Below are 143,332 nucleotides of genomic sequence, written 5' to 3'. Positions count from 1 at the left end.
CACAGCTCAAGTGTCACACTCGGATCGGAGGCAGCGCGCCAGGGCACCTGCGGCTCTGTTGCCGGGCCGGCCGCGCGGGGCGGGCCCTGGCGGTGCGGGCAGTGCCATGGGGAGCGGGGCGGTGCCATGGGGAGCGGGGCGGTGCGGGGCCGGGGCGGTGCGGGCAGTGCCATGGGGAGCGGGGCGGTGCGGGGCCCTGGCGGTGCGGGCAGTGCCATGGGGAGCGGGGCGGTGCGGGGCCGGGGCGGTGTGGGCAGTGCCATGTGGAGCGGGGTGGTGCGGGGCCGTGGCAGTGTAGGCCGTGGATGCGGGGCGGTGCGGACAGTGGCGTTGCGGGAAGTGGATGTGGAGCGGCGCGGTGCGGGCAGTGGATGTGAAACAGAGCGGTGCGGTGCAGTTCGATGCGGTGTGTTTCGGTTCGCTTCGGTGCGGTATGGTGTGGTGCGGTATGGCTCGGTTCGGTTCGGTGTGGCTCGGTTCGGTTCGGTGTGGTGCGGTACGGCGCACTGAGGGCCGGCGCGCGGGTGCCGCAGTGCGCCACCAGCCCGCGTGGCCGCGGCGTGCGGCCGGGGCGCGGCCCGGCGGGGCCCCTGGGCGACAGCGCCCCCTGGTGCCCGAGCGGCCCCGCGGCGCCGCCGCCCTCACGGCCCGGCCGGGCTCAGGGGCGGCTCGGGCCGTGGGGCTCCGCCCGCACCGTCGGTGCTGGGTCGTGCCGGTGGATGGGTGCCGAGCACTTGGCCCGCAGGACTGGGCCAGGCTGGCAGAAGAAAGCCTCTGGAGTCACAGTCACCTGGAAAACAGTCACTGAAAGACAAAGGCATAGGAGCCTTGTCACGGAAACACAGCATCCTTTCTCCTCAGGGCAGGAGTAGGGCCTGCCTGAGTTCACATGCTGGACTTTGTCAGCTAATGATGCTAGACCCAGAATGGGGCTTCAACAAACCAAAGGGTGGGAGGAAAGCATCCTGTGAAAGGGCAGTCATTTGTTGACCAGTCAGGCGCATGAGAAGAGTGAGATTAAAGACTACTGGAGGTTAGCTGTAATCAGATGTTTCACATGTTATTTGTTCAGCTGAACCGTAAAGACTCCCTGATTTGCCGCTGCTGTTGGGTTGGGGTTTTTTTCCCCTAAATTGAAGTTCCTTTCCTCCAGTTAAAATTTCCTTTGTTTCCAACACAGGCTCTCCATTCACAAAGAGTAAAGTGTAGTTTCTCAAGGGACACCAAAGGTACTTGTTTTTCCCAGTGTCAGAATTTTTATGTCAGGCTGAAAGCAACTGCTAACTTTTTGAGGCCAGCCCAACATTGCTGCTGCATGGGTTATCCTTGTCATTCAGCCAGAGTCACCCTCCTAGAGGATGGACTTCTGCAGCAGTTCCCTCTGAAAGGCCTGATGAGCTGTAGAAAAATTGCCAATATCCAAGGACATCCATGTGCTAGAAGCCATATGCTGTGCTAGAAGCCATATGCTGTGGTTGTCTCTGTGCAACAGTTCACTGTCCCTTTATAGCCCTTTGTGCTTTAAGAAATCTGTTGCCATGGGCTTCTTCTCTCAACTGCCCTGAGCTTTCTGCCAAAGTTGTCCCTGGTCTTAACTCTAGGCCATGGCTTCTTGCCCATCTAGAAAACTTCTTAAACAGCTCCTGATTTTCAGTCATGTTTTTCTGCCTTTTATCCACCCTCTAGTCAAATTCTCTTTAATGTTCATTAAGGATGAGAAGTTTGTTTCTGTGAAGCTCCAAATATAAATATTACTAGTTAGAACTGTCTTTGGTCCATAATGAATGTAACATAAGCCTTGATCAACAACTTGTAGTCCTAGTATTAATGTAAGAATGAGCCTCCAAAAGGAGATTGCTGTCACATGCAATCTCCTTTCGTGGAAAGAAAAAAAAATTCAATCTCTAAAACTTGTAATGTTTTACTACCATTTGTATGAGATCCTCCAAACTTTAGTTCTCTATAATAATGCAATTTTTATCCTTCAGTGCAGACAGATGCTTTAGGAATAATTCATCCTACTTTCTAGTTTGATTTAGTATTTTGTAGCATATCTCATCACTTCATTACTCCTCATTCCCTCAACTCCTTTCTGGAGTTTATCATTTGCATGTTTTCACACTCCTCCAGTTACTGATCATTGAAAAGGGGGTAGAGCAGGGTGCCATCCCTCCCCCTCAGTCCTTCCCACAAAAACTACGCACTGATTTCAAAGACTCCACTCACATGAATCACCCTGTTAATGCTCTGCAATGACAGCTACATCAGACTTCCTCTCATCAGTGAGAATTTCAGTGTCCTTTAGCACAATAACTACCCAGCTATTATTTACACATGAGCTATTCACTTGCTCTTCTTCCCAGCCAGCTCCAGCACTGCTCAATATAAATGTGACTTCCTAAGGCTGAACTACATTTTGCTTCCTAGTGTCCTTCATCTTTCAGTCCCTCATAGTTGCTCTCCTGTTTAGACTATCCCTTTCCCCTCTCTTGTTATGTTTTCTTGTCTGGAGGGGAAAGCACTGCAGCCCTGAGGCATGATGGCTGCTGTGGGAGAGCAGCTCCACAACTGGCAGGGAAGAGTTGCTTGTGTCCCCACCTGAAAGTTTTGGGAGGTTTCCTAACAGCAAAGCTGGTGCATACTCTGTTTGTCAGTGCAGGGCAATGCCTGTAGATGTGCTTTCCTGCTGAGGCTGAATGTTGTGCATGGCACACTTGGCTATACTGGGCTGCTCCACTGAGAGTAAAGCTCTGAGAGTGCAGTGTGGCTCTCTGTATCCTCGGGAGAGGCTCCAGTCCCAGAGGTCAGACTCTGCCTTTCATTAGGCAGTGAATGGGAAGAAAGTGAATGTCTCAGCTGGTTACATTGAACATCACATCCCAGCACCCAGAGTCCTCCCTGCTACTCTGGGCTGCCAGCAGCTACCTCTGAGGCTGCCAGCACCAGCACTCTGCTCTACTTCCAGCCTTTGTAATTTCTGCTCAAGAGCCCATGGGGGAATGAAGCCCTAATACAGAGCTGCCCAGGGCTAAGCAGCATGATGCAAAATTATCCATTTGCAAATACACATTCAGCTATAAACCACTTGGGGTTAGAAGCATCCCCTGGGAAACTGTGGAGAGTGTGTAAAGCTTACATCCTGCATAAGCAAGCGATGGTGGAGCTTGCAGGGAGCCTTAAGGCAGCTGAGTAGAGAGGGATCAGGGACTAATCATTAGAGGGAAAAGACAGTAGGACAGACCTGTGCAGAAGACCATGGAATTCAGTCAACCAACCCAATTTGGAGAGAAAAAGGCTTTCCTTTCCTCACATCCTTCCACTTCTGCTGCTGTCTGCACAAAAGAGATCAGAAAGGCTGCCTCCTCAGCAGAGGCACATTGAACTGACAGTGTTTAAATTTTGCAGTTTGTGAATCCCAGAGGATTTGTGACATGTGTGCCTGCGATTTAGCCTGAGCAGCACAAGCAGAGAAAGAATAAACACGGCAGGTGAGTGAGAACTTGTTGGCTCTACACACATCTTCTGTGCTGCTGGGGTAAACAGGATCTATATGACTTCCTAGGAACCTGAGTCACAATGAGATCCACAGAAAATGGTGTTTTGGAGGTTCCTGGGTAGGCTATTGAGCTGTCAAAAAGGCAACCCTTCAAAGTGATACCCATATCTGCTTCCTTGGCCACCTACATGTTGGCTTTTGGTAGCTGGTACTATACAGGTAGGGTATGATCAAGACTCAGCTAGTGCCTGAGGGACATTACTTCACTTTGAGCTGCAGGGGTGGCAGCACAGACTCTTGGATTGAATTTGACACTTTGGATCCTAGCTGTGGTCTATTATATTCACAGAAACTTCCTTGAACTACTCAGTGGTATATTAAAGTTTCATTTAAAGGTTTATTTTAGACTCACATTGAAAATATTTAAGCATTCAGGAGAGAAAAATTCAGAATTCATTCATTTCTCCTGTCCTGGCTGTAACTCAGCTTTTCTGCAGTGGGATTTCCAGAGCCTTATTATGTTTCTCTCCCTTCTTCTCTGTGCTCATTTGACTGAAGCAGATCCCCAACTTCACATTTACATTATTCACTTCTTTAGAGACCCATTTGCCTTTAATTAGCTTCACAGATTTGCTGGAGTCTTCTGTAAATGTACGCAAACATCAATAATTGGTAAGTCCTCAGAAATCTCCAGGAGACTTTTGAATAATCCAGACTGGATTCAAGGCCATGATGAATGAGTGGATGATAATTGGTGGTGGGATAAGTCTTATGGCCTACTATCAAATTGTTTTGTATCCTATAATGGTTTTAGTGGATTGGCTGACCAGAAGTTTGCTCTTAGGGAAAAGACACATCTTCACTAGACACATGTGCCAATATTTCTTGAAGACTTCCTAGTGAAAAAAATTAGGACCCTAGACTTCTCCAGAAGTCAATTTGTTTAGATGTTTTCTGTGGTCTCTGACTTGGAAGATCCAGGAGAACTGTGGTTATCATCTTCTAAGATTTCTGAAGGGATGAAAGCATGGCTTTGTATTGATGGAGACTGAGAGGGGGGACCTCAGGGCTCCACTGCTTCCTGATGGCAGTGAAGCATAAGGCTCAAACAGGGAATCAACATTCCCCTAATTTTTTACAGCTGAAAATAGTCTGGATCTTTTGATCTAAGTGACTTTGTAGTCACTGGTCACTGTGCTCTTTTGGGCATCACTCAATGGAAATAATAAAGACACTTCAGAGAGCATGTTAATTAGCACCCACTCATCTTCCAGCAAAGTAATCTTTTATGACTTCTGCTTTGGATGCCATATTCTTCATCTGCCCCACACCTTCATAAGATGTAGCAGCTCTCAGGATGGTCTACATCTCCACTTGGATTTCAGATCACTTCCAGAAGTTGGCTGTTAATAGGCTGCTCTCAGACTTGGGTATGGAGCTATTTGTGACTATCCTGCTGCAGGACTGAAGTTTTAAATAATGAATGTACAACCAAACACACACAAATTCTTGGATATATGCAAAATAAATGCAGAAAATATTTTATATTTTCACTGTAATAGGACATATGTGAATACCACTCCATGATAAGATAACTGGGTCTGGTTAAAACATGCATTTTTCCCCATAATATTATCCTAGTGTTTGATAATTCATTTTAAGAGAAAAATATATCACATGAATTTTAGATATGCTGAAAATTTGCATCTGAGCACCTTTCTACATAGAAGTCCTTCCACAGCCCTTGAATATGAATTAATCTAAGTTATTTCCATAACACATTGAACGATTATGCCAGTGAATGAAAAGCACCTCCTAAAGCTGTCAATTTATGTTTCAGGTTGTATAACAGGAGAACAATCATACTGCAAAAGTTTCCAAAGCAGGAATACTTACATACAGTGTGCTGTGTGTTAGCCTAGTTTAAAATGGATTTTACTTACTCTTGTGTTGGTAAAACTGCACCTCACTGTAAATACTTCTGCAGTGGTGGAGAATTTCTTTCAATCTCTTTATTATCAGTCATATAAAATTCAGAAGAGAGACTATTTCTGAATTTTCCCATCCAAAACAATAATCCTGTCAGGCTCATCAGTAAATATTCTGAACATTGCTCTAAGAAATTACCTGTGACACCTGCAGTATGTTCTCACATATAAGGAGCAATAACATTGTCACTAGAAGCAACTTATTAATAGTGCTTCTTGTAATGCAGAGTTATATTTATTACAGTTTTGTGCTACACTCCTATCTATTAGTCTAAAACCAAAAGCAGGAAAGTTGCTTAAAATATATCTCTAGCTGAAATCATCTGCATTCTTAATTATTAAATGCAGTTTTCTGAACAACAATGCAAACTTTGTTTGTTTTATGGCCTCCGGGGCTATCCTGTCAGAAGTTCAGCCCTGGTCAATCAGCTTAACCTACTTGTAGGTCCTAGGGATGAAGAAAATGCAGGGAACTTTGTTTCAGTCTGCCAGCACCAGACCAGATATACTATTTTGTCCTGCAACCTCAGCTCTGCTACACAGCTTAAGAAGCTGAGATTAGGACTTTGTGAGTGTTAGGAGACTTGGGGAAATGGCAACTTTCTAAACGTTTATTGATTAGTTGACTTTAACCTTCCTTCCTGCAGATTCTGTTTAAATTCCTGATAAATTTCTTTCCTCCATTAAATTTGGTACTCTGCTGAGACATCTTTTCTCTTTGAAGATTTATGTCACTTATTTGACTGCCATTTACTTTGTTGTTCATTCACTTTATTACATTCTTTGGAGCTTTTTCTACTACCATTAAGTCTGCAAAGCCTCATATTCCAGACCCATCTTCAAAGATTAATTCCTAAGGCAAGTGAAAAATCCTACTGTCTGAAAAGTCATTCAACCAGGACACCAAAAACTATTCCAAACTTACCACTTAAAGAAGACATGATAAACTCTTCCATCAAGTGTCTAAGGAAACAGCTACCTCCTCTTTGAGGGATGTAGTAGCATGGCCCAGGTTAAATATCTAACATTTACCCTTTTTTCATAGTTACCACAAAAGATGAGCTTGCTAACTTTATAAATAATCCCTGCTGGGAGCCCAAGAGGACCTGTTGGGAAAAGCTGAGAGGGTGGGAGGCTGAGGAGTAATGAATCCAGCAGACCTGCAACAGAGATTTGCCAAAGCAGTTTTGGAGGCAGCTGTACAAGAGCCAAAAGTCCAGTTCTTGTCTCTCACTTCAGGATGTAGGGTCAGCAGTCTCAGCAATGCTGCCCTCAAGGTTTGGCTGTCCCTTCTTTGACTCTTTGAGTCACCTGGGACGCTCTGTACACTCTTTCCCATCATCCCACTCCAGGTCCTGCCTGACCAGGAAGTTGCACATCCCCAAATGTCTCCTCTCCAGCCATGGAACCAGGACTGCAATCAGCTTGTCTTCCCAAAGGGGATATGAGGAAACACAGTTCTTCTGTCACATTAAAGCCCCCAGTAGTCGGTATTTTCCCAAGAGTCTTCTCCTTCAGTCTCAACAGTCTTCTTACTTATCTTTGTATTCATAAAGCTTTTGGCATAAACCCATTTGTATGAAAACTGTCTCTTCCTTGGGCCAGATGGCCTTTAAGTGTATTTTAGTATAACTGCTGACCATCTGGGTAACAGGACAGAAATTACGCTCCTTTTCACATCTCTTATCAGTGCATCTTAATGAGGTAAGGCTTCATAAAAACACCTATGATCAGATGGAACAAACTTGGTTAGAGTTTTCTGAGGAAAAAAAGAGCATATTCATGAAGAAGAGGAAGGTACATGACACCAAAACTGTGCGTCATCTATCATTGCTTCTGGTAACCTTTCAAAAAAGAAATTGAAATTTGGCTTACTTTTGCACAAGGATTTTTATCCAGCATCATGTGCTAGTTCCCAGGCTTCATAATTGCAAAAAAAATCTGGCTATCAAGTGTTACAAATATCTTAAATCAGGATAAAAATATTTTGAAAAGTATTTTATTCCTAAACACTAATCTGTCTGAAAGGGGCAGCTAGCAATTCTGATGGGTTCAGAAAAAAATGGTGAAATCAGAGAAAAAAAGTGACTTAAATCCCTGACTACCTGGGGAAGAAAAAAAAACAGGCAAACCAAAACCAACCCTACAGTACGATAGGGTCTGATTTGTTGAAAACATTTCAGTTTAATGCTAAATAATCTATATTTTAAAACAGCAATACATGTAAGATATGATCAAGAATAATAGGAAGAATATATTTGTTTAGGATATTAATGCAGTCATTTCCTGCAATTCAGCAATTTCTGAACAACAAAATGGGTCCATTTGCAGTGAGCTTCTGACCTGCAATATAGCTGTAAAGATACCTTTGAGATTTGTCTGTTCTCCTAGAGCTAATCTGCTGGCTTGATTCCTGAGGTTTGTTGAGGAACATGATTGGTATTGCATGATAAACACCACATAGAGGGTTTTCTGAGAAAGAAGGATTTTGAGACAGAATTTTTCTGTCTCAAAAACACAATAGGGACATTTTAAATGCCAAGATTTATCAACAGGTAGGAAATAATAAGTAATCACTCAGTTCAGATTTCTTTAATGCCTTTAATCCAGCAATGGAAATTCAGGACAGATGTGTATGGCTGGGAAAAAAGGAGAAGCCTGATTCTTCAGCAAAGAATCTAGGTGAATCCTTCTCACATGCCATTCTTCTTGAAGAATATTTATTATCCGTTTATTTGATGTGCACAAAATCTCTAAGATACCTGGGGAAAAAAAATGGTTCTTATTTCAAACCTGATCAGAATTGAAATTACTAGAAAAAAAGTATAAAAGAGCTTGTGCTCAGGAGACCTGTTACCTGATAACTAAACTGAAGAGATCCACAGAGGAGAAATAGAATTAGCCATAGACCTTCTGAACATCTGCCCAAATCGACCTCCAAAGCTTTGGAGATTTCTCTCTTCCTACTTAAATATGACAAGAAGAGACATTTCACACCAAATGTTCTTAACTCTGTCCAGCTTGGAGAAGCCCCCAGGGCCCTGCACTTCACCCATTCTAATTCTAAAGAACTGAAGGACTTCAGACTGCAGGATGACAGCCTGGTTCCAGCAAAAGTGTGGGTAGAGCTCTCACCGAGTTCTGTGGAGGCAGAATTTCAGACTGAGGGTATCTGTTCCCATTCCTGCCCCACATGCTGCTGCTTACTTACATTTACACACGTGCACACATGCACACACTCACACACAGGGCTCTACTGACATTGTACAAAGCCATACTACAGGCTGGAACATTACTGGCCAGGGAGAAAATTTGACCTTGCTTCCTCACATTTCTAAGGAAGCAAACTTCCTGAAATCCAGCGGAACCAGAATATCAGCATTCTGACACTGTTACTTTTGATTTGCATTTCAGCCAAGCCTTCTTTCCAGGTTAGCTTTTAAAATGAGAAGTTGGGATAGCAACAGTATTGCTGCATAAGGACAGTATATCTGCAAAAGGGCAGGGCTTGTCACAATGAGCATGGGAGTCCTTCTGCCCTGCGACAATTTCCTGCATCGGTCAGTGCTCTGACTTTACAGTTCAGACCCACTGGCATGCATAAAACCTTTACAAGTTTTATTTGGACAAGTAATGTAGAAGCAGAAAATGCATAGGTTGTGTGCTTGGGGAAAGAAGAGGGTGTGCTGTTCATTGCATTCAAATTAGGCTGCCTTTATGGACAGAAGTCCTACTTGTGTGATAAAAGGCAGGGCATTTATCAATGTTCCTCTTCCCTATTGCTATTCAGTCCTTTATGAAACTCAGCCTAGGAACATCTGCTGAAACTCTCCTCCTCTTACAATGTACCTGCTTTAAATAAAAAGGACTTTGGATAGAGCGAAACCATTTTCTTCTTCCATTGTTAATACTGACTTTGCTTTCCAGTTTCTGAAATCTGTCTGCAGCTCACTGCTTCCTTTTCTGAATATGTAGTTCCAAGACCTCCTTTTTTAAGCAAAGAAGATTCACTCGGGGGCTGTCTCCTAGGATATTTAGATGAAGATTTAGGAAGAACATCTCATTTTAATCAGAACTGTGCACTTCGCATACAAATAAATTGTCATGTAGCAGTGAAGGTCTTCCTATTAATAAGAAAATGTATTAATGATAAAATGGAAGCTACTAGCACAAGAGGTTGGCAGACATTTAGATCTTATTAATAATTAAAGCGATCAACAAGTTGACAGTTACTCCAGAATGATAATCAGATTTAAATAGAGTTTTGATCTAATGCAACACCACTAATATCATAACCTGCAAAATAAGCCAATGAATAGTATTTATGTTGTAAGGCAGTCCTGTATGCAACACTTTTGTCAGGTAAATGCAGAAAAAACTCATTGAACTAATCCTAAAATTCATGGTTATTCAGTAGTTTTCTTGCATTTTCTGTGTTTTATTTCATTGACTACTTGACAAAAAATTCTGTTCATTAAGTGCAAACATCCCCACTCACGGAAAAAATATTAAACCGGTGTATATCTGTGAAAAGGGCTTTAAAAGACGATAGAGGTTCTGTTAGTCTGAGGGTAATGAAGTTGCCATTACAGCTTTTTCACCTGTTTTTTATGATCTCTTCATAGATGCAGGTGGATTAAAAAAGGTATGTAGCTTTGAATTGCCAGTTTTCCCTCTGCAAAATTGGCTCCATGTGCCTGCTGTGGCTTGAAACAAAACCCCTTCTGAGCAGGAATTCCAAATCTTCCAAATCACATTAGGAAGGAAGAACTTGGTATCAAAAGGCCAAGCTGTCACTATTTCTTCCTGATGACTCTCATTTAACAGCCATTAAAATGCAAATAGAACTATGATTTTCAGATCACAAAATTAACATTAACAGCTGGAATGATTGATTAAAGGTCATGGCAACTGTATAACTTAATTTCTTATGTAATTGTGTTCAGTTTTCTACAGATTGTTTGGATTTGTGAATTAATTTTAGCTGTTGCTGAACACTGACAGGTGCATTTATTGGTCTCTCATTTTTGTTAATATCTTCCTGTGTGAATGATTCCCTTCTTTCAAAGAACAAGAAGCATACCCAGAGGGGACACTAAAATTACTATCTTCAACTAACAGGTTTTGCAGCATATTAGCAGATCTCTCAGAAGTTTTTTATTGACCCAGACAAGACCAAAATGACGTTTCATGGGTATCTAACAAGTTACTCCTCCAGGAGTTTTCTCATGCATGTGTTTACAGAACAGAATACAAATGGCACTTAAGTTCCCAAGAGGCTTTGAGCTAACAGCTCAGATCCTATCTGAGCAGACCATCTTAGATATAACTTGCTTTATTGGATGAAATAAGCCACAAATAGACCAACTTTCATATTACTTTTGAGTCAAGGCATTGGCAGGATGAGAAAGGAAAGGTTTCAGACAGTATCTGTCTGTACTGTTCCTTTTATGTGCAAAAATGAATCTCAGTTGTAATTCTTATTCTACTGCAAGAGTCAGTCATTTTTCAAAGGCTTTTAGAGCAGGATCTGCAAATACTCATCATCTGCAAATGCAGCCAGAATTTCAGAAGAATTCAGTCCAAGAGTTTGAGCTTTTTTTGAACTCCACCTTCTTATTTCAGTGCTCAGCTGAAAGCACTCTTGAAAAATAGAGCCCAGGGACAGGTGCTAAAAATTTCCAAAAATTATCCAAATGAGTAGGATTGGAGGCCTGGAAGCTAGTATAAGATCTCTTTCCCACACCCCAGCAAGAACATGACTGCACCTTCAATGCCTGCACCTCTTCCCAATGAGAGCTCTGTCCTACATCATTGGTCACTCAGTCCAGAGTGTGCCTGCTAAGACATGCAGTTACTGTGTCTATTGGGAGCCAGAAGAGATTGCCAAAATATTTTAGTGTTTGAAAAACCAGGGGAGTGTGTCAGTCTGAAGTCAGGAAGAGACAAATTGGCACAGGGATAAAACATGACATATTTTATTTTTTATCTGCCTTGGTACCTCTGGGGACAGATCTCTTTCAGAGCCATTGAGACTTTCTTGACTGATGAACTCCATGGACTCTATTGAAAGCACGAGGCAGTGCTGATGATGGGAGCAGGCAATGCTCCTATCCTCAGGCAAAGAGTAACTTCTGAGCCTCCTGCTCCTTGTCCTGAACTTTGTTATGGAGTGTTGGAGAGAGTTTGTGGAGAACAGGGGAGGCAAAGCATCTGGGTTGCATGTGCCTGCAGGCAACTTCCAAGCTTGTACTGGGGTTTGAATCCTACAACTTCCCCTAAGAACTCCCTCTCACACCCTGCCCTTTCAGAAGGAGAAAAAGCAGATGCAGAACATGTGCACCAGGACAGGGAATGTTGTAATAGTAGTGAGCTTAAGCAATTCCCCACATGGGGGAAGATACTGGATAGTTTTTATTTTGGTAGGCTTCCTCACTCTTTGAAGTATGAAGGTTTATCTGTAAAAATCCAAACTGCTTCAGCAATGCCCAAAAGTCTAATTGTTGTTAAAAATCAGGAAACACAGATTCTAAAATTACCCTGTTCAGCCAAATGAGAGCAATCGGGATATAGAATGGTTAGTTTTACACAGGCAGACAAAAGGACTGAAACAAAATTAGCCTTTAAAGTTTTGTCACAGAAAGCAGGATAATGAGTCCTTTTCTGCTTAAATGAACTGTGTGTTCTCACAGCAAAAGTCTCATCTCAAAGCTACATCAATGCTTTCGTTGTCATTATTCTCTGCTACCCACCTTCTGAGATGGCTCATACCTGAGGGAGAACAGAGGATCTTGACACTTATGAGAAGAAGATTTTACCTTGTGGGTTTACAACTAGCACTTGTAAAAACCTGAACTTCTGCCCTTGAAAGTCTTTGTTTGTCAGTCAAATACAGATTGCATGAGGAGCATGACAAAAGCAGTCCCACAGCCATTGTCCACGTAGTATTATCCCAGTACAGAAGGACTATCTCTAGTGAGGAGAGGATAATTATTTTCAGGCACACTAATTCTTGATTTCTATGACAAAATTGTCAAAGCGGGGCATCAATATTGGTTGTAATGGACTTGACTGCTCCCACATCCCATCTTTTACATATGCTATTCAACAGCTGTGGATGGAATCCTGTTGGGTTATACAACGCTATGGATAAACCAGCCTCTCTTCATGTGAAATTGAAATACATCAGTCACATTTCTCAGGATTTCATTAACATAGAGAGAATTTAACCCTGTTTAAAAATTAAATTTTATTGTCGTACAGGCTTGTTATTATATAGCTGTCAGAGAATGTTAGGAAACTACCACAGGGACTTTAGCTCACATCAGTGTAGATTATACACTTATGTTATACAACACCTAATTACATGTATTAGAACTATGTTTTTAAGTTAATTTTTGGAATTAATTTTTAAAATATCTATTATTAATATATAGGGAGTATTGATCTGTACAAAAATAGCTTTGAATTTTTACAATACTGCAGTTTGTGGATAAAAGGACTTGTACTTTTGCCTGCATGGAAATACTTGGCAAAACTACACTTATGAAAAAACTTATTGGCCCAAGAATATTTTGTATTTAGTACCTAAAACCTTTGTGAGGGCACCTAAAAACATGCCTGAAAAGATATGGTTCACAAACACAGCAAAATTTATAGAAAACTGACATTTCAGGATATAAGGTCAGTTCTGACTAACACAGAATTTTCTCTAAGTGCAGAGAATCTTTTCCCAAGATCAGTACTAGTGAAAACTACAGTTGTAAAATATGACTCTAAGAATCATGCCAATTCAATTAAAATGTCCTTGTGGCTTAAACTGTCTGAGTAAATGGTTCCTAATTTGCAAAAATGTTAAGGCTAAGATTATGCAAAAAGGTGCAGTTATGTATATATACATATTTGAACTACCAGAAGGATTAATTAGGTCTTAGTAAAACACTCTCATGGAACTTGAAATATGGGTGATCCAGACTCAGAAAAGGAAGTTTTTAATATCCCAATATGAAATCAAATAACATTTTGATATGCATGTTGACAATACCCCTTTTTCTTCGCCCACAATTTTGCTAAATTGCACTAGCACTGAGCCCTTGGCAAAAATGTTTCCTTCATTATGTAAGTGATAAGTAGTCAGATTATTATTCATTGAGATTCCCTGAATGGTTTTATTTTTGGAAGTGCCGGCTTGCTTTGTTTGCAAAGTTTGTTAGTTGTTTACATTTGCAAGTGCCAGCTTGCTTGCTTTCTTTGTTTTGCCAATATATTCAGTACCTGTGGGTTTTCAGGGGGGAGGAGGGAGGAAGGTTTTGTATGACAGACATTTGGGTGGTTTTGGATGCTTTATTGCTTTTCTTCAGTACTCATATATTTCATATATACTCCTGCAATATCTCTCTAATTGAATTTGTAAGTCAGAAGTTTAAGTGCACTTTATAGGTATTCTCCTCTTCCTGCTACTTGTTTTCAATTAAGGTAAAAAACCCATATTTTTGTTTTGTTAATAACGGTTCATATTTCTGTAATTGTTCATATTTTCATTTAAGGTTTTGGCACTCTTCTGAAACACTAACTGAAGCCTTGCAACTATTTCAGAAAGAAATTAAGGCTATAAAATAGAAATATCTTGTCCAAATTTACAGGCAAAGTGAGGATCAGACTTGAGATTAGATGTTTCAGTTTCATTCCCATTCCCCTGAAGTCTGCAGATGATCTGCCATTGATTTCCTTTGACTTTTGACCAAGCTCTGTCTCTTCTCACTCTGATTTCATATGGTGCATTGCTGCAATCTTACTAGGGGTTATGAACTTCACTCTTTTCTAACACTGCAGTTAGTGCGTGCCCCTGTTATGAGGGTCTTCAACTACCTGGTGAAATAAATAAATAAATAAATAAATAAATAAATAAATAAATGAAATTTGAACTGATCCTTGAATGGATGGAAGCACCCCTGGCTTAAATGCAGGGTACTGCAACCACATCAGGTAATGTAGGACTGTGCATTTTGCTAACCACATCTAACGAAGGCTGCTGAAGCTTTCTTTCACTTTGCTGGTAATTCCGTGGCTGATTCTGCCTCTATGTGACAAACTGTTCTTGCAAGTGGAAAAGATATATGATTTTTTTTTTACCCTGTTATTATTTGACTATGGATTTTTTGAATGTATGCATTATTTCAAACATTATGTTGACAGCTTACTCAAAAATAAATTCCTGTCTGCATTTAATGCTTACTCCACAGAAGAGATTCAATGTTTGAAATGTCATGTTCTAACCCTTTGGATTGAGTATATAATTTTCTGTGCATGATTTTATGCCTTGATTACATATTATAACTTTTAGACTAGTATTTCTACTTTAAAAGCTTGCTTTTTTATTTAAATCCAGTGATCTGTGTTTTTTTTTTTTACTTATGGATTTACTCATCAGTTTATAAAATTTTACTTAGGATATGAGCTTTCAATAAGCAATCTTGCCAGAAATTCTTTTGACAGAAATTAAATTTTGAATAAATAATCTGGCTGGAAGTTTTTGAACAGCATCTAAAGAGTTAAATACTAAGTTTGCCAATGCACATAGAAAACTTTTAGGGATATTTATCCAACCCTCCTACTTCTATGAAGAACACAAGCCACTGATAGGCTTCCGTTCTGGCTCTAAGAGAGAGTGTTTTGTAGCAGATCCCTCTGCAGATGGAATTGTAAAAGCTCATCAGAAATAGAACTGAATCTTTTGACATCACAGACGTGATCAGTGTGATTTGATTCCTCTCTTCTTTCTAAGACAAAGCACTTGTAGGAGTTAGAGAAATTAAAAGCTTTATTCAGCCCTGTCTTGGGGAATATGAAGTGGTAACTTTATATCAGTTTTTCATAGCAGCTCATAATTGGGAAAAGAATGTATTTTTCTAACAGAGAGAGACAAAAGGGACAGGGAAAAAAGAGGGAAAATTTTGCAAACATTTGTTCCAAAGCTAGTAAACCCCCTGTGTTTTATGCTTCAAGTGTAACTTTGAAGTTCACACTCTCTTAGTTGTATGCTTTTGCTATATTTTGAACACTGAAAGAATACTAAGTAATACTGTCCCACAACCAATTATTAACAATAGTAACAAGCAACCCCAAATTTGATTCATATGATTTGCCAATCTGACATCTTAGCTGTCAGTAAATATTCATGCAGTCAAGCTTCACTTCCACTGATGTTCAAAAGATTGATTTTCACCTTTGAATGGTGAGTTATTCAGAAAGCAAACAAAAAAAAAAAAACCAACACATTTAAGGTTGATTGTTATAATTTTTATTGAAATGGGTGGTTGCCTAAGTCACTCAACCAGAAAGCAGAAACAATGCATGCAACTTACATAATTAACACCCGGCTGGAAAGTAGTAAATGTTTGTGAAACCTTTTTCTGTGCTATTCCAGTCATGAAAACATATTTGGGAAGAAATTCTTAACCATTTAAAACATATAAAAAGTAGACCCACTTTATTCCTTTTTTTCACTGATCTTTCTCTGGATTAGCAAAATTGCTGGTAGAAATAGCCATAAAGTAGTCAATCACTCTTCTCATTCGCTTCAAATTTTTAAAAAAACAGGGTTTCTCCATGTTGCTTAATAAAGACTGAGCTCCCAAAAGACTTTGTGCCTCAACCTTGCAATTGGCATGGGACTAGGAGACACTAAAGCTGTTTGAAAAGAGGCAGCTGCCAGCATCACATAACCTGCCATGACCATCTGATCCCATTATGCAAACAAGAGGGTCCCCTGGCAAAGAAATCCGACAAGCTCCAGAGTGTATAGCTGGACTTCAGTCAGTAGCTTTGAAAGAAAACAATAAGTTGCAGAAAGGAAGAGGTGCTGTGTGGAGGTACTTTTCATCTGTCCCCTCTCCAGAGTTGGTGGGTGAATATCACTCCAACCTTTCCTGGAAAAGGGAGTTATTAATTACAGGCATCAAAGGATTGTCCTGCAAAGCCAGCATGGACCACATGCTGATCTGAGGAGTGAGCTGTCTTTGGAGTGCCTTAGCTGTGAGCATAGTCACAGTGATCTGTTAACTTGATTGTGAGAAATACCTTAAAACCACATCTGTTTCCTGTGAGGCTTTCACAGAACTGCTGACAGGGAGTGATGATCAAACTTCCCTATGCCCACTGAACTCCAGACAAGCTGATATAAACATTTCAGTGGGGAAACCAGCTACCCACTGATCCCTTCTTAGATTCCAGCAAACAAATTAAGCAAATATAAAAGTAATAGGGGCATTAAACAATCTAATTTGAATGGAAAAGTCAGAATCATAGGAAAAGGAAAAGCAAAGTGTACTAGAGGTCTGGACTCACTGAACAAGATTGTCTTTTTCCTGCAAAGAACAATCTTATCTTTGAATTGTATTTCTTAATTCTATTTCTCTCACAATCCTGAAATTACACAAGTATGATTACCAGAGTTGCCCTGGAGTTATCCAGGCAATTGTCAGTGTCTTAAACAGACCTCTTGACAAATCCATCATTAGCATAATTTTGTACAAAAAGTTTGAATTGCTATTAAGAACCAAGATGCAAATTCCTAACATAGAGTAGGACTTTTCCAGAGGAGATTTTGCTTTGCTTCCAACCACTGCTCAGACAGGCTAACACTAGCACTGCTGAAAAAAATTCATTCTAGCATTTCATCAACATGCATTTTTACTTCTCACTGTCCTGATCAGTGAAGATGTTTTGTTTCTTTATGCAGCATGACAGGCATCTGGCACCTCACAAAAAAGAAAGATATAAGCAAAAGATCAAGACTCCTGCTGATGGAGCTTTTGAAACCCACTGGAGCACTAACCTCTGGCTCTCTCAGGTCATTAACTCAAATTCTGTTGCCACTTAAGCATCCAAAACCAGGCTGTGAATCTGTACTCTAAGTATGTCTAAGACTAGGCTCTGCAAAGAACCAATCCTCTTTTGCTTAAGGATAAAAAAATCCCAACTATTCAATTATGGAAATAACTAGGCAGGTTATGACAAATTTCTTGGACATGATATAGTAATGTTTCTTTCTTTCATATGAGAAATTTGTTCCTCTGATCCAAAATAAAGCCTTCCTAAATATAGAAATGTCTTTGGTTTTTCTTTCTTCTCTTATTCGTAAGTCATAATGTAACAGATGCTGTTCTCTGTAGCTTCAAACTGAAAGATGTTTTGCACTTTCACTATTTTTTAGATTCTGAAAATGCTGCAGCTGGTGATTTTAAACTTTCTATTTCCTATCAAAGTTGCTGAGGCTGTAGAATCAATCTCTGCAATGGTTACCATCTTCAAGTCTGTCCCAGATATCAGTAAACAGGTATACAGTTTTCTAGTTTTTCTGTTTATTCTCTTGTGTCCAGAATTAAGGTGAAAATTAGGCTTTCTTTATAGATTCACAGCTAAAGGTTTTTTCAAGATATTGTCAAACAAAGCTAAGAAACAGTACAATTCCACAGGCTGTTGACTAGAAGCCATTTATTGGATTAAAATTGAACGGATTGTTTTTAAAACTATGAACTGCTAAGTGGCATCACAGCTACAGATTACCAGTGCAAAGTGCAACCAGAAATCTTGTCTGCTCTGAAAACTGAATGTGAGTACAAAATCACAGCTCTAGGCAGGAGAGCAGCAGTGAGAGAAGGGCCACAACCATTTAGCATATGACTCTCTGACACTTTAGATACTGTTTCCAACTTTTCTTTATAAGACTGACAGAGCTTCTCTGAAAAAAAAAAAACAAGTCTGTCGGTCCACTTTGCAAACTCTGGTGTAGACCAAAAAAAATGAGAAGAGGAAATGGCAAAATAAAGAGTTTAATGGAGACTGTGGCAAGAATGGGGAAAGAAATTGATGAAAATATTCTACTAGGAAATGAAGGTGCATAAAATAGCTGTTGAAGCCTTTTGTTGCCTAGTAAAACACATAGTTGCTGCTGACAAAATAAAATAAAAAAATATTCCCTTTTCAGCCTTCAAGACATTTGGTCTTTGGCTTACAAAACCCCAAAACATCGTCTCCATTTTACAAGTTTTCAAACAAATTCTTCTCTATTTCATTTCCCATAGGGAAAAACAAGCTTCTGCCAAGGCATGAAGTATTTGATATTTCCCACATCTAATTTACAGTGCAACTAAGAAAACAAAAAGCCAGCTTCTTTTTGAAAATTTTCAAGCTTCCATCTCTCTCTGCCTTCCAATCTTGTTGCAGAAGGACTGGTCTCACGGATTTCCTGAGAAACTTGCCTCTGACCTCAGTGGTTGCAAGGTTTCATATTCCACCTCTTTTGCTCTTCTATTTACAGGGATTTTTGTCTTCTCTATCTGCTTTTGAGATGTTCTTATTCTTCCCACAGCCGTCAATAGGCAGGGAAAGGACATATTTCTGAAATGCCCTCATTGCCCACAGCCTCCCCATTGGCCAAAGAGAGGAAAAGCCACAGGAACACTGTTCTGCCTGCATCCATCTGACACTGAGTGGGAGGTGGCACAAAGTGCCTTGTGGTGGGTGCCATCACACGTGGGATGAAGGTGCAAGGCAGGCCAGGGAGCTGGTAGCCAGGAGCCTGCTGGACAATTTTGAAGGACCACAGGTCTGGTGTCCTAATGACACTTCCCAACCCTTGCTCAGCCTCAAAGCAAGGGTGCTGGGCTGGCATTCATTGGTGACTCTTCCTTTCACATATCTCTGCTTTGTAGAAGATAGAGTCAACTTCCTCTCTGGGGTGTCATACTTTGGGGAAAGAAGCACCATTTTCCTAAAGCAGCCTGGAGGGAAAACACTATTCCTGCATTAAAGAGGATAACTGTCTCCTAATCACATTCTTCCTGCAGAGCTGATGAGCCAAGAGCTGATGAAGCAAAGGAAGACATTTGTCTAAAAGTTCAATCGTTCTCCGATTATCACATTTCTTGAAGCTTCCCTCAAAGCCTCAGGTATGGAGTAGCTGTCAGCTCCTGGAACAGCTGAATCTCCATCCTGGCGGTCCTTCTGTCCACTCAGTTCTACAAGCACACATCACTAACAGTATCCCAGGTCTTATGTGTCCTCCCATGCAGCCTGGTTCTTTGGTTTTTTCCCATTATTTAATGAGTCTTGGATTTGACAACTATTATCCCTAAACAGAAGTCAGTACAGACACAAATCTGATGTGGACAAAGTATCAGGATATTGTCATATTCAATAAGAAATAAATGAAATCTCTCAAGTCACTTTGATGCCATTAATATTGGAAAAAATGCTAATAGTAATAATTTATATGATGATTTTGCTGCATTTTCAAGTCAATCTATCTCTCTAACATTAAGCTGACGTGGCACCGTAAAAGTTACCACACTGAAAAATTCCAATCTCATTTTACATACTGTTTCACAATGTCTCTGGTTCATTTCTGTGTTTGGTGGTGATGTGCTACAGAGGGTTTCCCTCTAAGAAAATCTTCCTACTGCCTCCTAGAATAATATTACTGGGCATTAATATCTCAAAGACACTTTAATTTTTGCAATTCCACAGGAAATACACTTCTCATATCCAAAAACCTCTCAAAAAATAAGTTTTAAAGGCCCTCCTTCTTTCTGTCCTGAAGTCACCCCCAAGTTTTACTTGTGGAAGTATTGTTCTTCAGTGTTTTCTGATCTTCCTTAATTTCATTTTTCTTCCTGAAAGCTGACTGTGTGCTTCTGTGGGGAGAGCATTTTAGAACTGTCTTCTTTGATGACAAGGAGAAAATTACTAGTTTGTTTGACTTACCACAAATAGTGGGGAAAATGTTACACTTTTAATTCAGGACAAGTCCTGTTGACTTCCATAAGAGGTTTGCAAAAATGTTAAATTAAAGGTACCATTTCTAGAATTCTGCTTAATGTGAGCCACCACAACATACTTGACCTAAAAGCTTGATGCTGAAGACTTAAACCTGCATGATTAGCATCAAACAAATGCACAGTTAATTCTGGAACCCTTTAATACCTGAAGGAGTACTCTGGGACTCTAATTGTGAATTGTGTCAATATGTAATCTATCCTGAGTCAAGGCCTCAAAATAAAATATTCCATTTTTATCCAGAGTTGCAAACATTGTTGTTTTTGAAAGAGAAAAAAAAAGTAATTTGAATCTTTTGTTATTTCAGTATCACAGAGTATTCCTGTGTCCCTGACAAAGGGTTCCTATATGATTTTGGGCAGGGCATTTAGACTAAAATGTTTCTCAGTGATCACTATTTACCTGTTCCACATGCACAAAATGTGTAATGTGAATTCCCTGGGCCAGATTTGGATGCATGGCTACAGCTGTACATTAGACCTGAACTCACTCATTTCAGTAAAATCATTTACTTAAAAATGTCAGGCTCTGGGTATTTTGAGCAGGGTATGTAAGTGGCTGTTGAGTGCTATTGAGACTTACCCTTTCTGTATGACTGACCTACTGCATCAGCCAAGAACCTGAGCTGTGAGGCTGTCAGTAGATACTTGTTAACAAAAATCTCCTTATGATATACCCTTTAAAACATATTTTGGTAAAATGTTAAGGGTTTTAATGATCTGCTTTCATTGCTTTTTTGTAATTTGAAAGTATTTCCCTTTTTAAATAATTGACTTAAATATATCCAAACTGATGAAAGTCCTGTCAAAACAAATATTCACACTCATATTACTAACATCTGAAGCAATAGTTCCTTGGAGAAATGGTGACCTTATTAATGAATTTCATTGATGCAAATGGTATCACTATGCTACTTCTAGGACTAGGTTACATTATTTTCTCAGAATGGTCTAGGTAATATAAGTCTAATTTTTTTTTTATTTTCTGTCCAGCCACAGCTCAGATTTGTGTCATAACATACTATTCTGGCATGTCACTGTTTATGATCAAAAAATGTGGAAGCACCAAGTTTGAAAAGGTTTGATCAAGTACAGATTCACCTTCTCAATTTAGCTGTACACAGCAGCAAAGAAAAAGAAATGGTGTACTTCCCAGACAGAAGCTTGTGTACAGTGTGAGAGTGCCTGTCAGTATCAGAGAAGTAAAATGTAAGAGCACTTTAACTGTCTAAGAGAGACATTACAGAGTTAGGGTACACATTGTAAGACTAAACTGAGAATGCTTGAAAGTGGAAATGATCTTCAGGTGTAGTTCTAATCTTAGCTCTCTTCCACAGCAATACCAGGCTTTCAGTCCTCCCCTTTGTGTACCTTTTTATCTGCTACACAAAAGCGCTAGGAGCATTCTCTATGATCTGTAGAAGTAAAGCAAAGGATTCAAAGGTTGTGCCAATATAGGAATGAGATTGGATTTTTCCCATATAGAGCCATTCTGAATTCTCTGAGGGCAGGTATAAAAAGCTTGTTGCTCAAAACCAGTGGCAGAGTAGAAAGTGTATCTGTTCCTGGATGATTGCAGCATCAAGAAATATCTCAAGAGACAACTGTCTTCCAAAGGAGCTGATTTCCTCAGATGCAGTAAACACCATACTAAATTGACCCAGGCAGGGAGGAATGAGCTATAAACATGATTCCCACAATTACTACTCAAACCTGCATCAAAACAAGAAACAAAGATTTGTGGATAATTTCTTTTGCACAGTGATTTTCTGTTTACTGGCCTGGCATATGGCATACCTGTCAGATATGTGCTGGTCAGCAATAGATAACAAGAGCAGGTGTATGAAGAGAAAGGAGGCTTTTGCAACATGATGAGTGAAACAAAGTAAATAATATCATCAGGGATTTTAGTGTTTTGATTTTTCACAGTGAATACTTGTAAGGATCAGGATTCTTCAACTTTCTTATCTCATATTGTCTTCCAATGTTCCTTTTTTTAAGGAGTGAAAAACCCCAGTGTATGGATATGCCACCTTAATTCTCTAAGCATTCAGCATTTTCTTTTTGATGCGTGTTGGTCAGCTCTAATTTGCCAGCCAAGTCACCCGATTTGTGCTGTGTTTGTTTCCTAGCTGAATCCAGGTGTGAGTGCTCTCAGCATGAATACTGACAGATGAGTGTAAAAAATTGCTTCCTCAGAACACCTGCACCTGTCACTGTGTTACTTGTCACTAGATTTTCATTTTCTGAAAATGTTCAGAAATGTTAGGTGAATTTCACTGCAAGCAAATATAAGGAAGGGTGAATTCAGCTGTAGGAACTTCACTTCCCATTTTACTCAATTAGCCTTACAGATCCAGCCTGTGTTTTTTCTGGGGGGGTCTTGAATTTCACAGAAAGTTTCAGAGAAGAGACACTGCAAAAAGTTTTATGCATTTTAACACCAGAGTGTCCACAGACCTGAACCAAATAAACACCCTGCTTAACTTATCTGAAATGGGAACAAAACATCTCTCTTTGCTGCTTATTGTGGTCCCAATATGTGAAAGAGGAATAGTCTTTACTGAGAATTTCAGAGTTGAGGCCAAGATTGAGTTTATAATGAAAAACAAGTTTCGACCTTAGCAATGCAGAGCCAGTAGCCTCTCCATAATACAACTGTCAGTTCAATTTCTGTCAGAGACACAAACACGGAATTGAAATAAGTGTTAGACTAGGATTTGGATGAAAGTTTTAATCAGATGAGCACCTGCACTCCAAGTCTTATTAAACCATTGAGACTGAAATTGTGTGTGAAACATTGCCATCCAGTGGCTGCTTGTACAATTGCCAACCTGCCACGAAAACATTTCTGGAAGAGAAAAATATTGCGGATTATGTCATTCCTCTTCTCTTTCACAAAATGACAGTGGTCTCTGCATTAGCATCACAGTTCTAGGCAGAAAATTCAAACAATTATGGGCTAAAGTTCCCTGAAGCTTTCATTTTAAGTAAACATTTGTTTCTTACAACAATGCATGGTATCAACATTTATGTTTAAGAAAAATTTTTCACTACTGCATCTGCAGTGTATCCATCAAAAGAGGAGTTTGCAACTAAGGGGAGAAAGCCCAAAGGAATGAAACATCAAAGGCCATACAGCCCAGATCCTGAAATCACAAGAAGATGTTGTTTTTCTAGATGAATGGCATTGCCCACTCCCCTTTATGCCATACTGTCTGTGCCTTGGGTTTGTCCTTTCCTTATAGGGGTTTGAAACTTTTGAAAGCTGCACATGCTGCTGTAGGGAACTAACTTCTGCTTTACCAAAAAAGAGCTGGAGCATGACTGATAGTGACTTTTCTTTTGCCACCTTGTCACCCACACTCAGCACTGATCTGACGAGAGCAAATTTGGTCTTTATTAAGTCCTCTGTCCCTCTGCTACCCTGGGATTTTCTGATGGCCAGAATGAGGCACAGCTGCAAAAATTCAACCAAGGGCTTATTTCTGTGGAGAACACCACTGGTTATCAATAAAATCATCTGCAGCAGTAGCCACATTTTGCAATGGGAGTGCTAGTCCAAAGGAAATGAGATTGAGTGTAGCTGTATTAGTTACTGCTATGACTCAGTTTGTTTGAGTCATGGCCCACACAAGGTGGAAATTAAGAAGCTCTGCTCCTATTCCACATCCATAAACCCACTTTCTTATCACCACATTCATCTGTTGTCCACCGGTTGTGTTCTCATCCTATGCCTGTTGCTATGCCTGGAATCCCATGACCTGATCCCCATTAAGGAAAACTGATGCTCACAAGTACAACCATCATGTCACCCAGCTGAAAAGCAGTCTGTAGCAGAAGATTAGAGCTTGTTCCTCACCTCTATAGAGTTGCAGCATTCAGGCTGGATGCTGCAAAAGGACACAAGACCTTTGAGAATAAACATTTTGCTCTCTGTGTCATACCAGGCTGGATTGTATATGGCAACTCGGTTAAAGGTCACACTTATTACTAAAGATAAGAGGGTTAGTACAAAAATGTAATTGACTTTGTTAAAAATAAAAGTGACTACAGAAATTAGAATCTTTTAATAGGCCTGAACTCCCAAAATGTCTCAAGTTTTTCCTTTTGGAAGTCTGGCCTTGGCTAACCAAGCTCAGGAGCAATCTGGCAATCCTATTAAATGTTATCCTAACAGAATAAATCAAAAGGACACTAAATAACATGTAGCTCTGGGACAGATTCATGAAGCATTACCCTGTCTTATAAACATGCCTTATAGATTATTCAGCTATGCATCTAAAGAGTCAAATTCACCAAGCAGTAACCCATCCCCTCCCATAAAGAAGAGGAACCCATGAGTCTTGCTGTAAATCTGCAGAACATCAGAGGATTATAGTATTTAAACAAAACATCAGAGCCTTTCAGGTTCTCTGCTTTCTTTGCTTTGCTAATTAACTTCTGTGTAACTCATTGTGTTACCTAGCTGCAACAGGGATCTGGCACACTAATCCATCTGCAAGGTGACCCCTGTTGTGTGCTATGCAGATTGGGATATTGATATGCTGTTGTGGACTGCAAGACATATCTGTTTCTGTCCCTTGCCTGTCATTTGTAGATACAAAGGGAGGAATGGCTGAGTGTTTAACAAGAGAGTTTGATCCCACTGTGTGTCTAGGCTAATGCAGGGAAGAATAAGGCTGGGATAACCATCCTCACTTAGACATCATGGTGATTGGCTTCGATGCCATGCCTACGATTGATCTGTGCTCTGAGAGACTTAGTTAAATCAAAGCTCTAAATAGATATAGCTTTTGTCATTGTTAATTTTAAGGCTGGATTCAGTGGTTTTTAGCTCCTAGGCTTATCTTTGCTCTCTCTGCATTTGACTCTATATAATCAAAGTCCCTTTGGGAGCTGTGACTTACTGCAGTCAGAGGCACTGCAGTTATGGAGGCCCATAGAAAAGATCAACACTTATTTATAAGTCCTCTGGACTTACTGTAAAAGCATCTGAAATGATGATCACTATAAATATTTTTCAGAGGGATTTACTCTGCAGTGAAAAAAAAAAAATGCAGGTGTTAAAGTTATTAGAAGTACGTCAAAAGTGTGCCACTTAATACCAGCCCAGAGGTATGTTTACCAATGATAACACCAAAAATAAGGGAAAAAAAGTTCTGCAGGAATTAGGATTTGTCAGGTTATTTCAGAAAGTTTGGGATCATTTGGCAAAAACCAATTTTTAGCAGAGAAGGCTGTATGAAAGCAGCATTTCAGCAGTCAAGATTCTCTAAATCCAAAATGTAGGAAACCTTTCTTGCATGAAATAGTTTGTTTCAGTTTCTAGTGATATCTTTTAAATAGTCAGTCAAAGATTAGAGAGTTTACTTGCCCTGGGATCCCAAGGTGACAGCAGAAGTGTGGACGATGACTTGTAAAACAAGTCATCTTCCACCTGCACAGATCCTGGGCAGAACAAAGACTTTCCTGCCATTTCCAACACACCATTTAAAATATACATCTGAACATATTCCTTGTTTGTACAGTGCCCCATCTTTATGCCTGCCAAAGAAACAGGAGTAATAACAGATTTGAGAGCCTGTATGACTACATAGAGATTGTTCTCATATATATTCTACCCCATCAAAACATTACTGCATATTCTTAGTCCCCAGCTCAAAAAAAACCTGTCACCTAGTTTATTATTTCAAAAAGAGCTATGCACAGATTTCTAGTAATGACTTTTTCTCCTGCAACTGCTACAGTGGTCTTTTGAGCAGCCCAAATTTTGTAACCTATTGGAGTGGGGGGAAAGGAAATTAAAGGCCAGAGAGATGCAAATTAATTCTCTGGAATGTTTTGAAGTGGGTTTTGAGTGTAGATTACCAAGAATGTGCTCTTTTAGAGAAAGAAGTGATTTTTGCTGAGAGCAGTGAGTGTTACTGATTTACTGAAGTTGATATTGACTAAGCTGCCTGGTTACAGTCCCAGGCACAGAATTATTTGCCTTCCAGGCTGCCAACATTAAGTCTTTCAACTCATCTCTATTTACTTCAGACACAGTCCAGGAGGTAGGAAAAGAGACGCAGACTTTCAGAAAGAAGTCAAGACACAAACAAACTGGGAAAACAATGGTTACATTCACTAGCAGTTCCAGTTTTCACAGGTTTGATCCAGATGCTGCAAGTCCATGTCTGGATCCTACAGAAAAGGATACAGGGGATTACTGCTGTGTCTCAGAGAGAAGTGGGATGTCATGCAGGCAGTTTTTGTAGGTTGTGTTTATCATGGGAAGACTGATCTGGTAGACTGAAAAACCTGGTGGCTTGACTTTTTCCTAATACTTAACCAAAGTACCATTTGCTGAAACTTCAGCTGCCATTTCCCTTGGTTTGGGGTGATGAGCAATGAAAACAATTGATCACTGTTCTCTTTCCTTATAATAATCTTTTAAACTTTACAGAGTTGAAAGGTTATCAGCATTACTTCTCCCAATCATAGTTATTTCTCTTCCAAAAGTTAACAAATCCTTTCCTCTTTCATTTCTCACAAATAGCACTTTTAAAATGCCTCTGACTATTCTCTTTGCTCTTTTTGGGCATGTCTTCCTTTTAATGTCTGGTGCTTTGACCTCTCCAAATAATGTCACACCAGCATTGCAAAGAGCAAATTCTGCTCAGTTCAGTGACACTCTTGCTAATACATCCCAGAGGGAGATTGATTTTCTATATCACAGTATCTCACTGACTGGCTTTTCTTCAGTTTGTGACCCAGTATAAGCACCAGAGCCTGCTCTGCAGCTCTGCTACCTTGCCAGGCATTGGATATTTTGTTCTTGATTTCATCTTATTATAATCTTCTACAACTTACTTCTACAAAACTCCACTTTGTTGACTTTAGATCATCAGTTTCTCCATCCAGGCTGGCTCTGCATTTGGTACAAAGCCAACAATTACAGTTGCAGGCACTGTTTTCACCTGTAGAGATTCTGCTGCTCAGCAAGTGTCCCAGAAAAGCAGAACTAAAGCTGGAGCTGGCCTCTCCAGGACTGGGGTCCCTCATTAAGGAAGGCCCCTCAGGAGCATGTAGAGGAGAAATAGCAGTAATGTTTGAGATGTACCACTCTTTATGATTATATTTTTTCTTTCGTTATAACACTAAGAGCGAAAAAAAATAGGAAAACCATCCAAAGCCCACCTTTGTTCTTCTGCTGGTAATGTCCCTCAAGGTCTTTCAGATATTAATATCTGCCCACAAACAAAGGACTGGGTCCCATCCATGCTCAGTAGGTCACAGCAGAACTGACCCCTTTTAACTGGCAGCCTTCTGAAAGCAGTTCACACACTAAAGGAAGAGAATGTCACAGCCCAGGAAAGTCTCTGTAGCTCCATGGACCTACCAGCTACAGACAGCACACTTTATTGAACTGAGTAGAACAGGTTGCTTTTAAAACACAACTGTTGTTAAGACCTGTACATACTGAATTAGACCTAATGTATGACTTTTAAAAGTGATTAAACCAGCAGATTGAAAAATTAAAAATAATGCCAATGTCTGTATTCACCAGATCCTTGGATTTTAGGAGAATGTAGTTTCCGTCAAGGACCACTAATAGAGAAAATATATTCTTGAACTTCTTGAAAGACACAGCTGGCATAATGTTACTGTAATAGGCAGGAATCAGTCTAAATTGCTGTCCCAGTGGCCAAGTGGTGCTGCTAGTAAAATGCCTGCATAGATACCCTTGTCACAGCAGATGACATGAACATTTCACAGTGCTGAAAGGAACGTTCTGTCTCTCCACCCCCAGCAAAAAACAAAGACACTGTTTACTGCAGTACTTAATACATTTAAGTACAATACTCAAGACTAAAGAGGAGCCTTTTCCTCTTGACTCATCCTAGCTTCCTTATATTTTCTTCAATAATAGCTACCTGCAAGCATATCCTGTATATAAGAACTTGAGCCAAGTGTCTTTGACCAAGTGGGTCTTCATTTTATCAAGACAACTTATAAATAAAAAGTTACATATATACTTCTTTTCATTTATAAACTGAACCACAACCGAGTTTTTTCAAACTGTGTTACACTGGCCTAAGATCCTACAAGTGAAAAACTATCCAGAGCTGCATTTCACTTTATTACAGAGAGCACCCCAGGCATGGGCAGGGAATTTCCCCCACTGTCTCTGTTTCTCTTGGCTGCTTGTAATTCACTCTCTAGAACAGAAGTAAAGTATTCACATATAATACCATTCTACTTTTAATTTCCAATAGCTTGCTTTGGAGTCTGGCTCTTGTTTGGATCACAGATTGAATTCTCTGTAGCTGATAACAACTGAAGTTCCAGTCCAGCCAAAGGAGAATACCTACTTTTGCTGCAGCCAGGGCCTTAATATGCCCCATGAAACAAGGACTCAGACACTTCTCGATATGCCTGCTTTGCACACACACCATCACTGCTTCTAGTTAGAATGAATATTAAGAATGGTGTGAATTCTATTTTATGGATCAATCGTTACTAAAAAAAAATTACACGGCGTTAGGCAGCAGCCACTTTCAAAAATGTCATTATCACAACTGCTGGATTAATCTAAAAAGGAATACCAAAGTGATTCATTTGTATTAAGAGGGGATAGACTGCAGGCTTTGACTTCAAAAATCAATTTTTTCAGACACAGAAATAAAACAAATGTATTAAAATGCAGCAGCTTGTTACAAAACAGTCTCACACAGTTCTGGTGACATGCTGTCAACACCACCAATGGACAAGAAGAGCTTCGTCAGTGCTCCTTTCCAGCCATCTTTACCCAGTCCAGTACTCTGGGACCAGCAGCCATGGCAAACATCTCCTGAAAAATTACCCTGCAGGTTCAAATATAACAAAAGGCATATTTGCAATGCATGGGGAGTTTCATTCTCATAGATCTGTGTTATAACTTTCTGGGAGATTCTTGCCCACAGGTGAGGCAACAGCAGCAGCTGTTGTGTGTGGTGGCTCTCAGCCATTGCACTTCAGACTCCAGTACAGCAGCTTAAGCCACTATCATTGAACTCAAACGGTGCAAACTAATGTATCAGGTGTTAAACCAGCTGGGAAGCCACAACATACCAAATCCTGAGCCACACTGTGCCAACCAGTGCACTGGCTAAGGCACCTCCTACATCCCATGGGCAAGGCGCACAGCCCCAGGCAACGCTTCTGAACTACCGCAACAGCTTTGTCTGCTGTGGCACTGATAGCACTTCCTGCTTCAGACTCCTGCTATTTTGGTGGTAAGAGATAGCAAAGGCTAAGGGTGGATGGAATGGAGGTCAGGTTGAAGGCAAGCTAAAACAGTGTAGTTAGTTCTCTACCAGCAGTTCAGTGCGAGACATTGTTTTTTCTGAGAAAACACAGACTCAAACTGCATAACAACTGTGCCCTGCAGATATTTGAATTCTGTCTAGCTTTGATTTATAGGCTAAATATATTACATAACACACAGAATCTGTTACACAAAACCTGAGACAGAACTGTCTAATTTCATGCATTCCTTTCAATATAAATGTGCGAGACACAAAGAAAGACATTCCCAAACTTACTGGGATATGAGATAAACCTAAAGATACATTTAGGCCATGACTGTGCAAAATAAGTCTATTTTCTGTTGCAAATGTGATTAGACATGCGTTAAATATGTGGATATTGTTAGATATGGTCTGTATGTTAATAAATCAAGCAATAACAGACTAGCAGAGGACCTACCATGCTCTGCAGCTGGAGGAACTTTTGTTTCATTGCAGTTTGGCCTGATTTCACCATTTTTTTCATGTTTTTCTAGCTCCTACAGTTGCCCTCTTTGTCTTGGCAAAAAATCACCTACTGATTACTCTTATTTTATCTCATCGTGAAACGTACAATATCTCTCTCTGAGGAGAGAAGTGTACACAACCTGCAGTACAAGCAAATTGTGCAGATTGAAAGAAAGTGGTTTAAAACACAGTCACTGGAAGAAGAAAGTAAAAGAAGTCCTGGAATTCAAACTGATCATGAAGAAAAGCACACATGGTTTTGGAGAGCCTACTCAATAATAAATGTAGAGGACAATAAACAAGAACTTGTTAGTGGGATAGTCTTTCCACCTGGAAAGTAAACTGAAAAATTCTAATTTTAAAAGTGCAACTCAAAAATTAATGTTTAAAGATCAAAGACAAACCAATAAAATGTTACATTTCAATGTCATATGAAGAGTTCTAACAGTAGCAAAAGGGTAAAAACATATATGTTTATATATATATATATATAAAGCCTATGACAGGAAGTAGAAGAAAATCCTCATAAAACATCATAAAACAAAGTAATCCATGTTCCTATATCCATACCAGTATCGGAGGCAAATGTTTTTCATTTTCCTTAAGCAATATACTGAAACTAAATCCTAGGTGGAAGTAGACTGAGCAGGATTTTTTTTTTCATTAGTATCCCTGTATATATTTTTCCAGACAGGTTAATAACAGCAGCCTAGCTGAAATCTGTACAGAATTCTGATGAAAAGTTCAAGTTATTTTAAGCTGCAAGGATCAAGGTTTCAAGGTGGTCTTTTAGGCATAGCAATCTCCATCAGAAAACTGTCTTAAAATTTCCATCCACAACTCTCAGCTGTACAATGCCACAGGAGCTGGACATGCTGCTAAGGGTACATCACGTCAGCAAAATTCATGGCCACTAATTGCATTACTGGTGTTCCTGTAATTACTTCTGCCCTACTGTGGTAGAGCCTGTAGCCTCAGGATCTCATTACATTCAATATTGCATAAGAATATGAAAATTAGATGGTCAGGTGTTTACATCATGTTAATAGAGACGGTGGCACAGAGTGCAAGGAAAGAGTTAGGTGGTAGTGCTCACTGATATAAAAGGTGTGCACAGAACAGTGGGTGTCACCCCAGTCTTGGGATTTGCAGTGAAGAGCTTAAAACAAGATTGTGTAGAAGTTTGGTCAGCAAATGAAATAATGTAGCAAAGTATTTATTTCTATTATAGTGAGCTGATATATCAAAACAAATCTTTAATTTCAGTGATTGAAACAGTAAGGTGCACATCTGTTTACCCCATCTACAGAGTTAAATTGAGATAAAACACAAGGGTCTACACTTTCCATGTTAGTCTTTGTCAGATCCATAAAAAGCAGACTTTACCAAGTTCAGTCAGCATGCCCTTCATGTGACTAATCTCAGCTTTCTACAGTAGAGTGTCAAAATGTGACCATACTTATCTATTTTTAGAAGTAGACATAAAACTGAGAAAAATCTGAGAAAAAGTAGATATAAAACTGAGCCTTATTGTGGTAGGCTTTGAAGAAACACAATGTAGATATTCCTTAACACAAAAGGGCATATGAAGAATGTGGAGAAAGCACACAGAAAGCTAACTGCAGGCTTAGTAAATATCTTTTAAAGTGCAGAGCAGAGCTGTCTACTACCAACTTCCAGAAAAGCCCAGTATGTTTTGCATTGCTGTTCCTCCATTTTGCTCTTTTCCTCCATCCTTCTGTATCCCTGGTTAAGATCACAGTAATTTTTGACAGTGTGTTTTCCCAGATTCTCCTCTTCCCCTTGGACACATTTACCTTTGAGGAGTTGCTGTGTTTGGGATTCCATGTGTCTGGTAGACAGAACGGTACAAGCTGTGAGCAGGAATCTTGGTGATTGCCACAGCATGCACGTACCGTGCCTGTCCCTGTGCGACATCTGTGCAGCGTGGGTTCAGTGTGTCAGACACAAGGAGAAACAGAACTTGCATGGCTCTCTCTGCCAAGGACATCCTCAGCAGGCACGTGACAGTCCATCCTGATAAATTATTGCTTTGTTGTTCCTGTTCCTGATGCTGCAAAGAGCCCGATGCATGTCAGTGTGAGGACAGCAGGACAAACGTAGGTAGCTGGTGACACCATCAGCTCTGAGCAACCTCTGTGGGCAGGCAGCCCCAGGGACCTGCTGTTTATCCCTCCTTAGCCAGGCCACCACACTGCCACCCAGCTGCCTCCTGCCCCTGGGTACTCCTGCAGCACTTGAAGGGGCCCATTCAGCCTGGTCCCCTTTCATCCTAACCCCATTTGGCCCAAAGGCCTGTAAGGCCAGCCTGGGTAAGGCCTGTGTGACCATGCTGCAGGCTCCATTATTGGTTCACAGGTCATATTCATAGAATCACAGAATTAGTAATGTTGGAAAAGACCCTTAAGGTCATTGAGTCCAACCCTTAACCCAGCACTGCCATGTTCACCACTAAACCATGCCCCCAAGTGCCACATGTATATGTTTATTGAACACTTCCAGGATGGTAATTCCACCATTTGCCTGGGCAACTTTTTTCAATGTCTGACTATTCAGTGAAGAAATTTTTCCTAATATCCAATCTAAACCTGCCCTGGTGGAACTTGAGGCCATTTCCATTTGTCCTACCACTTGTAATTTAGGAGAAGAGACTGATCTTCACCTTGATACAACCTCCTTTCAGGTGGTTGTAGAGGTCAATAAGATCCCACCTGTGCCTCCTTTTCTCCTGGCTAAACCACCACAGCTCCCTCAGCTGTTCCTCATCAGACTTGTGCTCCAGCTAATTCACCTGCTCCATTGTCTTACTCTGCACATGCTCTAGAACTTCAAACTCTTGTCCTGTAGAGAGGGGCTCAAAACTGAACATGGTATTTGAGGTGCAGCATTCAAATCACTGCATGCCAGCAGCATCCAGCTTGAGAGGCTTTGTTGTGCTTCCTGCCTTGGGTTACATTTCCAGTGCAAGTTTTCATCCCTGATGCAAGTTACACTCTGTCCACTTCCCTGCTGACACAAAACACACTCCACATGGAACAACTTTCATAGAATCGTAAAATAAGCTGAATTGGAAGAGACTCATCAGGAACATTGAGTCCAACTCCTGACCCTGCGCAGGACACCCCAAGAGTCATATCCTGTGCTTCAGCGCATTGTCCAAATACTTCTTGAGCTCTGCCAGGCTGGTGCTATGACCACTCCCCTGGGGAGCCTGTTCCAATGCCCAACCACCCTCTGGGTGAAGAACCTTTTGCTGATACCCTATATAGGGTATATACATCCCCTAACTCAGTTTCGTGCCTGAACTTTACTGAGGCTGATGGCTGTGGCTCCCGGATGTTATGTCAAAGAGAGACTAAGTCTCTGTCAATGCACACCCATTGCAGAAATGCGATTTTTCATAAGCCCAGCTGAGCTCCCGCAGCCGCCCAGCCCAGCTGGGAACAGGGATGTCTCTCCTCTCGGTCCAGCGGGGGTGCCCGGCCGCGGGAGGCAGGCGCGGGCTGCCGGCGGCCGGGGCGGGCGAGCTTCCCCCGCTGCCCCGAGGTGTCCCCCTGCGCCATCGAGGTGTCCCCCGTGTCCGCCAGGTGTCGTCCCCGCGCTGCCCACGAGGTGTCCCCCCCCGCCCACGAGGTGTCCCCCCGCTGCCCGCAAGGTGTCCCCCCGCTGCCCACGAGGTGTCCCCCGTTATCCCGAGGTGTCCCCGCGCTGCCCACGAGGTGTCCCCCGCTATCCCGAGGTGTCCCCCCGCGCCCGCACGGCCCCGCAGCGCCGCCCGGCAGCGGCTGTCGGGCCCGGCACGGAGCTGCATTAACTCCTCGGGCTCATGTTGGTGATGATCTCTGTTCCTCCCTGCGGTCCAGCTCGGGTGTCCGTGTGCTGAAACACGGGCAGGCTCCGGCTGGCGGGTTGGGACCCGGAGCGGGGTCTGTGCAGTCCCCGGATCACCACAGGGGTCTCTTCTCTGGAGTGGTGCTGCTGGGCTTTGGACATCCGATGAGATAAATGAAAGGCTTTATACTAGAAACAGTAAAAGGGCAGAGAGCAAGTAGTGTATTTAGCTAAATATTACTATTATTTATTAATATTATTATTTATCGTATTACTTATTAATTGATTCTGATTTCCATTCATGCCCAGATTTTGCCGATGAGGCTGGCAGGCACCCTCCCAATTCCTCTATGCTGCCCTCAGCCAGAGAGGCAATAATTTCTGTATAAAACCAGAGGCAACATGTGACAGGCAGAGGGTACAGAACAGAACAAACCAAAGTGCAACTGGTCTGTACATGGGGTCATATCCCAGCCAGCACACAAGGGTGACGAGAAAAGCCATGAGAGGGTGCTGCAGGTCAGTGTCAGCATAGGGCACCATCTGTTTTAAATTCCAGTTTGAAACTAACATTGCTTAGCCTCTGTACTCAGCAACCAGAGTTTTCTGTCCCCACAGGCAGACACAAGTGGGTAGAGGAAAGTACATCAGTAGGTTTTGGATATGGTCCAGTGAGCCCAAGCCCACAATGGATGACCTCCACTGCAAACTGATCAATTTTATGTATTCAAAAAAAAAAAAAGGTAATCCTGCCTAACCTTTCTAGATTATTCTCCCACAGCTGTGGAAATGTCATCACATTCTATTTATCTCCAGTGCAAAGTTCACATGACATTACATGGTATTCACAGCATTGGCTTTCTTTAAAAAACTTATTTGCATTCAAGGATAGACAAGGGAATATATGTGGCACTAAAATAGTAAAATATGTCCAACTGTTTTATAATTTGGGAGGCAAATATCCTTCACTATTGAGAAAAATGCAGAAATGTGGTTTAATTATCCCAAAATTAAACTGAAATTTGAATACAGCTCTCAATATTTCAGCCATAAAAGACCAGTAGTAGCAACACTTACACATATGCATGAATATTGTAGGCAATATGAAAATGAACTATTTAAATACTAAAAAGATAGAAGGGAAAGTTATAAAATTTTGAACATTAAAGGCATTCATTCTAGTTCCTGGTATGCCAGTATTAAATTCCACATATGATTAACCATTAAGAATCATAAGAAATTTTCTGAATAAGTACTTTCCAAACTCCTGGTTGAGAGAAAAGCTTCATGGCCTGACACAGACTTTGGAAATGTTGCGTCCAATGAAAGAAGGAAAATCCAGATCAAAAGTGAGGAACCCCTATATACTCTTCTACTTCTCCAAACAGGCTCCTACATTTGTAAAAAGATAAGAATACTTCTCATTTTAAAAACTAATATCACACCAACTCTGTCTTTGGACATTTATGAACTTCAGATTACCAGAAGAAAGGAACATGTATTAGGAACTGCAATTCTACACGTGCACTTTTCTCACATTCCTTTCCAGTTTCCAGCTGTACAAACAGGCATATTTTGGCCAATCAAGAATTAAAATTCTTATGTTATTGCCCAGCATAGTTCAAGGAATATCTGATAATCACAGCAGGATTTTCAGTGTGATTACTGGGAAAGCAGCACAAGGTTAGAATAAACTGGTGGACAGCAGCTTCAAGAAAGTGAGCAGCTCCCTTTTGATAATTATTGCTCCTCTTCTGAGCTTACTCCTCACACTCTTCCTCCTGGCACTTTATGAGATGTTTTAGATAAGCTGGGGCAGGTCCTGAAGCATCTTGAACAGAGACACCAAAACAGTGAACTGCACTGAACGCTATAGAAAGTGCTTATAAGAGACAGGAGGCCAAGTCTGAAAGGCAGCACTGATCCATCCTGTATCAAGCAAATTTTCATTCTTTACTGATCAGAGTGCCTAAATACTGAAAATTTCAAATTCTAGTAAACACAGTACAGTAGCCAAGAATTACATCATTGTATCACTTTAAAAGAGAGTTAGAGCTTCAGGGGAAAAAATAAAGCTCATCCTGGCTAAGTCATACAAATTTATTATGTATGATATTATCTTATCATTGTAATTATAGGAGTTTAATTGCGTAGAGAATTATTTAAGTTACCTTTGTGAGCATCTCTCTTGTTTTATATAACTCTTCAGTGTAAAACAATATTTAAAACAATGCTTTTCCGTTTCAAAATACCTCGAATAGTAGGAGGTTGTGGTTCGGCTGCCAAGTAAATTACAGAGATGAGGATGAGTACTCTCCTTGGGTAAGAACACAGGAGACAGCTCAATAGCAAGCTTGTTCAGGGAACTGAGAGTAGTTATTTCACAACTTCTGACTCTAGATCTTTAGAGTCACTGTTCAGAGGAACAGAGAAGATGCTCTGCTTGTGCTTTGTCCAAAGGCAAATACAACAAGGTGAAACTGCAAGTCTTAAATGCAGCAACCCAGAGATGGAGAGAGTGGGACAAGGGTGTGTATGTACCCCAAAACTCCTGTGAATAGCATCTACTAATGCATGCATTCTTAAATTCCTTTCAAAAATGGTATCACTGCAATGTGGGATTTCTGTTTGGCTAGTCCATACCATACTGCTTGTCAGCATTTCCCCTTGGTAACTGCGGCTGTGTTTCTCATAACTTCTCTTTTCATATCTGAAATAGGTAGGGTTTAAAAAACCCTGCGCAGACAGTTGAGAAAAAGGGAAGCTAATGCTGTATACATATTGTCCATTGTATAGTCACAGGAATTTTTCTGCTGAATATAAAAGGCCTCTTGTCTTTCAGACTAAAAACCTCAAATTGTCACAGCAAAGAAATTTCAAAATCATGGTCTTCAAAAGTACAGATCTCTTTGTGTTTTTTACCTTCCCACAAAGCTTCCTCATGTTCCCCAAGCCTTGCTACACCAATGTTTGGGGTAGATGGGCAGTTCAGGGCTGAACACTAAGGATTTCCCCACTGCTGGCAGTCCTGAGGTGAGGTTTGTAAAAGCTGAGAACAGAAAAGCCAAGTTTGCAAGGAGCTGCATGCCAGGCTCCAGAGCTGTGAGTTCTCAACTTGCCATTGCTCCTTGCTCCATCAAGCTGGCAGATTCTCCTCATGCCTCCTCAGCAGACAGTTGTATTCAATTTTTGCTAAACAACTTCCCACAACGCACTCCAATTTTGATAAGTCAGCACTTTTAGATGAAAAGTAGTTCTACCTAAAAATAAACAACTAGCTTCAGCTTTGAGAGCTGTAGATTAGTTAATTGCATCAGCAAGTGCTGACTTTGAAACTTAGATATAAACACCTTTTTCATACCCAACCAAACCCTGCTAAGAAAGGAGGATTTATAGAGCAATGCAGAAGCTGGCACAGCCTGAGGCTTGAGATTAAACCCTACCTTAATACTGGCTGATAATACTGCATTCTATGACACCCAGAAGGGATGATACAATGCAGCAGAGAGAACCAGGGGCTTTTGATCATTCATGCTGTTTTCTGTTCCTGTTAATTATCTCCTAGGTTGGCGTGCATGTACTCTGCATATGCACCTGCTAATGGCAGAATCTGTTACAGTCACAGTAAAAACATTTTGCAATCTGACCTGAGTAATACGATAGGGCAATGCTATGTTTTGTTTCATAAAGAATGTTCTTCTATTTGGGTTCACTTCACCAATTACATTCAAAATGCTTTTATCACACTCTACTGACCCCTAAAAGTAAACTCTAAAATTCATAGCTAACTTCCTCTCCCATTTCAGCAAAACTGGGGAGAGGCTTATGTCTTTTTATGGGAAGCAGTGATGAGATATTTTTCTTAGAAACAGTTAACAGTAACACCTGGAAGATTTAAAGTTCATGCCACCTGGCCACTATGTGGATTATATTCTCAACATCATGAATTTAAAGTAGGGGAAATGCATCAAAAGCAGCTGAATGTGTGAACCTGATTGTCCTCGGTTTTATGCAGCCCTGCACAGCAGAGGGAGCACAAAGGTGCTGCAGCCCTTGGTTCCAACAGGCACTGAAGTCTGGAAGCATGTGAAAATGCAGTGGCTTGATATTGACTCAGACACATAGGTTAGACATAGATGGTACTATGAATGTGAACATAGACTTCTAGGGCAGTGGTGGGAACACAGATTTAAAAACTCTAAAATATTTCTGTGAACTGCTCTGATCCCATAACTGTGGTTGTACAACTCTCTGGCTCCATGTCTAATTGCTGGATTTTCTCTTTGGATAATATGCAAAAGTCTAATCTACAAAGTGTATCCTAATCATTTGACATTTTAAATTGGTTTTAACTTCAAAACAAATGAAATTAAAATTGAATTTGGCAATATCATATTAATGATATGCAATATCTATTACATATATTATTCAATGTGCATAATATTTCAGAGTCTTCAAGCAGCATACCAAAGTCTCCATATCACAAAAAGCAAGACCCCTGGCATGTGAGGAGAAGGGACATCAGCACAGGCCCACAGGCAGGTGGTTACACTATACCCACAAGGTCCCACTGCCTCCTTCTATCAGCTGAGGCCAGTTTAGATGGGCAGCTGAATCCTTCTGTAGACCTTCTGTCCCACGACATAGCTCTGGTGGCTGACGGTGAGAGCACAGTGCCACTGCTAATCCATAACACACTGTGTGACACTGTGCCACTGCTAATCCATAACACACTGTAAAACAGAGCCACTGCTAATCCATAACACTCTGTGTGACACAGAGCCACTGCTAATCCATAACACACTGTGTGACACAGAGCCACTGCTAATCCATAGCACCCTGTGTGACACTGTGCCACTGCTAATCCATAACACACTGTAAAACAGAGCCACTGCTAATCCATAACACTCTGTGTGACACAGAGCCACTGCTAATCCATAACACACTGTAAGACAGAGCCACTGCTAATCCATAACACTCTGTGTGACACAGTGCCACTGCTAATCCATAGCACCGTGTGACACACTTCCACTGCTAATCCATAGCACCCTGTGTGACACTGTGCCACTGCTAATCCATAACACACTGTGTGACACTGTGCCACTGCTAATCCATAGCACCCTGTGTGACACTGTGCCACTGATAATCCATTACACACTGTGTGACACACTTCGACTGCTAATCCATAGCACCCTGTGTGACACACTTCTACTGCTAATCCATAGCACCCTGTGTGACACTGTGCCACTGCTAATCCATAACACACTGTGTGACACTGTGCCACTGCTAATCCATAGCACACCGTGTGACACTGCACCAGCAGAGCAACTTCAATGGCTCATGAATTGCCGAAGGCTCTCAATCCCCATGGGACAGAGGATATGAATTATGAGAAGGTTGTGAGTTTGAGCCATTGTTAGTACTCACTAATGAGCAATTTCCCATCTGAACACCAGGCAAAGGACAGGAGACATTCACTGTCCCAAAGTTTCCTGTAGTTCAGCCTACCCACAGAGGCTGTGCTGGTCTAAAGGCTGCTGTAGTCACTTTGGTGGCATTACTTATTTAGTAAAAGCTCAAAGGAATTTGATAAGCCTCTCTGGCCCCTATCATCCCTAAGTTTGTCACAAGACTATTTTCTTCAATTCCTACAAGCTGTGGCAAGGCAGTGTGTATAGCTTAAGTGACACTCCTATGCCAAGGCACCTCGGGAGGGTGCACAGTAGCCTACCTTACCCTCATTGCACAGCAAAGCTACCTCGCCTGCTGCAGCTGCTGCAGCCATAAAGAACTGCTTGCCCCAAAGCATACTTTAAACTCTAGTATTACTTTTTTCTTTCTTTATTCAGGAATTTGGTTTTTTATCTCCCAGATCTCTCCTAACTTCTATCTGCAAGAGTTAACTACAGAACAATTTAACTATCCCTCTGCAACACTTTTGAAGCTATTAAAGCATGCAGAGATTAAAAAAAGGGTAGAAAATCTGGTCCAGAGAATGGGAGAACTGTTGAAATTATGGTGCTGTGTTTTGAAATTCTCCTTGGAAGAAATACATTGCTGAGGATACCAAATATATGTGCTGGTTATTTAAGAACTCCCTGCTTACATATCTTTGCCCCGACAGTTAATACTTATATTTTTATTAAATATTGCTACGTTCTTGTTCAAATCTTGTTAAAACTTAATTGGCAATGCTTCTTATTTACATATTTTTGTTTACCCTATTTTTCTCTTCCTCCAGGCCAGCTGGGTTTAGCCATAGAGCACCATTCCACTAACCTCAAAAACAACCCATTCCTTTTTATATCTTCATTTTTTCCTGTTATTGTGCTGTTTTATCCTGTTGAGTTTTTATTCCTCTCCAGCCACCGTATAATTTTTCCTGAGCACCAGCATTATATAGGCTTGAATCTTGAGGTAAATGTAATAAGTCCAAAGAGTTTGTACAGGTATATCTGTGTTCTGAGGCCTTAAACTAGAAATGAGCACCAAATTTAGATCAGATCTGTTACACAAATCAGCATTTTATGTAATTTTTTTTGCTGGTATCCTAAGTATCATAGTATCCTGTGGTGATATATGCAACCAATAGAAGCCAGTTATGTCTGTAACACTCACTGTAGGTTAATAAAAAACAGAAGGAACACACTGAGATCTCATCATCCTCATCTGTGTCAGTGGTGAAGACCTGGTTGTAATTAGAACCCTTAGATCTTCTGAATGTAAGTGTTGAAGGGCTCTTTAGTGCTTTGGAAGGACTTGCCTGGAAGGATTTGAGATAGATCTGGAAAAGAGTCCTTCCTCCCTACAGCTTGTTAACTAGTACCATTATGGAGGGAATGTATTCTGTGTTGATAAAAGTCTACATCTTCTGTTCTACCCAGACCTTTGAGTGAATATTAAAATCCTGGCTCAGCCACAAAGGGAAATGGTGAAATTCTTAAAAACATATCAGAATCCACTGGTACATGATGAGCTAAAGGCTTTTTCCTGAGCAGAACAAAAAGTAATTACTTTAATAAAATGTTACATCAAAAATCTAACATGGGTAAAATAGTTGCATGCAAAACCTTAAGACATAAGATAGAAGGCAAGGACCTACATGTAAAATTAGTACATTTCCTTATTAAAAAGCTGCATTTAGTTCAGCCCAAGTTATTTATGTTTTTTGTTTTGTAAATCTTGATTACAAATGGCTTTTCCCTAAAGAATGCTTGACAATGCTTGATCATTTATTTGCCTTCCAATATTCTTCAAGGCCAAATGAATTAGCTATCTGTTTCCCTGAGTTAAAAATCAAAATGGATCCGTCTTGGCTCCAAGTAGCCAAGTTGCAAGAAAGATGCTGCCTGACCTAAATGCCCTCCACACTTGGATCAGAAGAAAGAATTTTGGATGCTGACCACAGACTGACCAATATGTATTTGTAGGCTGAACATTTAGTTGGATTTGTAATGGCTGAACACGGATTGGCCTCTTTATAATTTGTCTTTCTATAATTTCCATTAACATTTTCTGTTTGTCAGGTAAAGCATTAGCATATGGTGACCTATAATACATTTGCCACATAGTGAGGCTAATGAACACAGAAGTACTTTATCAACTTCATCTATTGTGCTTTTACCAGTTGATAATTGCCATAATGGGGCATTTGCTATTTTGATCTTGTAGAGCATGAAGCCCCATTACACTCATACACTAATCTGGGCTCTCTATCAGTCCCTGCTCACATCAATAACTGTTTGCAAACTCTGTTCCAAAATACTTTGCCTCATGCTCTTTTTTTCCTGTGCTTTCTGCTGCTTCCAGCACAGCCAGTTGTGTGACTCCCCCACCTTTCCCAAACCCCTCCTCCTCCTGTGAGCCCATCATACACGGCTGTGTATAGGAGAAAATGATGCTGTTTGCTGAACAACAAAAAATCCTCTCCCACCACAGACTGTAGAAGAGCAAATAGTGGGTATAAAAAAGGTCAGCTATTTAAAGCACTTAAAAAGATGATGAAAAATATCTCCCCTTCAGATAAATCTAGAAACCATAGCTAGATGCTTGATAGAAGAATCCTTCATAATAAAAATATTTCCAAAACCTTTTTGAGTCTTTCTTCTCATGCTACCTTCTGCTACAAACTTTTTCTCTATTCCAATCATTCTGCATTTGGATTAGAGCCATACAATAAAATTAAGTCATATAATATCTTTACTTGTTTAACAGCAGTCTCATCTATGAAACTCAGCCTCATCTATGAAAATGTATCTTTGCAATTTGCAAAGTTGGTAAGATGCTTACATATTCCAGAGAAAAATGGAGTTCAGTGACTTCAGCAGATACTATTAGGCATCTGCTGTACAAATGACACGGTCATTGCATAAAACAATCAGTCCAGCTGGCCAGAGTTCCTATGTCCTTTGGATATGGTCTTTGATGAATAGACCCTCTTATTTTTCATCTCCAATCTATTATTAATAACATTCTCTGTGATCATCCAGACACAAAGAATTAAGACAATAACTCTCTAAGTGAATAACTTAGAGTTAAGAGCCTTAGCTTGCCCAATGGAATAGCAGCCATTAAGCTTCTGCCAAAAGACCATTGCTTCAGACAGAAGGATGAGCAATTGCCATACAGGCTGGAAAGTGTTCATACATAGTATATTAAGCTAAAACATTCCCTTTTCTTGAGAGTTCCTTGTGGTAGCACCAAATGCATCAATTAAATTACCTAATGAAAAGAATTTCAATATAAAACAATATTCACTCAATGTAACTGTCTCTGTTGTAGTAATATAACAAGAATATAAATTAAAGTTTTTGTGAATGACAATCTTCTTACAGACAAGTTTAATGAAAAAAAAGTCAAGGTAGATATTTCTGTGTCACTGAAACAACAAAAATTCTAGAAACTATCTTCTTGAGATGAGGAGGGAGACACAAAACAAAAAACAACAATTTCCTTGTCAACAAGCTTTCCTTTATCCCACCTGACTTTGGACACTGCAGGCAGCCCAGAATAACACTCTGCTAGCCTCACACTGAAATGCTGCCTCTGTCACTCTGAAGTGTTGTGGCTTAGCCACAGCCAGCAGCTAAGGACCACGCTGCTGTTCACTCAGTCCCTCCAGTGGTAGGGGGAAGAGAATGGGAAAAGTGAGAAAACTCAGGGGCTGAGATAAAGAGAGATTCTAACAGATAAAGCAGAAGTCACACACACAGGCAAAGCCAAATGAGAAATTAATTCACTGCTTCCCATGGGCAGGCAGGTGCTCAGCCATCTCCAGGAGAGCAGGGCTCCATCACATGCAAGGCTTCCTTGAGATGACAAACACCATCACCCCAAACATCCTCCACTGCCTCCTTCTTCCCCCCTCCAGCATGTGGTCTGGAATACCCCTTTGGTCAGTGGGGTCAGCTGTCCAGCTGTGTCCCCTCTCAGCTCCTTGTGCACCCCTGGCCTCCTCTCTGGTGGAGTGAGAGTCAGAAAAGGCCTTGGCTCTCTGTAAACTCTGCTCAGCAATAACAAACACATCCCTGTGTTATCAACACTGTTTCCAGCACAAATCCAAACCACAGCCCCATAGGAGCTACTGTGAAGAAAATTCACTCTCCCCCAGGCAAAACCAGTGCAAGTGCCTACACAGAGAGGGAGTGCTCACAGTGTTCTCATTAAGGACTGCAGTCAGGAGCTAAGACAGGAGCAGTCACAGTGTGGGCATAACATTGTCATGCAGAGAGGGATGAGGAATGCAGGCACAGGCACCTGCTGAGATCTCTGACTTCCTGACAGTGTGCATAGCACACCTGCTGCTGTTGGACAGCCCCGACACCATCACGCACCCCCATCCTTTTTTTGTACCATATCCATCTGTTTAGGACCAGCCATTAAACTGCCATTATTCATGCATAACATCATGCTGTTTTCCCTTTCAGAAAGTGACGTGTCAAAGGCAGACAGCACACTGCACAACAATCATTTCTTGCCTGCGTTATTTGAACACACGAAGGAAATACAGGCTGGAGAAACCGGAGTATCGGCCTTCCAAATTTCATATCCTCTTCACATGTGTTCTGTGTATATTTTCCTCTTTATAACTTTCACTACCTTGTCTTTTCAAAACTCATGAATCCTTTTTATTTCACTCACCAAAATCTCAAAGTAATTGTTTTACCACAGAGGAAGTTTAAATATGGAACTAGCACAAGGCAACACCCAAATTCAGAATGCATCCTGAAACACAAAGGCATTAGAATCTGAGATACGTATCTATCCACAACATCCTTCTCCCAAGTATCTCAGCCCAAGTTCTGCATCCGGTCTGCAGAACTGCAATGCTCTCCTGACCCTCCCTAAATTATAAGGAAACTCAGGTCTAGATTTAAACTTTACACACAAGCATGTGTCTTGTTAAGAGAACAGAAATATTACGGGCCTGGTAGTGCCCATTTTTGAGTTGTTCTTTCATTTGCAAACATAGGGAAAACAGATTGTTAGACTGCACTTACAGGAGGTGGCATATGATAAGAATGAAAGCTGTAGAGAATGTTCATAATTAATTCGCCTAAAAACATTCCCCAAACCTGTACATTTTGTATTTTAACCTCTCATCCAAAGAAAATACAATGTTATTCAATGGAATAGTCAAACTGCAGGAGCTCTCTCCTGTGCATGGAAAGGGTTTTGTTTTCTGAATAAGAGTGATGACCAGAAGATTGCTGAATAAATCCATTGCTCTATCTTCTGATACAACTTCTGCCCTGAATGTATGTCTTTTGGTCAGATTCCCAGACTGATCTAAATAATCTCACAAAACTGCATCCCTTAAACTTTTAAATATTCTACGGGGTTGTACCCATTGATGGACGATGTAGAAGTGATTTCAGGTTTAGGGATTGACACACCCCTAAGAGTTAAATACCTTTGTTCTTGCCTTCACATTTTTCACTTATCCTGAAATTATCCTTTATATAACCCAGATCATTACAGAACAAAAATGCAGAAGCTTGCATTCAGCATTTTACTGGAATTGAGCCCCTATACAAAGTGTTTGTTTTCCCTCCTTTGTTTGAAAAAATGCCTTCAGGAAAAGATACATTCTGAATATATTAATCTCTATTTATTTGATGGGGAGGGAGTTTTTTTATTAGTAGTAATTAACTACTATTAAAAACACTAATATACTTATTCCTTATAAGTAAATTTTAAAGTATTATGAGTTTACATTTTAAAGTCTCTATAGGAGGCAGAGTTGCTTTACAAATAGTTGCTGATAATTTTACCTATTTTAGCTCTTTTTGCCTGCAATTTTTACAATTTTGTGTATCTAAGTCTTTTAGATACATGCTTTCTGGTTTCTAAATATTGTTTTCATTCTTCTTTTCTTTTCTTGCACTGTACAGGTGTCTTTGGCATACACCAAACCTAGGAGTGCACTATCTATCAGGTTCTCTGATTAACCCATACAGCTCTTGACAGAGCCTAGCTGAAAATAGTCAAACTCAGCTTTTAATCATATATTATGAATGTTATGAATTACTTTCAATTCTTAATGCACAGTTGCAATAACTTTTGCCTTTCAAACACAGCTGAAATTTCTTATATACTCTTTTGGCGCAGAAGCTAGAGTTATTTAAAAATTGGTAACTTCTGACTGGTTCCATTGATTTTAAAAATAAAAAAGCATTGTCCAAAACTAGTGAGGTTTGTAGATGTAAACAAACATTCACTGTGGAAATGTCAGGTAAGGAGTTTGGTGAACAATATAGGACTTGTGCATAAGAAGAAACAAGATTTAACAATACTAAAGTCCATATCAAATGTTTGACTAACATGTTGGCACATGCAATATATTACTTATCTGATGTTGTGTTTCTTACAGGTTAAAGAAATGTTCCAAGAACTTTGAGGTGTGCAGAATTATATACACTAGTCACAGCTCTTATAGTTCTTACTCATAATACTGTTGGTTGTGGAGTTCTTGTGAAAATCTGAATTAACCTGTCCGAAATAATTCTGAAAAGCTGAACTTTCAGACTCACTGGAACAATATGTTCATTTTTAAAAAGTTATCTAATTAGTTTGTTTAAATTCTTTTCTTTAAACAGAGAAATATGTAGGGTCAGGATTTTTCCCATGTCAGACTGAGGAGAAATTTGATATCTTCAGCAGAATTTTGTCAAAAGTGTAAAATATTATTGATATTTAGCACTGAAACCCTTTCAAATAGCTCAGTCTTAATGCCATTTAGAGAACAATGGTTCTAAAAATATCTTCAGCATTTCTCTTTTACCTTTCTTAAACTATGTCAGAAAAGACTGTCGTCCTTTCATCCATGTGAACAGAGGAGCCTACATAATTTCTTCCAATATGAACAGACTCTACAGAAAATAATAGACTTTTCCATGTCTTCTTTTTTTTCAAAGTTTCTAAAGTGCCATAATTAAAAGTATATCAGGGCGTCAACCTGAGAATGTTTATACAGCAGAATCAAATTGACAAAAAGCACTCCCTTTCTCTGGCTCCAGGCAAGAGCTCTTGAATCCTTGTAGCTATTAAAGAAGGGGCAGGAGCATACATTCATTTGGGAAACCTACCATGTCCAGCAATGAGGACTTACACTGCACAGACAGGGGACTGGGATGGAGTGATGATGCAAGTTTAAACATTTTTTTCCTCTCAGTCAGACTTGCTACACTGAGAAAGGGCAACCACACAGTTGCCCCACTCTAGGTGAAAGGCTTAGCTTCATTTATTTGCAAAGTCCTCAAAAACGTAAGTCCTTGCCACATGCATAAACAGGGGAAATAACAGTTTCCCCATTTCCTGCTCCTCTTTATCCTTTCTTTTCTCTTTTCTGTATTCATGATTAATAACAAATGGACAAATGGACCATGGACTGGTTCAGCTCTGGTGAGAGCCCTCAGGATGCAAGTGGCAACCGCTGCCAAGTGAATAATTTCGAAACGGAAATTCTCCTGTGAGCACTCTCTGTAAGAGACTGACTGAGTTTTGCTGCCAAGTGAAACAGGCCAGTCCCATATTTATGACATTTTTGTAACTCCTTTCCTTTCCAAACACATACTAGCAAAATAGTGGCCATGATTTCAGATAAGAGAATGTGAGGGCGGGGAAATGAAAGATGTTTTCTCCTGCCATTTTGACACAGATTGCGAACATTTCATTGTATGAGCTCAATTTGAGTAAGCTGAATTGCATTCATGAGATATGATTCTCTTTTTTCCCCCCCTATTTTTAATGTAACGTTTATATAAAACAGTAACCTCGCGTATCATCTATCAAACTGTGTGAATCAGTAATTTTACTGACTGTAGAGTAGAGCGCTTCAGAATTCCACCAGAGGGAGCCAGTGCGATTGAAAACTTGAAAAGCTAAAGTCCAAAAAAAAAAAAAAAAGAAAAAAAAATCAAACCCAAAAAAAACATAGGGAAAGATCATTATGCTGCAAAATTGCAGACTGAAAAGAGATAAAGACTGATCTTCAGAAGCACCGTGTTTGTGCCTTTTGAAGCAAAATTCTTCACATGCAAAATAACACATAATGGAGATAACAACATAAATTAAAATGATATTTTAACAACCACGCTTATATTTTTTCCCCCAGGAAGTGCATTATTTTGCATTACACTACACTTTAACAAAACCTTATTTTGATCATTTATTATCACCTTGACAATGTCTCCCTCCATATTTTGCCCCACACCAACTCCTCATCCTTTTTCTCCTCTCTTAAAACGGGCATCACCAAACCAGTGGTTGCAGATCACCATCTCCCCCACAGCAGCTGGGACAGAGCTGTAAAATGTCCTGTGACTCTACCTAGCAATGTATCTGATTTCTTTTCTTTGATTTTATTAGAATTAAGAGTATTCTTGTGATCATAAACACTTTTTCTTTGATTTTACTAGAATTAAGAGTATTCCGGTGATCGTCAGGCAACGTATTGCAAATACACAGTAGAGTTAAGATCTGATTTCAGGTAGCTGTGCTCTAAGCACATAGTTTGTCTGGGGAAAGATTGAACACAAAGTAGAAAGCATGACAAATGACAGTTTGGAATCTTCTGCATGGTATATAACTTAATGGAGCTTATATAAAGAGTGTCATTTCTGTTAGCAATCTTGCTTGAGTTCAGCTAGAGAAGAGCTTCAGAATGTGATGAATGTTTTGGGAAAAATAAAAAAAGAAAAATATTAAAACCCCCAAAGGTGCTAATAACAGTCAGCAAAAAGCAAAGTTGACAACTTATTTTAACAACCAAACTAGGTCAAAGCTGCCAGCACTCTAGCAATTTGTTGTAGTGCAGGCTTCACTGTGCATTCCTGCATGAAAGTGTGATTTCCAAGTTAAATTCATTGCACATAGACTCATTTATAGTTTTGTAAAACCAACACATATAAAAGTCTCCCCATGCTCTTCACAGTATAACTAATGTCTTTGCACGTGCCTTTATCTCATGACATCTTTGTTGTGCCACCTAACCTCAATCTATGATGCTTCTTCCTGTATTACTTTCTGTGGGTTTGCCTATTCCATATTTTTCCTGTCTCTACACTTAATTTAGCTTTATTATTATCCATGATGACATTCATGATTCCTTTTTTTTTATTTGAATGACAGTTGTTTACTTCTAGAATGGATATGATGTGAGAGTCAGTCCTGATTGTTATATTGTAACTGTATATCAGAGTATTTTATCTTTTCCACATTTGCCCCTAGAATTTTCCTTCATAGGCATTATGTGACAGGTCTATTTGGAGGCTAATCACTGACAATTTCAAGGTTCTAAGAAATACCATATTTCAAAGCTAGTCAGACCAAAAGTGAAATTTTTGAGTCTACTGCAGTCTTTCATCACAGCTAGAAAGTTATGATTGTACTTGTAGTCATTTGGTAGACATACTGTGATGTCCAGACCTACATGACAATGGAATACTTAGATTAGTACACAATCTCTTTCGATTTTGGAGTGTCCTGGTATGTGTCTAAAGATTTTGCTGCATAAACCCACTTTTGAGATTACTCTGAAACAATATATCTCATAAACAAAGAGAGGTTTATTCTGCACACAAACTTAAATCTTCTTTGTTTTAATTACCAAGTCTTATCCTTCTATTTCTAAGCAGGACCTCTCTCAGCTTTTGCAATTGTAAAGTTGAAATTATTCATTAAAACCAGCCAGCATCTACTTTTCCCAGCTTTCATATGCCAATGTTTATGGTATTTCTTTAATACATTTGTCTGGCAATCCCTTCTGAGCACAAGTGATGATAATGCAGATCCCCTCCGAGAAGGAATTTATTCTTATTGGAAGCATCCACTGGATGTAAACCATGCTATAGAAATAAAAATGGCCAGATCCAACTGTTGAGCTTTTTACCTAAACAGAAAATGCAAGTCAGCATGGGCATTTCTTGTCTATTTAATTTCAAAATTCTTAGGACATAAATATTCAAGTCCTGAGATTTCTCCAACAAGTTTTTAAAAGGCTCCATTTATTAGGCAGGTCACATGACTCAACACGGAGGGGAAGCTGCCCAGCTGTGTGACTGCTTTTAGTACTGAAAAACCTATGCTAGGGGAAATAGTGCCTTAATTAAATAATAAATAATTAAGTAATAGGGGAAAGCCCCTTACATCCCTCCTCCCACTAATCTCCCAGGCACTGATGTACAGTGTCACAGTCCTCTTTACCCAGAATTTTTTCAGCTCTTCAGCTGTTAATTTCACAAGGGATGCCTGATCACACCTTCCCTTAAGAGATGTAAATGGATTTTTCTGATAACTTCTTAAACTTCATTTTAGCTAAATCAAAATACATTAGCACAGAAGGAGATCATTGAGCCATACAGACCTCACTACAAACCCATTCCACTGGACAGAAATTGTATAAGGCCAAAACTATACAGAAAGAAGTCCTTTGAGTTAAGATGCCATTTGATAACTCATATGTTCTTACTGAAAAGCTCATTAAATCCGTGTGCTGTGAACATCACAGAGTGAGGGTACAGACAAAAATTAAAAGGAAAATAAAACACAAAGAGCAGATGGAGTGTTGGATATGTGTGAATGGGCAGAAAGAAGAGCATACAAAATAGCTGTGAAGATTAATCAGAATCAAACATCATCAAGTTGCAGCAGCTGTTCGGGATCGTGGCATCCTAAAGACCACACCCAGTAAAGGTCTTCCTTCCTCCTCTAGGATTTGTGGGTTTTCATTGATTTGGAAGAATTAATTTCTGCAGCTACAGGAGGCTCCATCACTGATCAGTGCTGCACCTCAACATGCCAATAACAAGGTATGTTACTTGCCAAGGCAAATGGGTATCAGCACGTGACTCAGGTGGATGACATCGAATTGAGGGAAGCAGGTGATTCCCTCAAGGCTGGGGATGTCCTTAGCAGGACTCTGAAAGGCTGGGGACATGGGCCAGTGTGAATTTCTTCCAATTCAATTAAGGCAAACGTAAAGTCCTGCACCTTGGATGTAATAACCCAAGCAGCCAGGAGCTGACTGACTGGGTAAACTGCAGCTTTACAGAAAAGTCCCAGTGCACAACAAGGGCAGCCTTGAGTGAGTGATTGCTCTTACAGCAACGAAAATTAGTGATAGGCTGGGAAATATCAGTAACAGCCTAGCTGGATCAAGGGAAGTGATCACTGCCCCCATCCCCTCCTGGCACTTGTGGCTGCCTATGGACAGCTGTGCACAGCTCAGGGCAGGGTGAAACAAGAAAGATCCCAACAAACTACAATGAGTCCAGTGAAGGGTCACCAAATGAACAGAGAGCTGGAGCATGTGACAAACAGGGAGACACTGAGAAAGGTTGTTTGTTCAGCCTGAAGGAGGTTACAGGATTATCTGACTTATGTCTTCAGCTACCTGTTGGGAGGGAATAAAGAAGATGGAGCCAGACACTTCTTGGAGGTGCAGGGCAAAATGATCAAGTTGCAACATGGCAAATTCCAAGGAGGGGGGTGTGGCATTCACATTTTCTGGAAAAATCCCTTCACCCACGATTTTTCTCCTGGGAAGCTGAGAAGCCTCAGAGAAAAAAGAAAACAATGGTTATCTGATTTGCTTCTCCTGTCTTTTGCTCCTTTGGAATGTGTTTGGAGATTGTTTACCAACAGGTGATTGTTTTATTGGTTTCTGCTGTGGGTTGTTTTCACCCATTGGCCAGTTGGGGCCAGGCTGTGTCAGAACTCTGGAGAGAGTCACAAGTTTTCATGATTATCTTTTTAGCCTTCTCTAAGTATCCTTTCTGTATTCTTTAGTATAGTATAGTTTAGTATAGCATTCTTTAATGTATTATAGTATCATAAATAATAAATTAGCCTTGACTCCATGAGAACATGGACTCAGAGTCATCATTCCTTCCTGCCATGGGGCACCCTGCAAATACAATAGGGGGGTATGTGGAAATTCTTACCAGTGAGGGTGGACAACCTGTTGTGGCCAAGAGGTCATGGAATTTCCCATCCACAATGAGATTCAAAACTCATCTGGACATTTTGCAAGATGAGCTTCAGCTAAGCAAGCTGATGGGGAGGTAACAAGCATCCAGCCACAATGATGTGCTAGATGGCAGCCCTGCCCCTGCCTGTGGCTGTAATGGGCCTCTCACAGGTGACTTTCACCAGCCATGTTTTAGCAGCCTCCAGGGACAAGCTAAACACAGAGCTGATGCAATGATGAGGAAACCGTGCAACAAGATTGTTAGAACTGGACACATGAAATAACTGCATGTAGATCCTGAGGAGAAGATGGAGCCTCCACAGATCCTGGAGCATTGATCATAGCTTCCAGTACCTGTTCTGCTTTGCATTTGCATGCCTCTGTGACAAATCAACAAGGAATGTATTTGCTCTGTAACTGCAAATCATTGTAGCCTCATAATAGTCCATCCACCTCAAAACAGCCCTTTAGCTGCACTGACTCACACCCCCATGTCTCTTCTTGCTTCCCTCCTGAAATATATTTTATGAGTTATCTTCTTCTTTGGGGTACATAAAGATGTCTGAAGCTCAGCTCCCTGACCACAAGGGTTAATGAACAGAAGGAAGTGAGAAATTGCAGGCAAAAAGATCTAAACCATATGTGTGTGATCCTATAAAATGCAAACAGGCAACGTTTGATCCACCAGAAAGTCTCTCAGCTTCAAGCAAACAATTAACATCTTTTGAATAAAATTTGAACATGCACAGCAAGTGCAGACCAGCCTGGAAACACTGGTTTTGATCCTGCTCTGGGAGGTTTAAAGCCTATCACCAGATCATAGCCCTACAATATGTCTCATTACAATATATCTGAAGTCTTGAAATTGTTATGAGACTGTGGTTGTTATTTTTCACTTTCCAGGACAAAATTTAAATCTGTTGCATCCACTGAGAAACACATTGAAACATTTAAATTAGTTTAAATTCCCAGAAATGCATTATTTACAGGTCACTTATATTTAGAAGTCTTCATAAAGGAAGCTGTTTGCTCTTTAGCTATGATTATCTGAAAAAGCTAAGCTGGGGTTCATTTATGCTAATACTAGCAGTAGTGGGCCATCAAAAGAGAACACTACTTGTTCCAATCGCTTGTTTATTATGTGGTGTTAATTCTTCATCTCAGAAGTCAGCAAAGTAAATATAGTTCCTTGTCTAATGTCACTGTCATACAAAATTACAACCATGTTTCTGCTGACCGGGTCAGCATCAAGCCAGATGGTCAGCCCATGTCCTTCTGCCTTTTACTCTCAAATCTCAAAGTAGCTGGTTTCCATTTCCCTCGTTCCTTTTTTAGGTAGGTAAGGAGCAGGTGCTCCGGTTCCTTCACCTCAAGGACTGCTGACTCCAGCACTTCTCAGGTTCCCGTAAAAAGAAACTCTGCGTGAACGAGATGCAGAACTACAAACGCAAAGACACCCGAGCTGCCGGCGCTGCTCCGCTCCCCCCGCCTCCAGCCGGGCACTTCCCGCCCGCGGCAATTTCCAGCGATCCGTGCCCGCAGCTCCGCGTGCGGCTGCGCGGCGGGGCCGCAGCGGGGCGGGTGTGTGCGGAGCTGTCCCTGTCCCCGTGAGCTGTACCTGTCCCGCTCCCCCCCAGCCCCACCCGCGCCCCGGGCCGAGCGGGAGCCGCCCCGGTGGGGGGGAGGCGTAAACCCCAACTCCTCGTTAGTATAGCGGTGAGTATCCCCGCCTGTCACGCGGGAGACCGGGGTTCGATTCCCCGACGGGGAGAGCTGCGCTCGCGCGATTCTTTTTACTGCCCCGCCCCGCGCGAGACATTTTTATGACGCGGGCAGCAAAAGGCGCCGCCCGCCGGCAGAAAAAATACACTGTGCGGCCTCCCCGTCGGGGAATCGAACCCCGGTCTCCCGCGTGACAGGCGGGGATACTCACCACTATACTAACGAGGAACTGCCTTACATGGAGCGGCTGCAGAACTGGTTTTAGCAGTAAGTCCGCACAACCACGTCCCTGCTGGTGGATTATCAATGCTGTGCTGTGGGCGGAGGGACAGCAGGGGCGACCTCCGGCAGCGGGAGCATGGACCCACGAGCCTGCGTAGGGGGGGCAACGGCGCGGGAGGCGAGCTCGGCACCACCAGAGAGCGGGGGCGGAAGGCCCTTGCTGCTGCGGACCACTAGTGGGGGTGTGGGTGGGGAGAGGTGGCGTGCTTGCGCGGGAAGGCGGTAACGGAGCAGTGCCGAAGCAGAGGGGCCGGCGCAGGGGTGCGGCGGCGGACGGGCAGGGTCTGGGGCCGCGTCGGCCCAACCCGCCCCTGCCCTGCCCCTCCGGCAAAGGGGCTGCACTGCCGGCGGCCCTGGCGGCCGAGTTGTAAGGCTCTGATTGCCATCGCTCAGCAAGACCTCGTGGCGCAACGGTAGCGCGTCTGACTCCAGATCAGAAGGCTGCGTGTTCGAATCACGTCGGGGTCATTCGGTTTTTTCCGTTTTTTGTCGGCTTTTACCGCCTTCCTCGTGCCTGAAACCGAGGAACGTTATTGTTGGTTGGTGTTTTTTAATGTTTTCCCCTACAGCTTAAGGTCTCCTCTTTTGCTTGAGGCTGAGAGGGCAGCGCGACACAGAGGATAAAACGAGGGTCAAGGCAAGATCCCATTGGATAAAATTGTAATTGTTTTGTTTATGGCCTTTGTGTGTATTGGACTGTTGGATTACACGCTTAAACACAAAAGAACGTGTCAAAGGTTTACTTTATTAAGGCAGCCGACTCTGTGGAAATGATGAGAAAACTTCAGAAAGTTGCATTAAAAGAGTAACTTTCAATTTTAAAGGGGACAGAGGCCCCAAAAATGGAGACACCATGTTTTCAGCACAGAAATTCACATAACAAGAAGTAAAAGTAAAGGCAGAAGCAGCAAATGGTCTGATGGAGCCAAGAGTTCAGAGAGATCTTGAGAACCCCACAGAAGAGTGAAACCCTGACAGGGAGAGAGAGGGGACCAGGGTGCCGGTGGGGGGAACTCTCGAGGGTGATGGGGGTAGGCTGCAGAACAGAAGAGCTTTCTCAGAGTAGCTATTTCCACATGCTGAGATTGACAGGTACCCATGGCAGAAAGGCACAGAGGGGACTTAGCTTTGACTTAGACATGAGATAGCAAGTCTTACTTTAGTGATTTAGATGGATTGGAAAGTTTGACACTTGATGAAATTTAAATGGGAGGAAAACAATTGTTTGTCAAGGGCCTCAATTGAGAGAGAATGCCAAAGATACAATTCTCATTTTGTAAGACTGATTACTAGTGTTGTAAACCACAGAAGAAAATGAATACAGAAGTCTTGGAAATCATACTCAGCAGACTCAACAAATTATGTGGGGTTATTAAACCAAATACATTGGCTTTTACAGGCTATTGTTTGTTCTATATACCCTTAAAACCTTTTAAATACAGAAATTCTGGATCTTCCTTAAGTGATCTGTTGCAGTACTTTGCTCTTCTTACAATTACAAAATTAGCATATGTAGTTTAACCCTGATGTCTCTTTTACCTTGACTTAAATCCAGCCCTCATGTCATTGCACTGGAGAACAGTTTCTCACTTCCTTTTTATAGGTACTTCTTACATATTTGAAATTTGTTATGCCACTCTATAGACGTTCCAGCATAACAGACTATGTTTCTGGACCTCTGATTATTTTATCGCTTGCCTCTGGAGCCTTTCCAAACCAGCTGCATTTTTAAGCGCTCAGAACTGGTCACAATATTTCAGCTGACTCAGATTTTACCAGGTCTGAATGGACAAGGAAGATTGCCTCACATGTTGTGCTGACAGGAATTCCACTTAATGTGGTTAGTCCTTTTCTTCTTTAATGCACAATCTGTTAGATGGATGCATTTTGTATGAGATGCATCATCTGTTAGATGTTTCCCTGGTCCAACACAGTACCTTATCTCTCAGCCTCACCACCCACCAGAGAGCTGGATGTAAGAAGTGGCAGCAATCTGTTTGCATTCCTGTACTTCTGCCAAAGCAGGTGCCCTGCTCTAAACATTCCAGATTGTTGCCAGACAATATCTCTGGCTTGCAGTAAGGGTAATATCTGCTTATAGGAGTCAAAGTTTTCAGAGTGTGGTTTGCACTAGTATACCTGACATGTGCAGGTTGTCACAAAACAGTCCATCTCGCTCTGCCCTGCCCATCCCTGCCTGTGCATTTCCCTCCTTACACTTGGATCACATCTTGCAATGCCATTGCAGCAGCTGCCAGCTCAGCATGAGAATCTGGTGGCACAACTCCTAGATCCAACACAGGAAAAGCACCAGGAGCACATGGCCTGGGACAGGATAGAGCAGGATCATCCCCTTTGGCAGCAACCACAAACACTAGTGGTTCAGTTCAAGATTTTGTCAGCTGTGTTTTGGGAGGAGAGGTCACTATCCCTACATCAAAATCATTTAGTGATGTTTCAAAACTAAATGAAAGAACTAAATGTGCCTTAGCTACCTACAAACTCTCCCACTCAATTTCCTATTGGTGAAGTGGAAATAATAGTTCCCTTTGACCTTACAGATGTTTTGTCAGGTTGACTCCATTAATTCTGAGGCATCCAAGGATGCCAGGGGGTATTTGTCTCTCACCAGCATTTCAATAGCCCATGTGCTTCTGTGCTTTTTGTCTCTTCCTGACTTTAAAATACTGCATTTTGTAACCTGACTGTTCTCTTAACACGGTTATTTTTTCATATGGAAATGTTACTAGCTAAATATAGACAAAAACTAAAATCCACTTAAGCCTCAAAAAACAGTGGAGCTGAAGTAATAGCCTATATATGGTAAATATAACTATTGTATGTGTTTGACGGAAATAAATATCCTAATAATTCTGGTTTGGAAATTATTCAGTGTAGAAAATCATCCTGAAAACTGTCCATTTCATTAAGTATGCCAGCATACTTAAACAGGAGCTGACACTTCTGTTTTTAATCCTTGTTGGTATAGGCCTTTGATTATCATAGGATCAGCAGTAAGAGGTTTTAATGCAGTTGTACAAATTTCTTTCCTTGCCTGGGCACAGCCATACAGTGCTGGGCATCCCTTTATTCACGTGTGTGTTCACTGTTTCAGGTGACACTGGCAGAGCAGCGTTCCCAGTGGCTGCCAGCTCTGGAACTGCTCTAGAAGCAAGATGCTCCATTATACTAAGGCATGCTTTCTTTCTTATCACTTTTCCCTTTCTACTTCAAAACCAGACAATTCTAATGAGAAAACTAGAGTTATTAAAAAGCCACCTAATTTTTCTAAATTAATCAAGATTGTGAAAAAGAAATAATTGATTCTAGAAAGTATAGTTATTCTATGCTATAATGATTAGACAACTGCTTATTTTATTTCTAGTAAAGCTTTCCAGTTTCTATTGCATTTCTCAAAGGGAATATCATTTTTATAGTGAAACCTGCCAAGACTGAATTAATACTTCATACAGCTTTTTTACATTTCCTTGTCAGCTCAGTCTAAGACAAGAGCATGTCTGTAACTCTTGCTTTAATGCCTTTGCTATGAATTTATAGTCGTTATGTTATCTGTTGTGAGACAAATGTTACAAATGAATGCAAATTATTCATCTATACTTCATTATAGGCCATTTTCCAGACCCTCCACTTAATCTAGGTTACTTTTTTGAAAGCACATTTATAGAAAAATCATTTTTTCAGCATACTGCAACATAAACCATTTGTCTTATTTTTATGGTTGGCATTAGAGGTTAGAAATCACAAACTTAGGGAAACTCAAGCCAGAAATCTGAGACAGTTTAAAAGGCATTCAGTGTTTTCATGTCAAAGATGAATGTATGCTTGAAAAATCTCTTTCTCATGCTCAGGAAAACTAAGAAATTCCAGACATTTGGGAGGGTCCTACAAAGGAAGGATTTTTGGCTTCTCCTTTCAGCATATTTCAAATTTTTAGGCAAGCTTAAAGCACTTTTTTTTAACCACCGGAAATGGCCGTATTCTCACAACATTTTCACATTTTTTCCTAAACTTTGCTTTTGTCAGCATTTATACTGACAAGTAGGAAACTGTAACTACCTGTTTCTCAGGTAGAGGCAGGTATTCTGGTCTTCAAAAACCAGAACTTGCAGTTAGGGGTAAACATTCAAGTACTGGAAAGCTTCACAGAAGGCATGGTAAAACAACAGTTCCATGCTCCAACCTTTACACAGCAAATTATTGAATAGGCATAGGGACCAGAGACTTCATATTTGTGGGTTTTCCCCCCACACTGTAACAACATTAGAAAGATTTTTTGAGCTCATTCATAATGAACTGGTTCCCTTCATCCCTTTGACTGCTGCCTTGTGCTACAAAACGTGACTTCCTTTTTCCTTCAAACAGAACAAACAATAAAGGTGCAGGTGTACTAAGGTCTAATTGTGGTGACACCTGCAGGTTCCAGTGTCAATTATCATGTGTTTGCACATTTAGGTGCTTTCTTATGCTACTTTCCCTGTCTTTGCCTTGCCTGGAAGATGCCTGTTGGTCCCAAAATGCGACAGTAACAAGTGTAGAACCAATAAAGGACAGTTTTATGCCAAGGACTGTTAGGGACTTGGCTTCCTAGAGAAGTCTATTGCTGCAAAGAAGAGTGACACTGAAGTATTGTATCATGCTTCTTTAGGTTTGGCTGCTTTGGAAGCAACTAGAGGTAACCAATAAAAGAGTTCCATGTCAGTGCAAGGCAGTTACATCAGGGTAACAACATAATAAAAAAAGTAATTCACAATAAATACACTTTTTCTTTATAGTTGGGGAAAATAACTTTCAAAACTTTAATGGACTGTAAAGACAAACTTTAAGCAATATTAATCAGAGCCACAACTTCAGTGGCTCTACAACAACAGTACTGGAGTTTGAACAAATAGCCAAAACATATGATGTGTTTCTGCTATCTTTATGCTTCTGTGCCAGTTTCATCTGACAGCTAAAGCAGAAAAACACAGAGCCAAGATAAGACAAGTCAGCCCATCCATTTGTTTTGACCAAAGCTGAACTGTGAGTGTAACTATAGGGATTTACTACTTCATACCATATTCCTGTAGGGGTTTTTTATGCTACATTTAATGCATTAAAACCAGGCCTACCATCAGTGTAGACTTCAAGCTCAGCAGCTGTGCTTCTTTCCACTCCTGAACTGTTACTCACAAGAAAAGCCAGCACCAGCTGTATTGCAGAATCTGAACAGTACAGTGAGTGGAGAATTGTGCCTGCACTAAGAAGTACTGCCAAAAAACAAACTTCAGGGCTATCCTACCATTATTTTCTGTGGGGATGTTAGGTGGTGACTGCACCAAATTTTTAGATTGTATTTTCACTATTAAGTTTGGTTAAAATTTACCAGACCCAGTTCCCCCTTATGCTGCTTTAAAACATTTTAGCCTTGATATAAATTAAAGTTATTATTTTCTACATTAGTATGATAGCTGAAGAACATCTCTAAAGTATGCTGTGCAACTAGTTCCATATCTGGAAAAGAAGCAAATTCTTAAAGGTAGAGGAAAGACTATTTCCCAAGCCACCTAAAAGCTTTTCAAGGTGAAAAATACTATCTATGCTTTAAATTAGTACTATCAATTTTGAATAGGAATTAAATTTCCTTTAAGCATTTCCAAAACACCTTTCATATAATACCCATGTTCCTGGTAAAATTTTGGGTAAGATATACTGAAAAATAGACAGAACCATCTAATTTCTTCTATTCAAGCCTAAAAGTAAGTGATAGCAGTGAATACACATTAATACATTACTTTTTACTGTGTACGTGTGTGGTGTCAATGTTCAGCCTCATTGCCAAACAAACGGAACAGGTAAAGTGTGTGCACCAAGAACCGAGCACTTTCAGATCCAAATTATAATGAACTTCAGATGACTGCCACCTCACAGAGCTACTAGCACAACTAGGCAAATTTAATGCCCCAAGCTAAGCTTCTCCCTCCTCTTCATTACTTTGTTACACCACATCAATCCTTCGGTGGGAAGCGTCAAGCTTCCTGTGGGTGGGTCCTTGATCTGTCTCGAAATTACCTACTACAAAAAATAATCCTCATTGCCTTCGTCTAGCTGATATTGAGGCTATGGTAAGGTAAATAGGAACAACAGGCACCAGGACAGCTTCATGATAGAGCACACAACAGTAGTGGAAATCCCCAACAGCAATTTATAACTCTTTCTGGAATACAAAGAGGAGAAGGTGCAAACACCAATAATCCCGTTTCAGATCCATGACTGATGGGAGAACTAAAATAGCCTCATTTAAATTCTTATCTCGGGTATACCGCAAGGCAGTTATCAAAAGCATAGGCTATGTAGTCGAATCTAAACACTGAACCCTTGCCATCAGAAAACAGAAGCAGCGCGCGTTTCCAGCCAGCAGCGTGTAAACACAGAAGGATTTAGCCCGCTTGTTTAAAGATTGTAAAACTGCAGTCTTGAGCTCAGTCGAACTTTCTCAGCAGGGACACACTCGTGACATTTTAGAAGTCGGCTTTACAAATAAATAAATAAAACAACTACCCGCCTTTCAAACTCTGCGGCACTATAGATGCGAGTTCGGGGGTTTTTTTGCGTTTAAGTCACCGCACCGGCGGCAGTCACACTAAGAGATTAGCTACCAATTTCCCAGCTGGATTCCTTCTGGAGCCCACCAGCCAAAGGGCTGGGCGAGGGCGGCTATCCCGGGGGAGCAGGAGCTGCCGTGCCCGCCCGGTCCGCGGTGCTGAGCGCGGGAGGCGCGGGAGGCACGGCCGCCAGGCCCGCAGGTGCCTGGGGGCAGAAGTGGCGGCAGGTGTCGCGGCAGGACACCGGGATCACGGCAGGTAACTGGGATCGCGCTAACCGCCTCCCCCGCTACTCGCAGCAGGGAGGGGCGCTCCGGGTCGGTGGAGACACACCTGTCACCCGAAAGGGCCCCGGCGCCACCGGGACCCGCGGGGCGCGGCCAGCGCCTTCACCCTCCCCGGGCCCGCGAGCGCCGCCCCGCGCGCCTCTCCCGCCTGAGCCGAATTTAAACTGCGTTACTGTCCCTCGCGCAAAGCACCAACGCCGCTGCTCCCGCGCGTCCCGCCTCCTTTCCGTCCGCCAACCAATAGCGAGGCCGCTTCGTTGTCCTCCCCGCCAATCAGGGCGCCGTTTATTGCTGGCTGGGAAGAAGCGCTCGGTGCGCGCGCCCGCTCGCTGTGGAGCTGGTCCCTGGCGCGGAGCAGACGAGTCCTCCTCCTCCTCCCGCTCCCCCGCCCCTTCTCCCCGCGCTTTGTTGGTGCCTCTCCCGGGAGAGCGGCGGCGGCTGCGGCCGGCGGCGATGCCCGAGTTCCTGGCGGATCCGTCGGTGCTGACCAAGGAGAAGCTGAAGAGCGAGCTGATCGCTAACAATGTGAGCCTCCCGGGCGGCGAGCAGCGCAAGGACGTGTACGTGCAGCTCTACCTGCAGCACCTCACCGCCCGCAACCCGCCCGCCCTCGCGCAGCCCGACTTTTCCAGCGACGAGGAGCGGGAGCCCACACCTCTCGGCGCCCGGAGCCGCGGAGCTGCTGCCGCCGGGCGGGTGAGTACCGCTGCCTCCTGCCCGCGCCGCCTCGGCTTCCCGGCAGCCTCGGGCCCGCTTTCCCGCCCGAACGGGGCCGGCCGCCTCCGCCCGGTGGCCGCGGCTCGGGGAGCGCCACAACGCGCCAGGGTCCCCGCACGGGGTCGGGAGCTTCTCCGGCTCGGCTGAGGGCGGGACGGTCCCGCCGCCTGAGGGAGAGGGGCAGCGGCGCTGCCGGGCGGCCGCCCCGCGTCGGGGGGCAGCTGGGACGGCGGGGCCGGTGCCGGGGGCCGCCGGCTGCTCCTCCAGGACGCGTCCCACCCTGAGCGCCCTTTGGAGCAGCTGGCTCGGGGGGCAGGGGCAGCGGGACCGCGCGTGGAGAGTGCGACGGCCCCCCGAGGGTAAACTGGGAGACCTTTACTGTAGCTTGGCGAGCGGCGTCCTAAGGAGACTGTTTCGGTGTTGGAGGAACGAAGCAAGAGAACAGCACGAGGGTGTAACTTGCTCAGGAAAGGACTCCGGTCCGCTGTCGTGGTTGTACAGCAGCCACGCTACTCGGTGTAAATGCTTCTAAATGAAAGGATGAAGCTCCGCGTGAACAGCTGGTTTGCTTGGCTTAATGAAGTGGACTGTTTAGTGTAAAGAGAGTCTGCGTAGTGTAGATGTCTTGCTCGTACCTCTGAGATGTGTATTATAGCAAAGCGCCTCTGGTGCATGTTCAATTAGTCCCCTGTGCTTGTTTTCTTAGACTTTGCACATGTAAGGAAAAAAGGGAAGCTGATGCTATTTGAAATTTTTCTCTTTGGGAAGCTGTGATTTCTTTTTTAATTTTTCATAAGTGGACTATAAATTAGTATATCTTGAGAAAGCAATCTTGTAATTGATAATTGTAAGATGTCTGGTCTCGAGAAAAGGCTTGGATAATGATTATCAGCTTCCGGAGTCTTAATGTGTGTGATAGTGAAACTATTTAATTGTATCTTAGATACTGTGTTTCAAAGGTCATTAGTTGAGGGAGTGCCGAGAAACGGAGTCCTTTGAAGGTCTTTCACTTTCACGCTTTAACCTTCAAAAGCCCAATAAAACAGTTACTGAATTAAAAAATTGAAAATTGTAGCTTCAAGAGGAATAGATCTCTAAAACCAAATTATTTAGCTTAACATCTGTCTGTTTCAGACACTTAAGTGGCATTCACTGAATGCAGTTACAGTGAAACAGACATTTTCCTGACTTACAGTGTTCTGCTGATAGCATTCATAAGGTGCTTTTGAGTAAAACTGGATGAGCTTGAATCTGACTTGTTTCATGCTTGTTGGAGGAGGAACATCTCAGAACTGCTAGTTCCTATCCTAGATCTGAGTTTTCCTTTCCACAGTGCTTAAGTTTAAACAATCATGGGTGACTTTTTTGATGTTTAGAGAATGGGTGGTACTCCTACACTTTTGTTAACAATATCTGGAAGGCTCTGCGCTATTCATGCTTATCTTGTGTGTTAGAATCAGAGCACTGTATCATCAGAAGTTCCAGAACTTCAGCAAGTACTCTAGTGCTCAGATTTGGGTCTGTTGTGCCCCGTGTTGTGTCGCTTTCCCCTTAACCTCCCCCCCGACAACCAACCCCAACCAAAACACTCAGAAAAATCCCAAACAGTACCTGCCAAGTAAAACAAATTTGGATGATGTGTGCTTGTTGCCTCCTTTGTGCTACTTGAGTAGTTCTGCAACTACTTGTAGCCCGAGTAACTGTTGTCCCTGTTAACGTCTTTTGGCATAAGGGTGTTTCTCTGATTTGCTGTCCTTCAAAAAGATTAGCACTCGTGTCTCCAGAGCAGTTTGCTCTCAGAACAATTGGAAAGAAGAAGAAGAGTGAGGGAAGGCTGACATTCCAGGGGACCTGGATTCTGGTGAAAAACTAAAGCAAAATACCTTAATAAGAATAAGAGAGGACAGGAGGGACATAAGACCCCTTAGACATAAGGGGCAAGGGAGGAAGCTGGAACTGCAAGGATTTATGGAAAGGATGAATAAAATGAAAGCATGGGCTTTCCACCATTCCTCTCTGTGCCTGCTTGCCCTTCCCTTTATTGCAATCCCATAGTGAGAAGCCTCTCGGTCAGAGGCTGCAGCCCGGCTGAGTTGCAGCCCTCGTGTGGGCACTCGGAGGGTGGGGCGGCGCGGGCGGGGTCGCGGCCCGTGCGCGCTGCGGGCCGGGCGCCAGGGGGCGCGCTCCGAGCGGCTCCTCCTGCGGCACCCGCGGGATCGCTCGGCTGCCTTAGCGGCCCTGGAGAGGGGCAGGCATCGCTTTTCTTAAAGTGCCTGGGAGCAACAAGTGCGAAAGAGTCATCTGAATGTCCGTGCTGCAGTCGCTGAAAGCTACACCAGCTCTCTTAATAGTGGCGTTAGAGCTTGGACACGGCTGTAGTCATGAGTAATTTTGAACTGTCTACGCTGTCATTTTAGTGGGGTTTTTCTAAGTTCTGAACATTTGATAATGCATTTAGGTGCTTATTTTGTATCGATAAAAGCTGTGCAGAGACCAAATCCCATAGTTTGAATTCTGTTGCAAATTATGTGTTTTGAATCGGTCGCTCTTCTGGCTTAGCTCTATCCAGCCCAAGAATATATAGCTCACTTTGGCTACATATTCCTACCAGAACAGGAAGAGCTTTTAAAATCATGCCTGTTTGTACCTCAGTCTGATAATATTGTCTGGAGGAGCCAACTTCTCCAGCTCTACTAATATTTTTGAGCAATTTTTTTGCTTTTTTACCTTAAGCTTGTTTAGCATAGTGGTATGTGAGGACAGTGACTAGGTATGCAAGACACTGTTTTTTCTGCAGGGTGAACCATCTGCATCTGAATGCCCCTTGTCCTGGTTAGTTATGGGCTGAATGTCAGCAAAGGTAGCTCACAGGAAAAGTAATTATGAAATTACATTTTTGCCTTTCTAGGACCATTATTTTAAAGCATGTACCAAAAATATTGTCTTGATGCTGTTGTCAAATAGAAACTGTTCAGAGCTTAGAATGCATGGATTATTATGACTGAGCTTGTTGTGTATTTCATGTCCTGGAAGAATCACTTCTAAAGCATATATTGAGTGATATTTTTGACCTTTAAAGGGATTATATGAAAAAGATCAGTCAAATGTCTCCTGTTAATGAAGGTATGATGAGAACATCTGGATCTGAAGGGCCTGTTTGAAAGATCATACATGAGACCGATCAGGTCAAGATGTTGGGTTTGATGGGGGGAGGGGGGAGAGTTGTTTGTTTGGGTTGTTGAGGTTTTTTGTTCTAATCAAGTGCCAAGTAACTAAAGAGCCAGCTCCAGCTTTTCATAGTCAGCATGCTGTGGTTGTGATATCTGTAGCCGAGGTAACAACAGCTTCAACCCCTTCCCTATTAGAAAAGAGAAGTAATAGTAAAACTGGTAGTTTATGAAGATTAGGTTTGTGGAAAGTGTACTGGATAGGTGAGGCAGTGTAAAGCATCTGTGTGTGCCCAGTGAAGGCATAGAATCTATTTGGTGTTTCCTGTGGCTGTATGTCTTCATTACGACCTGCCACACAAACATCACACAGAATACAGCTTAAATCCTTTATGGCCTTTTAAAAAGCACTCATCTGCTGGCTGAGAGAAAGCTGTGAGCAGCAGGGATGAGATGACCAAAGTAATTCTCACTTCAGTGAGAAGTCCTGCCAGGCTGTTCTGCACCTTCAGACTTTGAGAGGGTGTATTTCCTTCACCAAGTAACATAGAAATTAGTGTCTGAGAGGAGAAGGGGGTGGTAGGGTTGAGTCGTCCTTAATCTTATAGCTTATGACTGTTACTGTACATAGGCTTGGAAATTTTAAGTCTGGTACTTACTAATTAAGGTTAAAAGATAGTGAATTCTCTTAAGTTGTGTGTATCAGTATCTTTGGAATTGCTGCTGCTTAATTCTCTTTCCATTGTTTATTTTGTCTGTCCTGTAGCTCTTGGTAAATATTGTCTCCAGGCCTTTAAGGTTAAAAAGTTCAGTAGGAGTTGATTTTTAAAAAAGAAAATTCTGTTGCAAGAAATGATTGTGTATGGTAGGTCTTTGTTCCCCTTGTACTTTTCATTCTATCTATTTCACATTATAAATCTATTATTAACAGTTTGCATATCCAGTTCCTTAACTTTCCTTAACTTCTTCCTTAACTTTCTCCTAAGAGAAATAGTTATTTGTTACCAGAGGGAGCCCTGCAAACTGGAGAATTAAACAGCATTCTGTTGGTGGGATTTGGGCTTTCTTTAGCCTATCTTAACCTCATTCAGAGAAATCATAAATAAGCCCTGACCCTTTTTGTGTCTCGTGATGAAGCTGCACCGGTTTGGGATTAAGATCCTTGTGTATCCTGATGTAGATGCCATTTAACTTGGGATTTGAAAATAGTTTTTGGTGATGTCCCATAGTTGTTGGTTTTATTATTTAATGGCTTCTTCAGCAGTTTCTTATGCTTGTCTCTGGGACAGTGCCGGGACTAGTGCAGGCGCTTATGAAGTTTGCGTAATTAACCTGGTCTCTGGCTGTTAATTTCTGTTCAGCAGGAATGCCTAAGGTAAGGGGTAGGTTCTGAATTCTGGTTGCTTGCATTGTCTGCTCTTCTTGCTAGCAAAAGGTGAAAGCTTTGTGCTGTCAAGAGATGACACTTGGAGAAGATGAAGTTCATTTATGCTGTTGTTTTTCTGTGGCCCTAGTACTGCGAATGCTGTGTGGCAGCCCCATGCTTGTAATTCACTTCAGTACTTGTCTGAAGAGTTAGTTCCTAGGCAATTGGAAACCAAGCCTGACATGTACCACTACCAAATTGCTATCTCTGGTGTGAACAAATCTCTCTCAAGTGAAGTATGCAGATAATCTTCCATCTTCTGTTTTCTAGAAAATAGCAATGACTAGAAATATTTTTTTAATGCTGTGAGCTCTGGATCAGATTAGAAGATCTTCAGATAAGGATTTATTGATTTGGGTATATTGTTGCAAAAATATTTACATAGATTTGGGTGTATTACTGCAAAAATAATTACATTATGGACAAAGTGGTCAGTGGCACTACCTTGCATTGGCAAATTCTGCCACAATTTCATTTCAGGCACTTCATCTCTGCCCCGCAGTAAGACAAATTCTGCTAGTGGTCTTAAAACAGGTAAATGAGATTGTGAGGTTTTTTGGGTTCGTTTGTTTGTATTTAATTTACAGCGTTAAACTTTTAAGCTATCTCTTTTGATCTCTCTCGTGGTGTAGTCCAGCAGACAAGCTGTCATGATTCACAGGAAGCATAGTGATGCATTAGACTATAATGGTAGTGGTAATTAAATTTAGTGTTGTTGCTGAAGTTGGTGCTGTCATACCACAGCTGAGGTGTGAGAAATTCTTCTATCCAGCCTTACACTTCTAGGGACTCACCTTGTGGTCCAGTGAATGGTTAGATGGCAGCTTTCTACTTGTTCAAGGGAAATCATTTGCTCCTGCGCTAAGGAGAATAGGTGTTCAAAAGTAAAAGCTGTGACCTTGCAGAACACAAAATGAACACATCTGGCCCAATTATTGAAGAACACAGATTCCTTTCAACTTGCTTCATCCCCTCCCTACTCTTTTTCTTTGCTGAAACTGGCTGTTTTGATGATCTCTGTTTGTGACAGTAGTGCTGGAAAAAGTGAAATGGTATTTTGAAGGAAAAAAGCTGCAAAGAAACCATGAGATATGTGAGTTTACTTGTGTTAGAGTACCCTGGAATAGAGTACCCTGGTAGTCATTAGTTAGAGTTAGATTTCTGATGGCAAAGATTTCTGTAAAGCATCCAGAATGCTGAGTAGTTTTTCTTGTGTATATAGTTGTAGTCTCTTCTGTGGTCTCTAAGTGAACAAAGGTAGAGATACATTACATTAGGATTCCAGTTTCTCTGAAGTGTCACTGGAATGTTAATTTCCTGCACCATAGTAGTTTTTTTCTAAAATATGGACTAGCGTTGTGATAAATCCGCTTGGTGATGCGGGCAAACACCAGCACTGTCATTAGTCTGAACAGATCTGAACAAGAAAAGCCAACATTTTTTTCAGAACTTTTTTCTGCTTGGACAGTCCAGTAGCCCAGAAAAAACACATTGAATATGAAATTGAAGTTAATGCAATGTTTAACTTGACATAATGTTTATGACCAACATGTTCAAAAGTGAAAAGTGTCATGCAGCTGCAGGATTGTTTCTTGTGTATGGCTTAATTGCTTCAAAAACTCATTAGGAGTGGAATGACTGATAAAGTGAGTTGTAAATCTGTCTTTAGTCAAATCTGCTTCTTTAATGGTCCTTTACTTTCCTTGGACTGTTTGTAGTTTATTTCGTAAAATAAAGAAATGCCTTGATCCTTAGAGATTCTGTTGCTTTTCAGCAGCTGGTTTTAAGTTTATCATGCTGGAATACCCAGAAGCCAGAGGAAAATTTGGAGTCGGATATATTTGGGAAACCCTCATTCAGTCCCTGCTTAGTTTTAAAATAGCAAGATATTTGAGGCAAGACCAAGTTTGCATGCAAACAAATCTTGAACCTGCATTAATAGCTAGATAGATTGTTAGCTCATGTAAATCATCTTAGTGTAAAAAAAAAAAAAAAAGAACAGACAACTGAGTTGAGAAAAATGCTAAGTGCAGAAATTGTTTCTGTTTATGTAATGCAACTTTGAGATACAAATATGACTTATTTCTAAGCAGTATCAAGGTCTTTCTTAGCAAAGAGCATGAAAATCCTAAGCATGCTTTTTTGTGTCTTACCTCTTCACTTTTACAGTCCCTATTGTAGCAACAGAGGCTTCCCAAGTTGAAGTGTTATGATCACTCTGTTTGGATTGAGCAGAAACTGCTAATTTAGGAGTAGCATCTCAGCAGATTATTTTGATAGCCATCTGCATGTGGTGATGGTGCATTGCCAAGTGTTCAAGTACTGTTGCCAGAGTTGGGTTTAGAATTTTTTAGAGCTGCAAGTAGCAGAGGCCTAAGCAGACAAGTAGGATTTTGAAAATATGAGACTGTTTCTGATTTTTGCCTTTCCTGTACTCACCTTGTAATATCATGTAATCTCACAGAGAATGACAGGATTAGTAGGAATAGCAGTTTTGGAAACTTGGTTGAAAGCATGTAGATACTAAAGAACTTGTTCCATATCATTAGAGAAGGAAATGACCTATCAGGTAGAAAACTAATGTAACATAAATATTTGTAGTTTTGTGTAGTGATGGTGAAATGGCCAGAAGCTTACTTCTCCAGTCACAGGAAAGCAATCCCTTCGCACTGTATGCTTGAACTTCAAACTAAAACACAAGACCAGAATGAGTGATTTTTAAGAGGAGACTTGTAATGGGTATTTCCTTCCTAAGTAGAAAACCTTTGCATTTTTTCTTAGTAGGTGTAAATGTTTGTACTGTTTCACATAGGCTTTAGTAGTGATCATGGGTGAGAATAGAATTAATTTCTTCTGGGTTTACATGTTTAGTACTCTTATGTTTTCCTGTTCCCTTAGAAGAAAAAGATGTGTTCAGTATTAACTGAAAACACCATCTTTCATTTCTCTCTCCTGTTCCAGAAAGCCACAAAGAAAACTGACAAACCCAGACCAGAGGAGAAGGATGGCCTAGATATAACAGAGATGAGTAATGAAGACCTTCAAGAGCAGCTTATGAAGTATGGAGTAAATCCTGGCCCAATTGTAGGTAGGTCAATTAAACTAGCAGATACTGATCTGTTTTATTTCTCACTATGCCTCACTTGTGAAGTTTCCCTGGTACAGTTACTTTTTATTACCAGTACTGTTGCAATCCTACTTCCCACCTAGGATATTTTCATTGTACTGTTTACATTGAGAAGTCTTGAAGCATTGCAGTGGAGAAGTCTGCAGTTTGTTTCTCCTGTTCTAGGCCAGCTGGAGATGTTCCAGCTTGTGTTCTGAAGCTGTGTGACTCTTAGTTAAAGTTCAGTGCTGGGGTAGTTAGGTCTTCTGATACAGAGGTTTAGATCTGGGCCCACTTAAATAGGAAATACATCTTACATAATAACCTAATAATATTGTGAGCCAAATAAGAACAGGGAACTTCCCTTTCCCTAGAGCATTTCCTACTCACTGCATTGTGCAGTAATGTTTTCCTTTGCTAATGTTTTTTTCTAGCCTAGCATTCTGTCCTGTGTGCTGGCCTATGTCAGGAGTAGTCCTGACCCCAGCCTAATCTCCTGCCTTGGATACTGTCTGTGATGTGAGATCAAAGTGCCTTGCCTTTCAGATTGTGCAGTAGCCTAATGGCAAGGGAATTTGATTTCACAATTCTTGAAAAAAAAGATTGTTCTTTGTAGTATGCAGAGCCTTCTGTGGAATGTTCTTGAATCCTAGGTGGATGGAAGTGTCCATGACTGAGCCTGCAGTCCTGTGTGTATTCAAAGTCTTGTCTGTAATATTTTCAGTTAGCTGATTCTGCATGCCTTTCCATTCATCCTGTACCTCTTGGATAGTACTCAAGAACCTGTGGAGTCCACTGGAAAGGCATTTACATTTGGTCTAATTTATTGCCTTTAATTCTTAGAGGGTATGGATTATTCCTTGAAGGGCTGACATTTCTTTTAAATGGTGTTTTCCTCTTATCAGAAAACTTCAAAAGTTAGATTTTTTTCTTTTCTGCAGCTAACAGCTCAGGCACCAGTCACCTCTACAGATTTTTGCCAGCAAAGTCCAGATGTGGAAGTATGTGCTAGACTTAAAATGTTTTAGACAGCTGTTCTTGCTTGTCCCAAGCAAGCCAACCTGAGGGCTAGATGGCAGCAAGCAGAAAGTTCTGTTGTTGCTGCTTGCTTGCACCACCTCTGATGCTTATTGGACTGAAGTTGCCAACAAGGCAAAGGCAGGGCCATTAATTCCAGGGTAGGGGAATTAGGAGAAGAATAGAGCAATCTACATGGGAATAGTGCAACGGAAACAATTAAATTCATGCTTTCTTTTTTTATTTTTTTTGTGAGGGAATAACAACTTGTATATTGCAGCATATCTAAGAAGCAGATAAATTCCCTTTCCATACATTTCCTTTCTGTAACTTTCAGTGTAGAAAGAGGTCTGAGTTTATCTAAGAATTCTCTTAAACTGAAAAGTTAGAGGTTTTAGAGGCAGAGTTGGGTACCTAGAGGTAGATGTGTGTGTATATATAGAGAAACACTCTGGGCCATACAAACTGATTAAAAATAAACAAAATATTATGTTCAAAAATTCCCATTGAATATATAACAGCCCAGTTCTATCAGTCAAGTCAGGAAAGATTAAAACTGTTTCTTTAGCATGTATCCTTCCTTGTTATAGCTACTACTAGGAAACTTTATGAGAAAAAGCTTTTGAAACTGATGGAACAAGGTCCTGACCTGAAGGCACCTGTGCCTCTCCCAGCGATTTCAACTACTGAGAACACCAGACAGAATGGAAACAATGATTCTGACCAGTACAGTGACAATGAGGAAGGTAAGACTCGAATGGAACTTGCATGGGAACAGTTCAAATTATACATGAGTAATACTTGCAGTAGAAATAACCTAAGGATGTATGATCTTGCTGTTGGGGGAGGCTGTAAGTTACTGCTGTGGGCCATGTCAGTCATGTACTTGATCATGCAGTACCAGCTCAGTGATCCAGGTGCCTGTTATGGGAAAGGAAACCTTTTGCTACTGACCTGGTCCCTTTTCTCCATTTTCCCCAGACTGGATGGAGCCTGTAAATCCAATAGACAGGAGAACTGTGTATTGGGTGTCACAATGTTCTTTGCACTTCATACTTAAGTACTAGTCCAATTTTGTCTTACGGTGCTCACAGTAGTTATTTACTGTGGGATAGTAAATGAATGTTTGCCTATTAATTTTTTGTTCTTTTTTTGTTTAATGGCTAACACTTATGATTCAACCCCTTTATGCTCTCTTCCTTATGGACTTAGTTGGGGGTGGGTTGATTGGTTGGTCCTGGGTGTGTGTTTTGTGGGTTTTAATATCAAGTTTGTATCGAGCATTTGTAGTGGTGAGGAAAGTGGGACCAAAACCACACTATTGTGCAATTTACAAAAAATAAAAACAGCACAGCTTTTAAAGAATTACTTGAATGGAGTGTTAGAAGATGCTTATTTAGTGTGGTTTGGTTTTGGGAGTGGGTTTGTTTTGTTTTGTTTTTTAAAGAAATTTCCATGAACATAGGACAGAAAGGGTTGAAACAGAGCTTGGATTGATCTCCCTTGCATATTTGGGCTTGTTTTTCAACTTTTATATCTTGCACTTTTAAGGGGGAGAGGATGTTAGAGATTGATTTATTAATGTTTGGGACAGCCAAGAGCCCAGTCACAACTGACAGCTAACTTCTTATAATTACATATGCTTCATATAAATACTGAACTGTTCACACACTGGGGAAAAAAACTCAAACCCAAATATACCCCATTTCCCCTACAAAAAAATCTTAAATATGTTGGTGTAAAGCTATTAGAATTTTAGAAAAGCCATGGAAATAATACATCCTTTTATTGGTGAGATGACTGCTAATCACTCTCCTTTCTACTGCATCAAAAATGGGGTTTTATATAAAAGGACTTGTATTAGAGGAAACTAAGCTAACAGCTTCAACCAACATTGACAAGCTTCAATACCTTTACTACAATCAATAGTAGAATGGTACTTTGGTTAAAGGAATTATAATTTGATAGCAGTTTCTAAATGGAACTGGTGGATTTGTCAAGGCTTATCTGAAATGTAAGATTTTTAGCAAAAAAGGTAAATATGTGGATCAGTGTTTTGAAATAATTTTAAGGTTATTCTTCAAAAGTCTTTGTTCTTATACATTTAATAGAAAATATACCTGTTTCACAGCTTTTTAAGGAAATGATAACTCATAAGAGTTATGTTGCCTCTCAAAATGAATTTTTATTAAAATACATTTGGTTTCAACTAGTACAACAACAGTAGTATTATAGAAACTAGTTATATTAAAACTGGTTGCAGATCCGAAGACTGAGCTGAGGCTTGAGAAGAGAGAACCCCTGAAAGCCAGGACGAAGACGTCAGTTGCACTCAAACAAAAAAGAGTTGTTGAACACAACCAGGTATGTTTGTCATAGGGGCTCGTGGAACAGCTACTAACTGCTGGTGATGTGCTCACTAAACACCTTACTACCTTTAACATCACATTTGACTAAGTGAGCCATGCTGGTTTTTAAAAGTTCTTTTAGAAAGCCTGTTCTAATATAGCATGAAGATCTTGTGAATTAACTATAGTGGCTGTTTTTAGCATGTCTGATAATGTTCAAAGTAATGGTCTGCTGAAAGCTGTTTGTCTGACTTGCCAGCTGCTGCAGCACCTCCTAGAGAAGAATAGTAGGCAACCTTAACATGCTTAGTTTTGGAAACCTGGCAGATTAAGTCATGTGGGCTGATGGCTTTCTGTTGGATGCTCGTAATCAACTTGATTTAATAAAAGCAGTGTTTTCTCAAAAAAAAGAAAAGTTAAGACAAAGAGATGTGTGGGGGTTTTTTTTGGCTTTTTTTTAAACAAGGGTTTTTAAATACATACATATATATGTGTGATTAGATAGCTACAGATATATGTATGCATTTTAAATACATTTGTCTAATGGCTCATTTAAATGTAATCTGTGATGTAATGTATTTGGGTATATGCCTATATGTATAGGTGTGTGTATGTGTGTACACACATGTATGCTAGCTATGTAATATTTTTTCTTCAGCTATGTTTGTAGCAGCAGTACTAGAGTAGACACAAATTTGTTGAAAAATTTCTCCTATGAAGAAAAAGAATAGATAACAAGTGTAGATCTCTCACCTGTTCTCTACTTATAAATATTAGTTCTGCTGTCTTGACAGAAGAGGGATTTTACAGAATCACCTCTGATTTTTCAGACTGCTGAATACAGGGTTTGGTAGTTGATGGCTGATCTGTCCTTCTGATGTGAAAGCATCACTAAATGCCCTCTTCCCCAGCTTAGGATACTTAGAGTCTTTAGAGCGTTGTTCATCTGTTCAGTAAGTAGTGGAGTTATGCTGCAGTAAAGGACTCATAAAGAAACATTCAGTGCCTCAGAATATGGCTTGTTAATTGCTTGGTATATTTTAGCAGATCACGGTGACTTTTCTCAATACTTTGTTAAATGCCAGATGCTTGCTATTTAGTGTGTGTGTATATGTATAAACATGCTTTAGCTATGGATGTCTCTTTAGCAGGTGAAATGCTGCTATATGACCTTGAGTAATGCAAGACAGCTATGGAGATCCATAACTAGTTTGCTTATTTTAAGTTGGAGTTTTAGGGTGCAAGCTGAACAGATTTTACTTCAAAAAATTCAAACACACACATAGTTCAATGCACTAAGCATTCTTTAATTTGATCAGGCAACTTCTGCTTATAATGGTCTCTCTATAATGAGCATCTTAATCTTTAGATTCTTGTATTTCAAGAATCACTTTTTTCGAAATAGTTATTCTACCAGAAATTCCTGTCAGCTTCAGTGTAATACAGATATTTAATTCTGTTGTCAACAAACAAAATTGGTAGTCTTCAGGAACTTGCTTACAGAATAAATGAGATTCAGTGAGGTGTTTTTGTGGTATTTTAAGTGATTATTTGTTTACTCAATTTTTTTTGTCATCCAGTTTCACTATATTAGTATCAGGTCATTATTCTTTTGGCAATCTTACATGTGCAGTATAGATGCAATATTTTGCAACTTGCGTATTTTAATTGCCAGGAGTTAATCAAAAGAATAATCAAAAAATTACTTAATGTCAAAATTGCCAAATTCTTCAGAAACTCTTTGTTTTGTTAAACCTTTTACTTTTGATTTTCTGGTTGTTTCTTGTTTGTTTTTTTTTAAATACTGCAAACAGACAAAACCACCGAAAAAACCCAAAACAAAACAGCCCCACCCACCCCCATTTAAATTTTGCAGCTGCTTGAAGCCAAGAACAACTTAATGCTTTTGGCTAGCGAATGTGTGTAGTCATGTTTTTTGCTGAGAAAAACAGAACATGGAGATGATTTCTTTTTCTTTTCTCCCCTTCTTCCTGTGGAATTCCATTGTAGGTTTTCAGCAATGTATCAAGGGACTATACTAATTTTGCAGAACTATTTCAACTGTTGTGCACTGTGTGGCATTGGCACAAAGATTGAGTGTCTGAAGCATGGTGAGGCTGAGCTGGTGGGCAGTGTGGAGTGAGCAGACTTGCTAGTTACTTCTAGGTCCTGTGCAGCACTGGTTTTATACCAGGTGTATGTAGCTTACAAGACTGTTTGTTTGTCGTTTGGCATGGCTGGATGTAGCTGTTCTCTTGAGAAGAGAGTGCAAATAGATAGATAGCTATTAGGCAGACTGCTGGAAAAGAAATTGGGTGGGGAGGTTGAATATGGGTCTTATCAGTCAGTTAGCAGTGGACGGCTGGATGAACTTGAGCTCAGCTATTTGTGTTTAATTACCTCTTCATAGGGAAAAGTTGGCAGAAAATCCTAATTTTAAAACCCCCTTCTAATCCAGTAGGTGAATCTAGAGTAGGAGTTCAAAACTGAGCCTGACATGTCATAGTAAATGGCACTGGTTAGAACGAGGCAGGCTAAACAATGTAAATGTTAAGGAGCAGTGTAGAGCTAGTCTCTCTCCTGAAACTTTGTACAGTGACATTCTGCATGTGCTGTGTTCCCCTACTCCTCCCTGTATTTTTTTTTACTACCTGTATAGTAACTTGGTAAGTGATAGCTGAGGTAAAGTCATAATCTATAGCTCCACTGCTCATGAGTTATTTGACAGTTAGAAGCAGACACTGAACACTGCTTACGTACCACACCATTGTAGTTTCTCTGGTTACATTACAGGGTGGTGGTGTACCCAACATGAGCATTACATTTTGATAGGGTTAGAGGCCTGCTCTGTTGACAGTGAGAATAATTATAACTGTAGATAACAAGTTTTATTTCTTCTTTTTTGTTTTGTCTGTTGACTGTGTTCTACTGAAATCTGGATGGGTCTTATGCAGTAGACTCTGGTTTTTCCTAGACTTTTCATGCAAGAAAAAAGTGAAAGTTGGTACTTAAAACATACGATTAAAGCATCTGAAGAAGAGAGGCAGTTATTAGCGAAGTGCTTCTAACTTTCATTAGGAGATAAGTAATTCATAGTCAAATAGTCTGGAATGGGGAGCTCGTGGTTACTAGTATGAGTGAACTTGCCTTCCTGCTTTCCTGAGTAGATTGTTGGAGTAGAAGCTCTCTGAAATTAGTATTTTTTCTCTAAGCTTCTAAAGAACACCTCTCAAATAGAAAGTTTATGGGGTTGAGGTGGGGAATTGTGATTGTAGGTTGCAGGAAGGAAGAGAATGCAGTGTCTGGTAAATATTTAGGAAGTGGTTAGAAGATGTTTTATCCAAGATTTCTTAAAATTGTAAAGAATTTTGGAGAATTAGGCTGAAATCTACAATTCTAAAAAAAAATCTGAATCTGTTTGGACCTGAGGTCTGTATTTGTTTTATAAAGTACTTCAGTGACTTTGGAATGAAGTGAAACACTTGTGCTCCCTCTGCTGTGTATGTAGTAGCTGTTATACAGAATTTGTCATAGAACCATAAGGCAGCTCAGCTTCTAGTTTCACTGTCCCCTCTCAATTAATAAATACTTTTCAGCCTGTTCTTTTAACACCTTGTTTTGGGGCTGAAGCTGTTCTAGTGAAGTAATTTTCACTATTGAACCTGTAACTGACAGTTGCAGCGTATAAGTTTATTTAGCAAGGAGTGTAACTTCTAAAAACTTGGTAATACATTGCTCTATGAGGTGTTAATGTGCAAAGATAGAAGTATTGAAAAAGTAATAATTTTTATTTTTAAACTTAACCAAATAAAAAAGAAAATCTTGTATGTAATCTAGATGAAGCAGATCCACATCTCCCTTTCCATCTTGGAATTAGTTCTGAGGGGAATATTTGCTTTGAGCATGAAACTTGCAGTAAAGCATAGGGAACGATCTGCATTTGTTAGTGGCTATGAAAGTTTGGTGCTTCATGCTGTTACTTCAATTTGTGAGAGATCTGTATCAGGCTTGATTGTTTAAACCTGCTGTTTTGTGAAAAGTTTTAGTTTCATCCCTGTATGTGGAAACTTTTTAAGATCATTAAGTGTCTCTGCCTGCCCCCTGTGGCTGAAGATTAGCTCCTGTTGATACATCGGTGGCTGTGCATAAACTGTGCCTAATTCTGCTTGAGAAAATAGAACCCTATCTATGTAGAGAAAGAGGTGATGCTTTCTGCTTATGCACATAGATTTATTTTTGTGTGTGTGTAGGCAGGAAATGTAATGGGACTGAAAGCTTCATGTCTGCTGTCCATGAGTTGATGTAACTCCTCATGTTGCTCACTAGGGCAGTGAGCAAATCAGCAGTTTTTACTGTTGGGCATTATCTATTCAGTTCTGTATTTGAATAATATGCTCAAATATAAGTATTCTGGTCAATGCTACTAATCTAGCTAGCTATTCATTATTGAACATATTAGGATCCGCAGTTTTTTGATTGTAGACATGTTGCTTCTGGAGTGTGCATGCTATTTTGGCTTTTGGTTGTGAGTATCTGATGTTTGGAGCTGGTTTTCATGTATATGATCATGTGTTTGATGCTCAAATAGACCTATTCTCAAGATGGAGTTACTGAGACTGTCTGGACAAGTGGATCTTCAAAAAGTGGACCTCTGCAGGCATTTTCTAGGGAGTCTACAAGAGTGTCAAGAAGAACACCAAGAAAAAGGGTGATGAGAGGCTTTTATAATAGACAAGCTTTTTTTTTTTTTTCTCTCACTCTTAGGGTCCCAGTGGCTCTTTTATTCAATTGTTGTCTTTTGTTTGTTTTAAACAAACAGGTGGAAGCTACAGCACAGTTGCCTGTAGATGATGCTGTAATATCAGAGAGTACTCCCATAAATGAAACTGTATTGGCTGCAAGCGACGAGACCCTAGTAAATATGCTTAGTACATATGTTTAATCAATTGCGGTATTCTTCTGTAATATATCTTCACTGACAGATTCATTCTGTTTTGGACAAATAGAAGACTGTTTTAAGGAAAGTAAGACTATTCAGTAGTCTTTAAGAACACATACTCAGTATCTGTTTTAGTACCTAATACTCTTCACTTTGAGATGGGACTAGGTCAACACCTAGGTCCCATCTAATGTCGTTTGGGGGGGAGTAAGCTTTACAAGCATAGATACTTTCTTAATTTATTTAAGTATATGCAGAATATTTGCTTTTAAGTTTGGCTTTTCTTGTGAACTAAATAACTTTTATGTTTCTAAATGGCTTAAGAGGAACTACTTGGAATGATAAGCAGTGTGTTTCCTTTGCTGATCTTGGAGCATCTTTTACATAACCTTCTTCAGTTAACTTCTAACATGCATATATTCAATGCACATAAAGGTTTTGTTTTTTGGTTCTGCCACCTTGCCCCTTTTCATTTTGTATTTTGGCTGTTTCTGAGTTTGAACAATTTTGAATCTCGGCAGGTTGGCAATAGGGTGCCTGGAAATTTCAAGCATGCAGCTCCTACACTGTCAGTCAGTGAACTCTCAGACATGCCCAGAAGAACACCAAAGAAACTACTGATGACAGCTGAAGTAAATAAATTAAAACTTAGATTGCTCTTGCTTACTCTCTGTGAACAAAATTCTTGTGTGTATGTGCTTATTTCTTAGTACAGAGGGGGTAGAGGATGTCACTGCCTGGGTGACACCAGTCAAAATAAACTAGTGTTGTCACATGACATAAAACAGAATATAAACTTATTTTCATTTTCCCCTTTCAGATTGGGGTGTGTGTGTGAAAAATCTGATTTTTCTCTTTTCCTAAGACAAATATGTTTTGATGTGTTATTTTTCCTTGTGCTGTTATTTTTCTGAACAAAATGTAGATTTTTTTTTCTTTTAAATTCTTTATAGCTCAGAGTAGATTTGGGTTATCTCCCTTTGAGCTTGTAAATCAGCCTATTCTGAAAAAATGCTATGTGCTTTAATTTAGGGAATTAAGTAGCAGAATTACTTTAGACCAAATGCCTGAATTAAAAAAAGTATCTATAGATTCCTGACAGTTATCAAGAAAGAAAACAATTATTTTACTGTTAACCTATTCAGGCTGTCAAAAATTATCTCTTGGAGAACTGTCTAAAGCACCTGCAAGTATATGTAGTTGTATTAATGTAATACTGTAATGTGGAATTTTACATTACAAGATGCTGTTTGTTCATGTAGCTCTAGATAAAGCTGCTATTAACACTTCATTTACAATACGACTGCAATGTAGACTTAGTTGTCAAATAGAATGTTGTGGGTCAACTCATGTTCTACTCCAAGCTGCTGATGGGGTTTTTCAGTCAGTATTTGACTGTACTGTGGTTTATTACAGCAAGAAGAGACAGATTGCCCACATCAGTGCTTTTTAAAACATGTTGGTCACAACCAGTCCTGTGATCTGCTCAACACAGCCATGATAGAGGTGATCGTTAAGTTTTTTTGATCATCTACATCATTGGCTCGCAGGTGTATAGGATTTATACAACTTATTCTTTATCTTAAAGGAAACTGAGGTGATCACTGAATGCTTTCAGACGCCAAAAGTGACTGGATGGCTGCCAATAACTAAGGTTAAACTTCTAAAACCCAAGAAGTAAACTTCTTGAATGGCACTGGGTGACTCACTCATTCTTACAAATTGCACATGGTAGTGGTCACTGAGATAGCTATGCAGAAACGTTTTGTTTTGCTGTCTATTTGGCTTCTAACTGTTTTTGGTTTCCTAGGTGCTGGAGAGAACTGCAGAAGAAAGAAGAGTAGAAAGGGATATTCTTAAAGAATTGTTCCCTTATGAAGTATCAACACCTACAGGAATTAGGTAATTCTAAGGTTTATGGGGGCTTTTTCTCAGTTCTTCTAAACCTATTCAAGCTGAGAAATATCTTTTGATTATATTGATAGATTTCTGAGGAATAGTTTTTGCACTCTGGCTCAATGACATTTGGGACAGCCACCTATTCTTCCGTTCTATACACATAGATTTGTTACCAAAACAGCCCCCTCTCTATTGAAATTGGAGGAGGGAGAACAGGGTGGTACTATAGTAGGAATTATTACTGGAATTTCTGGGTGGTGAAAGTTAAATGGAAAGGGCTTTTCTGTGGTAATGACTTGCAATATTTAAGTTTTTGACAACATGCAACTGCTTAGGCCTGCTGTAAATTAAGGAAAGATTTCGCAGCATATATTTGAGTTTTCTTTTGTAAAGCAAGAAAGAACTTTCAGGTAATCTATTTTTTCCTTTAGGTGGTAGTCATATTGATTACTCTTAGTGTGAATAAGGATGGCATCTAGGAAAGGCTGTTACTTGTGCATTTGGGGGTTATTTTTGTGTCTTTATATTTAAACAAAAATTGAAGCAACCCTCTGGTTAATTAGGTAATTTAAAAAATACTCTGTTTAGAGGATATGAGAAAAAGTTTCCCCATGTTAAGATGTGAAATCATCTCCTGTGTTTCCAACATGTGAATTATAGCTTCAATTTAAACTGCAATTGCATAAACTCTTAACCATAAGGAGCATATATAGTACCAGTTGCTACTACTGTAGTGCATCTGCTGACTACTCAAGTTTGCTCTCCTGTTTTGAGGTCTAGTTAAATCCATACCACTTTTTCTTTTCTTTTCAATAAAAATCATATATGTGTACTCCTTGTATATAGGAACTTGGCAGTGTACATGGGGTTTTTCTAATCCTTGCTGCTTTGTCTTTTGGCTCTGTGTATGGCTTAGCCATCAGTAGATATTTTATTGGCCAGAGATAATCTAATGTTTAGAAATCCCAGCAGGGCTGCATAAGTAATGATTAAAAAAGTAAATAGAGGGAGCTACTTTCTACAGCTTTTTTTCTTTGATTGCCAGCTATGATCCTTAGGACCACCCTGTGGATAGGGTGAAGTAGCATTTGAGGGTTTTTTTAGAGTGTTTGCTTGAACGCTGAATTATTAACTTAATATGTCTACCTGTCAAGCTTCAAAAGTAGTATTACAGGTACTATATTCACCAGAAATAATTCTTAGTTCTTTAATTATACTAAAACTTCCCTATGTACTTTAGACTGCTCCTTTAAATATGCAGTATTTCAATTTGATTTTTTTTTTTTTATTAACAGTGCTAGCTGCCGTAGACCAATCAAAGGAGCTGCAAGCCGGCCTCTAGAGCACAGTGACTTCATACTGGAGGAAAGTTACTCTAAGTATGCGCAGAAATATGGTACCTCCACTGACACCAAGTCGGAGAAACCACCAATAAAAAAAGAACGCCCTGTTGCCCTGTGGATAAAAGTTCTTCTCTTTGTTATTGTTTCAGTCTTCATGTTTTTGGTTTATCAGTCAATGGAAACTAATCAAGGAAATCCTTTTTCTAAATACCTGAAAATGGTCTCTCCGGGCAGGGGCAGTGCCGAATGAATATCTTTCTGAAAGGCACACCCAATTTGATCTCCTGTTTTTTAATTGTAGAGAACTCTTCTGCCCTCTCATCGGCTCAAGGACTTCTTACAAATAATGTGATTGGAACCTGATAAATTGGATAAATGAAGAAAGATAATATTAAATGGACATCGGTAACTTTCTGGACTTTGGACAAGTAGGAGATCACTGCCATAGGAGTAACATTTTTTTAAATCTTTGAACTTTTTGTAGGCTTTATTTTTTTAATGTGGACATCCTTTAAATTCACTTTTGAGAAAATGTATATTTGTTTTTGCAAGAACTTGGAAGCTGAGAAGGGCAAAAATGTAGTAAAATGTGAAGCTGTGTTTTTAAAGCTTTTCATTTGTACAGAAAAGAAGTTGTACTTCTGTCTCTAGACTATAGTGGAGAAAGATTTTAACATAGGAAAAGGGAAATGCATTTCTTTATGCATTTTTTTCAGTAACAACATAACTGAATTTGATCTCTTGGGATGTAGAGAGAGTACAACAACCTTTTCTGTAGATTACTGTAACTTTTTAGTAAATGTAACTGTAAACCTGTTTGCATTTCTGTAACAGTCTTAGTATCATATTAGTAACTCTGTTTAAGTGTAATTTCATTTAAATGTATCCCTTCATTTTAGTGCTTACAGTGTTGTAGGATCTGAATGCGAATCTAATTGGCAAGAGATCTCTTAGAGGAACTTATTTATTAGTAAAATGTGTGGGAAATAAAAACAACATCATAATAATTTGCTACTAAAATACTTTTTTGGGTCAAGATTGTTATCTGAAGCAGTCGAAATTCCAACATTAGCAGTGGTCTTTTTTTTTTTTTTAAAAGCGAGGTCTTTCCAACACAGCTTTATGTGATTATCTTTAAATATTCATGTAGAGAAGTATTCTCAAAGTGTGAAAATTCCATATGAAGTTTTATTCTTGTATGAAGAGGGCATTGCTGCATTTTCTGCTAGTTTCATCTTTTAAGGTGAGATTTACTACTTTCATGCCATTGACTATTTTTCTCAGTGGAAGCATGCTGAAACACTCTCTATTGTGTAACTTGGTTAAGCAGGCAGCTGACTTCACTACTACCAATGAAGAGTGATAAGCAAAAATCTTTTTAAAGTGAATGTATACATTTTTGGTGTGCTTAAATCTGCAGCATACAGATGTTCAGTCTTATTGCTTGGTACAAAATTGCAATAAACATACTACTTATTCTTAAAGTGCTACTTATAAAAAGCTGAGAACATTAGTTAATAGTCAATATCTTTTTACTCTAGGTACAATTATTGTGTAGACTATAGCTATGGGGAAGCTTTACTTTCTGTGAACTTTGGGACAAACATGGTAATTTGTAGCAAAGCAATAGTTTTGGGGTTTTTTTCCTGTTTAATGTTTTTTTTTCCTTCTAAACTGCTTTTTTGAGTAATTCAAATAGCTAAACTTGTGTCCATCCTATAGGGAATTGTAACATAAGACATTCACTTTTGGTGTCAAAAATGGAGAAAAATAAAAATGATTTTAATGTGTGTGGATTTTCCTTATCAAAATAAATGCATTGCTGAAAGGCAGCAAAAGCAAGGCAAATCAGTGGTGTCATTTTGTGCTGCTACAGTCTTCCATATTGAAAAAAAATTAAAAATCTGCTAATAAACTCAGGTCAGTTAATTCACCTGGTGGCAGGAGTATCATCATATTTGCAGTATCAGTTTTGCACCATAGTTCTTTAGCCTATATCAGGCCTTTAATTTGGATGGGGGGAGAAGATGGCTTTCATTTGTTCTTCAATACTAAAGAACTTCCTTTTCACTTTAAATTATTTCTCACACCACTTTGCATGTTTCAATGTAAAATAGAGCTTTCTTTCCTAGTTACATGAAATACTTTCAGTCAACCTCCTCCAGGGATACTACTAGCATCAAAGAAAAAAAGCATGCCACAATCAAAACATACTTCAAACTGGATTTTGTTACAATTAAATGTCATCCTTCTTTCATTTTTGCACTGTTTTGGAGAATGTTCTCAATTTCAGTGTTACCTCCCAGCTGGTAGAGTTTTCTAGAAAAGTCCTCAAAGTAATCCACATCTAGTTCAGTTGTAGTTGGAAGGCATTGCATCTTCAAGACAGGAATTTTTTTATATTTCAGACATTTAATGGTGTGAGGTAGCCCTGAGAGTAGAATCTTTCTCCTGGCCCCAAAGATGAATTTTTCATGGTATTCTAAGAGTAACACATAGTAGGGCTATAAGCTGTATGTGCTTAAAGCATTCTAACTACTGCAGTATAAGTTAAGCTGAAGTATATAATTATACTGTAGTCTTTGTAGCAAAGTGCTGAAGCAATAGGCACTGATGTTCCTTTTTTCCCTTCCTTTTACACATTCTCACTTTTGTTCTATGAGTTCATCTTGTTTTTTAGACAGAGCCAGCTTGAACTTTCAGAACCAATGACAAAACAGAGCAACTTTATGGACAAGTATCCAAAATTCAGTTGCAAAAATGAGTGGAGTTCTGATGTAGTAAGTATGATTAAAGAAATTCCTTCTAGGGCAAGGACTACAACAAGCCTGGAAAAGGTTTGTGGAAGTTAATGGGCATGACAATGTTATTTTGAGTTTGGGTCTCATAATTGGTCATATTGCTCAGAATGTTATGCTGAAAACCTGCCAGGTTTTGATTTCCTGTCTGAATTGGAGTTAACACACGGTTTGTATTTTCCCCTTTAAATTCTGTGCTAATCTTTCAGCATGCATCCAGTCTTGGGAGCCTGGTGTCAGGCTGTAGATCACTAGAGGATTTCACTTGCAGTCTTGAGATTAATCTTATAGCATCCATGTGAGAGAGTGAGAGCTTCAGTAGTGTCTAAGAGAATACATTTTCAAGAAGGATCTTAAATTTAAATTCTGTGTGTTTTAAGACCTTAATTTGTATTTGCATAAGAAACAGCATGAAAGAACCTCTTCTCCAAGTTTACTTCCTAACAGCATGCTCAGCACTGCCCTACAGAATTATTACAAATCCCTCCTGGCCTTGGTCTAGGTGTTTTGTTTTGTTTCCTATAGTATAACTTACAAAACTATGGTATTAAAATGTCTGCTAATTACCTTCTTTGCTAGTTTTGTGGACAAGATATCTTAAAAAAATATTTTAACTGGTATATGTAGATTCAAAGCAGAAAAGCCAAGTACAAAAAGAATGCCTTTAAATAATACAGGTCCCAAAGAAGACTCAGCAATAAACTTTATGTAATTGCAAATGAAGCTGGTAAAATTGTATGGCATATCTTGTGCATGGTACATTTGACATAATTTGATATGGCTTAAGTAACATATTGGGTGGAATAGAGACAGGGATGCATAAATTTTGTGTTTGCAAAGGTAGATGTTTCAGCACACCCTTTGTTGTCTGTTAATGTGGCTTTTATTGTGTGTTTGGTAAGTCTACCTATCTTTGTCTAGAACTGTGGAAAATTACTTGCTTTTCTTTTTCCTGAGGGAATTTACCAGAAACCTGTAAGTACTGTGTATATGCTGATACTAAAAAAAAAAAAAAAAAAAAAAAACAAAAAAAAGACCCCACAAGTTTTCTGTTCCACCTCACTTTGAAGTTCTTTGTTAGCATTGGTAGCCTGTGGTTAAATATTAATAACTGTACTGTCTTAGTTATTTGTTCTTTAGGGAAAAAAAAAGGTGATGCTTAAGATATAAACCATATAATGTGTGAGGAGAATTTAAAAAAAATAAATTAAAGAAATATTATCAGACAAGGATATCCATAGCAGCAATTAATTAGAATAGAGGTTTCACTACTTTTTGTGTTGAGAACATGTGACTGCTGTTGTTCAACATTGGAAGCTTGGATCCTGGTGAAGGAAATGCTGCGGCCCAGGTTTCCCTTGGGCTGTAAAACCTGATCCATGACTGATTCTAGAACCATGGTCTTGTAGTTCTGATGTTGCAACAAGGAAAGTGTATATAAAGTACAAGTTTACAACCCAAGCAGATGCTGCTCTGCTAACCTGCTTATCAAATGATGGATGGTTGTTTCAGTATCTTGTGTATTTTTGAAAACAAGGTCACCTGGGAAACAAGCTCCTAAGAGCTTTGATTTTGCGTGCAGGCTTCACCAAAATGTTAGAACTGTGAAAAGTTACTTTAAGATAGGAACTAGCCTGCATTTACTTGATTGTATGCAGTGTGAGGTGAAATTGGGATAGAAATTGAGAGGGTGTATGGTGGGTGTTAAAACAGAAGGATACAAATGAAGAACATTCCAGAGTTGCAAACTGAATTTTTCCTAACTTCATAAAACTTGTATTGATTAAAAAGGTGGATTTAATTTACAATAGCTCTTTTTACTGTGAATTGGACAGAGGTTGACACTAGAAGGTAACTAATCTTTCAAGTCTTCACCTATTACTACCTGCAATGTCTCTCAGAAATTAAATTAATCTAGGTAGTTTGAGTTACAGGCTATTCCTATTTTATTCCTTCACATCTGGGAAAAGTGGTAGATATTTTTTGTGAAATTATGTTTCAGCAAGAATATACATTATCCCTGTATTTTCATGGGACTATGCTGTTTAGTAGTTCTTGTTAATACTACAGCTGTTAGAAGTTAATTGTCATTTAAAACCAAAACCAAACTCACAGTTTGTTCCGGAAAAATTCTACAGACAAACTCATAAGCATCTGTATAGTTGTGCACACAAATTGCTATTAGATGTCTATAAATAGTCATCTACTCATCCTTTATAATTGGAAGGAACAAAGGTTTTCCATATGTTAAAAATTGGAAAAGTGCAAGGATTGTAATAATTTATATGCAGTTTCAAGGTAAGCCCAAATCTCAATCACGTTCAGAGGTTACTGTCTAATTGAAAATAAGTGTCAATGTTTGCCTTTCAAATAAAACATTGTTACCAAGAATTGTTTAGAGGCGAGTGAGTAGAGCAGAACAAGTAATGGCAAAATGAACAATTCTGGTTTGTTTTCACGGCTGCCACTGTCAATGAATTCAACAGCACTTTGGGCTGTCAGCTAGTTGCTAAATTAAAGTATTTGGAGAATGCAAGTTTCATTTGTCCTTTTCCTACTTGAGCAGCTGGAGTGTAGTTTATTCAAGAGGCACTTAACCAGCCTTGATATCTTTGACACTGCTATTGGGCACTTTTGTCATTGTAGGACAGTCTCCCTGGATTCACAACTTCATTGTGAAACAGAGCAAGTAGAGCCAGGGTTTAAGGGCCTTCCTTGGAAGTTTGATAGGAGCCCCTTAGCTGACCAAAGTTGGGGTGCAGTCATTTGTCCAGAAGTAAGAGCTGGGATATTCAGCACATCTCTTACTTTCCTGGCTTGTGTGTGAATGCTGTTGCAGAGCACCATAGTCAAAAGTATATTATCAAAACAGTGGGAAAGTAGAGTTATTGCCTCTTCAGTAACTGGAGAGCTGAGCTTGTCTGTGCTAGTCTTGTACTATGTAAAAATGAGTGAAATCACCCTGTGCTGGTAAAGGTATACTTAAAGATAGGTAAGGCCAAGCATGGGTCCTGTGTTACAGAACATTCTGCTTTTAACAAACCGGTAAGAAACAATTCTATGAGCAGCTGCAGCCCTTGTAGCATATGTCTGCAGACAGTGCTTGGTGCTAAATCTGACTTGTGCTTGGGCTGGCAGAGTTCTCAGCTGGAGTCCGGTGAGAGGGGTGAGCTTTTTGCAAAGTATTACTGGATGTGATTACCAGACGTGTAACCTGGGCTGATACCGAGGATTTCTTTAACTAATCTTTTAAAATGGGTGAGATGCTAGGGCTTGGACTTCATCTTAAACATCTCTTCCAACCCTGGTGCTTTCATGATTCGGTGTGAGTGCTGCAGAGCATGGGTCAAGGCCAGTACAGGGAACTCGCGTTCGGGCGCCTCTCTGGTTTGACATTGCCCGGGGCAAGGCTGCGGGAGGCACGTGGCGCGACTGGCAAGCGCCCCGAGCCGGCCGGCGATAAGGAAGGAGCAGCAGCTGAGGCACGCGGTTTATCGCTGTAGGGCGGGCTCACCCAGCCCCAGCAGCGGGCCGCAGCGACTCAGCGCCGGCGGAGCCGCTCCCGGGGCACTGCGGGCCGGGTTCAGCCCGGGCGCGGAGCGAGCGCGGCCCCGCCCGGGCGCAGGCGCGGGGTGGGAGGGCGGTGGCCGCGCGTGCGCGGCGGTTGGCGTGGCGCCTCCGCCAATCGCGGCGCGGGTCGTTGCGCGGCGGCCCCGCCCCCGGCGCGGTGAAGGACAAGGTGACGGCGCGGGGCCCGCGTTCAGCCTCTGCCGCAGCGGCTCCATCTTGCGAGGTGAGTCGGGGCGGCGCGGGCCGCCAGCCGCCGGGGACTGGGTTCAGCCTCGGGGCGGCAGGGCCGCCTCGCGGCTGCCGGGCCGGGGCTCGGCGGCCGCGCCGTGGCGGGGTTTTCTGGTCCCACGTCGCTCTGGTCTTCTCGCCCCCCTCAGGTCGCCATGTTCTCGTCCATCGCGCCGCTCGCGCGGCACAACCCATTCTACGCGCCGCACTTCCAGCTGGTGCAGGACGGCGTGAGAAAGCGCCCAGCGGAGCCCGCGGAGGCCTCCGCCACGCGGCGGAGCCTGGCGGCCGCGTCCACCGATGAAGGTGAGAGGGGGACGGAGGGGCCGCGGCGGAGGCGAGGCCCGCGGGCGTGCGGGGCTGGCGGTGCCTGCGCTGACCCCGCCATCGCGGGCCTGTGCCCGACAGAGCGTTGCAGGGGATGTCAGCGCCCAGCGGGGCTCGGCCGGGCCGGGAGGGGCCGGTGCCGGGCCTACGCGCCCGCTTGGAGGACGAGGAAGGGCACGGGCGGGGGAGGCGCTGGCAGTGCTTCCGCTCTCCCGGCGGTGTGTGCTGAGGAGCAGGAGGGATCCGGGTTTGCCGGGAAAGCACATCGGAGGCTTCTAGTGCAGAGTAATCACAGAAACTCCTGTAGATTTTGTCCTGGGGAGCAGAGAGCGCTTTTTCTGACTCTGCACGGCCTGCAGCCTCGGGCACCGAGGTTGTAGGCCTGTACTTCTTTCATCGGTGGAGAAGAGCAGTGACTGAAATCTGTGGATTCGAAAGACCATCTCTCCCATCCTTTTTCTCTTATTTTTTTCACCAGTTTATTCATAGCTGGGTACGTGATCTAGATACATTAGGCTTGCTTGCTGCTGTTAGTTTTTAGTTCTTTTTTTCTTTTTACTAGTTGTGGGATGTATGCCAGATATCTTGCTCTTTAAGATACAGGCATGCACTTAAGAGTTAAGTGCAAGTGCTTCCTGTATGTTTCCCAGTTAATTTGTCGACTTCTGAAGGTCAGACCTTGATGATACTTGCAGTACCACAAAATGGGTAAGGGTGGAAAGGACTACCATGAGTCATCGTCATCATCGTTACAGGTCCAGCTTCCCTGCTGAAGCAGGGTCATCTTGGAGCAGATTGCACAGGGCTGTGTCCAGATTCTTGAATATCTCCAGGGAGGGAGACTCCACAGCCCCTTTGGGCATCCTGTTTCAGTGTGTGGTCACTACAGTAAAGAAGTTCAGTTATTTTCAGATAAAACTTCCTGTGTGTTAGTGTCTGCCCATTGCTTCTTGTCCAGTCACCACTGAGAAGAGCCTGGATCCATCCTCTCGACACCCTCCCAAAAGTAGTTATACACAATGATGAGGTCCACTCTCAGTCATCCTTTCTTGAGGCTGAACAGACCCAGCTCCTTCAACCTCCCTTCATAAAGGAGGTGTTCCAGTCTCCTCATCATCTTTGTTGCCCTCCCCTGGACCTGCTCCAGGAGTTCCATGTCTGTCTTGTGCCGAGGGGCGCAGGACTGGGCACAGCACTCCAACTGTAGCCTCACTAGGGCTGAGTAAAGGGACAGGATCACCCTCGAGCTGCTGGCAGTGCTCTTCCCAGTGCATTACAGGATACCCTGGAGGAGCGGCCTTCTTGGCCACAGGGACACACACTGCTGGCTCATGGACAGCTTGGCTGCCCAGCAGGACCCCCAGCTCCTTCTCTGCAGAGCCATTTCCAGCAGGTTGGCTCCCAGCCTGTGCTGGTCCATGGGGCTGTGTCTCCCCGGGTATAGGATCCTACATTTGCCTTTGTTGAACTTAATTCAGTTCTTTTCTGCACGCCTCTCCAACCTGTAGAGGTCCATCTGAAGTAGAGGTGGATATTAAAATTCTAATTCTTTTAAGCTATCAGTAATTTAAAAGTGTCTCTCTGGTTTTACTTAAAAAACCAAAAAAATAGGAATTACTTTCAGCAAGCTGCCTCTTCTGAAGTACTGTGATTATTGAAGTATTTCAGTGGAGTTGCATAAACATTCATATAATATATGAAAGAGGTTAGTTTTACAAAGTCTTCAAGAAATTATTTGTGGCTTTCAGTGTAGTAATCCTGCTGCCAGCTAACTAAAGCCCTAAATCGCTCTTTGGTATGCTAAATATATTCTGTAGGTGCACTTATTTCTTCAAAGCATTATGCTTAATCTTCATCCTGTTTGTTGGCAGTTGAGGTCAAAGGTGGCCAAAGTTTTTCAATCTTCATAATCTTTTCTGCTGAATTCATTATTTCATGTACCCAGCTGGTTCTGGCTTTTGTGTTGAGAACATAGCACGTTGCAGAAGATATCGGAACTTGCACAAGGTCACACAAAGTCAGTACAAACCACACGACCTTCTGAGATCAGCTCAGGGCATCAGCCACATCGGCGCTCAGAGACCAAGTATTTTATGACCCACTCATGGAATTTGTCCTTGTTACCGTGTCAGATTGGAAGCAGAGATATGAAATAGTTACAAGGTAGCTGTCTCAACAGAGTAGATATATTTTTATGCCATATGTATAACTTGTGTACCATAAGGGTGTTTGTCTTAAATCATTACCTGGGTATGTTAGAATGACTTTCCTGTCCTCTGTGCAGCATGTTCAGCTGTTTATTTAGAAATTTTTTAGAAAATTTGACTCTACTTCTGAAATAAAAATTCCAATATCATCTGTGGCTTTATTGTCCTAATAGTATTGTACCACTACAAACCTAGGCACCTCTAAAGAGCTCAAGCCTAATTGGTACTGGCTTTCTTAATCACTGTACTTGAACACCAGGCTGACAGATCAGTCTGAATAGCACTGTAATCCAGCACATATATAAAACTCTTTTTTACTCTGGCTACTATAAAGCTCTGTCCCTGTCATTTGAGGAGTATGACTTAAAATTACTGTGAGAAAGGCCATGTGAACAAGCAGTTCTGAGATCTGGCAGCATGTTAGCTGCTGCAGGGCTTGGTGCTGTTGGCCAAAGACACAGCTAGACAGAGCTGGCCCAAACAGACCTAGAGTCTGTTCTCTGGTTATACCTGCCTGATCTGTGTGTGTTTAACCAGCCATTCTAGAAAGAACAGACTGTTTCTGCTAGCCAAGCTATTTTGGAGCTATGTGTAAGTCCCAGATCAGCATATTTACAGTCTTTAGCAGTGTCTCAATTAAAAATAAGTTACTCTGATAACTGATTTTTAGCTTTTAACTTAGGTTCACTATGGCATCTGTGAAAACTTATTTTTTGTTGTTCGGGCAATTTTTAAAAGTAAGGTAAAAAATATAAATACAAAATGTAATGCAAAATCTGGAACATTTGTGGGAAGGAGTTCCTTTAAAAGTTATGTTAGCAAACTTATGAGCTGGATAAGCCTGCTAGTGTTATCTGCTGTTCTGCTGGTGCTGTTGAACATCATTGTCAGCTTCTATTGATGTTCATAAAGGAATTCAGAACCAGAAAGATGGCAAAGAAGCTGTACATAAGATAGGCTTTTGCTGTCTTTTAGTTTTCATTAGTGTTTCTTGGAGATACTAAGTTGTAACACTGTAATGATTGTTCCATTATATTGAAGTGACAGCAGTGAATTTAGTAGCAAAAGATTGTTTTTCTACTTTGAAGAATATTTTTACATAGTGTATTATTTTCTGTATTCTTATTCAGTATATTGGATTTGCTTTTACGTATTTTTTTAAATTTCGAGCATAGTAGCAGAACTGTGCTGCTACTTTCTGCTTATTTTTTACTGTTCATTGTAAATTTGAGTGTTTCTTGTTTGCACTCACTTCTAGCCTCTGTAGCTTCTTCAAAAATGAAAGAAGAAAATGGGCTCTTTTTTCCAGCTCCAGTAACTTTGTTGTATAGCAATATGTGAAAATTAATTATTCTAAGGTTGGATGGTTTTATACACAGTATATACACTGTATAGGACAGTGCATATGAAGTATCTCTTGAATAAATGTGATCTGAAAGATTCTTTAATGAACCTTGTGTATGAGCATTCAATGGGACGATAAATAGCAATCTGCAGTTTCATCAAGCTGTATACATGTGAGATTCTGTATTTGAAAGACAATTTACAAAAAATCTATGTAAATAATCAGAGAAATACCTGAAAATACATCTGCATATGTCCAACACCAATATTGTAGCTTTTATAGTCTCTACTTAAATACAGAAGTTAAACTGTCATAGAATATTTAATAAGAGAAGCTTTGTCCTTTGAGTTCTAGAGGAATACTATTCTTATTTCCTGGATATAAGAAATTGTTGGGCATTGCAACTTTGAGTCATAATTTCTGCTAGTAACTTTTGAGATTAATTTCTGTGGTTTTAGCGTGCTCTGAGCCAAAACTTCAGTGTTTCTTCCTTTGCTTATTTAAAGGAACAAATTCAACTTGGAAGGCTTAGAATCAAATCTTTTCAGTCCAAAATGTTGTAATTTAAAGCAAAAGAATAATTTTTCATTATGACACTATATTAAAATAATCCAGCATGGGAGATTATTTCAGTTTAATACTTTAGAGAAAGTAGCATTTAGTTTTGTTTCTTTTCTGATCATTGTTACAATTTATGATTGATCATGTATATGTAATTTTTTCCAATTAACTAGAATACAGCTGTGCCTATGGCTCAAACAGATTCTTTGTCCTTTGTGGCCTTGGTGGGATTATTAGCTGTGGAACAACACATACAGCCCTGGTTCCTCTAGACCTGGTTAAATGCAGAATGCAGGTTTGTTCTGCATGTTGGTATGTGATGGCAGAGCATGTTCAGTGTGGTATATTTAATTACTAATGAGATGGAGGCATAAACTATACCCTGGACATGGCTGTCCAACAGTGCATGGAGTTGATATAAAAGCATGGTGTGTCTTTATTTTTTGCTGCAGAATACAGTTGTGAATATGGCTCGCTCAAGTTTTATGCTCTCTGTGGCGTTGGTGGGGTCCTAAGTTGTGGCCTGACACACACTGGTGTCGTACCTCTGGATTTAGTGAAATGTCGTATGCAGGTTTGTATCAACTTCACCATTTCTTGAACTTCTGTTTTCTATGTAGCCAGCATATTGAGAGTTGGCAGTAGGGATGCAGTCTTTTGTGGATGAGAACAAGCAAGCAAACTTGAATTTATCAAATTTACTGCTGTAAGACTAGCAAAGTACCACTTTGAAGAGAAGTAAAGGTATTACGGATAATCTGGCATTTTTTTTTTTACAGCATTTATTTTTGACAGCATTTAAGGCTCATTTAACTGACTATGTGCTAAAAGGCATCCACCACAATGTTACTCTGCTGGCTGGTTAGCTGTCCAGCATTATTCCAGTGCTTTTGGAGTAAGGAAATAGTATCTTTTGGATCTGTGTTTTTTAGCCTGGAGTGACATGCATGTGTAATTTGATTCATTAACACCATGGATATCAGTGCATGGCTTATGGATTGGATATTTTCTAATGATGTCACTTTGAACAGAGTGGCTGATACTTGATTTGATATCATGAAGGCCATTGATGTTTGCAACTGCTTTCCTTGAAGTGGTTTTTGATCAATCTGAAAGTTGCATTGCACTTGTGACACATTAAAATAATTTTGTGAACAGCCATGGATGAAAACATACTAATGGATTTATTCAGGCAAATCTGCAAGAATGCAAATTAAAGCATTCCTGTAAATTTCTGGAAATATAGTAGTTCATGATTTCCCTGTTGCATAGCTGATGATAAAAATGGCCATTTTGTTATTATAGAACTCCTGAAATTAGGAGGGAACTCTGAATTAGTCAGACCTCCTTGTCATGCTAGAAGTATGCATGTGCTGTTCTTCAAAACCATGTTCTTTGGAATGGCCTTTATTTAATATTTACCAGAGAGACTTTTTCACATTCTTGAGAGCATCTGAAATTCTGGTCTCAAACTAGGAAATCTGTAATACATCAGACATGCTCAGTGTGGGCTACCAGTTCTGGTTTATTATATGGTCAGGGTGGTGGTACTTCCCCTTCCCTCTCCAGCACTTAGAGGGAGGTTCAGGAGGGGGGTTCCATGTGGATTCCAGATGTGATCTTGTAAAACCTGTCAGCATTTATCTCTTTACAGATCCAGTACAGAGCATGTTACTAATCCTTCCTAAGTTCTCCAGGAAGAAACCGTTTGCCAGCCCTCTCATGTCTTTTTAAGAAGAGGTCACCTTTGCCATGGTTTAACTGAAACCAGGACACCTGTTACACACCTCATAACTAAGCATGGTTCTGACTTGAACATAGTCCCATTTTACAGTGCCTGATTAAATATCCAATTTTCTAAAATTATGGCTCTTTCTAAAATATTTAGGTGAACTAGATCTCATGTATATTGTTCCTAGACTGCAAGACAGTATACCAGTCAGTGCAGGTTGGCATGCATGTTTCATAGCTCTTTCTGAAAGCTTTGATGGGCATCCAGTTTGATATCTTCCTTTTTATCCTTGGAGGAGCTGTAGGATGATGTCAAATATGAAAAGTAACAGTGGGATGTGACGTAATTACCTGTTGAAAAGTTCCTGCTAAATTACTTCCTTTCACCTGAAACAAAATTATTCAAGTCAGTCTGTGTTAAATTTCTGATAAGTTAATAAAATCTCTCAAAATTTTATGGGCAGAAGACAATTGCTGTGTAGCCTTTATTCCCAAGTCAAAGTACAAGTGTGGAAGTTTTTGATCACTCTTTGATCTGGTTTACTCCATCTGTCTTACTCTGACTACGTGGAGAGATCACACAGGAGAAACAACCTTCTCTGATTAGTAATCATATGATCACTAGGTTTCTGGCAGTGCTTGAGTGTACATAGGTAGAGTGTGTAAAGTAGATGAGATTGCTGACAGGACCCATTAAAATCTGATCTACACGTAGTTGCACCACTGACAGTGTTAGAACAGTGATTTCAGTAAGTCTTTTCATTACAGTTGCGTTGTTAATTTGGAGAATTAAAGTGAAACAAAATTCAGTTTGGTGGTTTCTGAGTATTGATGAAGAACATACTGGCTGTTAAAATAAGTCAGGGTTTGAGAGTAGCAAGTAACCATTAGTGTAACTTTGTGGTGTGTATTCTAGGAATTAGAGGAAACCAGCTGTCTGAGGAATAGAAAAATTTAAAATTTTGGATGGAGGCGTGAGAAGGAAAATAGTAAGCTATATCAAACATTTAACTGTCTGTTCTTTTTAGGTCGATCCACAAAAATACAAGAGCATCTTCAATGGATTTTCAGTGACAATCAAGGAAGATGGTGTTCGTGGCTTGGCTAAGGGATGGGCTCCAACTTTTATTGGCTATTCCATGCAAGGGCTTTGTAAATTTGGGTTTTATGAAGTTTTCAAAATCCTGTATGGCAACATGCTGGGAGAGGTAAGCCTTAAATGTTTTTTGTAAAGCTGTATGTCTGCAGCATAGTAGTATTAGTGATAAGGAGTAATCCCAAAAGCATGACTCATTAATAAAAATGTGTGTTTCAATTCCTTTCAGGAAAATGCCTATTTGTGGCGTACTTCGCTATATTTAGCTGCATCTGCCAGTGCGGAGTTTTTTGCTGACATTGCTCTGGCTCCAATGGAAGCTGCTAAAGTTCGCATTCAGACACAGCCTGGATATGCAAACACTCTACGGCAGGCTTTACCCAAAATGTTTGCAGAAGAAGGCATCTGGGCGTAAGCATCCCTTCATTTTAATTGCAATTCTTGATTTTCAGTATGTTTTCTTAATGAAGAGCTGGTGCTGTAACTAGTTCTGGCCTTAGCTTGTAATACTTCTTGGTCTTTTGTATTTCAAGATAAGAATTTAACATACTTCAGGTGATCTCTGCTGAACTGGCTGTTAATTCCACATGCTCCTTAGATCCATCTTTGTGAGTATCTTTGTGCTGAGTTCTGCTGGATAACTTCAGTTTCTAGCAGTTCCAGTCAGAGATACTCAGCAACTTTCTGGTTGTACAGTCAAAGATGCTTGAGTCATTGGCATGTGAGAGCAATATAACTGCATGTTAGCTTTCTGTTCTGATAGAAGTGGCTGTAGATGTACAGGTCATGTTTCACTATCAGGACTTGGCTGGTATGCAGACATTACCCTTACTGCACTGGTAGTATCAGTACTACATTGCTGCCGTGTATTGTAATCTGAAAAGGGACTAAAGAAACTGCTGTGCAGCCTGAGGATCAGGAAAATTTCAATTTGTGCTGCTGTTGGAAGGTAGTACTTAGGAATTTAAACAACTCTAATTTCTGTGGGATTGACAGCATTACAGGGTCAGTATATAGAAGTTGTATGGCAGCAATAAATAAGCTAATTCATTTCAGGTTAGAAATACACTTTCAATAATGAAGAAAATGAAACTGGTATTGTCTCTTCTCTGGTTAAGTTTCTATAAAGGTGTTGCTCCACTATGGATGAGACAGATTCCATACACAATGATGAAATTTGCCTGCTTTGAACGTACTGTTGAAGCTCTCTACAAGTACGTTGTTCCCAAGCCACGAAGTGAATGTACAAAAGGAGAACAGCTGGTAGTCACATTTGTTGCAGGCTATATTGGTAAGGAATCTTTGAGTTCTACACTTCATTAATGGATTACTGCAAATCTAGAGACCTGTTGCTTTTCAGAGTATTAACTGAAAAGTGACATTAGCAGATGTCACTAACATGGGAGAACTTCCCTGCAGCTTTGAAATGTGCAGGAGAAGTAACTATAAAATAGGTCTGTTAGGGGAAATTGGGTCTGTAATAGGAGACTTCTCTTAAGTGCTCCTATATGTTGCCAGTATTGATGGCCAGATTTAAAAATTGCAGCTGATTTAAGTGAAAATTTGCATCTTTCTCAGTCTTGGGAATCTTTCGATGGAAGGGGGGAATTTTCAATATCCAAAGATTCAGAAGTTTTTTTCTGGCTGTTTTCTTCTGTTCAGAAGTTTCAGGTGGTTGTACTTAGTGTACACAGTAGTGGTACAGCTAAAACACCACAGAACTAATGTCAAATTATTCTTTCAGCTGGTGTGTTCTGTGCAATTGTTTCCCATCCTGCTGACTCTGTGGTGTCTGTGTTGAACAAAGAAAAAGGCAGCTCAGCTTCACAGGTTCTTATGAGGCTTGGATTCAAAGGTACATTCTTTCTTTCATATATTTTTGGATCAAGTGTTTCTGGTGTTTAGGGGAGGAGGTATTTTTTTCATGCCATTTTATGCTGCTCACACTTATGGTTTGCTCTCCAGGTGTATGGAAAGGTCTGTTTGCTCGTATCATTATGATTGGTACCCTGACTGCACTACAGTGGTTCATCTACGATTCTGTCAAGGTTTATTTCAGACTTCCTCGCCCACCTCCACCTGAAATGCCAGAATCTCTGAAGAAGAAGCTTGGTCTAACTGAATAGACAACTCATGGACTGACTGCTGGCTGACCCAGTGATGAGTTTCATGAAACTTTTATATATTTGACTATGTAGAAAACAAACTATACAATGTCATTATTGGTTGTGCCCTCATCTCATGTGAGGGTTTAAATTCTACCACTGTCATTGCCTGAAATAAATGAGAAACAGAGTGCTTAGTGTCTGTTTACTACTGCATATGTAAGCTTCATTTCATAGTAGCAAATACCTCAAATACTCTCCTGGCTTCCCCCCTCCCACCCCAAAAAAGTTTTTTAAAAAATACCCTGTATCACACTTTAGAAACTAGAGAAATGTTACCCTTTCACTTAAAATTAGGTTTTCACTGTTTCCAGAGAAGTGCCAAGAACCTGTCCTTGCACTTGGAGCCCACTGATCATTTGCCTGTAATAAGCTGTTACTGTGGAACAGCTGAACTCCTGAATGGCTGAGATGAGACTGGAGTCTGATTGGGCATCCTAGTCATGATATCAGTGTTTCCCACAGAGATAAAAGGAACCTTATGCATACTAGAGCTGTTTCTGCCTTGGGATGGTCATCCCAACTTATGCTTACTTGACTAATTTCTGCTTCTGTTGGCTTTGAACCACACCAAAGAACTTGGCCCTTCTGATTGTCCTGTGGAATTAAACAGTAGTTGCTACCTCTTAACTAGAGAAAAGCTGATGTTAATAAAGATTTTCAAATATATTTGACTACTAATGGTGTACTTCAGCTTTACAATAAAATAAAAATGGCTTGTCTTTTACTCTAGAGTTTGAAAAACTTGCCAGCTTTTCCCTACATTTGCTACAGCTGTAGTTTTTTATTTCAGTTTTTTTTTCTGAATTAGTATAATACTGAATTATGGTTGAACCATGTATTTCTGCAGCTCAAGGAACCATGCCAGGCTTTTTGGACCTTGATATGAAGAAATACATGCTCCTCAGCACACAAGAGGAGACAATTAAGGCAATGTTAAGGTATTTATTTTTGAATTTTTTCTCAAGTCTTAGTGGAGGGAGATGGTGCTGCCTTCTGCATTTCACCTGTTCAATAACTCACAGTTGGTAATCACTACACCCTATCCAGTACTACTTTGCTCCCAAAGTAGAGCTGGAGCTGATGTGGTTTTTTTGCAATTCTGTGGATAGGCTGCCTTACAGCGTGTGAGCTGTTGATACTGAACTTAGCTTGGCACTGATGTTACACTGCTTCTTCCTCTTGGCTCCTTCAGAGCCAAAAGGACAAATCAGGCAGGTGCCATTGGATATTCTAAATGTACTGACTGCTGCATCTTGCTGGAATCAGATGTGCCTGCTATTGTAGCACTGAGCTTCTCACCCCCTGGGAAAATCCTCCAACATCCAAGATTTTGAATGATTATGCTAAACAGGAAAGCTGGGCCTTATTTTGAATTGTTGCCTTTCAGAATGCAGAGTAAAAGCTAGAACTACACCATTTCCCTGTCACCATGACAGTAATAAAGGCACTCTTAGAGCAACTGGTATCTGCCTGCATTACACAGCAAAGTCAAATTTAGACCCTCAGTCTAAATAAAATACTCGTACAAGTACTTTGTTGTTGAATTAAAATTATCTCATGTTAAAAGTATGTAAATCTTGTTTCCACATCGTGAATGGGAAGCTCTGAAATTATTTAATGAGTCATTAAATACTTGTAAGAGCCTCCTTGGAGAAGAGCCCTTACTATGACTTGTATTAAGACTGTTGATGTTAAATCACATTTTTGAAGTTGTGTGTATGGTGCAGCTTGCTAGGAAAACTCACTTTCGTGTACTGAAAATCAGTTTCTTTAGAGGCATGTTTTTACTCAGTAGAATTTTCTTTCTTTGCTGAAAGTTCCTTCTAATCCTGGGGAAAGTGAAGAACTCAAATTTTAAGGCTGGCAGAAGACTGAGACAAGCTTGGCTCATGTAGTGAGGTAGTCTGTCAAGCAATCTAGTGCTGAGCTAAATTTCTCAAGACTCTTATTCTGTACGTGGAGCAAAATCGCACAATTTTTCTCTAGGATTGAGTCCATATTGCAGTGTTGTTACAAATAGGTACAACAATAAGAGCACCTTAAGTCTGTTTTCTTATTGCTCACTGGTAGACCTGAAACTATCTTTTAAAAATGCTTAGATAATTATATCAAGGTAGACCTGAGATAAGACTACAAGGAGCAGCCTGCAGTTCCTCTTCTGTAACTGAGAAAGGGAAAATACACTTAGTGCTCCTTGCAGTGTTGTATTTCAGTGGAAAACCCAAGAGGGGGAGAGAATTGCCTTGCAGCTGCCAGCTTCATTGACATTCAGCCATAGGATTGTTCAGATGCTTGTTAGGAAACGGTGTTGCTTAAAGGGTTGCCTGCTGGTATTTTAAATAAGCTTCAGTGGGAAAAACGTAGTATTAAAATACAATTTAAAAGGTCTTTGTGCATAATGCCTGGTACATTTTCTGAAGGTTGAGATAGAGCAATGGTGCTTTTGATGGATTTGCCCTTCCATTGCAAGTAAAGTCCTGTATCCAAAAGAGGTACCCCATTTTGAACTTAGGTAACTCCAGACCCATCAATAAACCCCAAAGTGCTCTGTAAAACATGGATTATGTATATGCTGCTTGTGTATATTTTATGAAGGAGAAAACATACTTTCTTGCTGGTTTTGGAGCTGAGATGAGCTTTCTGGTTTAAAGCATACCATATATATAAATTTGGAGTAACAACTGCATTTGCACACGGTGTTTATATCAGGTTGTACTACAGATGAAATGTGCTGACGCTCACTGATACTTGCGGAAATGTCTGTTGCATATCATTTTAAAATGGGCTGTAATAATACAAATACTTGTAACTCATTTACATTTTTACATAGAAATGATGTAGTTCACAGTGAAAACAATAAACATCCTGCTTTTTTATAGCAAATATGAGTACCTTGGGTAGATGGGCTTAATAGCTGTGTGGCTTTGTTACAGAATACAATTTTTGTAACTCAGTGCTAGGGAGAAAGATACTGCTAGCAGAAAATTCTTGGCTAAGAAGATGTTCTGGTGTCTAAAAGTAAATTTTATTCTTTTGGGATTCATTTGCTCATGTAATTTTTCATCATTGATCATTTAATGCTGTTGCTGGCTTTTGGGTTGTTTTTTTTCCTTTTAAATTGCTGACAGTATACTAATTGGCCAGTTTTGTACCTGAAAGCTAAATTAAAAGCAAAGATGGCCTGAATGTCACTACATTTTGGGCTCAATGGGATGATCTGTTTTAAGTAGCATAGCTGTAATTTTCATTATTACCTGAATCACTCAATCATTTGATAAAATTGCAGAGTATCACTGCATGACCCTAGAAATGAACTAAGGGGTTGTAGTTTCACTGAGCCGATACTCTCCCCAACCGACAGTACTATAACAAGGAGGCAAGTTACCTGTCTGCTTTAAATTCTTGAAAAAGACCTCACTCTCTGCTCACCTTTTCCACTGTCCAAGGAGCTCTCTGCCTCCCTGATGAGAGCAGTACAATTATAAAGCTACTATAAAGCTTCCATTTTTTTAGTACAGTGGAGATGTGTGCCCGAAGGGCAAATAGAGATTTGTAATACCTGTGTGGATTATGGGAGAATTTCAGATCACTTGCCTTACTCCTGAGGTCAGTACAGTGGTGTGACAACTTGAGATACAGATTATTCCAAAATATCTTTTTCAAGTAAACTTTACCTTTGTGACTTAAATTTTTTGCCTTGCTTGCAGCAAGAAAAATATCTGAGAGGATTATCCTGGGAAGTAAGGGTAGGAAGTCTGCACACATCTAAAGGGAAAGGAAAATGAAAGGTCCTGTAACATTTTTGGCATGCTTAACTTCCCTTGGAGACCACGCACAGGACTGTACACTCAGCTTTTCATTGGGAGACATGTTCTAGAATTTGGAGGTTGAAAGTGAAATTCACAGTTGTTTATCCTGGCTTGTTTTCTGGTTGCTGTCCCAAGGAGTAAGTACACTCTTTGCATGCAGACAGACCTCTGCTGTGTCAAGGCTGCTCAGATTAACTGTGCAGCTGGAATGTGGTTTTTTCCACATCACTTGTGTAGATGTTGCTCTACCGGTTCTCCAGTTCTGCCTCTACAGATTCTTACTGGCTACTGACCACAAATGATGCATTCATAAAATTGCAAGCAAAGTGAATCAAGTGACTGTAGCCTGTGATGCCTTTAATCCACAATATATTTATTATGTAACCCTCAAACCCCTAAAGTGTATGTGCATGTGTACATACATTGCTTCAGGTATGATAGGCAATGCATACTTTACCATGGCTGTTCTTTAATTTTGCTGCCTGCTTCAAATGCCATTTGGTAATTTTCAGGAGCTCACTTAAGAACTGTGTGGAACAGTAAAGGGACAGGGGTTGGTAGAGTATCTGTGGATGCTCCTAGGGAAACCTGTCTTTTGACAGGTTTATTGCCATCTGTCAGGTGGCCTGGAAAGGGGTAGAAGAAAGGGCGAGATAGGAATGGACCTGTACCAAAAAGAGGAAAACTTTAAACAAAGTATTGGAGGTTGACTGTGGGCAAATGAAGCAAAGAAGGTACAGAAGACCAGCAACATGAAGCAGACCAAAATACATGGAATGCTGAATGAGGATGAAAATAGTGAGGGACAGGAATGCTTGTATCTTCCATACCATCATGAGTCTAGTAGTTGCTAGATGTTAAGGTATGGCAAACCGAAAAGTTATAAAGGCTTTACTATATACTTACACTTCTTGATATAATTTCATTTACAGGGATTTTCTGAGTTGCTGTATTGCTTCTAATTGATATTTATAGCCATTTTTATTCCTATTTAATGCATTTCTCTCCCCCACCTTCCTCTGCTAAAACCATTCCCACTATATTGTTACTGCCTACTTCATTTTCAAATGTCTCAAATCTGTTGTTCTGCAGCACCTAAATAGTCCCAGTAGTTCATAGCAGTAGCCTTCTGGGATATAAGCAGCTTCTCTTTGCTAATTCTGCTGCTCACTGTAGTATTTTACAGACTAAGAAATAATGAATGACTAACACTGTTCGGATTCCTGAGCAGACACTGTGACACTGGGATAAAGCCATCAGCAGCATTATTAGGTCTTTCAGAGCATTGTCTCTATAGAGCATTTTGTGTTTTAAAGACAGAATGGTGCTGCACAGTAATTTTGATTTAATCAATTAATCAGTAATTTTGATATAAAAGCCTTTTGTAAGGCTTTTATAATTGTAAAAGCCTTACACAAAGCCTTATACAAATTATTCCATCTAAATGTGTGACAAACTTTCTGGAAGCCATCAGCAATATTTCTGAGCATTTCTTGCTTCGCTGCATATACCTTGTAAAATATTATTTTAAAAAGAAACTAGTTTACAAAAATCATAGAGTGAATAGAGACAAAGTACTACTGCTGTTGGACTACCTCTTATTTAGCTGGAAACCACAGTTCTATTCCTTCCTTTGCAGCAAGAAAGCAAAACTGGAATCTGCCATTCTTGGGTCCTGCTTTCTTCATGAAAGCAAACTCTAAAGCTAAGAACATAATTTTATACTTAAACACTGCTTTATTTTACAAAACAAGCAATTTATTAAATATAGCATTTGTCATTCTTCAGAAAGATACATGCAAAGAGGTATGTTTTTTGTTCACATTATTATTTCTCCCTTGCAATAAGTATGACTTTTTCCTGTCCTTTCAAAGGAATAGGACAAATTTCAGGTTTAGGTGTGCTTCTAAATGAAGCCTTTAAATATTGTCTGTCTTCTCAGTACTACACATGATGGGAGTTAACAATTCTCAAACACTATTCTTTAGGCAGTGGCCTTTCAGTGATCAGTTAATGTCTGAAATCTTGGTTATTTCATCTTTCACATCCTTGATCTCGGTTTGAACTCTTGTTAGATTGGCCAATTTCTCATTCAGTAAAGCAATTTCCTTCTCCCGTTGTAAGACCTCCTCCACTAATCTTCCTATTCTCAGTGTTAGGTCATTTATTAAAGGCTCCAAGATGGCAAACTCCTTTTTAACTTTGTACATCTTAGGTTTTAAATCATTAGCAAATGTAACTGTCTTCAGAACTTTTGCTCTGTCACCTTCAAGATTCAAAAGTCTATTGGAATGCTTGTTAAAATCGCTCCGTAACTCAGACAGTGCTGTCTTAATTTGCTCTATTTTCCTTGCATTACTGGATGCCAGGCTTTGTATTTTCGTACTTCGGTCGATGCTACTGGTAAGGAGGTCACCTATGTTTTTTACTGTTGCCTTTTCACCTTTTTCCACTTTATCTTCTAGTGTTTGCAAAGAATCTGACAGTGCAGTCATGTCTGAGACCAGGCCTGAAATGCGCCTTATGTCAGTTTTTACTGTCACAATCGTCAATGTTACATTTTTTGCTACAGAAGCTGTGTTCTGTTCAGCGCTTGAAACTGCATGAAAAAGGCTTGTTAAATTCTTCTCCAGTTCTTCTTGTTTTTTAATTATGCTGCTAGACCATGTTTTCATTGTATAAATATCTTCCTGCAGATATTTAATGTGAGAAATTATTTGAAGATCTTCCAGCTGTTTCATTAAGTTCCAAGTCTTTTCACACTAGAGGGATACAAAAATATTTCTAGCTTAACAACTCAACGTCAAAATTCAAGCTATACTTTAATGAAATATCTTACTATTCTGACATTCAAGTTGAGTGCAAACCCTGTTTCTAGGAAATCAATTTCTGTTACAACACAACCAGTTTTTTTTTTTTCTTGTCAGTATACTTAATAAATGTTAGTACTTCTTCTATTACAACAAAAAATTACAAGAAGGTGCCATATGACTTTCCAAGGTGACCTCTGAAAACACAAGTCATCAAATGGAATCATTTTCCATACATTGGAATTTTTAAGTCTCCATAAAAGCTATTTTAGTGAAGGAAAACTCATGCTACTGCTGGATTTTTGTCTTGGTTTGCTAGTTCATGCTTTTATATTTATTTTCTTATGATTGGTTCTTGGTTTTCAAATTTGAGAGGAGAAAAAGAAATCATCTAAGTGAAACTATCCAGTTCGATCCCCAATAAGTCAGGGTAGAACTTGGAGAGAAAAAAAACACCAAACAGGCAAACTGAAACACATTCTATGAGGCTAGAATTAGTTTCATATAAATCCTCTTCTGGACAAATATCATCACAGAAACCAATATTTTTAACTCCTTAGTAGTGATGGTCGTTCCTCAATAGCACAGAATCGTTTTTACTCAAAAGCAAAAGACCAGAATTTAGGTTGTGGAAAGTTGTGCTTGTTTCCTACTTAATGCCTCCAAGGATAAGGATTTCATGTTGAATCTCCTGCACATTCAGCTTTCAGTAGGGTTGATGAAAGATTAGGGATCACACCACTGTCACTTCCACCACCCTGCCTCAAAATGATACAAAGTAGAAACACTAGAACTGAAACACTGTGAAAAAAACCTGAAACTTGTGAAAAATATTTAAAAAGCATTTCTTTATATCATAGTTTTTCCTAATAGGACAGGGAACACTAAAGTATTTACTCTGTACCCGTTCTGGAGGAACAGTTTATTTTGAATTAGATTATGCATCAGGACAGGGAAATTCACTACAATATGTTTTTATTTTGAATATCACTGTGAAATTCATACATAAGCAATAATTATATGAAACCAACACAGTTTTATAACATTGAGAAACACTGGTTTCATAGTCCCTTGAATGGACAGTGTTACTTGTTTAGTGAAGATTTCAGTGGAGTTCTAAAGAAATTAATGTACAAACTCAGACTAATTTAAATTAGGTCTGATTAAGCCATAAATGTGTTCATACTGTTTGTACTAAGCAATCTCCTTTCCAGAGAAATACAAAATTATCAAGCCATTAAGTCTGCAGACAATTTGTGTTGTCCCTGAGATCCAAATTTCAATGAACATCTATCAGGCCTACTAGGTAGTATTTCATCATGTGTAAGTAGGTCTGTGGGTAAACTGCATATTCCCTGCTCCCAAGCACATAACTCCACTGATTTCATTAATTACTTTTGCAGCTCTTGCTTCAGCAAACTTTGGGAAACAATGTCAGCGACATTGTTAATTTTTTTTTCTTTTCAAAAGCAAAGCAATATAAGATGTATCATGTAATGCCTAACAAAGAGCATCCTACAGAAGAAAACGTTAAAAGGTTAAAATTTGTTTCTAGAGCACCAAAATGCCCCCCCCCCCCCCCCCCAAAAAAAATAGAACCAAACCAGGTGCTATGTAAATGCCAGCTCATAGAAACCAGAACAATACAAGGTTCTCAGCAGGTTTTCTCTAAGGGTGTTGTATCTGAGCTTCAGCTGTTAAAAATGTACTCAGTGCTTTCCTGCAGCACAAAACCATTATGGTGTACAACACTTCAACAGCAAGGTACAGCTATCTCAGCTGAGAAATAAGTGATTAATTGTTCACTGTGTTACAAGTCTATGGAAAATAACACACAAAGTAACAACAAAAGAAACTAAGTAGTGAAAGCTAAATACAAACTAAAAATATGAACTTTTCCCCTTAAATCTAAATACTTGGCTTCAAATAATTTTTAATAAAAAAGATCTTTTAATAAATAAACTGAAAATAATCCTTAATTTAAGAAAATATTCCTTTCCTTCTTTAACAGAATATTACTCTTTTGCTCTCTACCCTCTTTATCAACCTTTCAAGCTGTTCCAATGATCTTTAGATCAATGATAGTACATCAGCTAACCCTGACATAGATTTAAATCACATTATTTATAAAAAAGTGCTTTTTCATCAATGAAAAAAACCTAAGACCAAATTCAATTATCCTCATTCTGGTCATTTTCTAAGTGAAAGCTTTCTAAAGTTACTTCTTCTGCTTTTGAAGATACTGCTGTGTCAGGCCCTGTTTCTAGAACAGCTAGTTCAAGCTGCATTTTGATCAAGCTGCCATTGGACTGGAGGCCCTCAAGAGCCTTCTGCATGGCCACTGTATCAGAAACAGTTTTCAGCATGTCATTTTCCACAGCATACAGCTGTGTCTTCAAGTCCTCTATCTTTTTCTCCATACCAAGCAAGTCACTGGACAATCTAAGAATAGAGTGAATAGCATTTTCAATCGTTGGCAAATGGGTCTTGCACTCCTCAATTTTAGGTTCATAGTTTGCAAGTTTCTGATTCAGCTCTGTGTCCTTGGCTACCAGACTATTCTGTTCTTCTTCTAGCTTTTCAACTGACTTTGCATCCAAGTTCAACTTTTGTTCAACTCTAGAGAATTCATCATCTTCTTGCTTTTTTAGTGTTCTGATATTTCTGGCTGTACTGTCCTCCAAATCTTTTACTCTTTCTGCAAGGGATTTAATTCTTTGGTCAACTTCATTGATTTTGGAAGTAACTTCTGTATGTATGAACTTTGCTTCAGATTTTAAACCACTAGCATTTGTGTTCATTTCATCCAGGCTTCTTCTCCAGGAATTCGTAACATTTTGGAACTTCTCATTAATGCTCTGCATCTTTAGGGATAGAGTCTGTTCATTGTTCCGAATATCATTTATGGTGTTATGAAGAGAAGATATTTCCTGCCCAAACTCAGTCATCACAGAGATGGATGAGGCAGCTTCTTGCAGGATACTTTCAGAAGACTCAAGCTGCATTTACAACACAAAACAACGTCTGTGTCTACTTAACAAAAGTAAGAACAGAAAACCCTTTCCATTTATTAAGAGGTAATGAAGTCCCTTAAAAACCACTGTATTTCTTACAAAGCTCCTCCATGGTGTGTTTCCATGTTTCATCTTTAAAATATTGTTGATTAACCTAGCATGAAAAAGTCACAGAAAAAAAGCTATGTCTGTTGTTGAACTTCTATAGCATATATGCAATTTCCCATGTTTGGTTTCTTTTTGTGTCCAAAATACAGTAAATCTCATGCAACATTCTGCAATCTGAAGTATAGTATATAAATATCCAAATTACATCATGTATAAATGACATTATTCTGAGATCAGTGCTGAAACAAAATCAGTGGCATGAGCCATGCCGTGCTACCATGCTTACTGTAAGGTATCAGGGATAATTCAGCAACCAACACAGCTTTTCTGCTTGGTAATGTCACATGTGGTAATGTCTTTTCTCAGTACTATTGTATTTTCTTATCACTTTATTATGTCTTCATATTATTAGAAGAGGTCTGCTACATAAAAATGCTGGTAAATTTTCTTCAAATCAATGTACATTAGAATTGCACACAAGAGAAGGCTGGTAAAATGAAACATGCATGTATGTAAGTTCTTAAAAATAGTTTAGTTTCTAAAAAATAATACTGAGGTACAACTACTGTATTCACATACTGGAACAATGACATGGATTGACATGCTTTGTCACATGAAATAGTCCCTAAATGCCTCTTCACGGCCAAGTAAAACACATTCTGAAAACTTGTTTTAAAACAGGCAGTTAAATTAACAAAATAATGATGAAGTAAGCAATGGCAAATATTCACCAAAGATCATCCAATTAAGATGTTAATTATTACCTTTTCAGAAATTAGGTTTACTTTACTTCCCACATCCATGATTTTTTCAGCTTCTTGATGTAAAAAATTATACTTTCTTTCCAGATGAGCAAATTGACCCGACTGCTGAAATAGAAACCTGCAAATTTCAAGTAAATAAACAGAAAACATAACTTCTTAATTAGTATATATTAAGTATTCCATGACTTGATTCACAGCAAATTGTTACTGGAGGGATTTGTGTTCACAAAATGTGCTAGATCAATACATGACCAAAAAAAAAAAAAAAATTGGTCTGTCTTGATACTGGAGTTATCTTCTAAAAGAGGTATGACAGCAAGGAAGCATCCAGAGATGTCTTTGCTTTTACATTACATTCTAAGGTAACTAAGGCACTGATGCTGCTAAGATATTTTAAAACTTCTTTAACAAAGGTATTTGACCTTTACTTAAAGACTACACCTGATGAATAGTTTATTACACAGTTGAGCAAATTATTTACAGAAAACTCTATTTCACTTCTGTCCATTTATTGCCTGTCAAATGAGCACTTCCTGTCAGCCTAAGCTGCTCTCCAGGTAGATGCAGTCTCCAAAGCAGATATTTAGAATTCATGAGCAAGGAACCTTCAGGGTGATATAATAGATGGAGCTTCTACAGTAACTCACTGCACACCCATGTTTCTGTGCTTGTCAATACTTCTACTCTTTCCTGGATCCTTCTGGCTCTAACAAGTTTCTGTAGACACTTAGCCCAAGCCGTCTGTTAATATGTAAATCATACAGCCCACAGAATACAAAAGAAAATACTAAAATCCTCTTTAGAGAGTTACCTACCAGCTCACCACCAGGCAAACAGCAAGGGAAATGATACTCAAACTTGTCTTTGAGTCCATCCAAAAGGAACTGTGATTATTGCTGGTCCTGGGACTTGCCAGCTTCCCATAATTACTGTGCCTCTCGGCCTTCTGTGAACCTTCACTGGTCTTGGATGAAGAAATACCTTTTTTCCTTGGCTTAACTTCAGACATTTTGTGGTTTTAAAATGCAGAAGCAAAGGAGAGAGCTACGAAAAAAAAAAACAGAAAGGACTAGTTTTTACTTCTTACATTTTAAATATCCTCAAACATAAGCTTTAAGTTCACAAATATATCTCCAAACATGTTTCTTTTGGTGTTCACGATGATTCCTAGTTATGTGAACTTTTGTAAAGTACCATAATACTTTCATTTGCTTTCCATTTCACAGAGCACTGCTTTCCTATTTTCTCCAACTGTGAACTCACTTTCCAAGCTTAAGCTAATTTCATGTTTCCAGAAATATTTCATCTGCTGTAGAATAAGCTATTTTAAATATGTATTTAAAATTACAAGGATTAAAAGTGTATTTCTGTAGCTGATGACTGTGACAATTTCATCAGCAATTTCACTGATGAACTTATGTTTTACCTGTAAATTTGAAAAAGAATTATTACCTACACCACACTAAAAGGGGAAAGTTAATTTTTCAACTTAAAAAATAAAATTGCAAATCAAGCTTTAATTTAGTAGTTCTATTGTAATGATTTCATGTCATCTGTAAAATCACAAATGTTGGTTAACAAAAAGTCATGACAGAAAAATTCAGAAGATTCATGAAATCATGCCTCTAGAAAAAAGAAAAACTGTAACTTCCTCTTGATAAAATTAAGGTCAGAATAGATTGAGGCAATATGAATCTCTAGCTCATATTTTAATCATCCAAGTGAAGTACAGAGTGTAGTTTTTAAGCCTAAAATCTTCCACCATACTGCTCAAAATAGACTTGATCCTTGGCAGAGTTGCTTTAGCCTCATTTGAGACCAAACTATTGTGCTGGTTTTTTGGATCACTTTGCAGCACTGCTTGGTCACATATCAAAATATAAATATTTGGAGATACTTACATAGTCATGTACAGGGGTAAAAGGCATTGTTTAAAATCTAATCTGTCATGCAGGTAGCTTAGAGCTGTTTGAGCCACAGTACTAGGAAGCACACTCTGAGCTTGAAGCATGGAGGAAAAAAAGCTTTTCATTTCCAAAAAATTCCACAAAAGAAAAACAAAACCCCAAAGAAAACCAAACAAAAAAAGCCACCAAACCAGAAAAATTGTATTTTGAAGTTTTTAAAACATCTTTGGGTTCGAGAGCACATACCATGAAGTTAAAGTGGAGAAAAAAAAAAGAGCTTTGAATGATAGTTAAGGAAAGAGTTTAACAGAGAAAACCTCTGCTTTGAAAGGACGGCTGCAGCGCGCAGCCCGGTGCTGCACAGGGGCATGAGCCGCAGCTCCCCAGAGACCCTTCCGGACCGGTCTGCTCCCCGAAAGTGACCGACTGCCCCCTCCGCTTCCCCAAAGTGACCCACATCCCCTCCGCTCCCCCAAAGTGACCCACATCCCCTCCGCTCCCCCAAAGTGACCGACTGCCCCCTCCGCTCCCCCAAAGTGACCCACATCCCCTCCGCTCCCCCCAAAGTGACCGACTGCCCCCTCCGCTCCCCCAAAGTGACCCACATCCCCTCCGCTCCCCCCAAAGTGACCCACATCCCCTCCGCTCCCCCAAAGTGACCGACTGCCCCCTCCGCTCCCCCCAAAGTGACCCACATCCCCTCCGCTCCCCCAAAGTGACCGACTGCCCCCTCCGCTCCCCCCAGAGTGACCCGCATCCCCTCCGCTACCCCAGAGTGACCCGCATTCCCTCCGCTCCCCCCAAAGTGACCCACATCCCCTCTGCTCCCCCAAAGTGACCGACTGCCCCCTCCGCTCCCCCAGAGTGACCCACATTCCCTCTACTCCCCCCAAAGCGACCCACGTCCCCTCCTGACCCACCTCCCCTCCAAGCCCGCCCTGCAGGACACCCCCAGCCCCAGCAATGCCTCCCATCTCCCTTCCCTGCGGCCGCTGTCCCGTACCCGCCGCGCTGCTCCGGCCTCAGCTGCAGGGGCGGAGGCGGGCAGGGCCGCCCTGCCCCGCAGGCACCACGTTTACAGGCCCCGGGGCCCCTCCCCTGCCCGCGGCAGGCGCATCCCGCCCGGTGCGCCACGTCCAGGCCCGCCCGCCACGGGCAGCGATCCCGGCACGCACAGCCGGAGCTCGGCGATTCCGCGCCGGCGCGGGAGGCGGTGCGGGGCTTTGTTCGGCGGCGGCGAGCGGGCCGGGCCGGGCCGGGCCGGGCCGGCCTTTCCCCGCCCAGGCCCGGAAGGAGGAAGCGCTGCCGGCGCCGCCTTCCCGGGAGCAGCGGCTGCGCCTCGGGGCTCGGCTCGGGGTCGGCGGCTGCCGGAGCTCCGCGCTGCCCGCCAGGTGAGCGGTGTACCGTAGGGACGGACCGGACCGGACGGGACCGCGAGGGTTCTGCCAGGGCAGGGTAGGGGTCGGCGGGCGGGCGGGCGGTCTGAGCGCCTCGGTTTCTGTTTCGTTGGTGGCTGGCACCAGCGGCACGGTGTGAGTTAACTCTTTGTTTTGTATGTTTGTGGAGCGATTTCTTCTGTATTTGCCTCGCGTGTGGCAGTGTTATTGTTATTATTATCCGTTTTTCGACCAGGGAGCTTTAGCGTCTCCTTTCCTTCGCGGTTCGGTGGGATAAAGGCTTTCTTAACTACGTAATTTTTAGTGAAAATAGAAAATTCTGTCAGCACAGCGGAAGAGGCACTCTATCACGGGCTTATCCAAAGGCAGCTGCTCTACATCTACCCAGCTCCTGAAGGAGAGAGGGCCGGAAAAGGCGAACGCTTCTGCAGGCACCTGCATGGGTGCTTTGTGGAGGAGTTTGGACTTGTTTATGGAGCTTTCCTGGCAGGAGGGTGATCGGAGAGGGCATTTCGATCAATTGGGACTCTCGGAGTCGCTGATCAGTTCTGGGAAACCTTCATGCCGTAGTTTTCACCTGTTTTCTTAAGACATTTGGTTTGTTATGATATGGAGGAAGAATGCGAGTTTGAAGTTGCGTGTCCAAATGCTGATAAAGGAAGGTATAGCGCACTTATTGGCAGTGTTGGGTGCTCCCTCTTCCATCATATGCCAGCATCCAAGTGTCCTTGTATGGAGTCTTGAGCTTGGAGACAACAATGCGTTTATCCCGTGCGATGAGACCAGTCCTCTTTCTCATCCTGTTGTCCCAACCATATGATCCAAGGACTTAAAAAAAAATTGAAAGATGTAGTCAGCAGGGAGAAGACCTTTCAATAGAAATATTTAGCAAGGTGCTAGTATATAAGAAGCTTGTAGTCTTTGGTTTTGTAGTTCTGAAAGTGTTCATAATTATAAATTCATAGGAATGGGGAAAAGAATTTCTATTTTCAGAATTAGCTGTGCTTTGCTACTCTTTCTGATTTTAACAACAAAATATATAAGCTGTTCTAAAACTTCTTTCCTCATGCTTGTAAGTTATGTTCCCAGTCTGACTTGACTTCACCCCCTCTCCCCACTCTTTTTCACCTTGAAGAAATATGGATGTCAAGAGTAGAAACTATTTGCTTATGAATCGTCAAGCACTGGAAAATGACATCAAGACTTCTTATATTATGGATCATATGATTTCTGATGAAGTACTGACATTACAGGAAGAGGAGAGAGTGAAGCAACAGGTAGAATTCTCTCTCACTGCTATTTCTTTTCATAGTTTACTCACATATTTTACCTATATTTTATCCTTTTTAAAAATAGTATTTTCTGACTATCTAATTCCTGGCTTTGTTAAATTCTAGCACGCATTATTTGTTGCTCCTAATAAGGTTAAGGGCTTGGTAAGTTAAAGGCTATTTCTATCACTATAAATAGTCTATAATTTACAGAGTGATAGATTAAATGATTTCTGAGGTTGCTTAGTTTTGTATAATACCTCTTCTATTTTTTTTTTTCCTAGAATACACGGCAGGAGCGAGCAGCTATGCTAATAAACATTATTCTTACAAAAGATAATAATTCATATAGATCCTTTTATAATGCACTGCTCCATGAAGGGTACAGAGATCTTGCTGCACTTCTTCAGGATGGCATCCCTGCCGTCTCGTCTGGTAACAGAAAGAGTTCAATGGATGGAATGACTTCCTACGGTCAGTGTAACTCCAGCAATCCCTGCGCTTGTGTGTGAACAAAAGCTGTCTTTTTATTCCTTAGAAAGTGACGATGTGAAATACCTGTTCCAATGAAAAAGGAGCAGTTGGTGCACTTGTTTGTTTTGGTAGTGTAGTAACTATGTCTGTTTCATCTACTTAATATGGCAGCAGAGTTACAACAGTTACAATTTTTATAGGTCATCTTGAAAGTGTTCATACTGAGTAATGCTTGTTTTAAAAGGCAGGAGAACTGATGCTCTTACAGTTTTCACTTACAGCAAAAATGTTACAAGTTAGAGAAAGGAAGAATCTCATTTGTACCTATTAAAAGAAAAACTCGTAGCCTCCAAAATTCTGATATTTATCTAGAAGATTAATCAGGAATCTCTCAGCCTACACTTGATTATTGATTAGTTGATCTAATTATTAGCTTACTTAATTCTTTCCACCAGATCTTTTAGTTACCCTAAAAAAGTTCCATAACTATACCTGAATTTTCATCAGGATCATCTTTGACTGACATGAAATAAATTTGTAGTTTCTAATGGGCAGAACCTTCTAACTGCATATGACTAACTGCCATATTTACTGGCACTCTGCATTTAATAAGTGTCAAAAGCATGTGGAATTCAAGGCTATCTTAGATAATCAAAGTTTATCAGTTATGTCACTCCATATGGCCACAAAGTGGGCAGATGAAGTGCACATTTCCCTTCCTGTTATGCTTTACCTCTTTCAAGTCATGCAATCTCAACTTAAATCAATGGAAATCTTGCTTGGACCCCAGTGCTGTGCTGTGAACTGCCAAGGAAAGGCCCTACACAGCATCCTTTCTTTTCTGCTGCATCCACAGTGTGGTGACTTCTGGCTGAGAAAGTGATTTCTTTGTTGGGTATCGTGATGTTGAGCTCCTGTGTTTGCCACAGTTTCCATGGGAGATGTTAATTCTCTTTTCACTTCTAGGGATTAGTGTAACAAGCTTTCCTCATGCAGTTAGGTGAGGGGCTAGTTATATGCTAAGTAATTTATTTCTAAATAACAATATTTTTTTTTAGTTTTTGGTATTTTGAGTCCAGCAGGTTTTAGGGCATTTTTATGGGACATGAGGTGGGGAGGGAGCCCACTCGTTATTTTGACTGAAGAGTTGTTTGGTTGGGTTTGAAGAGACATCACATTTAGAACTCATGTTTTATTTTGATGTTTCTTTTTCTTAACTTTAGTGAAGACCATTCTCTGCGAAGGGGGCGTACCACAGAGACCAGTTGTGTTTGTCACTCGACCAAAACTGGTAGATGCTATTAAAAAGAAACTGTACTGCTTGGGAAGTGACCCAGGTTGGGTCACAGTTTATGGAATGGCAGGCTGTGGGAAGACTGTTTTAACAGCAGAAGCTTTAAGGGATCCTCAGCTCTTGGAAGGTACTTTCAGAAAAACATCTGTATTTTTATAAATATCGCTGTATATCTACACATATTGGACATGTATGGTGCAATATCATATGTCACCTTGGAAGTGTTTTGGATTTCTAAATTTCTTTGGTGATTCTGAAATATTTGCTTGCAACATACAACTTTCATAGCCATTTAGTGGTTTAGGACCACTAAGTATTCTCTTAATTTTTAGAAAAAGGTTTAGAATAGCTTTTCACCTTAGAATCTGCATTGATTTATGAGAGTAGATGCATCCTTAATTAACTTGAAATTGTTATTTCTGTTAGTGCAAAATAATATATCTAGTTGTATTCCTTTTGGGCATTGCTTGCAAGGTCTTCAGACTCCTCTCCTTGCTATGTGAGTTTAAAAAAATCTTGCTCTAACTTTTGCATAGATTTTAATAGTGAAAGGCATTTGTGGGTGATTAGTATTGCCTTAGCTTAAAGTAGGTCGTAGATGCAACTGTTTAATGGCATTTTTTCTATTTTGTTTATTTTTCCTTGCATAGGACACTAGGAGGAGAAAGTAGGACTTGGCATTAAAGAAAATAATGATGTAGGGATAGATACTATAGCATCCTCTGCTGATTCTTCTAGATGTCTCCTTGATCACTGTTTCAGGGTTATTTTTACACCCCAGGCTTTGAACTCTTGCAGTTCTACACAGTTAAAATGTTAATAGTAGGTCAGAGTAGCAGGAAGATGGATGCAGAAGGGGCTGTGGAGGGACGGGAAGGAAGAGGTGTAGAAAAGAGGGACAAGAGCATCAGTGATGGTGTGGAAATTCTGTGGGTACTTGCCCTACAGAGTCTACTCCTTTAAAAATAAACAGAGTGGTCTTGTAGAACCACCCTTTGGTGTTAATAGAAGATTTGCAGGGATGGCTTGCAACAGATTTTAGAGGTTTGTTGACTTACTACTGTAAGTTGCTATAAAATATCTAAAATTGTTTAAAATGTATAGCATGATTAATACTTTTTTTCTTTTTAGATTGCTTTCCAGGAGGAGTTTACTGGATCTCTGTTGGGAAGCAGGACAAAGCAGGGCTGCTGATAAAACTTCAGAATCTCTGCAGTAGATTGGAACATGACTCCACTCTTTCACAAAGGCCACCACTGAACATTGAGGAGGCTAAAGATCGTCTTCGTTTGCTGATGTTGCACAAATACCCCAGGTGATATCAGTAAAATCAAATACTATTCTTTTAACTGATAAAACTTTGCAGATTAACTTTGGTCTATCATCTGAGGTGTCTGTGTTGTTGTTACATGTGTCTTCATGTGTCTACATTTTTGGTTTTTTAACCAACTTCCTAACTTAGGCTAATAAGTCTTCTATCCACAAAATATGCTAACCAGCTGTGCAGGAGTTATGTTTGCTTGAAAAAGCAAATAGTGAAATAATGAAGGATGGGTTTGAATAGTGCAAGATAGGAACAAACAACTGGAAATAAGGATTTCTCTAACTTTCAGTGTTCTCACTGTGTGTGTAGACCACTTTATTGATTTGTGAGGATCATACAGCAGAAAAAAGTGTGTGTATCACTGCAGAAAATTCTTCTTTCCAGAGCAGATGGTGTCGTTAGAAAGTGCTTGGTCTAGAGGTACCAAAATGAAATCAGATTTTCATGATATGACTAATTATTGCCAAGAAACTAGTGTCTTTCTCTGTCATTGTGCTGCTCTTTTCACCTTTGAGCAATAGTTTTTGTTATTTGCTGAGGATTTAATTACTCTCTGGGAAAATTTGTACTAAACTAAATGAGCCTGCTTGTCAGTGAGTTATCTTGGGAATAACACTCCAGCCTTGTGATCTTTGTAGATAACATACTGGCATTTCTGTACAGGGAAAAAAAAAAATCTTTAATTTGAAGAAAAGATGTGTGAAATATTGACAGGTCCTCCAAAAGTAATCTATCAGCTGAAAGTGCACTTTTCCTTAAAGGATGGGAAATGGTTGTCTCCACTGACACATTTCCGTTGTTATTTCTTGTTTATTAACAAACCAAAACTCTTCAATACAGAAGTGGGCATGGCAGGAAATAGAGAGGAACGTGCCTGGGAGTAAGGTTCATAGAGGGTGCAAGTATATGGGAAACAAAACTTCACTGCAGCTTGGGAAGAAGCTGGTTCTGTTTCTCTGGCTCTGGAATTCTCTTTGGCAACAAGAAGTCACTTTAGCTATACCTGGATTCAGACAGCCAACCCAGTACATCTCTTGGGAATAAAGTATTAGACAAAGAATTCAAATTTTGAAGCCAGTATGTTTCTTGGGATTAAATTTTTTTTACTAGTCAAATGAAAAATGGAAACTATGGTGTAGTTTAGAATAAGAAATTACAGCATTTAATCTCCTGTGATTGTTTTCACAGGGTTTTGTTTGTTTGGGGTGTGTTTTTGTTTGTTTTGGTTTCTCTTTGTTATAAGGTTTTTAAAATAATCCTAATTAGAATTTAAGTTTTGTTGGTGTGACTGGAAGAGAAAAATCACTTGTGCCTAATGAATGGGAGGACTTTGAAGTCCTCAGATTAATTAAAAACATATAATCAGGCTGTAATTCATGTCACCCATCATATTTTCCATTGTGAAAGTGCCACAAAACGAGCCCTTCATGGCTATGCTAGTATTCTTGTGAACCCTCTGATTTATCAAAAGGTTATTAATAGAAGAGTTGTATAAAAATGAGATACATTTAAGTCTTGGATACCCCTATCTTTGAGAATGTAGTCTGGTGTGTATGCACTTCTTTAAGGAGGATCAAATCCTTATTTACAGGCTTTGATGGCGTCAGAGCCACTTAGCTGAACAAAAATGCAGAAGGTTTGTCGTGCTTCAGTGAGAATTAGACAACTTAACCAGTAACTAGTGGAGTGGAAAATTCCATCCCTTAAAAAACAAGCAAAGTACATGTAAACAATTTGTAGGATTAGGTGTCAATAGCTAAAACTCACTGAATGCAAATAACTTATTTCTTTTCATACATCTGCTTGCCAGCTGGTCTTTTTGACTTCTTGCTCCCTTAAACCCCTTAAAACTGTTTAAAAACAGTTTTCAGTAATTTCTCTGTCATATATAGGCAGGTGTAGGGAAGTCTACTGTGCATATTCTGGTGAGATTCCTTGTGGGAACCTACAAATGTGGCTGGCCATATAATTGGAATATGTAGTCAGTATGAAATGTCATTTATGTAAGAAGAGCCTTGCCATTCAAGACAATTGCTTCACAAGGGGGTTAGTCTCATATAGCTTTCAAAGATACAAGAACAAAATTGAAAACTCGAGTCAAAAGAAAACTTAAATGCTTTCCCACAAAGCTCATCACTAACCTGTGTCAGAGTTATTTAGTTTTATACAACTCTTTCCTCAATTTATGATACTAAGTGACTTAAAACCAGTAAATATTTCTGGTTTTCCTGGTTCTACTAATGGAAATGTTTCCCAAAACATTGTTTGGACTTCAGTTGTAGCTATGAAATAATAAATGGTAAATACCTTTTTGAGATAACTGCATTCAGCTTCTTGCACAGTGTTAAATCATAGAATCACCAAGATTGGAAGAGACCTTCAAGATCATCAAGTCCAGCCATGAACCCAGCACCACCATAATCACCTCTCAGCCATATCCCCTAAGTGCCACATACAGACACTTCTTGAATGCTTCCAGAGACAATGACTCCACCACCTCCCTTGGCAGCTTATTCCAGTGCCTAACCATTCTTTCACAGAAAATTATTTTCTCTAATATCTAATCTGAACTGCCCTGGTGCAATTTAAGGCCATTTCCTCTCATACTTCTGCTGCAGACATGGCAAAGAGACCATCTCCCACCTGGCTACAACCTCCTTTCAGGTCATAAATATTGATAAGGTTCCCCCTGAGCCATCTTTTCTCCAGACTAAACAACCCCAGCTCCCTCAGCTGTGGCTCTTAGGACATTTTCTAGACCCTTTACCAGCTTTGTTACTGTTCTGTGGGCATACTATTAAGATATTCTGCATACTAATATTAAAAAAATTATGCAGTGATACTTTGTAAATTATTAAAATTTATTTTCTTTATTAAAATGCAATACTTTATTTTAGCATTAATAGTTGATCTGAAGTATTTCTTCTCTCACTAGGTCTCTTTTGGTCCTGGATGACATTTGGGATTCCTGGGTGTTAAAAGCATTCGATAATCAATGTCAGGTACTGATCACGAGCAGGGACAGGAGTGTAACAGATGCTGTGGCTGGTAAGGAACACTTTCCTCTCCTGCACCACGGATTTTGTGTGTCTGTGTCTGCAGTTTGTTCTTGTGAGCTTTCAAAAGAATCTGATAGAATCTGTCTATCAATCTGCGCACAAGTGGCAAGGTTTAGAATTCTGCTTTGAAAAACTTTATGCTCTTTGTGAAACAAGTGTTGTATGTTATCCCAAAAGTTACATGTTTTCATTGATGAGTGCAGTAATTCTCAACAGAAGAAATTAACCTCTGTGACACTGGTGCTGTTAGACTGATTATCTCTACACTATTCACCAGTGACTGCTCGTAATGCATTTGTAATTATTAGCTTATAGTCTGGTTTTTTCATTGTATATATCTCTAATGCAAGCTGATTCTGATAAGTAGAATTTATACTCTTCTTAGTCCTATAAAATACTATGCAAAAAATCATGAAGCTTTGCTCCAGATTTTGCTTGGGAAATACTTTGAATTTCCATATTTTTTTTTCATTAGTTAGAATTTTTTCCATGTTTCTGTTTCTAGGCAATAAATATGAGGTTCATGTGGAAAGTGGACTAGCACATGAGAAAGGACTGGAGATTTTATCCCTATTTGTGAATATGAAAATATCAGAACTTCCAGAACAAGCTAACTCTCTTGTAAGAGAATGCAAAGGTATTCTAGTTGCTCTTTGTTGTACAATTTACCACTGTATGTAATTTTTTTTTCTTCTATATTTTGACTTAAAAATAGAGATGGGAACATCCTTTAATACTATATATGTTAAGTAAAATACAAGGGCTTGTTAAATATTTTGGGGTTTTTTTAAGCTTAGCAGAAGTCTCATGTTGATTTTTGGGTAGTTTTCTTCAGTATATTTTCTCTCTGCACCAAATGTGGGGAGTTTGCGAATGTCTACATGGAGCGTTTATTTTATTTATCTCTGTTCCACACCTCAAGAATTTAATCAGTATATTGGGAATATTACCTGTTTCAGTCACGTGACCATCAACTGTTGGACTGTGTTTCTTGATGACCTCTAAATTTGATTTAATCTTTTCCTTCAGGTTCTCCTCTCGTGATATCCTTGATAGGTGCATTACTCCGAGACTTCCCGAGCCGCTGGGAGTACTATCTCAGGCAGCTGCAGAATAAACAGTTTAGAAGAATAAGAAAATCTTCCTCCTATGATTATGAAGCCCTTGATGAAGCAATGTCCATAAGTGTTGAGCAGCTGGATGACAATTACAAAGACTACTATAAAGACCTCTCTATCCTCCCAAAAGATGTTAAAGTACCTACTAAGGTAATAAAAGCAGTGCAGAAACCTTATGATTTTTAGTAAGATACAAACAACAACCTTAAAGAATTCTCAAAATTTATAATTGCCACGTATAACTTCTACAGTATGTAGCTTAATAATAATTGATAGATTGGGTAGATTTGTTCCATTATTGCATCATGACTTGTATTGTTAGTAGTGAAACTAAAAAAATCATAACTGAATAAACCTATTCATACAGTTTAAGTTTCTCGATGCTCTGACTCCATGATTTCAGAAGGCTGAAGAAATGCTTTATTAAGCTTTGTTATATTACACTAATACTATATTATAACTATACTAAAGAGGTACTATACTAAAAAGATACTACTAAAGAAAAACCTGTGACTGTCTCCTGACAGTCACGACAAAGCTTTGACCCAATTGGCCAATCAATCCAAGCAACCATCACCAGAGCCCAATTAACAAATCACTCAGTAAACAATCTCCATAACACATTCCATGTGTGCCAAACAACAGAAACAGCAAGTAGAGATAAGAATTGTTCTCTTCTTCTCTGAGCTTCTCACTGCCTTCCCCAGGAAAAATCATGGGAGAGAGAATTATGTCTCTCTCTGTTCAAAGAACGTGAATACCAGATAAGTTTAATCTGCATTCCATATAATGTTCTTTAATTAGATTGTAATTGAGCTCACTGAAAGCTTGAAAACTGTTATGTGGAATTTGTCTCCTTTTATGGTCACCATAAATCAGTACAAATAGACAAAAGATAGGTTAACTTCTAACATCTGTCCTGTGGTTTGATATGAAGGAATTGGTAATTTATTGAATTGGTTACTCTTTGTGTCTGTATGTGTTAGTATGCATTTTATTGACAGTTAATTGGTAGCCTTTTATAATATTCATACAAATCATATTACAACTTGGTTCTGATTCTCTTTTCTGGTTTTGTGTAAATATTTTTTAGGTTCTCTGTATTCTTTGGGATATGGAAACTGAAGAAGTTGAAGATATACTACAGGAGTTTGTTAACAAATCACTGTTGTTCTGTGATCGTAATGGGAAGTCATTCCATTATTATTTGCATGATCTTCAGCTTGACTTTCTCACAGAGAAGAACCGCAACCAGCTTCAGGTAATGTGACAACTCATACTTGCATTCAACTTTACTCTCCAAAGCTGGGCAGCTTGCAGAAAATGTTGCTTTGTTAAATGGTACCTTGAGTATCTTCATAGCATAGGTCCAAATTTAATTTAACTTAAGGCTGAATAATTAAAAATAGTAATTTTCGACTTGAGACTGTGGGAGTATTTCTTCATGGTTACATCTGCAGCTAAGAGACTAAACTGAGAGAAGACTCTGTAACCATTATTTCTCTATCAGATGTTTCCAGCAGGAGATGTAATGTTCCACTGTTGGTTCCAAACACATCAAGGCCCTACCAGAATAGAAGACTACTTTAATGCAGAGAAATGCTTTTTGCTCCTTTTTATTCAATTTAAGGCAGTACTTTCAGGAAGATGACCTGTAAGTTAGGCTCAATTTCAGTTCTGAAGTACAAGGCAGAAAGAGTAGATATGAAGAAAAGGCAAGTTTTTTGTCTTGCTTTAGAAGGGTCCTTTTTTGTTGTTGTTGTTCTTGGCTACCCACATTTAAGATGAAGAGAGATTTGATAGCTAATCTCAGTCTGAGAAGGAGGGTTAATAGCTTGCTTTTCTGTCCTTCAATATACAGAGAATATTCCTGGAGAAGTCTTTAGCAGTAAATTAGGTTAGGTGTACAGTTTTTGGAAGATAAGCTTTCTTATTTCACTTGTTAATGTATTACAATTGAGAAATAATATTATTCTTCAATGCTATTTACAATGCAATAATAATAATACTTATAATTCCTCTGTGCCAAAAGTGTGTTTTTCTTCACTTTGCAGGAGCTACATAAAAACATTGTAAATCAGTACAAGAAATACTACAAGCTTAATACACCTGTTCTGTCTCAAGAGGATTGCATGTACTGGTATAACTTTCTAGCATATCACATGGCAGGTGCCAAAATGCAGCAGGTGGGTTCTGACAGGTGTCCTTTGCTTCCCTTTTTTACTCACTCTTACCTCTGCTTTTCTCTCCAGGCCTTCTCCCAGTTGAGCCTCTTTTCCCCTTGACTTTAGTCCAACTGGGTGAACACTCAACATAGAGTCTTTAGGAGGTCTTCTGATAATCACTGTCCCTTACAAAAACTACTTTATTTCTATCCTTTGTATCTTGTCTTTTCAACCACTTCTTGAGAAGATTTTCTATTTTATATCATAATGGCTTCTGGTTTTCTTTTCCTTTTCAAGAAGCTTTAATAAGAAGTTTTCTCTAAACCTTTTTGAAAACCCAGGCTTTCTTTATTGTGTAATAATACAAGTAAATTAATTTCATCAGAGCATTTTATCAGTTAGTTACTTTTTTATCTTCAGAAGTCTTGTTAGCTTTTTCCTCTTATGTCATGGAGATATGTGTGTAAAAATTCATTATCTGATTTCAATAGCAAAAAACCCCCATCAAGAGTTAGATGGGCAAGTCTCTTGTTTCCAGAATTGTCTTGGCACCTTAAAAAAATTGCTGTCATTTTTGCCAGCTGCTCTTTTTCAGATATTGAGCTATTATGAGAAGGAAATCATGCAGAAAGATTAATAATTGGTAGTTTCACTTGAATTTGAGTTTCAAATATCTTGAATAGTGTTTGGTCATGGTGGTTAATTGCTTTATTTCAGAAGTACTCAATGCTTTTCATTTGAGCTTCTTTCAAATGGTTCATCTGACTTATTGGATTTATCTCTTATAGGAACCTTCATAGTTAATGTTGGTTACAAGTCTAGGTGTTTTGAATCATATTTATATCTTAGTATCTTTAGTTTCAGTGTGTTGTGAAAATGTTTTTAATGGCAACCTTTCTACATTCTGTAGAATTAGCGTCTCAGAAGTCTTGAGCCTTGGCTCATTGTGACTATATGCTTCCTAGAGTTTATATTCTATGCATCACTCATTTTTCATTATTTAGAAATGATTTCTACTTGTTGGAAGGCTAATGAAGCTGGGAGGTATTCCTTTTCTTAGTTTAATAATGATAATATTTTAATTCTTGTGGTATTTATTGATTCAAAATTAGAATATGCTTTACACCTGTGCAGTGTTGCTGCTAAGCAGTTTTTTTGAGGAAGTCTAAAGAAAAGATTGGACCAATACTTGTTAAAGATGGTCATCTAACTAATAGGGATAAAGTTCAATGCTTTTTTCTTTTACCTGGGTCTTTAATAATATTGACAGACCTTGTGTGCCCAGCCTCATGGTTTTGAGGACCATGAATGTGGAAACAGGGACTTTTCATTTGTGGGACAGATGTGAATTTATAAGGGACTAGCTGGATCAGTTGAATGTTCACAAGTCCATTGGGCCTGATATGATGCAAGCCAGAGCATTAAAGGAATGAAAGGGTGTTATGGCAGGATGCCCTTGATCATTTATCAATGGTTTTAGGAGTTCCAGCATCTCTTAGGAAGATCAACAATCATTATTAACAGTGATCTTTGCTAGACTGGACTACAAGAAGCTTTTTCAGAGTTAAGTAAACAGGTCTCGTGTGCTGCAAAAGTCAAGAATTGCTCTGTACCTCCATCTCCTGTCTGCTTAGCTGTATCAAAGAACAGTTTAAAATAACAAACTTAGCCTTCTGTACACTCAATTTTTATAACAGAACAATTAAGATGCAGGAAATGGGAAATTGCCTAAGTTTTCAAACAGAGACAGTTGTACCAAAGTATATTAAATACCTAATCTATTTCCTGTGTTTTTCTTTTTCCTCCTAAGTAGATTCTGTTGTGAAACTTACACTCTGATCTTAAATTTGTATTTCTTTTAGGAGCTCTGTGATCTTATGTTTTCTTTAGATTGGATTAAAGCTAAAACAGAATTGGTGGGGCCTGCTCACCTGATTCATGAATATGTTGAATATAGTTCAGTCCTGGATCAAAAGGTATGATAATAAAAGGTAAATGATCAGTTGTTTCCAAATATAATTTTCTATTTTGTAATTGCATTTTGTTGGATGTATGTATATGGCAGGTACATAGAACACTTATAAAACCAAAGCATGAAACAATATTAAATTGAAGTTTAACTTGGAGAAGAAAAAAATAAGGAAATTCAGTTTTCTGTTTGTTTTGACTTCAGTGTGTAAGTGGTTGGCCATGGAACTCAATAGCTATAGTGATGAATACCTATGGGTGGGTATGTAAGGTACTTTGCTTTTGAGGAGGTGTAGAATTATGCTGACCACTTGGAATAGTCTTTCTGATATTTCACACTGCTTATTGAATAAATCACTATTGCTAGTATTCTTTGAAAAATAAGGATATTGCTTTCTGAATAGGATACTGAAATATTTCAATCTACTGTCTGTATTTGCTAATATAACTTAATAGAAAAATAGAGCTAAGGGCTTCTGTAAGAATATTAGCTGTATAGAAATTTTAAAAAGCAAGGAAATAAATCCTAAGATTTATTTTTTTCTGTGTTACCAAACGTCTGCTCTGTATTTAGGATAGCACAGTGCGTGAGAATTTCCAGGAGTTTCTGTCCTTAAATGGGCACCTTCTTGGCCGGCAGCCCTTTCCTGACATCATCCAGCTGGGTCTTTGCCAGCCAGAGACATCAGAGGTGTATCAACAGGCCAAGCTACATGCTCAAAGGGAAACAGGAGCATTTTATCTGGAGTGGGTGTAAGTAGCTGCAGCCCTCTGCTGATATGCTGATCCCTTGACCAAGGAAGTCATTTAATGTGCAACTAAATACCATGTATGGTAATAAAAGGATCTGTGTAAGAACTGCTGGGGTTTTCTCCTGGGGAAAGAAGGTGTAATAATTTTCAAGAACTTGTGGGAGAAGGGGAACTCATGATATGTAAGGTGACAACTTAGCAATAATTACATAAAAATAAATTCAGTAAAATATTTACTTCTGTATTCAATTATTGTTCATTTTTAATAACAATGCAAAGATCACAATATGATACTTTGAATCTTCTTTAAATAGTTTTATTTTAAAGTTAGAATTGTAGTGCCAGTATTTGGTATGTTAGTGTATGTTTTTAGGTTTTAAAGTACACTGTGACTTTAAGAAGGAGAGCATTTGTGCCAACTTGCAAAGTTTTATAAAGTAGCGAGATGTGAAATAGTAATCTCTACACAATCTTGAAACTTCTCCAATTTAAGCAATTCTTTACTGTTACTGTATTTTTGGAAGTTGTTTAAGGAAAAGATATACAGATCTACACATTTTCACAGCCTTGTCCAATAGTTAGTTGACCACGCAACTCTCTTTGATTCTGTTTGATATTTCTCTTCTGAAATTTGTAGTACTTGGTGCTTATAAAACAGAGTGAGTCTGTGTCAAGCAACTATAGTACAAGCCAGGCAGATTAGTCCCCTGTTTGAATATTTGGTGATTTTATTTAGCAAAACTGCTTGGAAATTGCACAGTTCAGGAGACAATATCTAGTTAGTTCAGGACAGAGATGGTTTGGTCATTATCACCAAGTCATCTCATTACAGTGCCAGCTTTCTGTGTTAAGATCTGGCTAAACAGGATGATTGTGATTGCTACTAACTCTTAAGTTTTTGTTGAAGTGAGGCAAGAGTCATCTAAGGTGAGTTATATCCTGTACCTAATCTGTGATTGAAAAGTGGTGATAGTCACAGATCTTATTTAACTATCTAGTGATAAGAATTGACCCATTGTCATGGAAATTAAGGAAATTTGTGCAGATCTAAGCAAATATACTAGTGTTTTTTAATATGCTTGAAAAGGAGGAGTTCTGCAGGAGAACAAGAATTCTCAGGAAAAAGTCTATATTTGGAAATGGCATATTTCAGATCATAAAACTGTTATCTTTCTTGGTCTCTAAGCTGGAACTGTTGGAGCACAATATAAACCTTTGAGTGAATGTTGGAATATGTGCTTCCTTTATTAGTTCAGCATGAAGGCTGGGTGTAGTGGGTTGGTTGTTTTGTTTGTTTATAAAGCTTGCTGCTCAAGATGTGTGAAAAAGTGTTAATCTTCTTAGAGATGATTTTGAATAATACAAAGGCACTCATCTAAATAATTGTCTTTCCCTGCAGAAATAAAAAATCCTTGAAAAATCTCTACCGTATGGTTGTTCGCCCACACAGAGATGCAGTTTACCATGCCTGCTTTTCTAAGGACAGACAAAGAATAGCATCATGTGGAGCTGATAAAACTCTTCAGGTAAGACACCTGTGAATGAGTCAAAAGAGATGCTGTTTACCATTTCAAAAACATTTTAAACAGTCCTATCACTTTTCTTCTGTTGCTATGTGGAAATATTTGGATCTAGGTTGTAATTGGAGACAAATGGTTGAAAAGGATGTATTATTGCAAAAATGCCAAGTTGCATGTTCAGAATAAGTAAGCATTATCTTCAAGAGCTGAATGGTGGGATTTTAGGGTTTATGTCCTCACTGCCCTAATGTGTGAACAGAAGATGATATGGAAAAGGTCACAGCCCAGCAATGCAACCCAGCTTATTTAATATTTGCTTGCAAAAAATGTTATTTCCAGTCACAGTAGACCTTCTAAGTACTGAGCAGTAAGATGTTTTAGGTACAGCTTTACTATTTATATGAGATTGTAGTGGATGTTATGCCACTTTAGTGTTTAATTAGTTAAATACCTTAACACATAAGAAATACATCTGTGGAGAAAATGCCTGAAGCAGGGGACAGTATTAAATTGGATACAGGCCCAAAGTGCTTAGAAAGCAGATTAGAAGAGACAGAGAGGAACGTGACTAATATAAATTTGCCAGCAGTCTGCCTGGAGGGGAGTCAGCCAGCTCTCAAGAAAACTAGCAATCAGCCAGCCAGTAACCTGGTAAAGTACCCATATTCAGACAGCCAAAGGTAAGGGAAAAGAACAGCTTTGCTGCAAACCTTTAGTATTGTTTTGGATGCTTGAGAAGTTGAGTACTAAGTTGCTGCTCATTTGGCTACTTACTGTGTTGTTACTGGGTTTTTTATTTGCTTATTTTATTTGCTGGCCTGTACAGAATTATGATCGTGGCATCCACATAGGAGATGCTGGTGGATGTACTCATGCTGTGCTGTAGTTGCTGTGCTGGGCTTCTGTACTTAATGGCCTCATTATTGACACTGCAGATTGCTTATCTTTTTTTCTTCATTTTACATCCATAAAAAAATAATGATCTGTGGATTGCAATTGCATTTAAACTAAACTTTCATTGAAGAAACAATACGAAAATTAGCCATAATCCTTTTTTTGTTTTTAAACTTTGAGCTTATTAATGTTTTTTTTCTAATTATGGCTTAAGCTTTTCAGTTTTCAAGGCTACTTAAAAAAATGATTGCTGGATTAAGAACAGATACTCTGCAGAACTTACTGTGAAGGTAGATTTCCTGTTACTTCAGTACTTAAGTTCTTATTTGAACAAATACCAACCATTTAATTGTCATTGGTATTTCTGTTCAATAAAAAAAATCTGAAAAGTGCTGTAAAGAATACCTTGTGGTCTATTTTAATAATTAAAAATATGTAACCTAAGATGGAAAGGGACACCTAATTTCCACCCCCTGCCCAATCCACACTGTAAAGTTAAATCCCAGAATTTAAGGAAATGGATTAATATGTTGCACTTTTCCCCAGCTGTCCTTTCATTGCCTATGTCTAACTTGAGACTGAAATGTGTGACAATTTTCCCGTCATTTTTCCCCTATTTATTTTTGGTTTTTTGTTCTTCCAATCATCAATTCTGTTGAAATTCTTACTTTAGATGTATGGGTGTCCCATACATATAAAACTGGAATTTGTAGTTCTATGAATATCTTAGATGTTGTTAATAGGTTGTGTTTTCCAGTTACTGTGAATAGGCTGTGAAAGGTCATGGCTCTTAGGTTAGAGTGGGGGTAGAACAAAAATATTTTGAAAAATCAATTTTCACTAATTCTCTCTCTTACAATTTCTATCACCCTTGCAGGACTTTACAATTATGTTATTGTCCCTGAAATTATGAATGCTTTCAAAAATCAACCCATTTTTTTAAGAGCTTGCATAAAGAGAACTGTTTGAGCTGATAAAAGAAACTTGTATACGTGTTTTCAAACTGTCTGCAAGTTATAAGGTTTTACTCTTCCTTGGTTTAGGTGTTTAAAGCAGAAAGTGGAGAGAGACTCCTGGAGATAAATGCCCACGATGATGAAATACTCTGTTGCGCTTTTTCTGCAGATGGTGAATTTGTAGCAACTTGTTCAAGTGATAAAAAAGTCAAGGTAAGGGAATGAAGGAAAGATGATTCTTTTTTTCAAACTCATAATTTGAATTTCTGTTTAACCAACTCAGCACAGATTCTTAAAACTAAAGGTGTTTTAAACTGTTTTAAATATTATGTGGATAATTTAATACTTGACAAACTGAAAAGCCCCACTTGTTACATAAAAGAAAAGATACTTAATGTTAACATCATATATGCAGAATTAACCACTTATTTTATTTGTATCATCTGATGTTTCTTTTTAACTAGAACATATGTGAGTCCAGTCCTACTCATAACATGAGATGAATCTATTAATAACTTTTTTTAATGCTTCTTTTCTGTTATCTGTGAAATAGTTGGGATTTTTAATTCCTCATTATACTAGCAAAATCCTGTTGGAATTTCAGAATTTATCAGATTCTAATCTGAATTATGACCTTTCTTTTCATAATGTCTTGCTTCTTTATTTAAATATATAATCTTCCCTCTTCAAAATATATTTGAGGTATTATTAGAAATATTTTAGGCAAAACTTCCAGATTTTAAAAACAATTACTTTAAATGTATTTAAAAGTCTGTTTCATCTTTTGATTCTGCCTAGGTCTGGAATTCAAGAACAGGCCAGTGTAGGTGTGTGTATGAAGAGCACTCCGAGCAGGTCAATTGCTGCCAGTTCAATAACAAAAATGGTCAGTACCTTCTGGCCACCTGCTCAAATGACACTTTCATCAAAGTAAGTGGAAAAGGGTGAGATTATTCTCATGCTGTTTGTCATAACAAGGTAGTTGTTGATGTAGAAATTTATCTAAACATGGCAAAGTAATGGTTTTTTTAAATGAGCCTGGTAGAAGAGACATGGCAACAGATCAAGAGTATTGGCTACAGCTCTGTTATCAGATTTCAGCAAGGCAGAATAGGAGTGTTTATACTCAGAAAAGGAGAATGGGCAAGTCCTCTGTTGGTAGGGCGTGAAGGTGAGGACTTTGTCTGATGATATTCAGTTTGTTCAAGACTAACTTAAGAGATTTCGTTTTTGTTGAAGTTCGTAAGCTACGTAACTCTAATTTAGAAAGCTGAAAAGGAATGAGGCAAGATACAGCTTTTTTCTCAGTCTGAGGAAACTTCCAGTAATTTTGTGATGGTCAGGGGCCTTGTCTGCACTGTACAGAAATTTTAAACTAGATTTATGTAATTCTGATGTTAATAGTTTTCATGCATCTTACCAGATAGAGGTAAATTGTAGGGTAGGCCAGGGTGTAGCATCCAGTCCCTGAGCATGTAAAACTAAGAAAAAATAAAAGTGGTGTTTTGGTTGCCAGTGTATGATTTTGAGAAGAGCATAAATGATCTGTCTTTAAATAATTCATTATTATGATGATATTTATATGTTTATTTCTCTTACAGATTTGGGATTTGAATGGAAAATACTGTAGAAATACGATGATAGGTCATGAAAATTCTGTCAATCACTGCAGATTTTCACCAAATGATGAGTATGTTGCTAGCTGCTCAACAGATGGAACAGTAAAGGTATACAGTATATTTTTAAATCAGCCCTTTGTTTTGATGATGAATGGGCAGGTTTTGTATCAAATGCAAAATATGTGTAAGAAAATTCTCTGTCTGCAAAATCAGCTTTAATGCATTCAATCCTGAAACAGTGTATTGTTGGTCCCATTTGTAATGCAGGATTTTGAATTGGCTTGTCCAGTACTAGGAAAAAAGTCAACTGCTTGTAGTTGCAAGTAAATTCTAACTAGCCTCATTTTGAATGTTTTTGCCCCCCTAATGCACTTTGTTAAGAAAACTTGAGTGGGGAGTAAAAATTCTTTACCCAGAAACAGTAGTATGTTTTTAGGTTAATTGAAAGTTTTGTTGTCTCTGAAAATGAATCATTAGGAGACATAAAAATTAAGAGCAATTTCATCTGCTGTTTTCTTGTATGCACTAGAAGAAAACTGGGAGGTTTGTGTTTTTCTGAGAGTGTAAGTATTTTTATTGCCTTTAGTTGCAACAGAATTATGCTATTTCAGAATTGCAATTCTTAAAACACTCTTATGTTTCTATGTAGTTGCTAAATCAGGAAGGAAGGATTGCTGTAGCTGTTTTTCATAAGGAAAAATGTGGTGAAGGGGGACAGAAGTGTTCCCTAGATTTTTGACAGGTCCCTCAATGAAATTAAGGTGCAAATCTAGATGTGTACCAGATTTCTCATGGTGAGTAGATTGTTTACAGAGTTGCAGGGCAAGTGTTATTTTTGGTTTTATCCTTTTTTTAAGGAGAAGTTCAGGCAGCATTGTAGCTGGAATGATAGGAGGGAAAAACCCAAAGAAAAAATTCTGCTACAGCGTAATCCTCTTTTTGGTTTGTTTTTATTTCTTAATTTGTTTTTCTCCTTTTTTTAATATATAAATAATTTGGACTTGTGAATATTCTAGTGCTATTTGTTGACTAGGGAAAGTAACAAGGGGCTTTCATAGTTTATTCTCTGCCCTTTTTTATTAAGAAGTAGTTGGGAGCTCTCTCCTGTTGTATTCTGTACCTACATCAGCCAATAGATTGTGTCTATTTTCTGTTTATTCCAGCTTTGGGAAGCACGCTCAGGAAATGAACTGAAAAGCATTGAGATAAAAGATTTCTTTAAAAATGCAGATGAACAACCAGATGATGTAGAGGTTTTAGTAAAATGTTGCTCTTGGTCCAGAAATGGTAACATGATTTTGGTGGTAGCCAAAAATAAGCTTTTGGTAAGTACCTCACTTCAGTAATCTTTTGGAGGTAGTGTATTACAATATAGGTAGAAATTATGATTACAGATGAAAATCCAGGCCATTAAGTTCTTTCAGATAGAAGTGTCTGATTTCAAGTGTGAATAAACAAAAATATGTGGTCAACAAACCTGTGACTAAGAGGAATACCTTTTGAATTCAAGAATGTAGAGTGTTGAGCGTATAAAATATTTGTCGGTAGTGGAGTCATTCAAACAGGGTTTCTATTGTAATTATGTGTTCACAGCTTTTTGACATCAACACCTGTGGTTTGTTAACTCAAGTCATTGTCAGCCATCACAGCACAATCCAATACTGTGACTTCTGTCCTGGGGATGAGTTGGTAGCAGTTGCTTTGTCTCACTGCTCTGTTGAGGTAAGTGTCTGCAATATACCACAGAAGGCTGCTTGCAATTTAAAATGTTACATTTGTCCTCATAGTTTCTTGTATGCAGAGATAAAACACATGCTGTTTTTAGCAGGCTTTTGGTGTGCTCCATTCTTTTTAATTATCATTTGCTTTTTAGATTTAAAATACCAGCTGGGAAATAATGTTTTAAAGTTACATGTTCATTTTGGACAATGGAACCCACATTTATCTAAAACTAGACTAGTCCACTAAGTGTATCTAAAGCTACTCTTGTACTCTCAGGGGTATTGCTAAACTCAAACCAAACCCTCTCTTCTTCTGTGTGCTGGTAGGTAAGAAGGAAGGAAACATCTAGAATGACTTTGAGGCTAGCATGGCTAGAGTGGGTCTATACAAATATCAAGTTTGGAGTTGGGTTTAGTTTGGGGTTGTTTAGTTGTTTTTGTCTTGGAATCTTTTGGTTCTTCAGTCTGTACAGTCAAGTAGAACTTGTATTTTCTTTATAATGTGTTTTTTTTTTCTCTGTATCTCTTAAAATCATGGCAGTCAAAGAGGCTGCTGATTCCATTTCCCTGACAATTGAAATCTGGTAGCAGACAGAGTTCTTGTTACATTTGATTTCAGAATAAGAACTAAGAAAACACTAGGAGACATAGTAATTAAGTGTCTTAGTAGTAATTAATAAGCAATTAGTAAGTAATTAGTGTACTTGCACTATTTGCACTGTAAATGCATTTTAAATACTTTTGAGTTTTTGTTTCATATTTTTATTGTAGTTATGGAATATAAAGTCTTTATCAAAAGTGGCATATTGCAGAGGACACATGAGCTGGGTTCACTGTGTGACATTTTCACCAGATGGATCTTTATTTCTGACTTCATCTGATGACCAGACAATACGTGTAAGAAACTTTTCTTTTTTGAAATATCTGAATTTAGATAGGTATTAAGTCACCCATTTAAGGAATTTTTTATTGTAAAATCATATATAAAATACATAAAAATATACTTGTGTATTTTTTGTGTAAGGTTATAGTTAGTATAAATTCAAATATTTGTTATAAAGTAATTTACATATACTGTAAAATGTACTGGCTTTTTTTATTTATTTACTGTTTATCTAAATTTCCTCTTTATATGATTTTTTAAAGTTTGGTTGCACTTCGAGAGTAACTATAACCTTCTATTTTGTTTTGCACTTTATCTAAATTGGGAATTTTGAAGGTTTTTCAGGATTCTAGCAGACTTGATATGTTTCATTGTTAGGTATATTTGCCTGTTAGTATTTAGGATAAATTACTGTAATTGTAATGTCTCATTAAAACCTGTGAAAATATAACTATATCTTACCAAGGTAGCCTTTCCCTTTCTCCCAAGTTAGCACATACATTCTTTCAATTTTGAAAGCAATTGAAATATAGAAATCAGTGTTTTTATATTTCATATTTATATTGTATTTTTATATTTAAATCTGTATTTTATATTTTTATTTCATATTTTTTGTAATTGGATTTTAATGCAGCTCTTGGAAAATTTTGGATATTACAGCTATAACTCCAAACACAGGGAAGTCTAGTAGTCAGCCTGGAAAAAAAAGTTCTATTTCATCTGTTGGAATCACTGTAGTAACTGCACAACTTTCCCCAGTATCAAGAACAGCAGAAGCATAATTTTTATTGTTTTAAAAAGTCAGTGTTGCTTAAACTTTATAAGCCTTCTGTTTACGGTGCTGTTACTCAGCAAGTTTTATGTCTTGTTCTTTAATAAAGCTAATGAAACACTGTGTTCTTCCACAGATCTGGGAAACAAAGAAGGTGTGCAAGTCTTCTGATGCTGTGCTGAAGAGTGAACTAGATGTTGTGTTTCACGATGGTGAAGTGATGATTTTAGCCATCTACAACCAGAAGAATTTACAAGTAAGGTGTATTTACCAATATTTTAGTACGTTTGACTGCTACCAGCAAATCTCAGTAGAAAACTGAGGAAGCACTGAAAGAACCTCTTGTTCTTGGCTTTCAAGAGTTGAATCTGTAGCAGATGACTCAGTGTGTGATAACATTTTTGTATCTAGAAACTGTGCCTAGTTTAGTAAGTGGAAAAATGGGGTTTAAGGGGAAATTTCTATGCTAATGTTGAAACTGAGTCTGGATGCAGAGGACCAGAACTCTTATCGCTTCATGGTGGGGGTCTGTGGGCTCTCCAGGTGGCACAGCAATGTGTAATGTGTACAGCACCTATAGAGCAGGTGTTACACAGCAAATGATGTGATGCTCCAAAGCTCTGTGTAACAGCTGAAGGAATCATCTCAGCCTGGGCCAGTGAGAGGTGTGAGCCCGGATTTGCACTAAAGGAAATAGTGGCTACACTCTCACTACTGTGGGCCTGCCACACCAAGTGCTAAGTGCACCAACATCCAAAGTGGTTTATGAAAGTAACTCGTAATTTAAAGTCCATAACTGTTCCCTTTGGCATTGTCAGCTCTGTGTTGTAATTCATTTAAGTTTAAATTTTAAAATATTCTAATACCTTAATTGCCTTCCTATTTTACAGCTTATCAATGGAAATACAGACAAAGTTATTATGCAGACAGCAGCTCAAGAATCCCCCATTTCCTGCTGTTGCTTAAGTGAAGATCTTAAATTTGCAGCTTTTGGGCAGGAGAGTGGAACAATAAAGGTATTAAATCCTAAATCTGGTTTGAAAAACAGTAGGAAAACACTCCTCTTTATGCTTTTTCTTTTAAAATACATGTTATTTGGATGATGTTATACAATAATATTACTCAATATAGTAATTCAATTTACATTTGTGAATTATGTCTAAATTAAAATAACTTAAAGGTAATGCTAATAATCTAGCTCTGAATTTCATTTTACCCAGACTACACTAATAGGAATTTTTGGTTGTTCCAATCCAGTGACTTAAAATCATGTATTTACAATCTCATGTAATTTAAGAAAACAAGAACGTGCAAATTCTTTCCTCAAGTGTGTCAAATAAATGCAATTATTGTGTTTTTCACTGTAAAGGTACTACAGTTGTCAGATGGGAAGGTTCTGAAGTCCTGGGAGGCCTACAGGACATCTGTGCAGCACTGTCAATTTACACCCGACTGTCAGACTCTCATCTCAAGTGCTCATGATCCAGTTATACAGGTTTGGGCAACATTTAAAAAGATAATGCTGTAACTTACTTAAAATAAAGGAATTTATACTACAGATAATGTAAACTCAGTATATGACTACTGTATTCTGCATTGCTCCATCCAGGGGCAAGGGACTGTAGAAAGTGTAGCTTTTATTTATGCCTTATGTGATAATGAATATTACAGATTTTCTGTTTTTACTGCTGTGGATGCTAGAAAGGCTTTGAGAAGAGTAAAGAAACACTAGCTGTCAAACAAGGTGTCTCAGCAGTTCTGAAATGAGGGTTTGGGATGCTGTAGGTCTGTCAGTGTTGCTTCCACTGTCTTGGGGAATGATGTAAAAAGTCTCTGAGCGGGCTGGTGTTCCCACCCTGTCCAGTGCAGAAAACCAGCTAGAAATAGAGTGGCTGCACTAATGTGGGCTCGAATTAGGAACCTCTGCCTCTCAGCAAGGTGGGTTTGCTCCAGGGATGCGTTCTGGTGTGTCTGTGTTAGCATTCTCCACCTCAGGGCTGCAGGTCTGCAGTAAAGATCAGTGTCTCACTTGGAGCTTGCTGAGCCCTGGTTTGTCCTGCAGAGCACTTCAGAGTACTGGCAGGATCCCTAGTTTAAACAAAACCTCCAAAGCACTCCTGGATGCTGATCCTCAGCCTGGGATCCTTCTGCTGGTTCTGCTGTGGGAAGTGTTCCTGCTGGCCCTCAGCTCCCTCTGGTGGGCTGAACCCCCAGGACTGTCCCTGCACACACAGCTTTCTGTTCACCCTGCTGCAGGAAACCTGCTCCTTTGAAAACTATGAAATCAGTGCTGTTTAAAAGAAATTGATGCTTAATTGCTTCTGTAGAAAAAATTTCACGTAAATCATTTTGCAGTGAATAGTTGAATTGAAAACAGAAGTGTCATTTTGTTCTAAAAGGCAAAGCAAAATGGCAGTTTATTAAAAATGCCCTTTAAAATATAAAAGAAATCTAATTTAAGTCAGCAAAACATGAGGTATGCCAGGTGAAATAAGTCTATATGTTTGATGATCAAAAGTTTAAAACCCCAAACTACTGAGGTGCCTGAAAATTATTGGTTTGCTGCTTTTTTTTTTAATTACCAGTGAATTTTAAGTATCAAATTCACTTTGCAAATAAGATTATATGTGTATTATAAGGAACTCTCATATGTTGACCATTAAATGCTATGGCACCCTCAATCTTCAGCATCTCCATTATGGATCACTTCAATATCTAACATTTTAATTAATCACCACCACCATCATATGAACTTGTTATTAGTCCTGTTACTTAAAAATAAAAAGTTAGGTCATGCTTCTTATGTTGCTGTTTCACTTTTTAAAAAGAATGTATTTGTTTTTTATGATTAGGTATGGAATTGGCAATTGAGTGAATGTGTGTTTCTAAGAGGGCACAAGGAAGCAATCAAGGATTTTAGACTTCTGGAAAATTCAAAAATTCTCTCTTGGTCATTCGATGGAACTGTTAAGGTGAGTAACAGGCTGTGAACTGAAGAAGTCACATCAAACACATTTGACTCTCTCTTGTAACATTTGGTATTTCCTACATTTTGTGTGGGCACACATTTTACAAATAAATTATAAAGTGTAAGCTGACTTCTAAGACAAAATTGTGGTTTTTCTATTTTCAGTAAGATCTGCACTGTTGTATTATAACTATACCAGTGAGTATAACAAAATATTGGCCACATTAGAACTGTCTAGTTGAGTTTTATGCTTTATATATTTTTGTATAAGATGTGTTTTTACCTTATTACTGTGTTAAAAAAGTAACCTTTTTTTTTCTGTATGTGTGATAGGTTTGGAATATCACTACTGGAAACCCAGAAAAAGATTTTGCTTGTCATGGAGGCGCTGTTCTTTCCTGTGCTGTTTCACCTGATGGTAGTAAATTTTCATCTACTTCTGCTGACAAAACTGCAAAGGTTGGTTACCTTCTGTATAGAGATAAAAATGGTGCCTTATTTGTCCTGAAATGTAGTCTGTATTTTTAATTTTGAGGTAACTAGTGATTATTCAAGTTATCCTGTTGTATTTCTGGTTTTAAATTTCCTATATCTGTCAACATGTTACTAAAGCTGTTGCAGTCATTTGCAATTGATCTTGGATATAACTTAAGCCTAGTGGCTTCTGTACAAATAAAATGTGTGTTTAATGCACAGCTTTGTGCAGAACACTTTGTTTATTTCTCTGTATCAATTTGTTGATAGCCTGAACTTCTTAATTTGTAATTTAAGAAAAATTTCTGAAACTTCCAGTGAAGTTTCGGTTCATAGGTTCAGAAGGCAGGTGCACAAAGTAGTGAGCTGGGGCTGCCCCATTATGTTCCTAAAACATTCCATTAGGTTTCAAAAATATAATTTTCAAGTGATTGATTAATCCTATTTCTGTGAACAGCTTTAAACTTCCTTGTAAATATATAGGTTTCATTAAAAGGTACATTCCAAGGAAAGATACATATAGTCAGTTCAGTAATTCCTAGCAAATTCTTGTGTGATTCCAGTAATAAAAAAGAAAACCAGACTCTACAGTTTAATGCATTTACACCTAAAATCCACCTAAAAATATGCATATGTATAAAAAGTCTTATGTACAGTTTAATGCTAATGCCTTTTAGAAGGAAATCATAACTGGTTTTGAACTTGTCTTTCACTCCTCTGTAATGTTTTCCATTTAGATATGGAGCTTTGAAAGTTCATCTGTTCTTCATGAACTGAAGGACCACGAAGCCTGTGTGCGGTGCTGCACTTTCTCTCCTAATAACAAACTGCTGGCCACTGGAGATGACAAAGGAGAAATAAGGGTACTGCTCTAATCTTGATGTTATTTTATAATTCCATTGATTGTCAGTTCACAGACAGAAGAGTTCTTATGGCTTTTGTTCTGCAGGTCTGATTCCATAGCTTTGTGGTGAAAATAGCAAAGTTGGCCACATGAGGCAGTAGTTTGTAACCATATTGTTAGATTTATGTCCCATGAATGCTAAGAAACTGATTCGCAGGATTTAATAATAATTCTGCTGTGAATTACATGTGTGATTAAATCCTCTATATAAGATACAGTTCTAAAACAGGATTTTTAAAAGATTATTTTGTCACTTCATGTAGAATATATATTTGCAAGGTGGTTGGTTGTTTTTTTTTCCTCTAATACAGAAAATGGATTTCAGGTTTCCTTATTTGAGGCATTTCTTTCCCTGTTAAGTTTCCTTCTTTAAATACTCTTTCCTCTTTTTCAGATTTGGGATGTTTTAACAGGTGCATTACTTCATTTCTGCTCCCCAGTTACTGTAGATGAAGGAGAGCCAACACATGGGGGTTGGGTAACAGACCTCTCCTTTTCTCCTGACAGTAAAATGCTTGTGTCATCTGGAGGCTATCTTAAGGTAAGCCTTGAAATAAAACAATACCCTGTCATACCTTACTAAATGGCAGTACTCTGACAATTAAGACTAATTCAATAAACAGACCTGAAACATTTTAGTTAACACAAAGCTGCTTCATTTTTGTGATGGTCTAGCACTTTTCACTTTTTCTTATATCTGCAAGTCCCCTGAAAAAGTCTTCTAAGAATTCAGGTTTGTTTCAAAGTCCCTACATTCAATTTAACTTCATATTTTCATTTGCAATGTCCTTCCTAAACATCTTTAAAGATTCCAAACATATTTGTATGCCTTAATATCCACTCACTTTTGACAGCAATTATGTTCTCTATGATTAACAGAAAAATACTCTATATCAGGCTTCTTTTTTTTTTTGAGATACTGAGGTTTAAATTTTCTCATAAGTAGAAATCCAGAGGAAATTACAGGCAATGATTTCTGCCTTGAAAGACATTTTATAAGTAATATTTGGAGGAAATCAGTGTTTTCATCACTCTTTCATTGGTTCATGCATCTACTGGGCATATGGTTTTTTGGGAAGGGGAAAAGGTAGCCTTTTTTCAGTCTGTGAATGGTTCTTTGTAATTCTAAGTTTCTCATGAGGTTTTGTGTTGGTTTTTTCCCCTTGTGATAGCCAACACCTGTTATTAGAAAGGTGTTATCTGTGTGTGTGTGTGTGTGTGTGAAATGACAGGTGACAAAGTTCTAACCTTGGAGGGACGGAATTTTAGCTGATTGTTGGTCAGTCTCTTGGTGTTAGATATGCTATCAGACTAATTCTTTGGAGTCAGTAACCATGTAACAAAGAGTTGAAATTTCTAAGTTAGTTTTGATAGCACCTTCTGATGTTCATTTTATATTAAAGAATAAGACATACTTTCTGTTTCTAGCTTCCTCCTCATTTTATCTTGTGATTGCACAGTATGGTGTTGTAATGCTTCTTGGAGTGTAGAATGGTTTAGAATGTTAGGGTCTTCTGGAATTCTTCTAGTCCAGCCCCTTGCTAGAAGTGTTTGCAGAGTTAGGTAAAATTATTTAGGGCCTTGCCCTGTAAAATATTGTCCCCAGTCCAACAGGGTTGCCTCTGGGCCCTGTAAAGAGGGTTATCTTTAACCTGATCTCTGTTATCTCTAACCCTTTTATTAGCTGAAGACATCATTAGCCTCCTAAACAAATGTAGTGCTCTGTCTTCCATGGCATCTGTTCTAGGTGTCCAGCCACCTCAAATCACTATGTGCTGGTCTTGCTCCAGTGTGTCAGTGTCTTTCTTGTACTTGGGCAGGGCCCCACACACAGTGACTGAACTAACAGCCCACCCAATTTGTTACCTACCCTGTATTCCACTCAGCCAGTCCTTATTCCTCCAGTTTGGCTGCAGGGATGCTATGGCAGACCATGCTGTTGGCATGGCTGAAGTCAAGGGTGCTCACATCCTCTGCTCTTGCCATGTTCTTTGGAGAGACATCATTTTTGTCAGCAGAAGTCAATTGGGTGCTTCAGCATGGTTTACCTGTGGTGTATCTCTGCTAGTTGTTCAAGATCACATCCTTGTTTTTCATGGGACTTGAAATGACTTCCAGGAAACTTGTTCCATAATAATCCTGGACTTTGCAGTGAAGATTACTGACCTGTAGTTCCCAGTACCTTCTTTGCTCCTTGTGAAAGTGGGTATGGCATTTGTCTTTTTCCAGTCGTGGGACCATGTTCAATCACAATGCCTTCTGAAAGTATTGTATTTCTGCTTCTACAGATAGATGTGTATGATGTGCCTGAAAACACACAAACACAGAGCCATTTTGTAGAGAGACACTAGTCAGGGAATGGCCAGAACATTTCAGGAGTCTGCACCCCTAAAGCTGGACTGAGTTGGACTCTAGAGTTACGTGATCAACATCTTTGAATGAATGAGTCATCTTAGTCACAGATGAGGTGTATCCACCTGGATACTATTGAACTTGCTGTGTGAGTGGTACCCACTGCCACAGCACCTGCTCATTTATTCAGACCAAAGGTTCAAAAGCTCATTAAGATCCATTTTTGGTTTGGTTAATTTTTTTTTTCTTTTTTTGAGGGGGTCTCCATCAAATAACAGACACTTTAGGAACAGTGGATTTAATCAGAGCATTGTAGCTGTGTAGTGGCAAATCTGTATTATGCACATAACTATAATGTTACATATTTCATGAGATGAGTAAGCTAAAAAGTAGTAATACCATCTGCTTTTCAATGTGATCAAAGCTGAAGGTAATCTGTTGTGATATTTTGCTGCTGCACTCAAATGCTGCCTGAATAGAAGGTAGAGTTCTTACTGGCACAATGGAATAACTGCTTTGTACTGGATTGTGTTAGGTCCAGTTTTGCATTGGTCTACAGTTTCTCTGAGAAATGGGAAATTTCAGACTATGGTAAACTGATGGTTGCAGGTTTTTTGGTTTCTTTGGTTTTAGTGCTAACTGTGTATTCTAAAAATATTTATTGTAATCTCACTGAAAAAGAAGTCAGTCCTACTAAAAAAACTGCAAATTATTTCAAACATGTACATGATCAACCCTCTTGTGTGTCTAGCTAAGTTTTTAATTCAGCTATACTTTAAGTTATGTGGTAACATGTTTTATGTATTCATTTGGTTACATGAAAATACATAATTTTTAAAAGTTTGGACATATTGCAGTTTATGTCTATTGATTGCATTTTGTGATGGGGTAAGGGGCAGTACCTGAATTTATTTTGTATGTTTTCTTGAAATTTAACAGCTTCAGTCTTTTTGAAGTTTCTTTTCATCTCAAAGCCTTATATTTAGTGATTAGTCCTAAATTTATTATACTTAAAGATTGTTTTTAATGTTAAATAATTTGATGGTTTTATTTTTAATTCTACCTCTTTGGTAAAAGCAGTCAACTGGGTTAGCCATGCTAAGCCTGTTAACAGATTCTATTCTGAACTTCTTTCACCTAACTGAAAGTGTGTTTTTATTTTTTTTATAGTGGTGGAATGTAACTACTGGAGAATCTTTACAAACCTTCTACACAAATGGAACAAACCTCAAGTCAATACATGTGTCCCCTAATTTCAAAGTATATGTGACTGTTGATAATCTTGGCATTCTTTATGTACTACAGAGGTTCTGATTAGTGGTCTGAACACTGCAAAGATAACTAATTTTTTAAGCTGGAGAAAAAATTTTGCTTTGCCTGACAGTCATTTAGCTGTGAATTATATTTAATTGTTGTATTCATGTATATTTATGTGCTTTTATGCATGTTTTTTCAAATGAACTTGCATTTAATCTTGTTTTTAATAAGAATTATTATGATCCTTAAATCTTGATTTGCATCTTAAGTATGTTGCTTCCAGTTTTGTAAGGAAATTATATTAAGATTTATTCAAATTAGTTGAAATTAATAGCACTGAAGAAAGAATAAGTGTATAATACTTTAAAATTATATTTTATTCTAAAGTTGATGGTAAAATGCTCTTCAGCTATGAACACAATTGTGCAAGATGCAAAAAACCCATTTTTTTGGTGCAATGCAAGGATTTTCATTTAGTACAGAATGGGAAGAAGCAGGGGCATTGTTCATTTGCAAAATGGAACCAGCCACGTTGGTGCTTGATGTTCAAACCAAATTGAGATGACGTTCAGTTTACAGCAGCTGTGCCTCCCACTTGCAGTGAGAACCTTCATGCTTCAAACCTGTGGAGATAAAGCCCACTGTAACATGGATGAGCTGTTCCTATTAAAGGGAACATCCTGAGTCTTCTTTTCTCATGGCAAAATATGAAATTCAATATTGTAATTGAAGTGGAAGAGACTGTGTCACATTTCCAGTCAAAGGAACCAGGTAAAATGAGAATGGAAATGGCTTAAAAGTTATGTATTGAAAATTATAAGAAGGTGTGAATTTTAGATTTTTTTTTTTCTTTTGGTAATAATACTCAGTTTATACTAAGGAGACACTTTACTGTTGTCAGCTTTGTTTACATGGGATTCTATGCCCAGTTGATCTCTTGCCTGGTAATATGTGATTTTATGTTTTTTTAAATGTTCTTTTGTAATTTTTACAGTCTATTTATAGATTCAATATAAGGTAGAAATATCAGTGTTTTGTACTAATTGTACTTGACAAATGCTTTCTGAATAATTGGGTAGCAATATTTTATTTGGTACCTAGTAAGCCTTTTTCTATTCAATTGCCTCTCAACTGCTATGAGCAACTGCACAATCATTAATGTGATTTTCATATTTTTGTAGCTGGCAGTAGAACACTGTCTAACAACTTGATTGTAAAAAGTACAGTAGCAAGTATCTCAACTGGTACGGAATAATGAAATTTTTACTTTTAATATTTTTTGTGTGCATTTCATAAAATTTAATAGGCATTCTTAGTATTTCCCCGGTTTTGACAATCACCAGTTTTTCCTCTTTTCCAACTTGAAATTCTACTCTTTCTAAGGTGCTGTTCAATACGGGTCAGTATAATCAAAGTACTGCTGGCAGAAATGTAAAGAGAAGAAATTCAATAGAAAAGAACATGATGTTTTGTATTCCAAGTATGTACAAGTACTTAATAAAGATGATCCAGGCAATATTGGCCAAAGTTGTAAATGAATTTGAATTCCTGAGTCAGTTTTTTCATACCTGGGAGGGAGGGGGATGGCTGCATCTTCTATTGTTTTGGTTTTTTTCAGTCTAAACATAATGCTGCTTTACAAACTGCATAAAACTGCTTTGAGAGGTGAGCAAGAGTATTAAATATGGATGTAGAAGAAAAAGGAAACAGAGGGAAAACAAAGTCTTGGAATATGTCTGCAGAGGTCAGGACAGTATAGCTTCTGGTGTCCAGTTTGTAGAGAGCCCATCAGTAGCCCATGAGTAGCTGAGGATCAAAGGAGCAGGAAGCTTCTCTTAGCCAGTGTCCCTCTATCCCAGAGACTGTGCTCTCCTTACTGCTTAGGACCCTGTCAGGCTGAACTTAGAGACCCAACCAGGGTAAAAGGTACAGGAAAAATATTTCCCATGAGGAACCAGGGCAGAAAGTTCTCTTCTCTGAGAACACTAATGAAATTCTGATGATAAGAAAAAAACCTGATCATCACAGTTTAATGCAGAAAGCAAATGGTGCATGAGCAGACTTCAGAGACAATTGCAATTTTAAAGTGACTAGGAAGCAAATAGGAAAGAAACTTGAAGAAATGTGAGATAAATATGACATTCTTGGATGTTCTGGAAGAATGACAGCACAGAATTGCTTGTTGCTGGAACTGAGGAAGCTGTTCTTCACAGAAGGTGATGTTGGGATGGTTGCATTCACATATGTAGAAGTCTGGAGCTGGCTGTAAGTATTTGAAACTGAGGTGGAAGAGGAATAGTGATGAAAATGTCTGAAGAGCCAATAGATCTGATTTACAGGAAAAGTATGTAAAAATTCAAGTGAAAAATCATTGAAATAGGAGCCAGGGAAGCAACTATTGTATTTGCAGGGTGCCCTGAGGAAGGAAGGAAGGAATGAATGAATCTGATTCCATGTTCTCAGAAGGCTAACTTATTATTTTAAGATACTATATTATATAAAGAATACTATACTAATTAACTAAAGAATACAGAAAGGATACTTACAGAAGGCTAACAAGATAATAATGAAGACTTGTGACTCCTTCCAGAGCTACGACACAGCCTGGCCCCAATTGGCAAGAGTCAATACAACCCACAGCAGAAACCAATAAAACAACCACCTGTTGGTAAACAATCTCCAAACACATTCCAAAGGAGCAGAAGACAGGAGAAGCAAATCAGATAATTATTGTTTTCCTTTTTCTCTGAGGCTTCTCAGCTGCCCAGGAGAAAAAGCCTGGGCGAAGGGATTTTTCCAGAAAATGTGAATGCCACAAGCAACTTCTTCAATTTAAAATATTTAAGAAGACAGTTTACTGTAATAAAAAATAAGTCTTGCTGTATGATCAGATTTGGCTGTTCTTGTCAATGTTACATGTAATGTAAAGGAAACAAAAGAGAATTTGGCTAAAAGCAATTTTTATGTAGATTGAATATTAGTGTTCCCATTATCTTTTTTAATGTCAGATCAAAATGAATCAGTCTATGTTCAAATTTAACTAATGAGCATTGCTAATTTTATCTACTTCTATAACTGAAATTATAATATGCTTTTGTGAAAACAATTTGTATACTTCCTATTAACCATGCCTATCAGTTTCTGTAGAAGTTTTGAGTCTCTTCACTTTGTCAATTAAACCTACAGCTCCTTCACATATCACTTTTCTCTCTTTCTTGGGAATTGTACCCATGTGTGATACAGCTGCTCTAGAGGATGCTTTTTATTGCCTTAAAGAGTACCATTCCTCCACTACAGTGTTCTTCCCCTCTCTTATTCTTATCTTACACAGTTTGAAATAGAATTGTGCACTGAGCACCTGAGGTTTTTTCAAATAGATCTCTTGTAGTGCTGGAAGGGGATGGGTAGAACTGGAACTGGTAACCTTTTGCCAGTAGAGGACTATTCCCCACCCCAAAATTATTTTGCCT

The 143,332-nt window shown here is 39.4% G+C and overlaps 4 protein-coding genes and 4 non-coding genes across 21 annotated transcripts; 6 read left to right on the top strand and 2 right to left on the bottom strand.

Annotated features, from left to right (window-relative positions):
• The first annotated feature begins 53,121 nt into the window (after positions 1–53,121).
• TRNAD-GUC (transfer RNA aspartic acid (anticodon GUC)) lies at positions 53,122–53,193 on the top strand. The gene has a single exon. It is a non-coding gene; the product is annotated as a tRNA-Asp (tRNA).
• Positions 53,194–53,300: 107 nt separating this feature from the next.
• On the bottom strand, positions 53,301–53,372 carry TRNAD-GUC (transfer RNA aspartic acid (anticodon GUC)). Its single transcript has one exon. It is a non-coding gene; the product is annotated as a tRNA-Asp (tRNA).
• Positions 53,373–53,822: 450 nt separating this feature from the next.
• TRNAW-CCA (transfer RNA tryptophan (anticodon CCA)) lies at positions 53,823–53,894 on the top strand. Its single transcript has one exon. It is a non-coding gene; the product is annotated as a tRNA-Trp (tRNA).
• Positions 53,895–60,603: 6,709 nt separating this feature from the next.
• On the top strand, positions 60,604–81,368 carry TMPO (thymopoietin). 7 transcript variants are annotated; one of them, XM_054631344.2, is made up of 9 exons: positions 60,604–61,011; positions 68,587–68,713; positions 70,339–70,494; positions 72,012–72,112; positions 76,685–76,804; positions 76,916–77,011; positions 77,557–77,667; positions 78,846–78,937; positions 80,230–81,368. In XM_054631344.2, the coding sequence occupies exons 1-9, from the start codon at positions 60,769–60,771 to the stop codon at positions 80,525–80,527; spliced, it is 1,344 nt and encodes a 447-aa protein (XP_054487319.1). In that variant the 5' UTR covers positions 60,604–60,768; the 3' UTR covers positions 80,528–81,368. The 7 variants fall into 7 exon arrangements, with proteins under 7 accessions (XP_054487319.1, XP_054487320.1, XP_077034845.1 ...); XM_054631345.2 differs by lacking the exon at positions 76,685–76,804; XM_077178730.1 differs by lacking the exon at positions 77,557–77,667.
• A 5,347-nt stretch (positions 81,369–86,715) lies between these two features.
• Positions 86,716–99,191, top strand: SLC25A3 (solute carrier family 25 member 3). The gene is made up of 8 exons (XM_054631301.2): positions 86,716–86,868; positions 87,023–87,179; positions 91,766–91,887; positions 94,073–94,252; positions 94,370–94,551; positions 95,259–95,431; positions 95,885–95,995; positions 96,106–99,191. Exons 2-8 carry the CDS (start codon positions 87,029–87,031, stop codon positions 96,264–96,266), a joined length of 1,080 nt encoding a protein of 359 aa, XP_054487276.2. The 5' UTR covers positions 86,716–86,868; positions 87,023–87,028; the 3' UTR covers positions 96,267–99,191.
• On the top strand, positions 94,725–94,964 carry LOC129120132 (small nucleolar RNA SNORA53). Its single transcript, XR_008534193.1, has one exon. It is a non-coding gene; the product is annotated as a small nucleolar RNA SNORA53 (small nucleolar RNA).
• Positions 99,192–101,853: 2,662 nt separating the features above from the next.
• On the bottom strand, positions 101,854–109,862 carry IKBIP (IKBKB interacting protein). 3 transcript variants are annotated; one of them, XM_054631299.2, is made up of 5 exons: positions 109,724–109,851; positions 108,715–108,814; positions 107,629–107,857; positions 106,814–106,931; positions 104,510–105,926 (listed from the first exon to the last, which is right to left on the bottom strand). In XM_054631299.2, exons 3-5 carry the CDS (start codon positions 107,820–107,822, stop codon positions 105,099–105,101), a joined length of 1,140 nt encoding a protein of 379 aa, XP_054487274.2. In that variant the 5' UTR covers positions 107,823–107,857; positions 108,715–108,814; positions 109,724–109,851; the 3' UTR covers positions 104,510–105,098. The 3 variants fall into 3 exon arrangements, with proteins under 3 accessions (XP_054487275.2, XP_054487274.2, XP_054487273.2); XM_054631300.2 differs by lacking the exons at positions 104,510–105,926; positions 108,715–108,814 and adding an exon at positions 101,854–102,879 and having other exon boundaries at positions 109,724–109,862; XM_054631298.2 differs by lacking the exon at positions 108,715–108,814 and having other exon boundaries at positions 109,724–109,862.
• A 97-nt stretch (positions 109,863–109,959) lies between these two features.
• Positions 109,960–141,401, top strand: APAF1 (apoptotic peptidase activating factor 1). Of its 6 annotated transcripts, none has more exons than XM_054631293.2 (27): positions 109,966–110,111; positions 111,253–111,394; positions 111,673–111,862; positions 113,086–113,283; positions 114,288–114,471; positions 117,416–117,528; positions 118,045–118,176; positions 118,569–118,807; positions 119,751–119,918; positions 120,712–120,843; positions 122,685–122,798; positions 123,365–123,543; positions 124,942–125,068; positions 127,000–127,125; positions 127,711–127,842; positions 128,514–128,639; positions 129,695–129,856; positions 130,125–130,253; positions 131,024–131,149; positions 132,044–132,163; positions 132,798–132,923; positions 133,277–133,402; positions 134,760–134,879; positions 135,209–135,334; positions 136,087–136,212; positions 136,648–136,794; positions 139,776–141,401. In XM_054631293.2, exons 2-27 carry the CDS (start codon positions 111,257–111,259, stop codon positions 139,917–139,919), a joined length of 3,750 nt encoding a protein of 1,249 aa, XP_054487268.2. In that variant the 5' UTR covers positions 109,966–110,111; positions 111,253–111,256; the 3' UTR covers positions 139,920–141,401. The 6 variants fall into 6 exon arrangements, with proteins under 6 accessions (XP_077034842.1, XP_077034841.1, XP_077034843.1 ...); XM_054631294.2 differs by lacking the exon at positions 109,966–110,111 and adding an exon at positions 110,235–110,252; XM_054631295.2 differs by lacking the exon at positions 113,086–113,283 and having other exon boundaries at positions 109,965–110,111.
• The last annotated feature ends 1,931 nt before the right edge of the window (positions 141,402–143,332 follow it).

Source organism: Agelaius phoeniceus, chromosome 5 (assembly GCF_051311805.1).
Source record: "Agelaius phoeniceus isolate bAgePho1 chromosome 5, bAgePho1.hap1, whole genome shotgun sequence".
In the NCBI taxonomy this organism is placed as follows: domain Eukaryota; kingdom Metazoa; phylum Chordata; class Aves; order Passeriformes; family Icteridae; genus Agelaius; species Agelaius phoeniceus.
Note: the sequence above shows the minus strand (reverse complement) of the source record. Positions and strands in the feature narration are given on the sequence as shown.

Bases quoted from the DNA above. Each gene is read 5' to 3' on its own strand.
- APAF1 (XM_054631293.2), top strand. From the start codon at position 111,257: ATGGATGTCAAGAGTAGAAACTATTTGCTTATGAATCGTCAAGCACTG. The intron at 111,863-113,085 runs GTCAGTGTAACT...TCTTAACTTTAG, and splicing joins GGATGGAATGACTTCCTACG to TGAAGACCATTCTCTGCGAA. The intron at 127,843-128,513 runs GTAAGTGGAAAA...TTTCTCTTACAG, and splicing joins CAAATGACACTTTCATCAAA to ATTTGGGATTTGAATGGAAA.
- IKBIP (XM_054631298.2), bottom strand. From the start codon at position 107,822: ATGTCTGAAGTTAAGCCAAGGAAAAAAGGTATTTCTTCATCCAAGACC. The intron at 106,932-107,628 runs GTAGGTAACTCT...TGAAATTTGCAG, and splicing joins GTTTGCCTGGTGGTGAGCTG to GTTTCTATTTCAGCAGTCGG. The intron at 105,927-106,813 runs GTAATAATTAAC...TTGTAAATGCAG, and splicing joins TAAACCTAATTTCTGAAAAG to CTTGAGTCTTCTGAAAGTAT.
- SLC25A3 (XM_054631301.2), top strand. From the start codon at position 87,029: ATGTTCTCGTCCATCGCGCCGCTCGCGCGGCACAACCCATTCTACGCG. The intron at 94,552-95,258 runs GTAAGCATCCCT...TCTCTGGTTAAG, and splicing joins GCAGAAGAAGGCATCTGGGC to TTTCTATAAAGGTGTTGCTC. The intron at 95,996-96,105 runs GTACATTCTTTC...TTTGCTCTCCAG, and splicing joins TATGAGGCTTGGATTCAAAG to GTGTATGGAAAGGTCTGTTT.
- TMPO (XM_054631343.2), top strand. From the start codon at position 60,769: ATGCCCGAGTTCCTGGCGGATCCGTCGGTGCTGACCAAGGAGAAGCTG. The intron at 70,495-72,011 runs GTAAGACTCGAA...AACTGGTTGCAG, and splicing joins GTACAGTGACAATGAGGAAG to ATCCGAAGACTGAGCTGAGG. The intron at 72,113-76,684 runs GTATGTTTGTCA...ATGCTCAAATAG, and splicing joins GAGTTGTTGAACACAACCAG to ACCTATTCTCAAGATGGAGT.